At 42.1% G+C, this 123,582-nt stretch overlaps 5 protein-coding genes across 6 annotated transcripts; 3 read left to right on the plus strand and 2 right to left on the minus strand.

Annotated features, from left to right (window-relative positions):
* Positions 1 to 8,059: 8,059 nt before the first annotated feature.
* On the minus strand, positions 8,060 to 14,699 carry paqr7b (progestin and adipoQ receptor family member VII, b). Its single transcript, XM_033641626.2, has 2 exons — positions 14,539 to 14,699; positions 8,060 to 11,468 (listed from the first exon to the last, which is right to left on the minus strand). Exon 2 carries the CDS (start codon positions 11,460 to 11,462, stop codon positions 10,404 to 10,406), a length of 1,059 nt encoding a protein of 352 aa, XP_033497517.1. The 5' UTR covers positions 11,463 to 11,468; positions 14,539 to 14,699; the 3' UTR covers positions 8,060 to 10,403.
* A 6,695-nt stretch (positions 14,700 to 21,394) lies between these two features.
* stmn1b (stathmin 1b) lies at positions 21,395 to 24,858 on the minus strand. Its single transcript, XM_033640145.2, has 5 exons — positions 24,716 to 24,858; positions 23,567 to 23,612; positions 22,243 to 22,415; positions 21,912 to 22,103; positions 21,395 to 21,820 (listed from the first exon to the last, which is right to left on the minus strand). Exons 1-5 carry the CDS (start codon positions 24,839 to 24,841, stop codon positions 21,764 to 21,766), a joined length of 594 nt encoding a protein of 197 aa, XP_033496036.2. The 5' UTR covers positions 24,842 to 24,858; the 3' UTR covers positions 21,395 to 21,763.
* An 8,306-nt stretch (positions 24,859 to 33,164) lies between these two features.
* Positions 33,165 to 41,633, plus strand: serinc2l (serine incorporator 2, like). Its single transcript, XM_033641631.2, has 10 exons — positions 33,165 to 33,296; positions 34,170 to 34,331; positions 34,485 to 34,672; positions 34,776 to 34,855; positions 35,000 to 35,137; positions 35,328 to 35,497; positions 36,016 to 36,106; positions 36,951 to 37,101; positions 37,191 to 37,400; positions 39,878 to 41,633. The coding sequence occupies exons 1-10, from the start codon at positions 33,258 to 33,260 to the stop codon at positions 40,014 to 40,016; spliced, it is 1,368 nt and encodes a 455-aa protein (XP_033497522.1). The 5' UTR covers positions 33,165 to 33,257; the 3' UTR covers positions 40,017 to 41,633.
* Positions 41,634 to 47,885: 6,252 nt separating this feature from the next.
* On the plus strand, positions 47,886 to 101,998 carry hivep3b (HIVEP zinc finger 3b). 2 transcript variants are annotated; one of them, XM_033640675.2, is made up of 10 exons: positions 47,965 to 48,102; positions 77,751 to 77,796; positions 85,040 to 87,395; positions 87,735 to 88,027; positions 89,505 to 91,526; positions 93,433 to 93,578; positions 98,632 to 98,807; positions 98,972 to 99,073; positions 100,190 to 100,851; positions 101,011 to 101,998. In XM_033640675.2, the coding sequence occupies exons 3-10, from the start codon at positions 85,391 to 85,393 to the stop codon at positions 101,665 to 101,667; spliced, it is 6,063 nt and encodes a 2,020-aa protein (XP_033496566.1). In that variant the 5' UTR covers positions 47,965 to 48,102; positions 77,751 to 77,796; positions 85,040 to 85,390; the 3' UTR covers positions 101,668 to 101,998. The 2 variants fall into 2 exon arrangements, with proteins under 2 accessions (XP_033496565.1, XP_033496566.1); XM_033640674.2 differs by lacking the exon at positions 77,751 to 77,796 and having other exon boundaries at positions 47,886 to 48,102.
* Positions 101,999 to 108,421: 6,423 nt separating this feature from the next.
* Positions 108,422 to 111,885, plus strand: LOC117265697 (endothelin-2). Its single transcript, XM_033640336.2, has 5 exons — positions 108,422 to 108,561; positions 109,229 to 109,385; positions 109,586 to 109,699; positions 110,889 to 110,954; positions 111,058 to 111,885. The coding sequence occupies exons 1-5, from the start codon at positions 108,504 to 108,506 to the stop codon at positions 111,119 to 111,121; spliced, it is 459 nt and encodes a 152-aa protein (XP_033496227.1). The 5' UTR covers positions 108,422 to 108,503; the 3' UTR covers positions 111,122 to 111,885.
* Positions 111,886 to 123,582: the final 11,697 nt, after the last annotated feature.

Here is a 123,582-nt window from a genome sequence, read left to right on the forward strand (position 1 = left end):
TTTGTTCTTTCAAGTCTCTCTTAAAAACACAGTTTTTCAGACTTGCTTTCCATTTCAATGGCTCATTTTTCTGTTGCGCTTTACTTGTTTTTACTGTGTTTAAGTGATTCATACCCAGCTTGTCATTATTACTGTATCAGTTCCATCATCATTTCATATTCAAAGTCTTGGACGCTTAATAGGTCAGCGGTTAGGGCATGCATCCCAAGTACAAAGATTGCAGCCCATGGCCCTTTGCTGCGTGTCATCCCCTATCTCCCTCCACCTCTCACATTTCAACTGTCCTATTAAATAAAGGCAAAATGGCCGGAAAAATAATCTAAAAAATTGAAAAAATCAAACTCAAAATCTCCTGAGACTTAGTGTGTGGTATGGAATTGGGACAGAGCAAAAGTTGCATTGTATTGATATATATTGTGCTGCTATTGCCAAAATCAGATGTCGAAGAAAGGTTTAAGTAATAGTAAAGAAACAGTGCTGCAGAAGAATGGAGTACTGGCTGTCATGTCTCCACTTGAAGTGAGCAAAAGGTCATTCAAACAACACCCACGAAACAAGTCTATCTACCCCCCTAAGCTGCACTAGCAGACGCCTGCTGTGAGAAAAACACAATGTCCAGGCTTCTTAAAGTTTCCCACTTTCTGGTTATCTGGGTATAATGTGTTGGGAGTCTGTAACCCTGCTCTATACAGAGAGGTTAAGGGGCAGGAGGAGGGAATTCATTATCCTTGAGCGGCTACGGGCCTTGGTAAGAGAGAGAGACCTTCAGATAGGGCATACGTGCTTCCCCCTCACCTCCACCAGCCTCTAGTATCTCCACAACGAGCTCATGATGAATAGGGCCGATCAACGGGCCAGCTGATTGGTGAAGCAAGTAGCATCCAGGCTACAGCAAAGATGAAGAGGAGGCAAGAAGTGTCTGTTTTGGACCAAACTGAATCTATTACATTTGTAGTATATTCTGACAGTGCTGTTGTGTGAGCTCTACAATATATATCAATGCCAGCAAGGACAATGTAACATTTATAAATGATGCTGATTCTCTCATGATACTTTATAAGTAGCATTAACATTAGACTATACAATGGGCCAGTGCCTTGTTAATGGTTTTTACAAAGCCAATGACACACTGTGTTACTTAAGAACAATCACATTCTAAAAGCAGCCATCGATTGGCCGGAGCCTCACATTTTACATGCCTCGACAGTCTGCTTCATCTACCCTTTTATCTATATTTCATGTTTCTGTTTCTTTTAGACTTTATCTGTCTTCTGCAGTGTCTTCCTCTGCTTAACAATACACTGAGTGATGACTGATGAGAAGCACTGCTGTGGGAATGCCAGAATAAACAGAACACTGTGAAGTACAGAACCCGTTTTAGTTGCTAAACGCGACTGAAAAACAATGGCAATCAAAACAATGCAGAAAGCAGAAGAGGCTGAGTGACAAGCACAGAATATAACATGTAAAGTGTTTCTAATTTGAACACGAGTATATACATCCAAAAACCACAAAAGGCTGGGTTTCTTTTCTCAGAAGAGCAAATCTTTTAAAAAGTTGTAAAGCTGGAATCATGACGGTTTCGAAGGCCCTATTTAAACACTTTATAGAGTATGGTCTAAAGTGCATTGCACAAGTGCATTTAGGGCGCGTCCAACGCCTTTTATGCTCTTATGTTTTGGCCGTAACATGAATTCATCCAATCAGAGTGTCATCTTCCATTCCCTTTAAAAGCCAGGTGTGTCTGCAGATGGTGCATTGCTATTTACATGGTAGATTCGGCAAATTGGAGAAGTGAGCCGTTTTCTGCTGAGAGTGCAGTAAGAGCAGTATTATGACTGCAGCAAATATCGTGGGACATTTACGCAGCAAAACTAAAAACTGCAGTTATGAATTTGACACAGGAAACAGAACTTAACTCTTAGCTTCTGAAAAAGTCAATGAAGTTACGCCGTTCCTGTTGTGCAAATACACACAAGCCTCTCTCATCATGCAGAGTCAGACAGCAGCTCTGCAGCTCGACTCTGCTCTCTGCTCTGTTCACATTTTAGAGAACATAATTAATATTTTCCTCATTAATCATATATTATTTCACCCACCTGCAACCCATCTGCACGTCCCTGTGGGTGTAACAGGCAGAAGGTACTTGCATTGTGAACCCAAACATGTTGGTACATCTTACTATCTGAACAAAGCACCCTTTGAATAGCAGGAAAATACTGCTTTACAACAGGTTTTTGTTGGTAAAAACACAAGTGGCTTCTGCTGCCTTAAAATAGCAATACACCAGCAATGAGCCTGACCACACCTCATCTTAAGACCTACATGCCCATGGGTGCACGGACAGGGTCAGGTACACTTGCTCCTTACACAGTGTGGCACTGGCCATAAAAATGACAACTGTGTTGGTCTAAAACTAGTCATGACAGCTGAGCTGCGCTGTGTGCCGCTTTAGAAGAACATATACTTTGTAAATCCCTGAGAGGAAATTCAACTTTTTCACTCTGTTGTCATATACAACTAAAAATACACACACATGCACAAACAGGACCTATACATGCATTAAGTGGGGGGATGTCAGGGTGAGGGAGCTGCCCATAGGCAGGTGCCCCAGGCAGTTGGGGGTTCGGTGCTTTGCTCAAGGGTGCTTCAGCAATGCCCAGTGGGCAAACTGGCACCTCTCCAGCTACCAGCCCATGCTCCATGCTTGGTTCGGACAGGGACTTGAATCAGCAACCCTCCGGTTCCCAACCCAAGTCTCTATGGACTGAGCTACTGCCACCCTACTGCACTGACACTAGGACCCTTCCTGTATTTGTGTGGATCAAAAAGAATAGCTTGACTTCCTGAAAAATACTCTCATTATTTACTTTCTTGCTAAGAGTTTGAGAAGTTTGATACCACTCTCATATCTGTCTGTTTAATGTGAAGCTGAAGCAAGGGTTAGCTTAGCTTAGCACAAAGACTGGCAACAGGGGAAACAGCTAGCCTAGCTCTGTCCAAAGGTTAAAACAAAATCTGCCTGTAAGCACCGCATGTTTTATCTCATTTGTTTAAACCTGTGTTAAAAAAAAAAACTAAGTGGGTTATGTGCCGCACTATTGGCTGGGAGCAATAGCGGATCCTGATATGGGCGTTTGCCCAGGGCTGCACTTTGTCACGACGTGTGGGGCGGGGGGGCCGCAGGAGCGGGTTCGGCCCACTTGACATGCTGCTGTGTTGTGCTATGGCCTATTTAAGTGCTGGAATTTGTTATTTACGTGACGACGCCTGAACGCAACACAGGCTCCGCTCCATAGACTAGCCTCGCCTCACCAGGCTCTTCACTTACGGGGAAGAGCCTGGTTTCCATTCACTCTGAATTTTGTCTGGATTCTGGTTCCGGTCTAGAGAGCGGATCCGGAATTCACCACATTCACCAAAGTTAAAGTGTTCACCAAAGTAAAACTTTAAATTCTGGCACACCATCGATTTACAATAAAAGAAAAAGGTTACTTAATTGCTTGGGGCTTTTCTTGTAAATTGTATTCTTTGAATTAAAAAGTTTCACCGCATTTTTATTAGCTTGGTGCTTTTATTTTGACGGAAAGGCGCATCCATCGAATTCTGGATGCTGTCTCTCTCGCCCTGGTTCCGGTTCCTTACCAAAACGGCCACTAAACGGCCCCAGACTACCATAGACTGTGTGTACAGTACCGTGCTGCGCTGCTGTGCGAGCAGCGTGTTACACACTGTCCATAACAATAACTATGTCAGGTAACAAACTGCGTCGGACTCGGGTCGGTTCAATTAGGAAAATGCAGCCTGAGCCACGGTCTAGTGTGCTCACCTGTAAGTGTGCCTTAGGGGGGTGTCACCCAGGGCGCCATTTAGGCTAGAACTGCCACTGGCTGCGAGCAGTGATTTCCTGCCCCCTATAAAACCACAGCTTGTTATATTCTCACTTTGGTTTTTGTATTGATTACTTAAACGATATGTAATGAGTTAATCAATTTTAGAGGTTTGTTACCTTGGAAAGAACCGGGCAAGTTTTTAACTCCATGTCCAATCTAATAGCTAAGCTAAGCAAAGCTAAGATACATATTTAAGATATGAGAGTGGTATCAATCTGCTCATGAAACATTTGGGAAGAAAGCAAATTTCCTATAACTATCCCTTTAGGTCTACACAAGAACAATAACAGATTTTTTACAACGCTGCATTACATTAGGTAAATCAGGTGTATAGGCAGCACTTAATGTTATCTAGCTTTTGTTCAGTGTACCACAACATTTTAGACCTTAAGAACCAATGAACATTTCAAAGTCCTTTCAATACCCTTTCCATACTTCAAATAGACCATTATTTCAACTGTAATGAGAATTAAATCTACTGTATCAAGCAGATAATGAGCGGGAAAAATACTTCCAGTCCTGCTGTTTGTCTGCTTCCACACGCGCTGCCTCTGTGCCGTTATTAGTTATGAGTACATTACCGGGACTGGAGGACAGGTATTGCATTTTCCATTTTGATTCATTTCTAATTTACAGTCAGATAAAGCTTCATTCAGTTCCTCATATGATTATATCCTTCATAACACAGTGACTTTCTCAAAGCTTTTCTCCACGTAATAACAAAAGCGAGAGACCATATGAAAATGCCACAATAACAAAGGATGTGGGAACAAAATACCTGGCAGCACAGAAGAGGTTCATCAAATAACAAAAAAAAGAGAGACAGATGGAAAAAAAGAAGTTGGCTGTCTGTCACCTGGCAAAAAAGGAGGAGGCGATTTAATAACTCTGAACAAAGCTGTTCCCTCTAGCAAGTCAAACCTTTAATTACAAAACACGATAGCAGACCAAGGCCACCCAATATTACCTCTGCAACCTTGATACAAATCATACAAAGCAAATGAAGCGTTTAAAAGGGAAGTGGAGAGGAGCAATAGCTTTGCAGCGCAAGTCGCGTATAGAGGGGAACCGAGGCAGAGGGAGAGGAGGCAAGTGAAGCTGAGAGGAGAGGGACAGCGAGCTGCTCAAGGAACAGGGGTATGAAAATTGATGGAGTCTGGGGAAGCAATTGATAGTTAGAGGACAGGAAGCAGGCTGTAAGGCAATTATCACTATCTCTGCCATTTGATTTAACACCGTCTGAGTGTGTAATACTGTGAATTAATCACATCCAGGGTAGGTGCATCAGGAGCCCATTTCTGCCTTAAATTTCAATGATTCTTCTCCATCACTGGAAAATGTACTTAAGAGATATTCTAATTAGTGCGGCATATGAATTTCCACTCACTCAGGGTGGAAATGTATGTGTTTGTGTGCAGTTATGAGAGAGGCAGAAGGCAAAGCTTGATGAGACATTAACCTTATATAAATGTGGCGTGCGAGCCAGCTCAATCATCACACGCAAAGCTCCTGACAAATATCAACAAAAGGCACGGTGCTATGTAAACCCACACACTCCCGTATATTTAGACTAATAGGAACAAAATAGACACGTGTAAACAAAAAGTAAGCATTAACACCCGAGCCACCCCATCCACACATAGAGCATGGATACATGTGCATGCATAAACAATAGGTGCCACCCACGAGGCTGCAGCGCGAGCAAGATGCCGCACCAACTACTGTACTGCTCCCAGAGGAACATCTGCATGAATAGCATTGGATTTAATCATGTAATATTATTCTTCGTCTATTAAGCAAATGTTTACAATGATAATTAACTTTTGTCCATTTTCACTGAGGGTTTAATTCAACACAGGAAATGCCATACAGTGTTGTTTAGAAATCCAGGCTGCAGATGGCTTGTAATGAATATTCTGATACGTTACAACAGCAGGGCATCACTTTCAATAAAATGCATTTTAAAAGAACTGTCTTGATTGACCTGTGAGTTCATTATAAAGTGCTGTGATACATCAGTAATGTGCAGTAAGTTTGGGATGATATGCAGATCATTTGTGCCCCCTAATGGAAAGATTCATCCTTGTAAACATTGTTTTTGTTTGTGGGATGAAATATGAAAGTTATTGGGCTCATCTGTCCAGAAGAACTTTACCTTCCCTAGATATGCTTTGTAGCTCTTTGCTCAAAATTAACTGTGTGCTTATCTATATTTAACTCATGTATACTGCACAGAAGAGAGAGGCCCTCTGTGGGACAGTGGGCCCAACACAATGGTGCATTCATCAACCTGGAGCAGAAAAAAGGCCAACGGTGTCACAACAGCTTTTTTCATCCCAACTGTGATAAATCTTTGAAACATATGCACCACATTTGGCTGTCCACCGTTACTCAATGAAGGATATTGTTGAACTTATCAGACATCTGAAGCCATTTTACTCACAGAGAGATTTACAGGATGTGATAAACTGTTTCTTTATGTTCAACAGTAAACATTAGACGGACGTCTTTACCAAAGATGTCTCTACAAAATGCTTATGGGACTGAGGCTCTTGTAATTAACAGCACTGCAGTTCCGCTTGCAAATCCACAATGACAAATATATATACACACAATTTTTTGCCCTCATAGAACACCTTATTTCCTCAAAATACCTCTCCAGAGTCAGTTTTACCTGAGCTGAGCCAATCCTCTCAATATGCTGTAGCTGATCCTTTGCTGCCAAACTGCAAGTCCTCCCGAACAACAAGGCTGCCCTCTGCTGGTGTTAAGAGTGACTACAAATATAACTGAGACATGTCTTTGAGGAGCAGATTGTAGAGTAAGCCTGTCTTTACTGTCTATTATTTACATTTACCGCCTCATAACCTGTAGTCCAAAGCCATTACTCTGCTGGTAGTCGGGTCTGAGAATAAAACCAACTGCCTGTCGTACATTTTGGCGACCGTATAAGATGACTGGTGAGGGTATGGGTTAAAAAAATATTGGCTTTCAGAGCGGTTTTATTATCTGCGTGGTAAAAAGACAGGCCAAACAGATCAGCAGTCTCCAGTTAAGACATAAATCATCATCTCATATCTTAACATGCATCTTTTGTGTTGGGAAATAAGACTTAAAATGTGAGATTTACAACAGCATGCACTTAAAATGGGCCTTTATAAACCTTCAGTTTCACCCAGGCTGCTAATGCTGCATAGACCTAAATGACCAAATGTGAAATGCAATCACAATGAAGCTACAGTGAGTTTAAATATAAAGAAGATATAAAGAACGATGTGTGCTGCTGTTGCTCACTGTATGTGCTTATGCCCCCCACATACACACATTCTCATTGACTAACTAATTGGTGCTGCTTACTTATATTACTGTGGCATATATATCATGAATACAGTTCATCTGATGCTCCTTTTGTTTGTTTTTCACGGATTCAAATGCAGCTGTAGCCAGTATTTCACTAGCACTATCCTCATTTATATTTTAAGAAGCTATAAATTATATTCAGCCACAAAATACGCCCAAAAAACTGGAAATCATAATAGAAGTATAGAAAGTTGTTGCATAGAGATGATACACCATCTCATCTGGTTGCATTGGTGTCGCCTGAAACTAAATTGTGTTTGCATTACCTTAGAATAAGCCATTTATATTTACATACAGAGCAGGTCCTCTTCCACTGTGTCTGCCATGCTGCTTTACAGAAGCCCAAAATGGACAAATCTGGCCATTCACATTTTTGTGTCGGCTGTCGTGGCTCTCCTACACACTTGGCACATGACAGAAGATTCATTCTGCAACCTCACCGCTAGATGCTACTAAATCCCACACACTGCATCTCTAATGTGTTGTAATCTATGGAAACAAAGAGACGCTGTAACTGTCTGAATCACATAACACACTAACAACCAAATTGTGAAAACACCACATGTAGTCTTGGTGTTCTGAATACCACTGAATTTAGAGCATTAAAACTTGTGTTCATTTCAAAGTGGGGAATTCAAAGATGATTTTCAGAGTACAATATTTCAAGGCTATGAATTCATTCCACTCAAACTTCAAGATCCAGCAGCACAATTGGGTTTTGAGTTGCTAACAAGAGTCAAATTATTTTGGCCTCTCCATGCTTCCATACAAAACTGACCTGTGAAAATGAAAAGAAGAATTCAAAGTTTCTTTAACACTTTATTTTCTTAAATACAACAGAATATTAGTACAGTCAGTCACACATTTTTTTTTATTCAGAGGCAGAAGACATTCTGGTCCCTCTCACCCTGCTTTCATAACGGGATAAAGGGAAATCTTGGGTGGCATCAGAGGCTACATTTACACACAAACTCACTTATACACTTCAAAGTGCTGCACATATTCCAGTTAAGATGTTTGTTGTGCAACTGTGACAGAGTGTCCTTGTTGCGACAAACAATCTATCTAGCAAAAAAGATTTGTCACTTCCCAGTTGCTCCCTTACTGATTGAACAAATCCAGGTCCTCTATAACACATGGGAAAGAAATTATAATCCCAGTAGTAATATTTTTTTGGACAATAAACTCATGTCATAGGCAGCGCTGGTGAGAGATTTACAGGCTTCATTTGCCAATTGGATATCATTAGCCTGTAACAAAGCCTTTCAATGAAGTATATGACTACATGTATAAAATTAGCCTTGTGCACTACAGCCTCAATCTTGTTGCCAACGCATTAATAACCGTGCACAACAAGGGAGTTGTCTTGCAGAGGTTTCTGCAGGTTGTTCAGGATTATGCAGAAACCAGAATAACCACATTAACAACAGATACCTCTGTGCGTGTAAACATAGCCAGTGTTGTCAGCTACAGTATATACAGTGTTGATTTCAGGCAGTGCATGATGAGACCGGGTCAGTAATGCCAAAGTCAACTGATAAAAAGGTTCATATTTAGGGGCGTTAGGGTTAAATCTCACTGGTAACATGTTTGCAGTCAGGTCAAGACATCATTTAAATCAGCTTCTGACATTCTGTCTTTGAATTCATCACTCAGTAGTACCATCACTGAAGCAATAACAGATTCATTGGCACATTAAACACCATCATGAACAGAGTGCTCTAATGAATATAGATCATTTCTGACATTTAAAGATTTTGTGAGGTAAAAATATAAGCAACATTATCAGTGAGCCGTATCTGTGTGATATCTTTTTTTTTATACCAAAAGTCATCAAACTAAGAGAAAAAAAGAAACACAGGAACCCTTCAGTGTAACAGTGCAGCAGAATGAAAATGATGTATTTGAAGCCATTTAAAGTCTGATAGGCCGCAGGACACTGAACACAAAACACACTCTGAACATTTGCATCAACACAGGAAGTATTCCACCGCAGAAAAAGATGCATTCAGTTCTGAGTGCCATTAGGTGGAGACAAAATAGGATGCAAATGACTTTCGAGAGGAATACAGCTTATTTACAGGGTAAGAAAGAAGTGCAAGGCTAAGCTTTCATAGACATTCACACACTTAATATCCACAGTATATACCAAAAGACATGCATAGAGGCACGTACATATTCATCATACAAAAAGAAAACATACCAAAAAGCAGAACACCACTCAGACGCGGCTTTTGTGACTCAAAATCTGATCACCCGACAACGAAAACAATGAGCGCAAAAGCTTTGACATCATGGGATGTGAAAAGGCAAAAGCTGAAGTTCCAGCCCTTTGAATAAAAAAGATCAACATTGTCACAACAACAAAGAGACATCAGTAATCTTCCATCCATCTCTTAACCAATACTGAGTGCCAGCCTCATATTCAGCGTAATTCAACAGAATGTTATCGCCCAAAGAAAGAAAATCTCCTTCTTTTTTTTTTTTTTAAATAAGAGGTACAATATTTGGTTTTCAAATTGGGTTCTCAATTTTCCCAGAATATGTTCAAACATTAGTGTGGCACAGTGTGAGCGCCTTGATGAATTTTTAAAAAAAAAAAAAAATCCCTGCTTTGATCCCTTAAAGAGGGGGGCGGAATCAGAAGGAAATAAGAGTCAGACGTGTGTATCAAGACCAGCAATTTAAATTGGTATCTGACTGTAATATATTAAGTGTTACGGGATTGGAAATTGTAAAAAATAAATGCTTGTGTGATTTGAAATGCTACAATTTGATTGACACAGTCGGATTATTTTAAATACAATTTGGTAAAAGGCATCTTAAGAAACTAGTCTTAATTTTTCTGCTCACCTTGACAGAAACGGTGAAGTAAAACCACATTCTTCTTTTTGTGTTTACGTACTTCTTGTTCTGCTACGGACAAATGATAAGATTCCCTTTTCGTCTAGTAAGTCACAAAAACACACCCTTAATCACTTTTTTTTAGCTCACTGTTGTTTGGCAGATCACATAGAGAAGAAATAATCATAAGTCACTTCACAAACTGATAACTTTCATTGACATAAACTTCTGAACTATTTTAATGAATGGTCACTACAGAGTAAAATAAATTAGACTCTTTTTTTTTTTTTTTAATCATTTCAACTCTTACTCAACCTTCTCGTGCAGAGAGGCACGGACACGGTTGCGCACGTAAAAAGCGGTAAGAGCACTGCAGCAGGCAGTGAAGATGAAGAGCGCAACAGCGTCGTGCGCGAGGTCGCCGTGAAGGCGCTCGTAGAAGGGACGGCGCTCTGTGAAGTCCGTTTTCAGCGCCTCGATCTGCGTCAGGGTGCACACCACCACGAATATGTGAAAGATCTGGTGGCCCTGCCCAATGAAGTCACACTTCCCAGGGAACAAACTCTCTGGGTGAGGGCAGCAGAAGAAGTAGGCGCTGATTAGGAAAAAGACCACGTGGTAGAAATGGTACGCCACAATCGGGTCGGAGCAGCCCTCCTGGTAGCAGCTGTAGATGCGGTGAACCACAGGGCTTATGTCTAAACAGTAAGCCAAGGCTGAGGGCACCACTTGGCAGAGCTTGATGGCGAACTTTGGCAGCTCATGGCTTGCGTATTTGCCGTAGCAGCAGCCGAAGCAAGTGAGCCAGGCTAGGAACGCCGCGGCCGGTAAAAAGAGCCCTTGCACTCTGGTGTGCCACTCCTTCTCTATGGCGTAATAGTAGTGTGCCAGGGCACTGCCATACTGGTAGACGGCGACCCCCACGTAGTCGAGGAAGTAGAAGGTGTAGTAGGAGAGCTCGGACTTGGCAGAGAGGAGATGAGCGAGGGCGCTGAAGGAGAGGTAGGTGAAGGCTGCCAGGAGGACAATGAAGAGGGGCTGAGCGTGAGGGTCTCGCAAAAAATCGACCGTCTCCGAGATCTCCTGCCACTTCACCAAGATGATGAGGGCAGCCAGCAGGTGGGTCCACACATTTAGGGTCTCGTTGTGCCTTTGGAAGAGGGTGAGAAAGTAGTAGCGCCAGCTTAGGTCCGGCTGCCTGTAGCCGGTGAGGATGTGGCGCTCGCGGAACACCCAGGGAACGTCGGAGATCTTCACAGTGCAAGGCAGCGTGGGGAAGGCTGACTCCAGCAGCTGAGGGATCTGACGCAGCTGCTGTGCGTTGATAAACAGGCGACCAATCTGCTCCATCACCACCGTCGCCATGGTAAACTGGAGGCCAGAGAGGGAGGGCGGAGAGAAGGAGCGAACAGTCAGTTAGTCAATATATGTCTGGCTGTGAGCTACTGTCGTCTCCAGATCTGTTTGTGTGCATCTGTGTGTGCATGCATTGAACTCTGTGTGTGTGTGTGTGTGTGTGTGTTACTGCAATACTACTATCACAAACCAAAGAGTAGTGTAAGAGAGGTTTGGTCAATGAACAGAAATATAATCAGTGAATCATTTACTCAGTCATCAAGCCAAAACATTACTATAGTATGGTTCCAGATTTTGCCAATTCCCCCTTTTATGTAACTGGAATTTGAAAATCATTTGTTTTGTACAGCTGTATTGCATAGCGTCACTGTTAACAGGCATTTTTACTGTTTTCCTACATTTTCTACACCAAACGATTGATCCAGAAGTTATCAACAGATTAACTCATCATGAAAAATAACCTTAAATAAAAGGGTACATAAAATCTCCGATCAAACAGATGGAAAGGCTGATGACATTTTTCCTTAAAGCTGCAATGACGTCCTTCCTTTTTGGGTCAGAAAACCTAAACAATAAGCTGCAGACTAAAAGGCTCTGTAGAGATTAAGTGCAGTGGTGTTTGACACTGACAGTAACCCCCATTCGCATCAGTCATGTTGGTCCACTTAACAATATTGATTAGTGCAGCTTTAAGTGTTTTCATTTGAATAAGTGATGTTTTGTTGATTAATCTCACATCAGAAATTCCACTTAAATTGTCAGATATGAATTAAGGCCTCACAATATATTGCTTTTTTTAATCATCATTTGCAGTGTTAAATTGTGCAGTAAACACAAAGCAAAGACAGTGATATTGAGTTAGCTGAAAGTTTATCAGTAAAAAACTGCACTTTAAAATGCAACTTATTGCAGGTGAGTTGTAAATGTAGCGGCCCTCTGCAGCTGACTCAATTATTTCAACTCGTCCATGTGAACTATGTGTTTGAGTTTGATACAAGGTACAAACAATGAAAGCATGACATGAATATAACAATATGGGAACCTTTTTCGTAAAACAGAGAAAGGTCTTTATTTTTTTAGTAGAATTTATTAATACTATTACTGTTGTTTGCATTTTATTATCTTTAAAATGTCTGACCTGTAAGGGACAATGATCTGTGTGCTTTATTCTGGACGAGAACACAGTTGCTTCCCAGTTCGTATAAGGTTTTTGAAAATTAATAACGATTAGGGCTGCGACTAACGATTATTTTCATTGTCGACTAATATGTCGATTATTTCTGCGACTGGTCGACTGATCATTTTATCGAAAAATGTGTTAAAATGTTGAAAAATGTCAGCCTGTCTCTCCCAAACCCCAAAATTATGTCATCTAATGTCTTGTTTCGTACTCACGCCAAAGGGTTTTAGTTCACCGTCATGGGAGAGTGTGTAAAGCTGCCAATATTTGAACGTAAGGAGCTGCAATAAGAGTATTTTGGGGTACTTTTATAGTACTTTTCTATGAAAAATGACTCAGACCGATTACTGATTATTTTAATAGTCGATTAGTCATCAATGAGTCGACTAATCTTTGCAGCCATAAAAACGATATTGCTGCCTTTTTGTGTTAAGTTCAGTGTCCAGTTTGTCTACTAACAGAATGTTCGAAATAATTTCATCTATTTATTTTTATTGGTTGTATTTTAGCAGAGCAGCCTACTGAAAGACGCACAAAAGCAGAACAGAGCACACTTTAATATCTGTTCATTCATCATAGGTAATATCGTCATAGTATTCAGTAACTTTATTGCATTGTTTCCTGATATTGTGCGTCCTTTACATGAACATTATCTGTGGTGGCGGTAGTTGTGTTGCTATTTTTGCTGGTGTGGCTGACCATCTGATCGGTGTCTCCAAATGTGTCCCCAAGCTTTTAGCTGCTCTACGACATGATGCATCACCCTGGAGGACCGTTACACACCACAGGACCTCAGATGCAATAAAGCTCTTACCTCAGCTGCTCTTTTGGTCGTAAATTCTGCCAGTGAGGCCTTTTTTTTTTTTTTAGTTATCAGTATCGGTGATTGTTAATGGGAAATCACTTCCTAAAAAGTGTAGAACTTGACACACAGTCAATATTTCCAACAATGTGTATATTTACGAGGCGTGGGTAGGATTTGAGGACAGTTTTTTTTTTTTTAATTAAAGAGAATGGGTGATGCTATTATATGCATTAACAGATATTCTATGTATTAAAGGATATGAATGAATCCAGTTTAGGACAGCCAGAGATGATACATGTACTGGTATCACAGAGCATTTCCATTCAAAGAGTTGCAAACACTGGAAAATGACCTGACCTGATAATTTGGGTTTATGTGCATTGCAATAAATAAAGATTTGCTGCTTACAAATCAAATGCAATGATCTGAACTGTGCACACTGTACTGATTTTGTCTGTGGGGCTATAACATGAGCACCCTGCACACATAGTGGGAGCAGGGTTAAAATCAGTTATTCTACACATATCATTGATTTGATCTCTCTGGCTCCCTATACACCACTTCCCAGAGATGTTGGGAAGGCAGAGGGCACAGACAGAGAGAGATCAGGCTGTGTGGGATGAACACGGGCCGAGGTTCAGGAGGAAAAGGCGTGGAGTGATGAATGGGAAGAGATTACGTAACATAACCCCCCATCCGACGTCCACACCCTCCGTTTCCAGCAAGGATTGCAATCCTTTGAAATATTCATGGCTGAGGAAAAATGCTCGACAATAAGACGGGAGGATGTTTCATATTATATGTGTAACACCCAGGCCTGTGTGGGCCCGGTTGCAGTGCACTGCCCACAAGCAAATCTGCACCTGATATCTCTGTGTAAATTTGAGATCAAGTGTCCGAGATAGATTTGCATTCCTCCGAGCCTCGAGGCTTGCCTCTATTCCTCATGTGCATCACAAACCTGTGAAATACCGCCGCACGCTCATGAGAAATGACTGGCCATCTGAATGTGCACCACGCTATGCCCCCGGAACGTTACACCGACAAAATGGCATGGATTATGGAGATGAAATGAATGAGGATAAATCACACGCACATACCTGTAGACGGTAGGATCAAACCAAAGCCTTGAGTTTAGCGGTGGATGAACGCGTTAGAGCCGCACGGGATAGAGATAACATTGTTTGAAGGGGTGAACGGAGAAAGGATGACCGTGACGGGAGCAGCGCCTGGCGGCTCTCATAGCTGCTGGGAGGACACAGGGCACTTTGACGAGCGGGTCTTACAGCCAATCAGAAAACAAGGTGCTGATCCTTCCTGCGGCCGCGCACATTGTCTGACCAATCACAGCTGTCGTCTCGCTGATGAGCCCGCCCACACTGAAATTCTTCCACTGCCAATGAATGTATGGCACTCCAGTGAGGCATTTCTAACAGATAAGGAGCCTTTGGGTGTTTCATAGCTGACCTCACATTTACCAGACTGGTATACCTTTGTAGAAGACATGTTATATTAATATTGATATTAGTGATAACCTTATTTTCAACTCATGAGGGTCAACATGTAGCTATTATCCTCCTGAGACTTTTGTTTGGTGTGCATTTTCAATTTCTCCTAGCTATTTTGGATTAGTAGGACCTGATAAGTGTAAAATACCAAACTTTGTCAATGATTAAAAGTCCCAATGTCCTAAGAGAGACAATATTAAAGTCTGAATTCCTTAAACGAGCTGATGATGAATTCCAAATGTCTTTAAAGGAGTTCTTTTATCAGTCTTAGCTTGTTACTGTTGATAAAATTGTTCACATTTGTGTGGCATATCGGAATATATAAAAGCTAGACTCTAAACCCTCACTTTATTGATAACCCCATGTGAATAAGTCATATTCACTTGTTAATTTTAAAAAGAAATATTTTTACATCTTGTAGCCTGTCACAATAGGATGGGCCCTGATAAGGCCTTCATCATCTGCAACTGTCTGTTTCTTTGAAGGTTTAATGTGTATTTAGGAATGTGTACACTTGTGCATATGTATACTTTTCTTTCTTTTTCTTTTGTAATGCTGTATAGCAGTTTATATGTTGTTAAAAACCAATAAAAACATGTTTAAAAATGGTGTGGCACACAAACTACAGCCGTTATAATAGTAATAATAACAAATCTTTTAACAATCTTGCATGTACGGGGGAGAATAAAATCATTTATTAATCATAAATAAACAAGTTTCAACCATTAAATCTGATCAGACTGACTTGGCAGAAATGGTTGCCATCTTGTTTTTACATGGATTAGTGTATTGTGGTCTTACCACCACTAGATGGCACAAAAAAGTGTCCATGAACGAGGACAAGAGGCCTAAATTAAGCAGATTGAATTAGAAGGACCATCCATCCATCGATTTTCTAACCACTTATCCTCTTTAGGGTCGCTGGAGCCTATCCCAGCTGGGTGAGAGGTGGGGTACACCCTGGACAGGTTGCCAGACTATCGCAGGGCTGACACATAGAGACAGACAAACATTCACATTCACACCTACGGACAATTTAGAGTCACCAATTAACCTGCATGTCTTTGGACTGTGGGAGGAAGCTGGAGTACCCGGAGAAAACCCACGCTGACACGGGGAGAACATGCAAACTCCACACAGAAGGGCTCCCACAACCGGGATCAAATCAGAAACCCTTTTGCTGTGAGGTGACTGTGCTAACCACCACACCACCGTGCCACTCAGAAGGACCAATACACCCAAAATGTAGTGTCCTCATATGAAGACACAGAGTCTCAGGAGATTATTACCTAACCCCTCTGTGATGCGTTTACTTTAGATACGGACTTTTCTAGATATGATAATGCCACTCCTGGAGGTTTTACTTTGGACCATTTTTGCACTTGGATGTACAAGTAGGAATGATAGTAGAAATACCATAGCTTACTCCATTGGAAGTAAAAGTCCTGGGACTTCTTAAGTATGACACTTAAGGCTTAATTTCTCCTTCGCTGAGGGATTTACACAGTTGCACAGAATCCCTTAAAAGTTTTCATTAGTTAGGGGAAAAACATTAGCTCGTTTACTGTGTTGAAAGAGATTTCATAGTGGAACAAGTTTCCATAGAGATTGTTTGTTTGCTTGAACTCACACTTCTGACACCTGTTATCATCTCACAAAGTTGGCTTATAGTTAGATAGTAAAAAAAAATGGCAGAAGAAAAGGAGATAAGAATAATGGTCAGAGGAGAAAGAGATTATACCTCTGGATGAATGCAATCATAGAAACCACATACTGCAAAGGAAATTTGATCCCCAAGTAACACAAAACAATTATCGGAAGAAATTGCAACGAAAATTAATTCAGTCAGATCTTTAGTCTAAAATCAAACATGACCAACCATAAACTCAGTCACATTGCAGTTAAGACAGAGTCAGAGGTACCTCAAGTTTTTTTTTTTCACTTTGCTTTGGTCGCTAAGGTATTTTGTGCAACGGTCAAGGAATTCCTTAAGTATAAGACCAACACAAGGAGAAAACCATAAATACTGAGGTGACCATTTTAAGGAAGCCTTAAGGACAAGACTTAAGGGTGTTTGTGCAACTGATTTATTTTAAGGAAACTGTTACATCCTGAGGTCCCCATTAAGGTCATGTTTTCCTTTCAGTTTTTGTCAGTATTTCCTGTTTTATTTTGATACTCACCCTTGTCTCTCATTTCAAGCACCTTACTTCCTGCCCCTGTGTGTTTCCCTCCTGTGTGATTACCCGCCCCACCCTGGCTGGTGTCACCTGTCCCACACTACCCCTCCTCACTTATGTATTTACTCCTTGTACTGCCCTTTGTCTGTTGCCAGTGTGCGTTCTCACCGTGCTCTCTTCGGATTTGACCAGATTTTTGACCCTGCTGAAACCTACTGTCTTAGGATAGCTTTGTTTGTATTTTTTGGACTGATTATCTGTGCTCCGACCCCTTTTTCAGTAAAAAGACCTTGTGTTTTTGAGTCCTGCGTCTGAGCCCTTTCTTTGTTGCCTCCAGTCTGATAGAAACCTTAACTAGGGCTTTAAGGAAAATCTTAAGTTAAGGTGTTTTGTGCAACTGGCCCCTGAATTCACAGGGATACTTAAGTAAAATACGGAAGTATTATCAGCAAAATGTACTTAAAGTGTGTGCAGAGTGGCTCCTTTAAAAGTGTTACACATTATTACAGTGTTTTTTTTTCATCACTAACAAATACAGGAAAGAGCATTTAAATGTTGTAGTTTGTTAATACAGAGTCAGTCCTACACACTGTGTACCACTGGTTAGACTGGTAGTATACTACTGCATCATATCATATAAGCATACCACATTTTTCCATGCAAAATGTAACTAGTAACTATAAGTGTCAAGTAAAATTATATTCTTTACCTCTCAAATGTAGAAGATTAAAACTGTGGTATAGCATGAAATTGAAATTTTCAAGTAATTGTACTTAAGTGCAGTACTTATGTAAATGTACTCAGTTACATTCCACCATTACAAATCTCACCTGCATGCATCATGTTGTATCTATTGGGCTGCTCCATGAAAACAAGAAGAATAAAGGTGAAATAATTGAACAAAACTTGAAGAGGACTTCCCGTTGTGTACACACTACTCTTTAATATGCATCATTTTCTATAAACCGTGAGAACTAACTGGGATGTAAAGTTGTGATATAAAATACAAATTTAAAGTTCCTACCTTCAAATAAGGGTTACTTCAACAATAGAATCGGCATGGTGTCATGCGGGTTTCTAAAGTGGACAATATTTAATTGTCAGTGTTTTAGCTTCAATGTTGACATCCAGTGATAAACTGACTGGATCTCATTTGGTTATCAAATCGAGCCTGCTTGACTTGTGTGTTCAAATCAGTTTTATGGCCAGTGCCTTCCCCTTGTGTAGCATTCATTGACAACGTTTCCTTTGTTAGACTCAGTGTTTCTGAATGATCTGCATTGTTTCCTGATTCCAACCATCCTGTAGTGTGTATAACTAACAGAGTTGGATTCAGGGTATGTCTGCAGAAACACTGAACACGGCCCCTGGGTATTATTCCACTCTGGGATGAGCTGTGTCTTAACCTAAAAAAGGCCAACTTCAGAGAGCGAAAACTGTCAACAGAAGCTCAAGTCATGATTCATATTGTGGAACAGAGCAGATCACACTGGTGCTGATATACCTTGGTGAAGCCAGGAAGAGTCATGATCATGAGTAAGATTCCAAAAGGTCCAGCACAGGCTAAGAAAAGGGATCTTGGAGTGGAGCCAGCCATTGTTCCCTGTGTTGTTGGTGGAAGAACACTGCACTATGGGACAAGCAGCTTTCTGGGCTGATGAGTTCAGCAGTTTCTTCCCTACACATGACAAAGATGGGATTGTGCAGCACTGTCTGTGTGCATAGCTATACAGACTCAGTCCAAACACAACCAACTGTGTGTAGATTTCTGTATGATACGCCTCTACAAACATTATCATACTATGAGCACACAGTGTTATATCACCCCGAAAACAATCGAACGCGAGTGAAAGGGATTATGATATGTAATAGCATGGCTCTGTTTCAGGTAGCATTTATCAAAAACAGCACTGTAGAATTGTTTCTTTCGATTTCATGTAAGCTGAGGAAAGAGGCTGATTCATGGATGCTATGTGGAAACATTTCCTTGCATTGTACAGTGCACTTTGTGGCTGTGATTCAATTGCTCGCAGGGGCATAGCTCCAAATTCTGGCCCTATACATAAGCAGTCTTCAGTGCCCATCCCAGTGTTGTAGTGAATAAACTAAAATCCTGATATCCAAACATGCTCTGGGAAACTAAACAATCAAACAGGTTGAGCAGCTTTAGGAAAATCGCTGAGCACATACACACAGCTGCTCTGTACTCAACATTGAACGAATGCCACTTGGCACTGAGTGACATTTCCAACATGGGTGACAGGACACTGACTGCAAGTCTGTGCAAGATGCATGCAGTGTTGGTAAGTGTAAACAAACCCATATGATAAGATTTCTGATGACTCACACAAAACTTAGCGGCTCATGCGGCATGCAGGTGCTGCCTCATATCTGTCTGTGGTCTATATGGCCTCTGATGCAATGAACTGCTTTAGGAAACATTTATACAGTATTTGCAAAATGTCACCTCCTTTAAGGACTCAAATTATATTGAGGACTCAACATGTGCAACAGATTAGCGTAGATAGCAGTGTAAGAGCTGAAGAACTCTTAAGTTGTTAGCAGCCATGTTCTCTACATGAATATGTGACAATGTAATTACTCTGGCAACTTGTAACAGTCAGTGCTGGGCCCATTTAGCTGCTTATGCATGATGATATCACCGCTTACAAATGAGAGAGCCACAGCTTCATGCATTAACACTTTCAGGAGGAATAAGCTATAAACAACAGAGTGATGGTTACACATTGAGTATACATATAAACAGTGTTGGGGAGTAGTGAACTACACGTAATTAAACAAGTAGTTTGACTACATTTTGCAGTAGCTTGCTGGTTGATCAACTACATTCAGAATGTTTTGTGTAGTTAACTACTGAAACTACAACCACTTTGGGGCCATAAAAGGAGAGACTGAACCCACCCTTTGATCACAATTAGTCATAAGTAGCCCATTGATTATTGTAACTTATTAACAAATGTTCAGAGAAGTTGTTGTTGTGTGTAGCTTTAGTTAACCAAACTAGATTTCTCCCGAGGTCAGCTTTGCTTTATAGTCCATCTTTTTCTGGTGTGAAATAATTGGTAGCTTGCAACTGGTAGCTTTTCCAACACTGCATATAAATCCATGGATTGTGTATTATTATTACCATATGATATTATCATTATGAGAGTGGTTACAGTGAAGCAAAGTCTACTTATGACCTATTATCAGTTGTATGTGAGGTTATGTCCTGGTAAACTTGATCTTTTCCCTGGTTTATTTAAATCATTTTTAAAAATTTAAATGTTTAGAGATACAGTTATTCACAAAAAACATTATGAGATGTTACGCTGACTGCATCAGTTATAATACTGACAGTGCAGACGTAGAATATACACTTTAATATACATCATTATATTTTAATGATGTAGTATGATTCCCAAATGAAGGCTTAGCTGACCTGTCTATATCAAACAGGAAAACAGCAGTGCAGTCAGGCAGCGGCTTTCATTTGAAAGTTTTCTTTGCAAAAACTTTTTTGTCATATTCAGAGGCTACTTGTGTTGTGCAATGAAAATGTGTGTAATTCACATAGTGCAAAATGATGAATACGCAAGTGTTTGTACACAAGTGTAGCCAAAAAAGCCACTGGAATATGTAGGAGAGTATACCCACTTCCTCCTCGGTGACCTACATATACACATCTGCTCAATAGGACACTACTAACACAACTACCACTACACCACTGGTGTTTGTGTATTGAGTGTATTGAGTGTGCCCATATCTGTGCAATAACAGATCATGAAGTCAACAAGCTACAGTAAAGGTACATTCAAGCACACTTAATTTTAAACTTTGAAAAACACCAAATCTTACAATAGATTTATCATGTATCAGGGATGAAATGTTCCTTCCAACTTAATTTATTAGATCCTGTAAAACACTGGTTCACACCCTTTTTGGAGTGTGACCCCTTACAATATTTAATTGAAGGATTTTCATAGGGTGTAAGAGGTCTGATAACCCCCCTCAGATTTATTTTGTGAGCCTTTAGGAATCACTACTTTCAACTATTGCAAAACTATCACCAAGACCACTGACTACCACTAGGTGTCAGCAGTGTCACAGTATTACCTAATACACGATATCATACACTATATGACTGCTCTTTATCTCTTTAATTCCAGTTGCCAATATTCATCACATGGTATATATGTAAAATAATTTCATTTTAAATATTCATAAAGAGCAGATGTGTTCAACACACTCATCAGAACAGAAAAGGGTGGCATTGTTTACAGACTTTAATGGCTGAACGTGACATTGTACAGTATATTCAAACATGCAACATTATCAATAGTACAGAGCACTATTGTATGAAGCATTTAAACAGTATAAAGTATTAGGACCAGTTTGTAACAGTGGAATGCCTCTTAATGAAAAAATATAATTTGTACCAAAAATAACTGGTCTAATCAGCTGCCAATAAGAAATCTACCAGCAAAGTTAAGTCAGACTATACCCGCACCTAATCTAACATCGTATAACCAGCTTTTAACAGCATAATCAGAACTAACACAAGCAACCATGAAAGTGTCAGTTAGAAAAATAAAGCTTATCTTTGGAAATGTGAAAACTGTTTTCCAGCAAACAAATTAATTCTCCACTTTCATCGCCTCCTTGTTCTTCTTCACTTCTTCAAGCTTCTTGTCCTGTTGGTTTAAAAGCAGAAGCATCAAAACACTGTGCTTTTCATTGGTTCAACATTAAAATAAAGAAGATATGTGCTAGTAGCAGATTTACCTTTTCCTTGAATTTCTCTTCGAGAGCCGCCATCCGTGCATTGCGGTTCTCTTTGTTAGCCTCCATCTTTTGATTGAGTTTCTCTTGTGACATCTTGCTGAAGTTGGAGTCTTCCTCTATGGCCTTCTGGATGACCTCTTTCTCGTGCTCTCGTTTCTCAGCTAAGTGTTTCAGCACTTCAGCCTGCTGGCTCTGACAAAATGACAAAAGGAAACTTTTGGAGTAAGAACCTGAATCCTAAACCCATGTTCAAATTTTTATAGCTGAGTTAAAAATATCCATGCAGTAGTTTGTTTACAGCCTGGGAACAGTTTGTTATTTCCAACAATACCTTGCGTCTCTCCTCTGCAGCCTCCAGCTTCCTCTTAATTTCATCCAATGATGTTTCCTTTTTCTTAAGAGGGGACAAAGGAAATTCGCTCTTGGCATCTGGAGATGTGGGGCTCAGGATGACCTCAAATGCCTGACCAGAAGCCCGCTTGTTCAGCTCCTTCACTTGGATTTCTGCAGATGTGCGAGAGTGTGAGGTCAGAGGTCAAAGTCACAACATAGAATTATTTATATCAATACCAATATCAGCCTTTTTTACTTGATGAATGTCAAACAACTGCTCAGCTATAGCAGCTCGCCTCTACTATCCTGCTTCCATTGAGATTCATAGGCAGACTGAGGATAATTAGTGGAGGTCGAGCCGGCCTCCTACTGGCTTTTCAGGGGTCACTGCTTTGTTTGAGAGGTCACAGGCGAACAATAACCCCTGTTGTGAGGCAGCATTTTGCGTTTCCAATGAAGGGGAAATGAAAACAAGATGTGACAAAACAGACAGTTTTTTAAAATATTGTATGAGCGCTGCTTCACAGATTACTTCTGCAACTTGCAATACCGACCACATCAAAGGACTCCAGTTACTTGAATGACTGAGTCTTGCAGGTGGTTTCAGAGTTCTTAAGGACATAGAGACTTTGCTTTGCACTACTTTTTCTGGTGAGAAGCTCTCCTGGTTAGCAGTTAGATGGAGACATTTTTTGCTTTAGGTTAATCTACAGCAGTGATGCTCAACTTATGGCTGGAAGGCAAATTCTCATGATAAGGTGCTGGGTGGCCAGCCGACCATTTTCCGTTCAAAAAATGAAAAGACTTTTTTTTTTTTACATCCCAACAGAGGTTTAGGCTAATCATTTTTATATTGATTATCAATGTCTGTTCACTAACTGCCTCTTTGCCTCCTGTCATTATGCAAAAGTGGCCCCTGGGCAGAGCAAGTTGAGTTTTCCTGGTTTTAAGTAGGGCTGCAACTAACGATTATTTTCAATGTCGACTAATCTGTCGATTATTACTTCCAATAGTCGACTAATAATTCATCGAAAAATGTGTTGAAATTATGAAAAATGTCGGTCTGCCTCTCCCAAACCCCAAAATTATGTCATCTAATGTCTTGTTTCGTACTCACAACAAAGGGTTTTAGTTCACCGTCATGGGAGAGTGTGTAAAGCTGCCAATATTTGAACGTAAGAAGCTGAAGTCTTAAAGCCATACATTTCAATTACAAAAAGGCATTTATCATCGTAAAATGTTTTTAACTTAACTTTAATTTAATGTACAACTGCATGCAAAGACTGCGCAAATAAATAACAATTTGTGCAGTTCACACCTACCTCCACAGCTTTCCATTTCAGCAGAGATGTTGCCTCGTTTATACCACTAGAAGAAAACATTAAAGAAAAGATTATTATCAAGCAACACATGTCTCATTTTACAAACTAGATAAGCAATTGTCCATATTTGCACAATACCCATGTCCTCTCAGCAGGATGGTGCTGGAGCTGACAGTTACAGCTCATGTTTTGATAGCTAATCGATCAAGCATGCGAGCGTGCCTTTAAAAAAAAACAGTTAGGTTTTACTCTTGCTCCTGCACACACATTGTTTCACTCACCCTCCATGTATGTTTATGTTATTAAATCTGATGACACATGAATGCAATTACTGATCATGTCAGCATAAGGTATACCCAAGAGTGGGTGCTGTATAGCTGCATATATGCTGCACATTATACAGTTACATAATCTGGCAGGTTACAGTTACAACATGACATGACTTGTCAGGAACAACAAGTTCTCCACCTCTCTGGTGCCTGAACTAAAAGTACAATATCAGCAAGTGGTAGTCCCACAGTGGAGGAGTGTGCATGGTGATGTGAGTAAATCACCAGTGTAGTAAAAGAGGGTGTCTCTGGGTGCACACAGCTGCAGGGTGCACTCATTTATGCATGTGTTGTTGGAAAATGGCGGGGGAGGGGTAGTAGACATGCTGTAAATATACACACTTGAAACACAAAGGCACACTTTGAGAAAGAAATATTATAATAGTGATGTAGAGCAAGAAAAAATAAATTCATGACGCAGCCAGTAAAGTTAACAAGCTAGCTAAAGTCATTTCAAATGATTAGCTTACATAATGTCGACTCAAGACAATACATATAAACAGTCAAGCTTGGTGTACATGTTCATGGTGTTCATGAGTTCACCACCTTGTAGTATTGCACGATGTAATGATAAATGTTGGATATATTAAAGCTAATGTTAAAAAGCTTTTTGAATTTTGACGTAACGTAATTGCACCTAACGGTCCTGGACAGCGGCCATAACAACAAAGTCCGTTAATTAGTTCAACTGACTTTAGAGATGCTGAACAGACCTTATTAAGATACAATAAGCGTCTAAATGCACCTTTAACTCTACCAACACTTGGTGTGAGTGCTCTGAAAGCCTGGTTTAACATTAGCATAAAGCCATTGTTCTCACCGTCAAGTGCCTCAGCGTGAAGAGTAGCCTTCCTCCTTCTTCTTCTTCGCCTCTGTTCAGAGTCAGACCGCCAACATCTGTACCTTCGCGCAAAAACCTGTCGTCACCGGCGCTCTTTGCATTCATTGGTCCAAATCCACCAATCAGAGAAGGTGTTCAAACTGTAAAGCGCCAGCAGGAAGTGCACTGCACAATAACAGACACATAAAGCTGGCTGCCAGCTACTGGCACAGCCTCATGGCTCAGAGAGCAAAGCAAGCCCGACAGGACACAGTGTTTACCTAACGTTATGCAACCGCCAATTAAATCATACACACCAGCTATGTGACTTTAGATATGTTAAAGGAGCATGGCTGTAAAGTGTTAGTTTGATCTCAAGAGGGCCAGACCAGTAAAACCACTGCATAATAATCCATAAGTAACAACACCTCCAAATGTTTCCCTTTCTTTTAGTGTAACGAAGTACCAGTCTATTCTGAAAATGTTCATCCATTTGCAGCTTGAGATGTCTTCAAAAATATATGTGCTGTTTTAGTAGTATGCCTCAGTTCTTTTTTCCACACTTTTTTTTTAATTGAGAAAAATAATATGTACAGAACATCATAATTAATGACAGCACATGTATGTAAAAATGGTGGCACAGTGATGCAGTGGTTAGCATCGTCGCCTCACAACAAGAGGGCTCCTGGTACGAATCCAGGGTGGGGGGAGCCCTTCTGTATGGAGTTTGCATGTTCTGCCTGTGTCAGTGTGGGTTTTCTCTGGGTAGCCTACTCCAGCTTCCTCCCACAGTCCAAAGACATGCAGGTTAATTGGTGACTCTAAATTGCCCGTAGGTGTGAATGTGTGTGAATGGTTGTCTGTTTCTATATGTTACCGCTGCGATAGACTGGCTTCCTGCCTCACCCAGTGTCAGCATGGATAGGCACCAGCCCCCCCGCGACCCCCACCAGGATAAGCAGTTTCAGAAAATGAATGAATGAATGAGGACATGTAACAAAATATATAACCAAATTAGTATGATATAAGTGTATGTGAAGAGCAGGCTCGCTATCAAGGGGGGTCAAAGGGTACAGATGACCCCGGCCCAAAGCCAAGGGGGGGGGGGGCATTAAAAGGTATATGTTTGACCCTTAAATGGGATCAAGTACCACAATATACTTACTGACTTAAATCACTGACAAGACGAGTTCATGTATTTACATGATAAATAAATTTAATTTTATAATGAAAACACATTTCAACGTGCTGTCTGATACTCAGCTTTAAAGCTACAGTGAAGACACAGGTTTTATATTAAACTAGAGGGCCTGAGGCATCCACTGATACCAACCATATTATGCTATCTTGTTACACTAAATTTTGGCAAGGGAAAAGGTACTTTATTCAAAATGGTGTATTTCAATATTTCTGCACACCAGGGTCCCTAAACAGTCTTGATACTGCATAAATTGACTGGAAAACTGAGAGTAGACAGTCATATACTTGTTACACTATTTCAGTTCTGCACATAATTTGACCAATATTTAATTAAATTAGCCTCAAGATTGAATGAATAAATGAAGAAAACAATTATATTTGTCCACCCCTGATTTGATTGTATGATTTAATTCCTTGCAGCAATTTCCTCAATCAATGTCTATTTTCACTTTTCTCTACTCATTAATTGGAGGGGACACACATGTGACTACCTGTGCTTTTTAAAATAAGAAATAAGGTCTTAATAGAAGATACAAGTACAAGTACAAGTACACATAGATATAAAATACAGTAGGCTATTTCAAGACAATTGCATAATAATAAACAAACAAAACCAGAAAGGACAAACAACAGCCGCAACAATAAAAAAGAAAAAGAAAAAATGAAACAAAATGAAGATAAACGGGGGTAAAAGCATACTTAGAAAAAAGTGTATTCAGCCAGAGACGTTAGGGGGAAAATGCATAATTTTCCAGCTTGGTATGCTTTTTGTTTTTTAACAAACTGAATGACTTAAATTCTCAAAGAAAAGATAAAAAATCAGGAGGCAACTTAGAGAGTTTGTTTGTGAATAAAAAAATTGTGCACTTAGAATAACAAAATTAAGCAATTTAAATTATCCCCTGCCTTAGAAATCACTTGCAAATCAAAGGTTTTGGGCAGTTCCTTAGTAATAGAGTTCCACCAATATTGTTTTAAGTCAGAAGTCTGATACTGATTCGTCTGTGCTAATGCTGATTGAAAGTGTTTTGTACATTTTAAATATCCTGTAAATAAATTAAATATCATTGTTTTATCAGAGAACTGTATTCTTCAGGGTGTGAAGCCTCTGGAGCAGCAATTTACATATTCATATCTTGCTCCTGAGACCATGGTACCTCTTCCACAAGTGCAGCAATGGAGTACGATTCATCCACTGGGCCAGACTGGACTATTTGGCAGGCTGGTTCTGGCCCTCTGGCCGTGTGTTTGACACCACTGGTTTAAATCAGCAAACTGGACTTCATATTAAAGCCCAATATACAGAATTTAGTCAGTATTAATAGGCAATAAAAAGTGAAAAATAGTATATAATGAACATGATTTACAAAAATAAATATGTAAGACTGTAGGCAGTCTTGCTTTACATTACATTAGTGGACATGGCTTTACAATGGCCACACCACACCATTAACAACAATATGCTACAAGGTGACATTATGCGTGGGGTCAGTGGACCACAGAGGGGCCTAATTCCCCGCTAGCCATCAAATATCAAGGTGATAATGTTATGTATGTATTTCTGAGCTGTTACAGAGAGCCTGGTGATGAATGATGTTTCTGTAAAGCACCTTGTATCACTGTGTTCCTCTCTCCTTTGTCATTACTCACTCAGTTGCTCTGTCTCAGGGATGCAATACCATGAAATCGAATATTGTAGTTCATTATGGAATAACAGGTTATGGTCCATTTGAATGTTTACTCCAAAGCCGACATCTATTTTTCCACTCCATGCGAGCGGGAAAAAAAATGCAGACTTTCATCATGGCCCAAAAGTATATTAAAGTTCACGTGTCATTAAACTGGCAATGGAATCATTTATGAAATATACCTATCTGCAACCTGCTCTTTTCAGCTAACCGCAGCCATGAACCTCCAAAATTCAGACAGCATAAAGTGTCCCACCAGGAATGATAACAAACAGGACCATTGCTACACCACATTAAAGGGCGTGTATCAGACACTGTGCAGCTCTGGGACTCCCTGGTCTGCTTTATCTTCTCCAGACTTACAGACAGAAACTAAAAGCTTACAAAAAGTTTACAAAAGCATGCACATCAGGACGATGAGCACTTGGTACTGAACGAGAGATCATGCAAACTACAAAAACAGAGTCTACACACTAGACTAAATTCCTATAAATATTTGATAATTACCACCTAGGTGATGTTTCAAGCTTCACGCTTCACATGTATCAAAACATCACCTCTGTGGTAATTGAATTCAATATTTATGAAAGCATAGTCCAGTGTGCAGACTCTGTTTCCAGTCTTTTCCAGAGACTTAAATCTGCTAAGCCTGTGATCAAGACTGTGGGGAGATGGAGTAAAACCTTCTCCACATACAACAGGAACAAAGTCCAGTTTGCATCAAAATTCAGGCAGCTTCGACAGCCCGTGGAGGAGGCTATAAAGGCATGGACAGAATCCTGTATAATAAGGCTGCAAACAACCACATGTGTCCTGCACACTGTAGAGACCCATCAAGTGGGCTGCAGGTTTGATAAGCCCATTCACTGAACAGTTCTATGTCTGATGTGGAATCCTTCAAGTTTCTGGTCCACCATATCCCAGGACCTAAAATGGACATCAGACACCACCAGAAAAAAGGCCCAGCAGACAGTCTGTGCCAGCTCAGGAGTATCAATCTACTTCAAGAGCTGCTGATCCAGTTCTACACTGCAATAATACAATCAGTTCTCTGCACATCCATCATGCTCTGGTTTGTATCTGCCACCAAACAGGACAGCAACAGGCTACACTGAACAATCAGGACTGAATAAGAAATCACTGGTGCCAGCCTACCCTCAATTCAAGATGAATAGACTCCCAGAGTTAGGAAACAGGCTGGTAACATCACAGCAGACCCTTCGCACCCTGGATCCTTGTGCAATAACCATGCAATACCTAATATCCACTGTACCTATAAATGATATATTTTATAGCTTAAATACACACTCTTTTCAACATGTATTTATCATCGCTTTCAGTTACAGATCTGACCACACTGTGTATACTGTTTATATTGCTGTCATATCAGCCTACCACATGTTATAGGCTGTATAAAGCAACCTGTTACGTATTTATTCCAGCACCCTTTGCACTCTGCACCATTGCATTACTGTCCCTCTTTTTTACAAATGTCATTGCATTGTTGTTCTTTATTGATGTAGATATTTCTAATACACATTTATATCTGTACATACAGTCAAATGTTTCACTTTGCTCAGAGTCAAGTTTTATGTGAACATATACTTGGTTAGTAAAGCTGATTCTGACACTGTTTTCAGACCCTGAGTGTGCCAGCAAATGATTTTTGCATCCTTAATATTGTAATTTAAAGTACAATACAGTAGATTCATACTTAAATCAGTTAATCCAGGCTAGGTGTAACATGTTTTTCAAGATTTATTGTTGGATGTATTTGTATTTGACCTTTATCCAACAGTAAAGAGTCTTTTCTCCTTCTCACATTTTTCTTTTGTAGCAGCTCTTACTTAAAACGAACACTACAACAATGTCCTTGGAGTGAGTGGTGAAAGAGCAGTGATGGATGAGAGTGAAGTTTTAATCCTGGCAGCTGCGTCCTACATACAATAAAACAGAGAGGCAGACATTAGCTGCCAACTGCTGCCAGCCAAGTGAGCCTGCCGGTGCCAGAACAATGAGGTGATTATAGGAGACTCACAGGGGTGAGTGGCTTAAACTGCCAGTGAATGACAGAGGTTTGTTGCACAGGGTGTTACTTTCGGTTTAAAAAGTTCCCCAGCACATGCATGGAAGAAAACATAAAGAAGACTTTGATTGCTGAGGGGAAATTAGGTCCCTGAAGGCAGCTTATAACTGTATGTTTAATGAGAGAAAACATCTGCTTAAAGGTTAATTAGTCTAAAAACTGCTATACAAAATATTCTTTATTCAGTATATTACTTATTTCTTACAGGAAACAGGACATGCTGTCCATGGAGCATTTCAACTGCATGTTGAATAACAAATCAAGAAAGTTATTATCAAGCTGGTTGCAGCCAACTTTAAGGAACGCTGGTTATTATGCTGCTCTTAAACTTTAAATCCCACAAATATGTATTACCACTTGTCCTGAAATCTTCCCCCTGTCTCTGGAAACTCATTTTCTTGTGATCCTCAAGGGGTCTCAGGGTTTGACTGTAATCAGCAATATATACCGCGCCTCATATTCAAACTTAATCCCAGAGTTCTACTCAATATCAAAAGCTGCAGCCATCATCGACTGATACTCATGTCTCTCTTCCTTCATGGTTTATTGCCTGTCTCTGAGTGCAGATACTTATCACCAGCTTGCGAGGACCTGAATTCACACACCTTCCCTAGAACAAGTGTTAATCTTGGTATAGATTTCAACAGAATGCATTGGATATATTCATTGACAGGCATTCTTCATTTATTACTGTCAGTCCTGCAAACATCCTAAACCAATAGATAGTTAAGAATGGCACAGATAGGCTGACATTATAAAGGATCTTACTTTAATATAACCACCGTCTATGCAGCCACCAGAGGCTTCTGTTGATACCATCCAGTGGTGAGAAAAAGGCATAAACAGCCCTCTAATGTTCAGACAGATTCAATTTGACTGCTGTTGGTGGTGTGGTACAAGGTGGCGTGTTGGGACAAGCTAAAGCACAGAGACAATATGTGCAATCTGTGCAATGTTTTTCACCTCTTGAACATATTGATTCAACATACAATGCACATAACTGTACATACTCCTTATGTTTACTCTGATTATATTGTTGTTTAATTCTGTACATATTGTAGTTAAATTTTCACACTTACAGCCTCTGCACAGCACCAATATGTATTTTATATTCATATTTTAATTTTCATGTCTTAAGTACTAGTGTTAAACACAGTAGCATAATGCACATTTTGTTTTTATTTTAACACACATTTCATTTCTACGACATTTATTTCATTGCTTCACATTTACACACTTTATTTCATACTCTTATTCTTTTTTCTTACTTCTCTATTCTTTACATCAGAGCAATCATAATTTCCTTGCATCTTCAAGTAAGTATTTCTGTTTCTGATTCTGATTCAATTTGTGCCAAAATGTTCCTTGTATCTACTCTCCATCCACCTCAGGAAGTTGGATACTGCTTGCAGCAAAAAAAACTCTTCCTTCTCCTGTGCAGGAATATGTAGTGATATAACCTATACTGTTTGTGTGAATGCTCTAAACTTGTGTGTAGGCATGTGTATCAGGCCCACAGTGAGGACTGTCTTTTAATTTTGTTGTAAAATCATAATTTAGTGTTTAGAAATAGGTTGAAATGTGAAATACAGTTTATAGGAGCTCACTACATTAAATAGCAGTAATGCAAAATGGTGGTTAAATGCTGCCACCTAGTGTTGGATAGAGGAATCAACCTGACAAAAAATTTAAATGCACATAAAACTACCACGTCTCAAGACACATATTTTGTAGTCATTAAAAAGTATTTAAAGGTTAATGTCATGTTACAGTTAGGTATTTCAGTGAAAATGTGATTCTAAAAGTGTCTTTATTTACGTGCTTGTTTATGGTATGGCAATATTTTAGCAGATTGTAAATTCAGTTTGGCAAATAGGTGTCTTTATATGATTAGTTTTTACCTATAATCCATTACATCATAGTCACTAATGTGGATTATGGGATTATAGAATGAATGAATGAATGACTTAATTTCAAACCAAAAAAAAAGTAAAAGTAAAGTAAAAAACAAACCAGACAAATATAACAGTGTCCAAACAGGAGTAGGTCAAAGTAATACTTATATGTCCCTACCCCCTCCATTTATTCATTAACTTTTGACTTTTAATTATTTAAAAAAAAAATCCCAAATTTATTTACAACTAATATAAACCTATCCCCAGTCTATTTACCACCCAGTGTTACAAAATGAATATGTACTCCCCTAACACAACCTTTCCTCATCTATATATCTGCCAAAAATATCTTTTCTGTATAGTTTTAAAAACTGATTTCTATTTGTGCTTTGTTTCAACTCATCGCGCAGCCCATTCTGCAAGTCCACCCACTGAAATACACAGACTCTTCTCATTTGTAAGAACACATTGTTTTATAAAATGTAATTCTCCTCCTAAATTATAACGCCCCTCCCTGTCACAATACATTTTTGAATGTTGCGCAGAAGTGAATTATTTCTCCCTTTAAACATGATTATTGCAGTTTTAAGTTTGACCAGATCTAAAAATTTTAATGCATGTGACTTTAAAAACAGTGTGTTCATGTGGTCCCTGTACCCCACATTGTGTACTGTCCTGATTGCTCTCTTTTAAAGGATAGAATATATATATAGAATCAAGAAAGCCTATAGGTTACTCTAATGTTAGTCTATTATAAAACACAAGTCTCTGCAGTATCACTGATTTAATGTTTAAGGATAGGATAAATTAGAGGTATAGGCCTACTTCTTGAGCTGGGAAGACAGGAATAAAGAGACCAGTTTAGGGTGGATTTCATAGACAAAGCCATGGTCTACTTATCCTCAATGCAAGAATTGAGATGTGTTCGAGGCTACATAAGTCCAGTTAATGACTATATGCCCTGTTGGCTTATTTTCAACTATAAATTCAATAAAATATGCATTATTTTCCCTTCAGTATTTAGTTCATTGGGAAACGTCCAAGCTGATTTCACTTAGCCTGACAGTTCTCAATAGTTCTACATGCTGGAGGCTGAATTGGGTGTCTGGCAGTGACACATGTCTTGTTTTAGGTTAGATATCAAAGGGTCTATTAATAACCCAATCACTGTGGGCTCCCTGCTGTGCTGGTGCACCACCAGCAGCAGGGGCTTTGAAGAGGCTTCTGTCCGCACCTGACAGGCTCTTCTTGCTATCCATGTACTTTTAAACAGACACTCCTGAGATGATGCTGAGTGAGATGACAGATGGTTGTTTCAAAGACTCCACATTTCCCTGCCCTGTTATCCACTTTGGTCTGCAGACACAACCACTGACTACTTTGGATGAATGGAAATCAACACTACCGCAGTATATATACAACAGTTTAACCCATTAATCACACAAAGATATGTTGTAATTCTTAAAAATGCAGCATGACTTTACTTTTCATCCTTCTTACATCTCTTGGTGGGCCCAGCATTTTACATTTGAGGCTCTTAAAGTTGAAAAGCCTGTCATTTTACGTCATGGGACTTTTATTTTGAAAAGTAGTTGAGTAACTTCCGACTGTTTGTTTTCTACAGGAAGGGAAGCGAAAGGAGACAGGATTAATTTCGGGATTTAAATGTCAAAATGGGGGCTTGTCTGGCATTGTGCTCTTTAGCAAGTTGTGTAAGTATTTAATTTTAATACGAATATTATTTTAGGTAAAAAATGAAGGGTTTATTTTACTCTCGTCGTACTGACGTTAAGCTAACGTTAGGTGAGCTAAACTAAGCCTGGCTAAGGAGTTACGTTTAGCTAAGTGACAGTCAACGTCTACTGTAACTGACGTTTAGCTACGCTAATAAGTGACTTTACGTCAAATATTAGCTGTAAGGTTACTGGAAATGTCGCTAAAACGCTATCTAAATTTAAAGGAAGTGTCGTTATCAGGATAGTGAATCAGCTAGGCAAATAATGATGGAGGAAGTGTCACAACAGGCCATTGCACTAACGTTAGAAACAGCTAACTTACACAGGTTACCGTTAGATAGTAACTAGTAGTAAGTAATATAAATGTAACTGACGCTATCTTAAATGCTATTGCTAACGTTATCTCTCTTCTAGGAAAACTGCTAGCCAATACAGCCTGAACGATAGTTTAAATAGGCTAGTCAACACTGTCAATAGTTTGCTTTTCAGTGTGTGGACACACCGTGGATATCACACAAGCCAAAGGGCACACCCTAGCTAATCCTTCTTGACAAACTACAGCGTTGTGTACTTTATAATTTGAATATCATAAGTATTAGAGTGAGATATGTGGGTGGGGGAAGCTTATCCGCTTGGATCCTGTATTGGAAATTCACTGCCACGATAAATTATTAACAGCCCAGTATCTCTAATGAAATAAACTATTTATGATTGGCACTCTGCCAAAGCAGTTGCCTACATTCATTTGACTGCTGTCTAATATGTAGAAGCGTGTTGTGCTGCCCAAATCTTTAACTCTTTGTCTCTTTTTACACCCACTTCCTTTGCTTTCCTCTCCATCATTCACAGGCCTCCTGTCTGTGTGGCTCAGCACCATGCCTCCTGTGTGGCTGCTGTCCCTCCACCAACAACTCCACCATCACACGGCTGGTTTTCTCCTTCTTTTTGCTGCTGGGGACCATGGTGTCTGTCATCATGATCCTTCCGGGAATGGAGACACAGCTTCGGAAAGTAAGATCTGTATAATGCAAATGCAAATGTGTAAGATGGTGTTACTGTAGATGAGATATTGTCAAGTATTTTTACACAATTATCTCTCCAGTTAAAACATTCTTGATAAGCTTAATTACACGTTTGTCTTCTGACCCTTCTGCTGTTTTGTAGATCCCAGGATTTTGCCAAGGAGGAAGTTCCATACCTGGTTTTGAAAACAAGGTTAACTGTGATGTCATCGTGGGCTACAAGTCTGTGTACCGCATGTGCTTCGCCATGACCTGCTTCTTCTTTCTGTTCTGCGCCATCATGATTCGTGTCCGTAGCAGCAAAGACCCACGTGCAGCTCTTCAAAATGGGTGAGTGCTTCATTGGGCTTGTATGGAAAACATGTATTGAGGGATGCTGAGATGTGCTACTTTTGTCTGTGCTATGCTGATGGTGGGTTTGTTTATTTTCCAGGTTCTGGTTCTTTAAATTTCTGATCCTGATTGGGATTACAGTGGGCGCTTTTTTCATCCCTGATGGAACATTTCATACTGGTACTAACATGCTCTCTTGAATTAATGTAAACTCCAAATACTGCATCTTTTGTGTTTTATCAGTGAGTCAGGCAAAGGATAAAGATCTATCTCTGATTAACAGTTTAAGGAAACTATCAGCTGTGTTTCCTTTTCATTTCACAGTGTGGTTTTACTTCGGAGTAGTGGGGTCCTTCATCTTCATTCTAATCCAACTCATTCTTCTCATCGACTTTGCCCACTCCTGGAACAAGGTGTGGGTAGAAAATGCTGAAAATGGTGACAACAAATGCTGGTTTGCAGGTACAGCATTCACTTGGAAGAGATGTTTCTTGCCATGTCATGCTACATATTAACTAAATGATTAATTATATACTTGATGTAATATTTTGAATAGATTAGACAGATCTGCGATATTGTCCAAGTCAGTAACACATTATCAAATTTGTGGTTTGAAGCCATTCATGTAAATGTACGTCCATGTAATCTCCAGGTCTCCTGTCTTTCACCATCCTCCACTATGCACTGGCTATCACTGCTGTGGTGCTTTTCTACATTTACTACACACAGCCTGACGACTGCACGGAGCACAAGGTCTTCATTAGCCTCAACCTGATCTTCTGCATCATCATCTCAATTGTCTCCATCCTGCCCAAGATACAGGTACAGTGTGGTACAGTCTAAGGCCATGTCCGTACTAATGCAGATATATTAGAAAATGCTTTTTTCCCCATTTTAGTCTTCCTTCCATACTAAGCTAAGATTTTCTTTTGCACTTGTCCAAAAAGTTTTTCTGCAGTGGATAAATGGGCAAATGTCAGTCTTGCTTTGTGGTGTGGACAAGGAAGGCAAAGGTTATCCTAAATGTTGGGTACAGTGCAGCTTGTGATCAATCTAAGTGACATCATTATCAGTGTAGTGTTATTGTGTATTTATATTTATGCAGTAACATCCCGCGACCATGCAATGGCACGAACATTTTCCTTTTGTTTTGGTGTTACAGTGTCGATGATGAAATTTGAGAAAACGTTTTTATATTCAGTTGACTTTGTTTGATAGAAATACATCCAAGTACAGTCACATTAACATTTGTTTCAAGGCAGCTTAACATTAGTTCACGTGTAACTGTTGTGACATTTGTAGCCATTTGATTTATAGTCTGTTTGTCCTGTTTATTACAGGAAGCTCAGCCACACTCTGGTTTGCTCCAGGCTTCACTCATCTCCCTTTACACCATGTATGTCACATGGTCTGCAATGACCAACAATCCAAGTGAGTCTCCTGTTGTCTTCATCCACAGTTGCAGCTCTCCTCTGTAGCTTTTGGTTGCATGCTTAGTTGTGATTATACTCACTGATTTCTTCTAATATGCGTATTTGCTGATTATCTGCTGCAGCATTTTGATCATACTGGTGAGTTTTCCATGGCATGCTATAGGAACACAGAGCTGCTTTTTGCTAATAGTTAGCACACCTTCCTTGTCTCATGTCATGTGATCTGCCTTTTCCAAGTGATTGGCAATATTGGGCAAGCTTGTGGTGACAGTAGGGTTAGTGTTATCTGCACTTAGGCATTTGAGATGCATTCACACACAGCATTGAAACACAACTTCATCTTTGCTTAAGGATGCAAAAAAAAACCCTTGTCATTACAGAGAACTATCTCTTTGCGTGTCAGTGATGTAATGCTGCATGTACATTTATCTTTGCTAGACATCATAGGCAGCAGCTGCTTATTATATATTGCAAAACACACCGATTAAAGACATTTGTTAATATGTAACAAGAAGCTACAATAGCACAAAAATTGTTCCTATTGTTTTGGTGTGGGTTAAGCAAACACTTTAAAACACTAGTGTAGATGGAACCGTGTTCACATCTATATCAATGTAATGTATTTATAAACTGGAAAACATGTCCACTTTGTTATTATTCCACATCTCTTATCACTTTCTGATGTGCAGCATTTGTAGTGTCAAAGCTTTAGTTCATTTTCATAAGAATGAAGACATTTACAGTAAGGTGTATGTGAACAGGCACACTGTGTAATGATATATGTATCATAGCCTGTTATAGTGTAATAAAATGTCTAATGTGTGTGTGCTTTGATGTCTTAGATCGAAAGTGTAACCCTAGCCTGTTGAGTCTCGTGTCAAACGTCAGCGCCACTGAACCACCTGGTGAGGGCAGCCACGGACAGGTGCAGTGGTGGGACGCTCAGGGCATCGTTGGTTTGATCATCTTCCTCTTCTGCACTCTCTATGCCAGGTAGAGTTAAAACCATGACATATTTTAAGTTCAGTTTTGTATCATTTACATTTTTTTTTTAAAACTGTCTCCTTCTGTTTCTTCCCCAGTATCCGTTCGTCCAGTAACACCCAGGTAAACAAGCTGATGCAGACAGAGGAGGGCAGTGGGTCAGGTGGAGAGGGTGTGGTGGGAGAGGATGGCATACGCAGGGCCGTGGACAACGAGGAGGAGAAAGTCTCTTACAGCTACTCCTTTTTTCACTTCCACCTCTGTCTGGCCTCGCTGTACATCATGATGACTCTCACCAACTGGTACCAGTAAGTATCTGTCACCTTAACATGAGGGGCCCGAAGGTTAGATAACAGGCCTTTGTACAGCAGACGTTTTTGCATGTCATAGCAGAAAAAGAACAGGTTTCACTGATTATGTTAGAAACAACTGCATTTTGTTTAATTCAGCTAGATCCGGGGTCCTGGTACTATGCAAGCTTACTGGCTTACAGGGACACTTGATGGAACTGAATCACTGTTAATGAAATTTTTACTGGTGATCAAAAGATTGGAATGTGGTTGAACTTCACAACAGCCATGTGTAGGTTTCATTACAGAATTTTTCTGGGAAAATATTGAATAAACATATGAGACAGATACAGATAGAGTATGTGAGACAGATACAAGTGGAAATAAGACTTATTTTTAACCAAACTGACAGCAGTTTAAACCCACAAATTGATCCAAAGTCCTGCTCCACTTAGTTACTGTTGCTAGGTCAGACAAGTTTGACAAAAAAAAGTGGTGGCACTGTTTCTGTGCGTCAGGCAGTATAGTTTCAAGATAGACTATGGAGTGACTATGGAAGGATGTGTTCATGATGGGATGCTAGACATCGTGTGTGTTTAAATAAATAACACAAAGAGTTACTTTGAGGCGGCTCAAAGCCTCACAGAGATAACATAAACAAAGGAACGTTAGCCTTGATTTGGCTAGTGATGATTCATGTCATCTTACAAATATGTCAGCATCGGGGGTGGGCATGAGTAATGTTTTCCCAGATGGAGTGATCGCATGAATTACTCTAGGAGGGCTTGATTCTTCGTGGAGGACAATCTATTTTTAGAAGGCATCTTAAAGAACATAGTAGCAGCAATAACAATGCACAGTACTATATCTAATACAGAATGAGTGAGGGTAAAAAGGAGCTTGAGATGGATAGGCAGTTTGGTGCGGTGTCTGCACTGATGCGGGTGCTTTGCTGGACTGTGGTGGTGAAGAGGTAGCTGAGCCAGAAGGCAAAGCTCTTGATTTACTGGTCCATCTACATCCCAACCCTCACCTATGGTCATTAGCTTTGGGCAGTGACCAATAGAATGAGATCCCAAATACAAGCGACTGAAATCGGTTTCCTCCGGTGGGTGGCTAGGCTTCGCCTTAGAGATAGGGTGAGTGGCTCAGACGTCCACAGGGAGCTCGGAGTAGAGCCGCTACTCCTTCGCATCAAAAGGGGCCTGTTGAGGTGGTTCGGGTATCTAATCAGGAAGCCTCCTGGGTGCCTCCCGTTAGAGAGGTGTTCCAGGCACCTCCAACTGGTGGGAGACCCCGGGGCAGACCCAGAACACACTGGAGGGATTATATATCTCATCTGTCCTGGGAGAGCATTACTGGGGAGAGGGATGTCTTGAATATGTTGCTCAACCTACTGCCCCCATGGTCTAACCAGATAAGCAGATCAGATGACGTTGGTGATCTGATAGTAGGCTAACTCCTTTTGATGTAGCTATACATTAGCTTCCTAGTTAGCTAATGTTTTGCTAACATTAGCTAACTTCAGGTGTGACTTATAAACAATGTAATGTGTTTGTGAAGATCTCGACAGTCCCCCAGCCCACATCTTTTAACAATCCTCAAAATTTGGTTTTCTTTTTAACATAGACGAGTCTAGCACAAAGCATATCTAAGTGTAACATGAAGGGGGGAAGTTTGCTCAACTGTTATTGGAGCAAATAGCACAAGGGGCAGGACTTACAGATATGTCAGTGACAAATGGTCAGGTTTGAGGCATGAACACATCTGTTTGATTGCAGTGGTTGTGGCACAGGTGTTTCAGGCCTCCAGTGTGGCCACCAGAGGGCACAATACTTCACCTCAAGTCATTTCTTGACTACAGCATGAATGTTATTTTCTAAAATCAGCTCAGTAGTGGGAAAAAAATATCAAAACCATCATCCCCTACGGTGCTGTTTCTAATCATTCATGGGCAATATGTAAAAGAAAATATATATGTGAAAAACAGTTTGTAATGTTTGTTGGTTTTACTAAATGGATTTCAGAATCCATTACAAAATCCTTCTGTATACTTTCAAGGCCATTCACAACCTCGCCCCCCCCCCTACCTGTCTGATCTCCTCCACATCGCCACCCCCTCTCGCTCCCTCAGGTCGTCCTCCTCCCTCCACCTCTCTGTGCCCCCCACCCAGCTCAGCACCATGGGGAGCAGAGCTTTCAGTCGCTCTGCTCCCAAACTCTGGAACTCTCTCCCCCCGGACCTCAGAAACATGGACTCTCTACCCCATTTCAAATCACAACTCAAAACCCATCTGTTCCAAATTGCATATTCCCTTTAATTGCCCACATCCATTTTTACTTTGTGTCACTCTTGTCTGTTGTTTTTATTTATTTTTATTGTGATTTTAATTGTGTTTTTAATGCTCTGTAAGTGTCCTTGAGTGTTGAGAATGGCGCTTTTAAATAAAATGTATTGTATTAAACTGAACTTTTCCCTCTCTGTCCCCCCTCAGACCGGACACCACCACTCAGGCCATGCAGAGCCGTATGCCAGCCGTGTGGGTGAAGATGAGCTCCAGCTGGCTGGGCCTCGGCCTCTACCTCTGGACTCTCATCGCCCCTCTCATCTTCCCTGACAGGGATTTCAGCTGAGTACGCCTCGTCTCTCAGCTGTATTTTGGTTGTTATGTTTTCTTGCCGAGTGTAATAGGCACAGTGAAGGATGCTATGAAGGAAATGGTAAGGATGTCATAAAGGAAATATGCTTAATTTCTTTTTATTCCTTTTTTAATTAATTGCCTCTGCTGTTATGTGCTTGTGTTGTTTTACTACTCTCTCAGTATGATTAGTGTGTTAGTCACTGCAGGTATTAAAAAGTGTAAGTGGATATTTTTTTAGTTAGCCTGATTGATGGTGGTTAAGAAGTTATTTTCTTTGCCAGTGTCTCACCTTCATAGGCAACTCCCTACCTTCGGCCTGACGTAGTCTGAGCTATCACAAAGACTCAACAACAAGGCACTTTCTCAATACCTCAAACATTTCAGTAACAGATTCCCTTTTAAGGGCCTGTGAGATCTGACCTCTGATTGGCCAGGTCTGGAATCCCTGATTAGCTGGACGCTTTTAGCGCTGGGGGCGACGAGGAGAACCCTCCGTGGGAGCCCCAGAGAGAGTCGAGTGTGAGAGTTAGATAAGACTAATATGACACGCCCTACAGATCATAACAGGGTTTCCCTTTTGCTGCTGGGCCATATGCAAATTTACGTCATCACACCTTGAGCCAGAGAGTCCTAATAGACCACCAGTCTAATCTCAGCTCTTCCTCGTCCGCTCCAACATAGGGCCATTTATCTCTGGTGCTACGCCTTTCCATGTCAGACTGTGTTTGGCCTTGTACAGCCACGGGCAACAATCTGTACCTGTATAGCAGCGTGCTTGCAGCAGGGAGACATGTATTGATCCATAGCAGTCAGCATCATGTGCAGCGGTACGGTCCAGGAGGTGATGGCGGGAACTCCACACTGCCTGTGCTCTCATAAATGCTGGTATTTCCCAAATGTTGCAGGGCATGTTGTTCAGTTGAGGAAAAAAAGGGATATTTAATTGTTGCAGTGTACAAAACAATAAGGAAATTTCCGAAGTGATAAATTGCTGTTAAACGGTATCGACTTTCATAGTATGTTGATGGTTGTGACGGTGGTACGATAATTTTATGCATTATATGGTATTTACCTCAATTTCAATATGAATGGAATAAGTTATAATAATACCAGTATGTTTTGTACTTGTAAATGTTTTTGGTACAATCCTGAAAATAATATTTGTCTATGTTATGTTCTGAAACATTTCAGTGCCCGCACATATGAATCCAATTTCCTGTTACTCTGGCTGTACATGAGTAGTGAATGGAGTTTTTCAAAGTGTTCGATAAATTCAATCTCTTTTTTTTTTTTTTTTTGTATTACTTTTCTTTATTAAACATGTCAAATGTATTGTACATTTCACTGTTAACACCAAACTTAGGAGATTATTTAGGCAGAATTGCCAATGTTGGGTCATAACGTAATATTTTAAAACACTATTAAGTGCCTTTTTGTAGTCCTGCGTTTCAAACCGAGTCAAACACTAATGCTGACGTATGCTTGTTATGCCTTGCCTTACATTGTGGTGAGTCAGTCATTGCATGCCAAGAAGGCATAGGCCTATGACATGAATTAATATTGTAATGTATAAAGACTGTTTTTAATAAAGATGGGGAATTATAGATCACTCTGTGTCTCGATGAAGCCTCAAGAGAAGCCTTACGGTTGTGTCCCATGAAAGACGATACATTTAGTAAAATTAATTTCATTAGAACGCTATAAAGATGGAGTGTAAAAGTGACATTTCACCAACTTTACAGGAGAGCAAAAATTTAAAAAATCACCTTTGTCCTGGCTTCATTTATAAAATTTAATCTTTTATATCTAAACATCATAAACGTGGATTACAATACACTTGATTAACAATATTTTGACATTTATTTTTAGAAATGACACCCTTTTTGGCGCCAAACAGTTCAGTGTTTTAAGTCTTTTTGTTTTTTGATTAATAACCAAATTAGTTTTAGAATTCACAGCTATCCCTTTATCACTAGAAAGAGCTCACCAAGAGCTTTCATTTGATATATATAACTAATTTTTGCTTACAGTGTCACTCCCACCCCTCTGGTTCTCACCCACAGTAAATAATATGTTAATATATAGGGTGATTTAGGAGCCTTGTGGCTGTTGATTGTACACATCTCCCTATCTCTGATGTGTCACCAGGGTGCAGATAACGCAGTAGCACTTTTCGTTTCTGTACGTCACCCCATAGATTGGGGTCATGAGGTACCAGTATTGGGGGATAAGGGAGGGGCTTATAGATACATCACAGCATGTTCTGTACTCTGGGTGAAATATAGATGAAGTCATATGTATAGGTGACACTTAAAAACAAGCAAACCACACACTTGGCACATTGCTCCAGTCCTAGCACTTTAGCAATGTGCCACACACTTGGCACATTGCTCCAGTCCTAGCACTTTATGCCTGTATACTATCTGGCCTCACTCTGCCGTGTCCCCTGCTGTGTCTCCCTGTTTACTGCTTAAACTCTCACACACACATCAGCCACTGGTGTTTTGACCCTTCACTCAGTGTTTGCTCTGCCAGTTAGCTTCCTGTGACAGAACACCAAAGCTAAATTGAAAGACTTGTGTATCCAATAAATAATAATTACAGCCCCGACCAGATTTGTGCCCCTTTCTGCCTCACTGTAAACTGAAGCGGTAAATGTGTCTGACGTGTCTTGTTGTTTCTGGTACAGAAACAGAGCGGTGTGTGCCAGTGCCTCGCAGCCTCTGCTGTGTTATTTCCTTCTCGCCTGGCTGGCAGACGGGGCCTGTTGGTTTTGGCCGCTACAGTCACTCAAACCAGTTGGCACTGTCTGGGACTGTTCAGGACACACTACCTCCTGTCGACTTCCACCCTCCCACAACGCCACCCCTCGCTCAGCCTATCCATGACAATCCTGAGTTGATGGATTGTGTCACAGTTTGTGGGAATGAAATCTCGCTTCCTTTGCATGGAGTGGAGGAAACAAATAAGACTTCCCTGATACTGCAGGGAGAATAGAAGCAGCTGTAAGCATGAAAACAACTGAGACAGCAAAGAAACAGCACATTAAAACCAAAAACAATATGCAGATTGTATTAGAAGTGAGGGGATATAAAACGCAAATAACATACTCATGTAAATGGCAAATGAGAACAGCACAATATGGACACTGATATGAACTAAATATAAGATGTTAAATGACTGGAACCAGGACTCCATGACCAATCCAAACCAATAAAACACTCCAGCATCAACAACTGCTGCAGCTAGGACAGCAGATCCAGAATGAGTTTGTTTGCCTGCAGAAAATTGTATTTGTTAAAAAGAAGCACTGTTGCAAAATGTACAAAAACATGCAGAAACTTAAGTCTGAGAGTTGTCTAGCCTTTCTTGTAAACCCTCTGACGGTCTCACTGTACCTGCCCTGGACATGTCTTAAAGCTGGCACCCTGTACATTGCATGAATGCTTTGCAGAGTGGAAGTCCCATCTTGTCTCTTTGTATAGTCGCACTGTGCTGCACACTGGCCTGACACATGGCTTCACTTCATGGGTCAGATGCACAGCGAGGGTCTGTCAGGTCTTGTGTGATCACCATCGTAAAACGCACAGATGTAGTAATGCGATGATGTCACTCCTCTAACAGGAACAGACGGGCAGCATCTCCACAAAAATCTCTGCTTTTTTGATCCGAGCTGTTTCAGTTTTATGGCCCTGGATGGTCTTAACACACTCTCACTCTTCTTTCATTTGTCCGTCAGTGATTGAAGCATTTATTGTGTACAAAGTACCAGACTGAGTTTCATGAGGCTAAAGAACTCATTACACTACACTCTTCCATTAGCTAATTTGTTCTCAGCCAACAGCATCTGAGAACAAATTAGCTAAGTGTCATAAATCACATTTTTATTCGCCCCTGTTATCATCAGGTGCACAAATGTGAACTTTTTTTCATCCTAGGATAGATTTAAGACACTCTCTGTCTTTGGCCATTGGCTGCGGTGTCATAAATCCCACCTTCATTTCCTCTGTTATCATCAGATGCAATTTGTCGCTGTAATAAGAGATCACAGGCTGTAATGTGCTGATTATGAACCACTTAGTGTAGCTCTGCAGCCATGCTTGGTTAGGCATCCTGGGATTTTTTAATTGCAGATTGACGGAAACAATGGTTATCACTCGCAGTGTTATCCCTGACCTTAATCTCCGCTTCCCCTTTTCCCACATTAGTCTGGAAATGTCAGCGTTTAGCCACATTTTGCATTCGCTTGTCAAGAATAAGGTCGTTCCCTCTGCAGTGAAACACACAGATCATCGCAGTGTTTCAGCTGTGCTCCAGTGTTTATTATTACAGTAAATGAAGCTTGAATAGAACAACTGATGTTGATTTGATAAGCATTGTTTTGTGAGAGGACTGTGCATCCCTGACCACCTCTTTGACAGAATGACTGGAAATGCCTGTCTGAGGTGTAATTGGGTTTTAAGAGTGGGATCCAGGCCCATTAAATTATGTGCTGCATGCAGGGGAGCTAATTGAGTTTGAGCCCTGCTGGCACAGTGCATGTGCACTGGAAACATTTACCCAACATTAAACCCCAATTAGGCTTTTCAGGATGGGAAACTTGTTGCTGGATGAGGGGAAGTGGAGATGCCCGTCAGACTCAGCACTAATAGGCAGAGGTGGGAGCAAGTCATTATTTTGCAAGTCACAAGTAAGTCTTAAGTCTTTGCTCTCAAGTACAAGTAAAGTCCAAAGTACTAAACTTCAACAACAGAGTAATACTGTATTACATTTACATAAATCATGAAAATTTGTATTCATTTGTTAAAATAAGTTTGTCAAAAAAAAGTATGACTGAAATTAATCATAAAAAAATTAGTGCTGACATTGCACTTTCATATTATACAGCACAACAGATTGAATTTAGTATGTTTCTGCCCTCCCCTTATCAGGTTATGCATGGCAATTCATTTTACATTTTTGTACACATACATAATTATCCATTTTTTCCCAACTGACGCCCAGTAACATAACATTATTTTTTCATGGTTCTGTCCTGCAACTTGATTTGATGCTGTCAGAATGGTTCAGAGTGGATGATGGGAATGAAGTGTCGAATTGATTCCAGAATTGACGGGGAATTTATTTGTGGCACACAATATAAATAAGATACTTTAAACCGTAAGGCCTGGGGGAAGATATTACCTGTTATCTTTTCTTGAACTTTTTATTTAGTGTTAATTTTTTTCAGATAACAGAACATTCCCTGACACAGGACCTCTTGGAAATTATATTTATATATAAAAAAACAGAGCAAAACAACAAGAGATAAACAATGCACTTAAGTATATAATAATGATTTTTTTAAATAAATTAAATAAACAAAGAATTACAAAGAGGGGTTGCATTTTGAGTGATATTTCATTATCATGCAATCTATTACAACAACCCCAGATATAGTGTAACTCAAGTCCACCTTTGTGTCCATTTTCAGTTGCAGCCCTGTTGTCATTCGCTCCATCATAAACCATTCTGACTCTCTGCATCCACCGAGTTATAGCTGGTGGTTTTGCGTCTCTCCAGTTCATCGTTAATTTTCTAATCACCTATTTTTGAGTTAAAAGGCTCAAGTCCAAGTGAAGTCACTGGTCCCTTCAGGATGCTGGGATGTTGCGATCACAGAAATTAACACAAATTCAGCCAATCTCCGTTATGCCTGTGCGACCTTGCAATTTAATCACTTTTTAGTCACTTTACCACAAATTTTACCTTTTACAACAGGTGGAATTTAAGTTCACTGAGCTGCACGCAATGTGTTGATTCACTCAGTCCTTCCTTCTCTGTTTATGATGAAACTGCTGCAGGACTGGAGCACTGTGCCTGGGACAGAGGCACACACACAAACACAGTGACAGGGCTAACTGTTAGCATCACATGGCTAACGTTACCCAAGAGGGGTTTCAGTGTCACATGTTAACCACTGCTGCCCTAGCGACAAAATATAACGAGTAGGGATGCGATTGCGTTGTGCTGTGTTAGCTCGTGCTAACCTGGTAGAGAGAGCAGTAGGAGAGTGGCTCACTGGGGACGGTCCTTCAGTGCATCAAACAGCAGCAGCAGCTGATTGGTGACCATCAGCTGTCCCTTCCATCCCATACCCACCATCACGAATAGATTCTGAAACACTAAATGCTCATAATAATCTGCTCCAAATTGTGACAGCATCACAACTATTGTTGCAATTTTCTTGACCCCACAATTTCATACCAAAAAAGCCTATAAACATTGTGACGTGCATTGCACCGTGAAATCAGGCATTTCAGGCTGCAACAATCCCAAAAACAGCCTTCGAAATCCTGGAGGGACTTGTTGAAGTTAACTCGAGTCCACACCTCTGCTAACAGATCTGCTTGTTTCTAATAAAGTGTTGAACTTCCACTGGACTTTCAGGTGTTTTTCTTTTCTTTGTGTTCGATCTCTCCCACTCTCTCACTCTGGCCGCAGTGCAATGCAGTCACTAAGCTGGAAGTCTAAAAGTCTGAAAGTCTGTGTGTGTTCGTGTGTGTGTGTTTGTGTGTGTGTGTAGGGCTCTCCTGTGCGCATGCTCTCCCCCGGCTCAGAGGAGCAGCTAATGCAGTTATATAACAGTCAGTGCAGCCGGCGTCTGCTGTGAGCCAAATGCCAGGCCAGTCTGGTTACATAAGCCTGTCAGAGTCATATTGTAGCAGTACGGAGCGCTCACACCACAGCGTGTCCCTGCACTCCTTCCACCGTCTCCTGCTCTGTCTCTCACTTCTTCCCACTGTCTTTCTTTTGCTCTCCTCTCCTATTTTTCTACACCTCTCCACACCTTCCCTCCCTCCCTCCCACTTTCCCTTCCTTCCCTTTCCCTTTTTGCTGCGGAGCTGTTCTCCACACCGGGAACAAAGACTGGATGCAGATGCACAGGCAGCTATGAAAATATGAGACTAACTGTATGCTCACATACAACAGTTTGTCCTCAGCTGGACATCATATAATTATTGTCTTTTTATTATTTAAAGTAGCTTTATTCCTCCATTGACTCTCTGTGCACCATGACAGTGATGTGACCCAGGTGAAAGGATGAGGTGTGCTGCCAGTCGCCACCACCTGTGAGCTCTAATGTCCACTGGCCTTTAGAGCGCCATTTGATCTTAAGGCTACCGATTCATGCAGCAGTCACAGCTGCCAGTGCTGCTTCTCTCTGTGACCTTTACTGTATCTGACCCGCATAACCCCCCACCCCCCCACTCTTGGTCCCTCAGGTATGAGGAGGTCAGACAGACAGGGTCGTCAGATCAGCAGGAAATTCACTCAGAGCTGTGTGCAAAGGATTGCAAAACACTGCCTGTGACCCTTCGACAGTTCACACAGTCATCCAGGAGAAGTTAATTGATTTGCGGCCTCAGATCCTGACCTCCATTATATCTCTCTTGTGTGTGATGCCATGTCAGCATCACTTAAGGTGGGCTATTTATTCTTGCGGTGTAGCAGGAAGGTGTGTGTGTGTGTGTGTGTGTGTGTGTGTGTGTGTGTGTGTGTGTGTGTGTGTGTGTGTGTCTGTGGGGATGAAATGTTGCTGCAGAGTCAGAGAGCAATCTGAAGTAAACCAGCTCTGATCAGAGGGTGCGTGATTGCCCCAATCAGTCTCTCCGGTTTCAGCATGAGGTTGCCTGGCTAATTAGGATTAATAGCATTAACCAGGAACTTCTCTTCGCAGCCAATGGGCGCCTCCAGCACCTTATGATTATTCATGAGGCGGGCCCGACGCGCCAGCTCACTGGTGGAGGCTGAGAGGGGGGCGGTGCCCACCGGACCTGCCGTGCGGGGTGGTGCGGAGCCGCTGAGTGTGTTTTGCGTAGGGCGAGATGTTGTTTTGTTGTGGCGATCAGCTGAATGTGGCATCGCCGTCCGGTCTGACACAACAGTGGGAAGCACCCCGAGCCCCTCCGGCTCTCCCTCCCCACAAACGCGGGCACGGAGAGCACCTCTATCCAGCATCGCAATCCAGGAAATGCGGACTTCTGGCCCTTTCACTACGGGATAAATGGCTGCAGCGCCCGTACTGTAGCAAGCTGGTAAATATTAACCGTAATATTACTGCCTGTTTATGACTTAGTTTCCGCTGTGTTGCAGCGGTTGTCACGTTGAGGAGTGATGTGGTGTGAAGTTGAGCGGCGGGATCCCACCCGTGTTCTCACAGTAAAGAGTGTGTCATGAAGTTGCCTCGTTATGTGTTATAATGATGTGTGATGTGGAGGAATAAGAGGCGAAGATGAGCTGAATGGAGAGTCTACGGTGCGTGCGGCGGCGGGGGCGCTGCACATACAGCTGACAGCATATGCTCCATCACGTCCCTTCATTCACCCCGTTTGCCCTTAATAACAAACCGGCTGAGGAGAGCAACAGTGCGGCACTGACACACGCAGCCTGCGCTCACAATCTAACTCCCGATCCGGGCCTGTGAACTTATTTGTAATGGGCTACACCTACACTTGCCAGATTTTTAGGGGATGACATCATGCTTTTGTGTACTCCGCTGTTACGTGATAGATGGGTGAAGTTGACCAAAACAGGTTTATTTTGTGCGCCTGTTCAGCCAGAAACTCTGCCTCAAGTTCAGCTGACTGTTATATTGCCAGACTTTTCCACGCAGGGTTCACCTTTAGGCTACACAGCTAGGTAATGACAGTGTTGTGTTAGGAGGGGATTTGCATACAGACACACGAATGACTGTGTGACTGTTGTCTGACATGTTTATTATGCTAAATAGTTTCCCTTGGCTACAAAGTTAAACGATGTATCTACATATTGATCTATCTATCTATCGATCTATCTATGAACTCTAAGTGTCAGTACCATGAGCTCATAAGCATGACCTGCGTGAGTCTATTGATAGAACATATTAATATTACATCAGAAGAAGAATTCAGAAAATAAGATGCTTGATCATGGGCAGATTATGAGACAATGGACCCCCTGGGCACAGATGTGCAAAAGGCCCCACCACCTCTCCTACACAGGAGCAAGATGCATAGACTTTGTAGTGGTTTTGCATCTTTTGTTGTTGTTGTTTGCATGTTTTTGTGGATGTTACACATCTTTCTGTGGTTTTGTGTTTTGTTTTTGTGGTAATTTTGTGTCTCTCTGTGATTGTTTTGCCTGTTTTGCAGTTATATTGTGTCTATTTGCATCTCCCTGTGGTCTTTTTGTGTGTCTTCTACTTGTCAGTGTGTGTTCATTTGAAAGACATTAACCAGTGAAAGCCAGGGGCAGGCCCTGACACTTTGGGCCCCTGGGCCTGTGCAGCATAGGCCTGTTCAGTAATCCATCCATGTGTTTGACATGAGGCAAAGTCACTGCACGTTTTGCATCTCTAATACCAGTTTGACAGGAAGTGAGGTAAGCACAGCACTTGAAGAGCGTCGCTCTCTGCAGATGAAGATGACAGTGGTTACACAGATGTCTGCCCTAAAGCCAGGTGCTGCTGAGAAATGTTTTTTTTCTAAATATATATCAGTGGAGGTTGAATGTCTCCTCATTGCAACTCTCCATTCAATCTAAAGGAATGTGGATGTAAAAGAAAATAGTGTGCTTCCCTCAGCTCAGGGTCTGTACTGTAACTTACAGCACAGAAATACAGTTAAGTGCCAAAACATGGTGGGTGACGGGGGGATGAGTGGAGAGAGGCCAATATGCAATTATTTCTTATTGAATCAGCACAAAGTGGCAGCCTTACACAGTGCTCCACTCTGGCCTGGATCAAGACCACTTGTGGTGCTGGCTGAAGAAAGGCGCTAGCTCAGCAGGCACCCAAAGAGAGCGCTACTCTATTTCCTTGCAAATTTCCAAGATTGTCTGACAACGTGAAGCATTTGATCGTTGAAAAAAAAAAAGAAGAAGAAAAAAAAAGGGCTTTGGGGATTACTGCCATTTATGGTTTCAACATGGATGGGGATAAAAGCTGCGAGTCAGACTTACTTTGATGTTTTTATACCGTTGTAACTTGGCTGAAATGTTAGAAGGTGCCTTGTAAAGAATAATTACTACTTTTTTATAGCTGGAAGTGAATGTGCTGTTATCTGTAGCCTATAGCTGTACAACCTGTTTTCAAACCACTCAACAGTTTAGCTGTGCCAATTCATTACAGAAAGCTCTGGTATTCAGTATCGTAGCTGCAGACTTGCGCAGTGAGTTAGCTCAGGTACAATAAAAGCGCAACATGACTCTCTGTCAGCACTAACACTGATTACTGAAGACCTCAGTCAGTTAGGCAGGCAGGAATGTGTGTGCTTGTTTGTCTGTATCTCTCCCTGGCACAAGCAACGCGCCACATGGAAAAGGGCAGTTTTCTGCCAATTAACACAGAACCACTCAACACCTTATGCAGTAAATCCGTACTTTCGCTCACGTGGCATACCCTCACCACTTCTCCATCTCTCACACACTGAGTCAGCCTTGCAGGTGGCAGCGTGTTGATCTAAATGCATGAGATGCCATCGGCAGGGAGAGGGTCATGTGGAGTTCCTGCTCAGACCTTCACACACACCTCATGCAGATAACAAGGTCTGATAACCGGGCCACGTCAGAGCAAAGGATCAGGGGATGATCTGCAGCTTTTTTTTTCTTTCAAGTTAAGAGTTTAGTCTGAACCTTTAAAGTGGAATTCTTAGGTGTGACACGGATGGTGTGACCCCGTAAAAAAAAAAAAAAAAGCCAACAAGCGTGTCAGTTGGCACTCTGCTCTGCCTCACGCATGACTGTTGGCATGGCAGATTACACCGAGTATTAAATGGCATGTGCGAGCATGTTTTAAGTTTTATTTTCTCTGAGTGAGCATGCAAGAAGGACGTCATTGTTATCAGTCTCCTGCAAGAAAAATAAACACGCACACACAGTGAAGGCTGTAAAATCCTGGTGGCTGGTGGACACAACCTTTTCATGTCCCTGCTGATGGTCATTAATTCTGTTCTCTGAAGCACCAGAGAAGAATAGAGCCACTGTAGTGCTGGCAGACCGGAGTGAACCAGGAACAAGACTTTGGATACACATTTGTACAAACACACAGCACATACACACACACACATACACAGGATGCAAAATGGAGGCCAGGAGTGCCAGTCTGGCAACTTCACTATTGCCCCACTAGCCTAAAAATTTTATAGCATGCAGTCAGATTTTAGACTGCACATTACTAACTACCACTTCTAAAAACTGCACAGCTCTCTCACGTTAATTCAGATATATTGTTACTATTTTCTTACAACTTTATTCTATCCTATGTGTATGTGTCTTGGTTTTTGCAGTGGCTTTTAATTCTTTAATTTAATTTTCTCTTACTATGTTTACGTCATAATATGAGCATGAATGATTGTCTGTCTCTATGTGTCCGCCCTGTGATTGCCTGGCAACCTGTCCAATGTGTACCCCGCCTCTTGACCCATGTCAGCGGTAATAAGGCTACAGCACACCCACAACTCTTAACAGGAAAAGTGGTTATGGACAATGAGTGAATGAATGGATGTTTATGTCATGCACCTAAGGGTGTGACATTGGTTTAAGAAGCTGGGGAAACACAATAAAAGGAGGGGTTTTGGGAGGCTTCCCCTCAAAAAAAAAGTATGACTTGAATCCCATTTCCTGCATTTCTACATACATTCCCAGACAACGGTAACCAAAACAAAATCTGGTGAACAATTAAGATGGTCATCATGCTAAATTCTGCCAGAGTAGTGCTAATCATGCTAAATATGATGCTCCTCTGCAGCTTTTTTCTGGGAATATTAGAGCAAAATTAGCAATTAAGTTCACATTCTTTGCCAGAATAGCTGTCCAAACAATAGCGAATTAAGCGTGAATTTTGTTGTTAAAAACAATAGGAAGATTTGGGGAAAAGAGAGCGGCAAAACAGGATTTTAAAAAGAGGATGGAGCATCTCCCCATCCCCAAATTACACTTCAGTATGCATCAATACAGCTAAGCAGATTTCTTGTATGTGAAAACCTACTTGGCAATAAACCAGATTCAGCTTCAATGTAATATGTTCTGAATAGATTTCGTCTGGTGGCTTCACTGTCGTCAGTAGTTCTGCTTTTGTGCCATTTGGGTCAGTGTGTGTGTGTGTGAGTCAGGGCGTGCGGTTGTTTATCAGTGTCTGGCCTCTGCTCAACCCCTAGCCCAGGCCGGTGTGTTGGCTGCCCCCTTCAAATGCAGATAGAATTTCCTTGTGTTTGCCAGAGAGCAGGAGTCTGTGTTGTATATGTGTGTTAGTGTGCCTGCCTGGCCCCTGCTCCCATGTGTGCCAACCGAGGTTATGTAACGATATATGTGGACGATGATGTACAGACGGCGCAGGTTTTGACTGGGAGAGGGCGTACAGCGGAGGGGTTATTCATTCAAACACTCCCCTTTGTATGAGTTAATCATTAGCTACCTTGGCACAGTGGAATGTCGAGGGGTTTGCTGTTTGTGATGGCAGTCCTCCCTCCAAATAGTTTGTTACATCATTCTAACTCTTCACCAGGCCGTACTGAATCATTCTGGCAAGATTTACATTATCTATTGTTCTCTTATAATCTGTTTTTGTCTTGTATCAACATTGAGGGCATTTTTGCGCAGGTGTTCACTTTCCACAGTGGCCAGTGTTGTGCAACAGTGATTGTCAGCTTGTGCGCTGCTCACCACAGGTATGTCTGTAAAGGGCTCTGCCAGGGAACTCATAGGTGACGCTTGTGTAACGCTCAAGCCCGGAAAAAGTGATAACACACGTCGTAGCTTATCAATTGCTGGATATTCAGTTTTGAATGAAGGAGTCGAGCGTCACCCTCAGGAGGGTGGGCGTGAGCTCTCTCGTCAGGATTCTGTGTTGCCTTGAAAGATCAGCCATAGATGCACGCCCAGTGTGTTTATTGATCGTTGATGCAGGCGAGGTATCACATTTCGCAACAAGATATCTCTGCCTCTTCCAAATCTCTCGCTTTCTCGTCTCCGGGTCCCATGATACCCCCCGTGACCACACCCCTCAGCTCCCACACTGCATCTGCACAGATCACAGTCTGCAGGTGTCTGTTCACCACACTGATCAGTGTTGATTGACTAACTACTCCCAAAATAACTTTGGGTTTATCTCTTTACTTCCTCCAAAATGTGTTTTCACACAATTTTGGCCACCGTTGCCTTACTTGGTGCCATGACGACGTGTAAAATGTATAAATGTGTGAGAGACGATGAAGGAGAAGAGAACAGGGACAGTAAAATATACTTTTCTAATGAACAGGATATTTTTGTCCTTACAGGCTTCCGTCTTTATTTTTCCTTTCTTTGGAGACGATTCTTTTCCTCTCCTCTCCTCTCCTTTCCTCTCTTCTCCACTTGTTTCTTTTCCTCTCCTCTCCTTTCCTCAAATCTCTTTTCCTCTCCTTCCCATTGTTGTCCTCTAGTTTCCTCTCCTCGTCTTTTCTTTTCTCTTTTCCTCTCCTGTCCTTTTCCTCTCCTCTCTTCTCATTCCTTTTCATTTCTTTGCCTTTTTTATCCCATCCACTAGTTTATTCTCCTCTTCTCATTTCCTCTCTCCTCCTTTCCTCTCCTGTCCTCTAGTTTCCTCTCCTCTCCTCTCCTTTCCACTCATTTCCTCTCCTCTTTTCTTCCTTTTTATTTTGTTTCCTCTTCCCATCCTCTTGTTTCCTTTTCTCTTGTTTCCTCGTGTTTCTTCTCCCCATTTTTCCTTGTTTTCTCTCCTCTCCTTTTTTCTTCTCCTCTCCCTTCCTCTTGTCCACTCCTTTATTCTCCTCTCTTCTTGTTCCTTTTCATTTTGTTTCCTCCTGTCTACTGTCTTCTAGTTTTTCTCCTCTCCTTTCCTCTTCTGTCTTCTCGTTTCCTCTTTTTCTCTTTCCTCTCCTCTCCTTTTGTTTCCTCTGTTTCCCTCTCCTTTTCTCTTGTCTCTCCTCTCCTTTCTTTTCGTGTTTTCTTCTTTTGTTTCCTTTTTCTTCTTGATTTTCTCATCTCATTCTTTTTCTCTCCTCGTCCTTTCTGTCCTTCCTCTCATTTGTTTCCTCTGATTTCCTCTTATTTCCTCTCCTCTCCTTTCTTTTCCTCTCCTTTCCTTTCCTCTTGTCTCTCCTCTCCTTTATTTTCGTGTTCTCTTCTTTTGTTTCTTCTTCTGTCTTGTCCTGTTGTTTTTTTTCTCATCTCATTTCTTTTTTATCTCCTCTTCCCTCCTCTCCCTCCTCTCATTTATTTCCACTGGTCTCCTCTTGTTTCCTCTGATCTCCTCTCCTCTCCTCTTCTTTCCTCTCCTCTCGTTTCTTTGCCTCTCCTTGTCTCTCCTCCTTTCTCCTCCTTCTCTGGAGTCCTTTGTCTAAGCGTGTAAGGCGTCCCTGCTGTAACTGCGAGTGAGAATTGGAGGGGATTTCTGCTCTGCGGGAGGGTAAGAGGGCTTTGGGAGGAAAATCCTTCCAACCCTGCTGCGGATCTGCCGAGCAAATCATGGCAGCAGGCGATGCTCCAGCACAATCCTCCCCAGCCGTGTCACTGTCATTGAAGCAGAGCGGTTGAACTAACCCCGGACCCCCTCCTTTAGTCACACTCTTTAAAAGCCCTGTGAAATCTGTGAGCAGCCTTCAGTGGAATCCAGATGTGTTTTGTCTCTCTCACGGTGCTGTCAGTCTGCGGTGTACCATGCTCAGCCTTGAGGAATGCTCTCTTACCTGGCTTGCCTTCATGCTATGAGATGTGTTGGCTTGCGGGGAGCTCTGAGGCATGCTCCTTTTTATTCTCTGGGCCATACTCTGCTGTATGATCCATAATCTGATGTACAGAATATCTGCAAGTTGCAACAAGTTGGTGTGAATGTGTGCTGTGGGAGGCACACATGCATGTGCGTTTGTTATTTACCGCATAGTCCCCGTAGGCAAGCTGTGCCCTGACATTGTCAGGTAAGGTCATATAAGAACACCTCATTTTAGATGCTGTTAATTATGCAGGAGTGTGGTCGACTGCCATCACTTGGGAAGGTCATTTGCTCCTCACCCCATTAAAGGGCGTGTGTGTGTGTGTGTGTGTGTGTGTGTGTTGCATTGGAGTAGAACTGTTCATTTTTGTTGTGGCTTTGCGATGTCACTGATGCTGCACTGACATCCTGTTTGAGGTTAAAACTAACTTTTAAAGGCTTCGGGTTTTCACAGTTATCTTCCATTTGATGTCACACAGCAAACAAAGGTGTATTTACACAAGACGTGTTTGTGTACACTGTGTAGGTATGTCTCGGCGTGTTTATATATATGTTCTGCAACTGTTTATGTGCACGATGTTTTTGCTGATGCTTCCATATTGCAGCCCCTAAGCGAGGGCGTCTGTTTCACCTAATTGAAGGTCAATATTTGCGTGAGCATTCCTACAGACAACTTTCCTTGCTTGGTCTAGACAGAACACAGGCTACCACTGTACTTTAATAAAAATCAGTGTGCTTGTCATATTCTAGTGTAGCGCTGCCAAATCTATCTCTCTGCACTACGGTACGTTTATACTGTGCCAAAGCAGTGGAAAGGTCTTTCATAGCCTGCTATTATTTTGCAAGAGATGGGAAAAAAAAGCGGTTTTGTTAAACCAATCAGAATCACCAAGTGTAGGCTTAAAGTTTGCAGAGCAAACACGCTCTCTTGCTAAATTCTACAGGGGAATGATATTGAGAAACAATGTACATGGCTAATTAAATTCAGTAAACGTGGGGATTTCCCTGTTAGATAATACATTTTCTTATAGAGACGGGGACTCTGTCACAGCAACAGTAACTGAAAGAGACAAAAGACGAGATGCAGAATGCAGCAGTCAGCCAGTGTGGCTCCTGTGGTCAACATCTTCTGAATCAGATTAGTCAAAATCTGTGAGTAACTTGAGTCCAGAGCCGAAACAATAAGTTGATGAATCAATCAGTTGATCAACAAACTAAGTAATTACTAGTTTCATAATTGACTGGGGTTGTTATTGTGATTTTTTTTTTTAGGCAAATATATAATGGGAAAAAATGCAACACATTTGCTTTGCTCCTGCAAATTTCAGCATTTGATGCTTGTCCTTGTCATGCGTGTATATATAATAGTAAATGGAATTTGGACTTCTGGTCAGACAAAACAAGACATTTGAAAATGTCATCGTTAGCTCTACAAAGTTTTTGACATTTCATAGACCAAAGAAATCATCGACAGACTGATCACCACTGAATAATCATTAGCTCCAGCTGTATTTGGGTCTATACTGTGTGTTGCATCAAGTGAGCACAACAGATAATGATTTATCAATACAGGCCGATTCTGATTATTTGAAACAGTTTGTCATTTTCTGTTCTTATTGTTAATGTTTGTTACATTCATCCTGCTGTTCTCTGCTACTAACCTAGAAAAGAAAACTTGTTGTCATGGCACATTCTTGTTATATTTTACAGTATTGTATTGAAGTTAGAAATTCCAGTAATGTGAAAACACTAGTACTGTCACAGCAGATACAAGACACAAAGGCCCAGTTAAAGAGCTACATCAGTAGTTTTGCATGCACTTACTCTCACTAGTCGCTTTATTAGGTACACCTTGCTAGTACCAGGTTGGACCCCTTTTGCCTTCAGAACTGCCTTAATTCTTGGTGGCATATATTCAACAAGGTGCTGGAAACATTCCTCAGAGATTTTTGTCCATATTGACATGATAGCATCACACAGTTGCTGCAGATTTGTTGGATCCTGTCTCCTGGGTATATTCTCTTTTTCAGACCATCCTCTGTAAACCCTAGAGATGGTTGTGCGTGAAAATCCCAGTAGATCAGTAGTTTCTGAACTACTCAGACCAGCCAGTCTGGCACCAACAACCATGCCACGTTCAAAGTCACTTAAATCACCTTTCTTCCCCATTCTGATGCTCGGTTAGAACGTCAGCAGGTCGTCTTGATCATGTCTACATGCCTAAATGCATTGAGTTGCTGCCACGTGATTGGCAAATTAGCTATTTGTGTTGAACAGGTGTACCTAATAAAGTGGACGGTAAATGTATACTTTACATCAGAGAGTGAAAATGTTAATGTATTTTGTTGACTATTCTAGGTGTGCACTGATTTTCATTCAGTTATACACTATATGATATGTTAGTGTGAGTGTTGAAACATGCTTAAGTACTGTGATTCATCATTGTGAATGTCAAGCCTGCCTTAATTTGTGTAACCTGGTAATTCATTTTGGTTTGTTGGTCAGAGGTGAACAGAAACCAACCGTAGAGAAACTACATATGGCCTACGTATAGCCTTAAAAATGGTCAACAAAAAAATGGTCAACAAAAATGTTAATGATATTTTAGTTAAAATAAAACTGGTGTTTGTTACAAGTTAGTTTCATTTTTGTAGCTTTGCTCTTTGATAATATTAATTACAATGACATTATACTCACTAAAGAAGGCAGCGACATCATTCCTACATGATCAGTCAGACAAGTCAGGCTGTACTACTGATCTCAGTGTAAGTCTAAGATTGTGGCAGAACAAACCCACAGTTGCTTATTTAGGTATCTTTCTGCAAACCCTAATAATCCTTGATGAGACAGAGTTCATCCACCAGCCTCACAGTCAAACAAAAGGCACGGCAGCAGGTGAATCATCTCTGGCAGGATCAAGCTCCACAATGCACGGCAGCCTTAGTGAAGTAATCCCGTGTCACATTTGTCACACTGCCACGGTGGATTAACAGTTGAAGACGAATGGTCAGGTGATGGTGCCGCTCGGCATGAATGGCTCTGTTGGGGGAAGTTATGGATGGAAGGCAGAGAAAGCAGTTTGTTTGATGTTCTATCACACAGAGCTGCTGACACAGACTCACCCCGGTGTAATTGAGAAAATAAACAGATGATGGGGGGAACAAAAGGTGGGTGCCGCTAGTCACAGGGCCACATGTTTATCCTCTGCTGCTGGATGCTAAAACCGAGGTTTTCATCACCTTTCGGGGGAGCGAGGATGGATGGGCTGCGGATGAGGCTGAGGAAAAAGGCGTAATAAAGGGAAATAGTGGAACACATGAAAGTCCATTCATTAATTCATTTTCTGTATTCTACCCTCTTATACTGTGCAGGATCTGCAGGGTAGCAGCACACACTGGCCTGGAGCTGCAGTGATTCATAGATTAAAGGATTATTTGTCAAGTATTAAATTAATTGCCAACTAATTTGATAATTGATTAACTGACCCTTCGCTCAGTCTCGCCTCAGGACGCAAACTAGCAACTCATAACGTAGCATTGGGCCGCCCCAGACCAGGGTCCAACAACAACACACCCGTGCTCCATTGTCTCTTATGCAGTCGTTTCAGATTTCCTTCATTTTCAGGATGGTTTTGTGGATTTGGAGCTAAATGTTGTGCCTGGGACACGTTGTGTATTAATGATACTCGTTACCTGGAGAGGTTGGAAAAAGATATACGTGTCTTCTCTGTTGCAAAACTAAAATCAGACCCTGAAAAGTGTAGGGTTAGCTAGCTAGCCACTGAAGATATAGCCAACATGCTGCTTTTGCTTTTTAATGATTATAACAGTGAATAAAGTCCGACCCTGCTGTACAGGAACAAGTGAAGGGAAGCAGGGAAACTTTGCTGATTTTCAACCTGTTGTGTGTCATTGCAGTGTGCACAGATGAACGTTTTTTGACTTCCCCAGAGATCCCTGCCTGTCCGGCAGTGGAAGTCCGAATGCTGGCAGCGGCACGGGGACGAAGCCAAACACCGTTCATCTGCACACACTGTGATGCCACACAGCTGGGTCAATATCGGTGAAGTTTCCCTTTATATTCATTGTCTTCTGTGGCGATCAGCAGTGATGTGGTGGTTCACTTTTACATTGTGATCTGTCGTCTATAGTTCGGCTTTAGCTTCTAATTATCTTTGTCTTTTTAACCTGCTGCTGCTGCTGAGTCAGTTTGACATCCTGGATATATCCTTCAAACACAGACTGTAGACCCCTCTGTCTGCTTCTCTCTGGAATCACTGTTTCATTTGTCCAAAAATATGATAACATTTCTTCAGGGAATGCAGTTAGTTACATGCTTACTCTGACAAATCAAAATTGTTTGATTCCAGCTTCTTAAAGGTGGATATTTCTTGGTTTCTTTACTCCTCTATGACAGTGATCTTAGTGTTGTGGACAAAACAAGCGACGTGAGAATGTCATATTGGACTTTGGGAAACACTGATTGACATTTTTCATTATTTTCAGACATTTTATGGAACATTTAAACAACTAATTGATTAATCAAGAATATAATAAACAAATTAATTGTCAATTTTTAAAAGTAACAGTCTTTTTGAGAAGATGAGAATAGTCACACTGCAGGTATTCGGTCATTTACACCATGCCTACAACACTTTATTATGGATTCCACTGCATGTTGTCATTGGCCAGTTCTCGTCGCGTTGATGTGTCAAGGTTGAAAGCAGTTAGGTTTAAGGCAAAGAGGTCATGGTTAGAGCTACTAGCCAATCTCGGATATTCTCTGAGATTCAAGAGGTAAATTTATGAGACAAAGAACTCACAAACATACAGCCGGAAAGTCAGGTGACATAGGTTTAGGGTTAGGGAGATTAGGGTTAGGGTGGAGGTAGTAAGACGTGGTGGAGCAGGTCAAGAGCATAAATTTCACATAGGAGAGCCCAGTGTGAGCCAGCATTTTCATATTATTTTCAAACTTTATTGACTTATCACTGTCAGTTTTTAGGGTACATGAAACTGCTGAATAAACGCTGTGTACATAAACTTTAGCAGAATAGCTGAAAAGACCCATTTGTGTTTACATAATGTTTCTACATTGCTCAAATGTTCAGGAACAGGAACACCTTGGGTGCTAATGGCATTGTTGGCTCGGACACCCAGGTACAAATAGCATCTTCCTAAGAATAGTCATAGTTGCAGCCCTACACTGGGCCACAGGCATGTAACAGTGAAGGGAAGTTAATTGTATATTATGACACTTAAATAAATTAGGATTTACCGCCATGGCAAAGGCGAATGCTTTGTCTTTGAAATGCATGGTGGTGTATGTTAAGGGAAAAGGACAGAGAATGCTGTAGGAAGCTCTTCCTCAGTCTGAGGTGTTACAGTGAATCCTATTATGTAATCCTCCTGTCCTCAACAACCTCAAACAGTCAGCAGTCCCAGTGTTTGCGCCCAGGTAGTCCCCAACCTCCTCCCTTTTTTCTCCCCTGCTTTGCACCGTCAGCACAGTGCGAGGGAGCAACCCCAGCTTAGTCACTGCACACTTTGATTTTTCATCAACACTCTGCAACTCTAATATGCTTAATGGCACTGCGCTCGCCCTCTTGAGGATATCAGCTGATTGACAGGTTGCTGGGCCAGTAAAGTGGCCAGAGGGGAGGGAGAAGGAAGTTGTGGTACGGGGTGGGTTCTTGGGGGTTGTGGTGCGTCTCTGGCTCCAGGGTGAATGCAATATTTCACTCTGACACCCGCGCCCGTAGGGAGACCGGGAGCTGCGTGGCTGGTAGCATGTGACCAGCTGAGATAGAGGGTTCAGCTCCCTCGACTCCTCTTCTCTGCGTTCTCTCTCTCTTTCTTTGTCTCACCAAGCTGTGGTCATGTGTATGTAGCTATCTGAGAAGCTGATCAGGATTCTTTGAGAGTACAGTAGCCAGCGCAGCAGGGCTGGGTTCCCACTCACTGCCCCTGAGTAGGGTGTCCATTACTGTGAGAGTGCCTAAATTACACAGAAGAGGGAGATCAGGAGACACCCTAGTGAGAGTTTTGGAGAGAGGGGAGGGAGGGCTGGAGGGTGTGGAGTGGAGAAATCAATTTGTCTCTGAGCGAAAATGAGGATGAGACACGTGTTGTTGCAGGCATTAAAAAAAAAGATGCCCTGTGTGTGATTACATGGTTTTAAAATTGTCCTTATGACAAGTAGTGTAACATGATTGTAGGTCTTGAACTAACTTCTTGAGCTAAATTCCATTGGAGTTTTTTGTCAGTGTGAGAGCATAATGTTTCTTTGTCAGCCTGTGAGATGGATGGTGTCTCTGGTCTTGTGAGAGGGAGCTGTCCCTGTTGCTAAGCCCGCAACAGTCTTTCTTTCATTGGTCGTAGTTGTGTGTTTTTGGCTTGCATGATTGGTCATGTTCTTAACAGCATTACAGAGACACAAGTCATAGGTTGGATGGCGTGCTCGATGGCTTTGGAGCGGCTGTGAGGATGGGAAGAGGGCAGCATTTTCTTCTTTTGCTGCTCAAGTGCAGCTGTGGAACTCAGGAGCTGTGGTTCACTTTGCAGAGAGTATCAGTGTTTCATCCCATCAATCTGTGTAATGCATTGTTTATTGCTTTTCTGTGTAACTACAGTGTTATCAGATCATCCTCAGCGCAGTTTTTCACCGTGAACATTGTGCTTCATTGTACTATGCCAAGTCTTTACTGCTCTGCTCTGTATGTCATTAAACAAGCCTGTGGAAAGAAAATGTTATCCTGCTAAAGCCAGACAAGGCCTCTAGTCTGAGGGTGATGTTTATTCATGTATTTATTTCTATCCTCTATCTAATGTCAGTCATTTTACACCATGCTAGCAGGACGGCCCTGTGTATGGCAGCGTGGTTCTTTCAGGTCATGACTCATGACTTTGCACCAGGCTAAAATATTGCTAGCTGTTTGTGTTAATTGCCATGAAATTTTGTACAGACTTCCTGTTCTCAAATGTTGAATCCTATGACTACGGTGATCCCCCGACTTTTCAGTGCCACCATGAGGTTGACGTTTTTCATTTTGAGCAAGATATTTTAACAACTATGGGATGGACTAAATACTAGTGAGTACTTCAGTTGATGGCCAAATACCTGCAAATCTAAAGAGCTGGACTTTGAGTTAAGCGCTAATTAGCTAATTTTAGCATGCTAACAGGCTAAACCAAGATATTTCCTGCTACACATAAGAATGTTACCATTTTCAGTGTGAGCCACTGACTGTCGGAAAATAATGAATGTAGCCACTGTGACATCAGCTATTTGTTTGTGGAATCCCATCTTGATGCATCGAGTTTGGCATCTTGGAAGTCGCCATTTTGGATCTTTTGAGCCAGAGGTGACCATATTTGGAGGAGCAGGTGGAGCTTTGTAGGAGCGAGGGGTGGATCTGACTGAGGGCCCGAGGTGACACCTTGCAGACAAGCTGTAACTCGAAGTGGCCATGCACTGAATTATGCATAACTTTATCCCTAGATTAAATTTACATGGGTGAGTTATATAAAATATCACCCCCTGTAGAGTTGTCATAATGTTGAAATTAGCTATCATGACCAAAACCATTATTTTATTGTGTAAACATGTTTATTTCGGCTGTGAAGTTGGGCATTTTAACACAGCGATCTATGCAGATTGACTCACTTTTGGAAACCAGCTTCATGTGGCCATTCAAGGAACAGCAGTTTTTGGTACTTCTGTGTTGGCTTCATTTTTTTAGCCACAGTATTTACCACTTGCTGAGCGTGTTGCAGAACTGCTCTACCATACAGCCATACTGTGGCTGTACACTCTATGAAAATAATATTTTAGTAGCTCATTTTGTTTCTCGGCCATAAAATATTGCTCCTCATACACTTACTAACTTCATCTTGTAATTATCTAGTAATAAACTTTATATTGTAGCTACCTCACCCTGGTAAGTTTATAGCATTTTTTAAATATCATCAGTGTAATATCATAGGGACCACTGAATTCCACAAAGCCAATATATAGCCGGACATGTGAATTACGTCCTTGTTTTACACCGTTTGAACTCGTAAACTGAGAGGAGGTTTATGTTGATGTCTGAGTGAAGGTTAGACCTGTCAGCCATCATTCTTACAGCCTACGTGAAATGATGTCTCTTCAACCAAGCGCCTGTTGAGTCTTGCCAGACCACAATGAGCAGCACTGTGGGCTGACAGGACAGGGGCTGCAAAGACCTGCCTAATGGGATTTTGTTGTGTTTGGGACAGGTTGTATTTTTGGTAGCATGTGTATGCACATGGTGTGTGCATAAATATATATGTGCCTGATTGTAAAATCCAGGGAGTGTTCTCACTTGATCAGAAATCACAAACCTCAGCTGGTGAGCTCCGCTCCTCTCTGTACCTCCTTCCCTTTTTTGCGTTTGTTCAGATGCTGGTTAACTTTGATGGTATGCACAGTTTGAGTTTTCTCCAATTTGTAGCCAGACTGCTTCAAAGATGAAGTTATCCTACTTGCCAGTCCTCAGATTAGATTTTCTCGGTCTTTAGATTAGATTTCCACTCTCACTGGAGAGCACGTCTTGCCATTTGTTTAAGTTTTGTGGGTTCAGGCTTATGACTGCCTCATCTGCTATGTAAATATACTGTAAACACATTTCTGTTCTTCTGAAAAGTTAGCTCTTTGAGTCCTGTATCTCTGTAGTGGTGACATTTGTTTTATAAGCAGCAAAACTTAATCAACGTAATAATTCTAAACTGAGGTTAAGTTAAAATAGCTTGATTGAAACCACTGATTAAATCTTTATAATGAAACATTTACTGAAGAACAATTAAATAACTTAGAGCCAAGTATTGTTTTCTCAAAACTGTGGTGGAAACATGGATCGTGTCTGTCAGGAGAAACTGACTAACTGAATCTGTCTGAATCTACAGCTGCTGACCACAAAAAGTCAGCTGACGAGCTTGTTAACCATGCATGTCATCCAGCGGTCAGCTCTCTAGGGAATTAACGGACTTCTAGTGACTTGTTTATTCTATTACTAACAGTGTGAACGTATAGTCTGTGTTTCAGAGACAAGACTGTTAATTGTAAGGGGAGTATAGAGGAATTTTATCCTGGAGAAAGTCACAGCGATGAACCACTTTTTTATTCCCATGTATGTTTTTAATGGCTTGAAAGAAAAGTGTGCTCTGACTTTAAAATGTTATTGCCTTGGCAAACATCAGTGTGGTTTCAGTTGGCTGCTACATCAGCAAAGCAAGAAATCAGGCGCTATGTTGACTGTAAGATGTATGGAAATTGAGTTACTGCCATCAATCAGCAAGCTGTACAATTGTACAGTTTGTTTGGTGGTTAAAAGGGAAAATAGTTAATACTTTTTCATATACATGTACATATTAGAATTCATACATTTGGAGAATTTCTGTTGTGTTTTGACTGAGATCACAAAAGAGGTGTGCAGCTGAATTATCTGTGCTGACCACATAGACGATGAATTCAAAGCACAGAACACTGAAATTCCATCAGTGAAAATGAAACAGCAGCAGAAAACTGTTAGATGCATAAGAGGGAGTTCCTGTCCCGAGTATCTCCGTAGTACAAATGCTCGGCCACAAAAAAATAAACAGACAACAGTGTGCTGTCATTACATGAAAGCACAAATAGATGCTACATATTCTGTTGACTATGTACTTTCAAGATTCAGATGTCCTGTCTTTTACGAAGTACTTCATACCAACATTTTGAAAAAGACTTATTTTTGCTTAAAAACACTTTCACATGTGTCCATTAAATAGAAGGGTACAGTTAGCAGCCAGTTAACTTAGCTTAGCACAAGGACTGTAAACATGGGGAAACAGCTAGCTTTGCTCTGTTCAGTGATAAAAAAAATCTTCTCTGTTTTTATACACATTAAACAAATGATTAATAATGGGTTAATGAGGGAGCTTTAGAGGTGCTGGCGTGCAGATTTTGTTACTATTTGACAGAGCCAGGCCAGCTGTTTCCCCCTGTTTCTATTCTTTGTGCTAAGCTAAGTGACAGTTATGTGGGATTTATACTTATGCATCAAATCGACGCCCTACCCTACGCCATAGCCTAACTACACATCGCGGCAAGACAGACCTCCCGTCAATTTTTGTAAGCTGAAACATTTTCCCTCAGTGTAAAGAAGCTTTAATTTACTTTTATTTCACAGATAAGAAACAATAAATTGTGAAGACAGTAAAGCCTCCACTAAAATTGCATTTTAAGTCTTGTGTGTGATTTATCCTTCAGGGATTAGGGATTTATCCTGGCTTCATATGAGCAGAGGAAATCTCCACTTGTCGCTAGGCTAATTTATACAATGTAAAAGTAAAATGCCACAAGCTTGTGCTAAAAACATTAGCATGCTGTATTTGTGGGGAAAATGTGTCCAGCAAAACACAAGTGCTTTGTCTGTGAATGCTGCGAGTTATAGAGAAGCTAGTTGAATTTGAAATTGTTGCTATTAAGTCATGTTTAATGTGTGTTTAATCAACTAAACTTTACAGCACTTCACAGAAAACCCATCACTGACAAGTGTTTTGGTGGTGTAACTGCAGCAGAACGGCGTAGGCCGTGTGCACAGGCTCCGGCGTGGGCTCTGTGTAGAGCCGAGGCACATGAACAAATCTCGCTTTGCATTATATTAAATAAAAAAGAAGAGTTTATTTGCAAAAACAGATAAGACCCATTCTAGAGAATAAATCACCAGTTTGATTGATATTAATTTCAGAGAACAATAAAAAACATGATTTATGAATATTTAAAAACTTTGAGATATCTCATCTAAACAGGCTTTACTAGTCTGGCTGATATTCCCTGGCTTGTACACGCAAAAACCGGATTTTATAAATGAAACAGAGATATCTGTTTTTGCCAATGAGCCTTTCATGTCATCTTCTTATCTAACTCTCTGCCAGAATGCGAATAAGTGTTCTATAAATATTGATCTATTATTTCAAACAGCTCAGAATCCTAACACCTTTTTACTTAAACTTAGAGGCACACAAACCTAATGATGTCAAGCCACTTGGTTTCTCACAAATTTTCCACAGTAACTCTGCGTGCCCCTGCCCTTCTATTAATCTGTCACATCGCTGCATTTAACTTGTTTGGTGCATATCAAGCTGTGACTACCTGCGTTTAAACAATTAGATGTGTGAGCTTTGGGCTTAATTGCCTGATGATTTTGCTTTTTAAAAACCAGGGCAGTGTACTACGTGAGGTGGCTTATGCAGTGAGAAAACAGTGATATAAAGTGGTAGAAAGTCCTGATATTTCTGGAGAAAAATTTTAGTTTTTATTATGATATAAAAATCTAAAGTCTAGTTCTTGAGGAGGAGATAGCCGTGGTTGACGAGCAGCTCAATAATGCCTCTACGAGAGTAAAATGAGGTAATTTTGGGTTAGCGTAATATTAAATTAATGGGCGTGTGGTTTCAGGTGTCAATTATATTTAGCATGTTTTGCAGCAGGTTCAAACCGGTATCACCCAATCAGCGCTGACAATCGGAGCTATTTCCTTTATAATCGCCAATTTGCTTCAAAATGTGACTGCCTGACACCCAGTCTGCAGTCCTGAGGTGAGCAGACCTGAGGTTACGCCGAGATATCTGGAAACCTGGCATAACAGAATGCTCTTAAAGTAAACATTCTCAGTGGGTAAACAATCTCTGAGGTAACAATGATCCAATGTGTGTACCCCTACAGAGAAGCCAGTGAAGGCTGGCTCAGGGCATGTTCAGAGACACTGCTTCAACCTGTATTGGATGACAAATCAGCCGTATGTAACAGGGCAAGAACTAACAGGAAATCAATGTATCCAGCCACCTATACTACATCAATACAGTGTCTCACTTTCTCGCCATAAGCCTGCTCATCTCGCTGTCTTTCTCTCTCTCTTTTTTTTTCTCTCTCTCTCTGGCTGTGTCTCTGCAGTGTGCTTCTTTGAAAGCCACAGCATCTCTATTTTAAGGACGTCTTTGTTTCTCAGCTTTGTATTCAAATGATCAGGCTCGCAGGCAGGAGGATGCAGCTCTGAGGACGAGCAGGGTTTGTGTGTGGAGGAGAGGAAGCGAGAGAGAGAGGTGGCGAGCCGGCTTTCAGAGTCAGGTTTCTCCTAACCAGATCTTTATGAGGTGATGACAGCTGGAGGAATGCACCGCTAATTCCCCTAATGTGGGGTCACGTGACCTTAGGGGGCTCGCTTACCTTCCGGAGCGATTTGAACAGTCTAGCTGGTCAAGGGGGGAGAATAATGTTCCATCTATAACGTGCGTGTCATATAATGTATATGATTTGATTTCATTCAGGAGCAGTGTGCAGGAATTTGGGTTTGCTGCCCTGGAACCAGACCAGGCTGTGTGTGGCCTTCCCTCGTGGCCAGACTAGACTGCACCTCCCAGCAACAATGAGTGCAGCCACTGACACATTTCTGTCCGTCTGCTAATGCAAAGTGGGCCAGTTGGTTTGCAGTGGGGTGGACCATGTTTGGCTTACAGTGCAGACTCATGAAGGTGCTCCCCAATATTTTAGCAAGCAAAATTAGCAAATAACTTTTTCTTACACTAACCTGACTTCCTTGTAGTCAGAGATTTGTGAAAGACATTGGATGCCAGAGTGTTTTGCTTGTCCCTGGTGCTTAGTTACTAAGCAGCGCGCAGGTATTGACACTCATCTTGACGCCTTAAGCCTTCTCGACCTAGTGTTTACAGTACAGTGAGGCTCTGTTTCTTTAGCACAGTGTTGTTGACAACTGTTACTGTATAGATAAGATTAGCACAGTGAAAGCAGAGTGATGATTTATTGTGTTTGGTGAGAAACAAGCTGGATGTAACGAATACATGTGTGACACTGGCACACTGTGGAAAGATACTAATATGTAGCTTTGAAGCTACTTAAAGGTTTGATTCTAATCAGTACTGATAATAATGCTGATATTTTTGGTGCCTATCCATGCAGAAAGTTTTGCTTGTTTTGCCCAGGTTTTGAGATATTGGTCTCTGACATTTACGCCTCCACCTCATTATTGTGGTGCTGAAAGCGCTGAAAAGTTGCATTTATGAAAAAAAATGTACAGCAACTTTTTGTTTTCAGATGACGTCTACATCATTCGGCATAATTCATCCAACACTGTCAGCGGTGTTCACAGACTAGATCTAGATCTATCTAGGGATTACCTTAGTAGTCAGGACATTGTTTCTGGTGAGAGATATTAAAGTTAAACCCCCTAAAACTTTATCAAAATTACATATTTTTTTGTATTAAAAAAATCCCTTCATGCCTTAAAATAGCTTCATTATAACTCTACACCTTTGCCTCATTTAGTATGCACGCATCTATGAATATGCAAACTGGCCCCTGCCTCTGTCTCCCCGCCCCTCAGCCTACTCAACTTCAGCTCTGCTCATCAAAAGCCCTTTTCAAACAGGAATTGTGCAAATTTGCAGGAAAGCCCGATCAGTCTTTTTTCAGCATTGGCAGTATAAAAACAAAATCGAGGAGTGCAGCAAAATGCTGCCTACCTACTTTTGTTTACAGAATGCGCCTTTTTCTGTGCAATGGGGGGCGTGAGCAAGTTACAAAACGTGTAGCTCAGCGTGTGACGTAAACAGTGACGTTAGAGGGAAGCCGCAGCTAGTCAGTCCTTCGGCAATTCTCTCGTAAGTTGGCCCGTCCTTCACCGTCCCTGTCATCTGACGGTTAATGGCCTCTTCGTTTACGAGGACAAGGAGGGCGTGCAATTCCTTGTCTCCCCAGTTGCCCATCTTTCCAGTGTCTGTCAGGTTTGCGTTTCCCTCTTGCTACTAGCTGCTCGCTAATTCCTGCTATCAGCTGTTTCCTGTTTATCCACCGCCAGTGGGTCGCACGTGCGGCATCATCAACAGCTCCTCCCACAAGTCTTCAACAGCCCCTCCCGTTGTGGAAGGCCGCCTTGCTCTTTTTAAACTAAAAGGGTTCCGCCAATATGACTACCCTACAAGGTGGAAAATTGGGCACCTCGGATCAACTCGCCATCCCGGCTCTGTGTGTCTAAACACTCGCAGCTTGCCGGCAAAACGGCCCAACATTCGCGGAAAATCTTGGCAGTAAAAGGGACTAAACACACAAACCTCTAAACAGTAGTAGATAACAATGGACTTCAGCTTGACTTTGTTGTCAAACTGCAACCAACGTGTTGCTAATGTTAGATAAACCTTGTTCCTGATCGTCAGCTCTGACAAGTTCAAGTTAAAGTCAAACTGAAAGCTGGCTTCTCCTTTGATACCCCTCATTTCGCTGTAGCGTTATAGGATTGGTTCCTTAGGTTTGTGACATGTGAAACTGTGACTGTCTGACTTTGTCACTGGTACGCTGTAGTTTCAAGGCAGAAATGCTCGGCCATGGTGTTGACTGAACAACATATCTTCATTCAACAGTTGGTATGATACCTACAGTAACAAATAAGCACCCTACGAATGACATTATGTACTTGACATAAAGTTAGGTAGGTTAGGTCTAGGAAGAGAAACAGGGAGACAATGTACCTTAAATTAACTCAGTGTTCACTTAGTTTCACACAGTTATCCAAACGCCGGTCCTCTGGGGTAAATCTCGCCCATCCTGCCTCCTTACACGGACTTTCACTCGTTATGCTACTTACTTCTTTACTCATGTGATCGCAGCCTTTCCAAATACATGAATTATACACAAATGATTGGGTCATGATTACGTGGGTTACCGTAAAACTTAAATTAATAGCCTGGGCTATTATTTGCTTAAATCACTGAAATCAACGGGCCTATATTTGGGACAGGCGTCTATTTGTCAAAAGCCACACCAGGCTAGTAAAAAGGACTAGGCTTTTAGTTGAAGTTTTATGGTAGGTAAGACTTGCGGTGCATTACTTTTGGTGGGTATATGTAAGAACAGTGCATGAGAACAGCCAGCATATGGACTTGTCACCAAAGTTAAAAACTTTTCGCTTGAGGAAGTCCTTAATTTTGACACTGAGAGAGTCAGACGGATTTCTCGAAATCTGGGCCTGTCGCCCCGACCGTTTGAGGGTGTGTATGCAGAGGAAACATTGGGAACATCAGCACTCAGGAACCAGATCCTCTTTTGTGTTGATGTCCATAATTATTTTAGAGAAACACAAAAACCTACAGTATATGCATGCAGTAAGCACTCTTCAGTGCTGTTTATGGTTGACATGTATTCTGCATATTCAGCATTTCAATTCAGCATATGCGCGCACACACACACACACACACACACACACACAGATTTACTAAGAGACTGTTTTAGCTGCACTTGATTGTCGTGTGTGATTGATGAGCTGTCTCACTCAGCCCTGGAGCTGCAGTCTCAAGATATAGCGGCTGCACGCTGCGTACACATTTGATAGTCTTTTATAAGATTGTCTCAGTTGGCAGATAAGAGTCACCACTGTAGGTCCAAGCCATGTTCTTAGAAGACAAAATGACCATGTACAAGAACTCCGTCTCTCTCTTTGTGTCTCTGTGTCTCTCCTACGCATTTGCACACAGTTTTTCTCCTCTATCTTGTTATTCTCCGTCTCGCACTCTTTCCCTCTCTTTCCTTAACACATGCACTCGCACACACACACCTCCACTTTCGGAGAAACAAACACATAAACAGACGGGTTATGGCACATGAAGTTTGTATATGTGCGTTGGGTTTGAAGGGCAGCTGACGAGGTGTTGATGCGTCAGGAGAGCCTCTGTTAACAGGCCACTAATGCAGCGTGGCACCGGGCAGAATGGGCAGTGGGGGCACGCAGCGGAGGAGGGAGAGTAAACTGTAAACCGACACTTAGGCTGAATGGAGTTGTTTGTCACTGTGGGTAGCAATTACTTGGACTGGCCGGGCTTTGAGTAAACTCCCTGATCAGAAGGGTGAACCCTCTGCCAGGCCGGGAGAGAGGGAGAGGCGGGGATGCGGGCCGTGTTGATACATTCTGCGGCCTGGTCCTCGTGTTTGAACACACTCAGGCTGAGCTTCCACCTGTTGACACATTCCCGTGTCCGTGTTTGTGCAGGCAGCGCTGAAAGCACCAGCAGCTCCAACTTAACAGCTCGAGTGAACATAGTCACAGGTTACTGAGATGTGCAGATAAGGCACGGCGCTGGGTCATGCACAGTGCTACCTGCTGCAGCTTCACACAGGATGCAGTACTGCAGCTGCAGAAAGAGGAACTAGTACAGGCTTTCCCATCACTGGGGAGGAATCCGCACAGGTGACTTCATCAAAAAAACAGATAAGCTCAGTGAAAACAAAAATAACCGCACTGAAACTACTGCTGTTGTAAAATGAAAAATGACTGTGCACAGACAGTTGCAGAGGCAGATTTCCAATTCAAGTAGAATACAGATAAAATTTCCATTGATGGATAACAACAAAACTTTCCAACCTTAACCTACCAGAAAAAAAAGGCTAAGGTTGAGCTTTATTTTTGCCCCTCTCCAACCACCTTAACTGAAGATGCTCATCTCATCGCAGCCTCAAGTCCGTTCTTTTCAGTTGCACTGTGACTTGAGAGAGCAAATATAAGGCAGCCAACTGTGAACGACGGGTACAATATGCTGCGTGGGAGAATTTGCACTGTGATCTTGACATCCACGCATCACTGAAACTTGTGGGCGCAGGGAGGACAGCTTTTGAAAATGTCAGTTCCTCTTTCTATATTTATCCCCCCCTCATGCTTTGTCACTCTTTTATTTCATTTGCACACCGCTCGTGCCGTGTTGTGATGTTTGGTGTCGAGGCTGTCCGAAGGCAGATGAGATTTCTTTGACAGGCAGTGTATCTGTTTCACTTCTGTTACAGTAACTCCCTGCGAAGCCCCGGAGTCTGTTTGTTCACTGCTGCTGTTCCTAATGTATTTGTTTCATGTCAGAGGGACGCTCTGCTTTTGAGGCAATGAATCAAAACTAACGCTTAAGACTCAAAAAAAAAACCCTAATACTGTATAAACCATAATAGCTGGGTTTACACTACCATCGCAAATTGCTAATGATATATCAGCTCTATGTATGGTATCACTTACCAATCAGGGACTTTACCCAGGGCCAGGCTACTTTCCATAATCACTACCCGCAGCAACCCTGGAGACATGATTTCCTGGTAGCCTTCCTCATAATATACATGAAGTTTACTTTGCGGCATATAAAGACAGTGGCGCTTATTAATGCTCCGGCACCATGGAAAAGGAAAAGATAATGAGAGTGTGTTGTGAGGCTGAAATCGAGAACTAAATGGGGGTGAGAGTGGCTGCAATGAGAGAATTGTGCGTTTCTGTGTGACTCAGAGAAAAAGAGAGGCAGAGAAACTCCTCAAGATAAAAACGAGTTGCTGAATGAAACAGAGGGTGGTCAGTCTTTCAGTGTTTTACAGGATTGGATATCACATCTGCTGAGGATACTTATCGATTGGCATTAACAAAAGACTAGCATGCTCGACTCCATTAGCAGGCCGGTTGGTTGCATGGCTAAGACCGCTCTCCATGGCTGTTACATCTGCCTGTGCATGTGTATGGGTGAAAATGGGTGAATGTATATTTGAATGCCTGAACCAAATATCAACTAGAAGTGCACTCAGGCAATAGTCCAGTCTGTGATATGCAAATCTCCAGATAAAACCTCTGTTTAGGTCTGGATATATTTCCCAAACTAGAAGTATTATAAAGCCTCATCATCTGTTCACAAGGAAGAGATTTTTACTTGAATCAAATTTAAATTTGCATTTAGTAAATAACCTTATTATGCAAACCAGTCTGAGTTAGTAACTCAATATGTACACACATGGTGTTACGTTTGTGGCAGTTGGCCCATGAGACCCCCACCCTGACAGCTCTGTAACGACTGCTCTCTGTGTGAAGTTTGAGCGACTGCATGTGTAGGCTACTCCAGAGGATTACTGGAACCCGTGCATGTGGATTGTGATACGTAGTCATTGTATTTCTGCAACTGGCTATGTTTTGTTACTAGATAGATTTGTCCCTGTAGGGAAACTGGTTTGCCGCATAATCATAAAGGCATTTTATCACACAATCACAAAGTCACCATAAATATACACATACCAATCTTATGAGAGCCAGTTCAATCCGGTTCAATCCCCGGCTCCTCCAGTTTGCATGTCGAAGTATCCTTGAGCAAGATACTGAACCCCAACTTGCTCCTGGTGGCTGTTCCATCGGTGTGTGAGTGTGTTAGAAACTGAGTAGCAGGTGGCACCTTGTATGGTAACCTCGGCCACCAGTGTGTTAATGTGTGTGTGAATGTGTGAATGTGACTCGTAGTGTAAAAAGCGCCTTAAGTGGTCAGATGACTAGAAAGGCACTATACAGGTGCAGGTCCATTTAGACATATGTAGAGATAAAAGACATACTCAGTGATATACCAGGAGGAGGGGGACAGACCAGACCAGCTGGACATCTTTTGGAACCAGGACAGTGGCGACAGGACATATAGGAAAGGGGCTACTGCTGGGGTAGGCAATCTGCGGCTCTGGAGCCACATGCAGCTCTCTTGCCCCTCTTCAGTGGCTCCTTTCAGCTTTGACAAAAAAAAATCCTAAAAAATGTGTAGCCTATACACTGAATTAAAAAAAAAGTTTTAACATTTCGGCAACTAAAATGTACGTCAATTGTCTTCAGCCCAGTGTCAGATCCCAATAGCGTTGGCTACAGTGATCTTGAGTCTCCCTAGCTTGGCTAACTATGGATTCCAAATCCAAAGATGGCAAAGTTTTGGAACAAAACCACATTTAATTGTGTGTAAAGGCATTTGTGTGCTTTTTACCACCGGCTCTGCAAAGTTAAAGTTCCAAATCATCATAAATAGTAAAGCAAATTAATGAATGCTCATTTAGACCTATTAGTAATGTTGACAGGCTAATTCTAAGTGCTATATCGTTGCAGCTGGACCTGCTTGAGTTTCTTAGGGCCGTTTCACTTCTCATGAAAAAGGCCTCTTCAGTTCGGAACTGAAGACTCTTGTGTAAGAGGTGAAATGTCTTCTAGAAACTCAAGCAAGTCCAGTTGCCTACGATAAAGCACTTGGAATTACCATCACCTGGATGACTGAGAATCCTCACCAACATGTTGACTGGCTAATTTAGATTTAATAGGCTGTGTTACCTTCATTATAAGGCTTAATATGTTTTGCGGCTCCAGACAGATTTTTTATATTATTTTTGGTCAAAAATGGCTCTTTTGATAGTGAAGGCTGCCGACCCCTGTGCTTGTGTATTACCTGTTTAAGAACTTAAGGCCTGAGGAACAAATAAAAACATGGCTCTGTTTCACTATTGAACTTTATTACAATCTACTTGATTTTAAGATGTATGGCATTTATTCCACCAAGACCAAATGCCCTTTTTCACAATGTTAACAAAAGTAAAATTGTGTATCCCTGCTGCAGTTTGAATCCACTCCAAAATTTAGTGGGTTGTTCCTTGGATCAGGCTACACCCTTCCGCCAAGTTTCATGAAAATGGAGCCAGTAGTTTTTCCGTAGTCCTGCTAATAACCAGACAAACCAACAAACTGAATCGAAAACATAACTGCCCAGTTTAGTCTTTGATTAGATATTCCTGATTTAAGCCATAGTTTTGTTACTCAAAAACTGACATATCCAGGCAGAGTTCTCATATGGCTGCCCTTTTTTTCTTTTATCTGTCCACTGTGAGTCCAACAGTGGTGTACGAGAGTGCTAAATCGATGAATCTTTTATTGCAGTACTGCTTTAAACTAAAGGCTAATTTCGGCATGCTAACATGCTCATGCTAAACAGAAATATTGTTTACAATGTTCACCATTTTAGTTTAGTGTGTTAGCATGCTAGCATTTGCTAATTAGCACTAAACACGAAGTATAGCTGAGGCTGATGGGAAGTCGTTTTTGCATCAATTGGCAAGTTGGTCATCGTGCTGGACATTGAAATGTTGATGGCGCCTCATTAAAGATCAGGGCATCACTGAAGTTTTTACATTTTATCCAGAGGTGGAACATTAATGTCTAGACCAAATTTCATGGAAATCCTTTTAATAGTTGTTGAGACGTTTACCAAAGAAACACAACCTTACCTCATGATGATGCCAAAAGAAAAGTCAGTGTGTCACCAAAGTCAGTAGGATTCATCCTCTGGGAGCCATAAGTGCCATCCAATAGTTGTGTAAATATTACCACTGGGACCAAAGTAGTGGACCGCCCAACCAACTGACAGACTGATATTGACGACCCTTGAGTTGCGCTGGTAACATGACTAAAAGCAAGGTTTTTGTTATCATAGTGATCCTGTTGATAAAATATTTGGACATTCCCCCAGCTCTCTATATATATGACATGAGTTGCACAATGCTCACTTGTCTACTCAATAACACACACTCATCAGTGTGCTGGAGCCATGACTAAACCGTATTAGCTGTACGTTGGGAGAAAAGTGTTGTGATTAAACTTTACGTCAAATAAGATGCATTAAAATTCTACATTGTTACATTTTCAAGTGGAGGAAGAGACACAGCTAAATCTACCCGAGTAATGCCTTGGATTTAGGGGTTTGACATGCCAGAAGACTGGGCCCAGTTGGGTAGATGGATGTCTTCTTTGACCCCAGTTTTTTTCTTTTTTACATAAATGTAAACAGGTAAAGCAATACTGAGACACAGTGGCTTTTATACACTAGGTGGGCTCCCTCTTTAAATGGGTTTTGTTTCTATCATAACACCACAGCCTTATGGACAGACCGGGGTCAGTTTACTGGAAGACCACACGTCTGAAATAATCCGCCCTCAGAACAGAGAGAACCCTCTCTGAATACTCCCATATTTGCCTGTTTTACTGCCTGTGTCTGCAGTTTATGGGGTGAAAGTCCAAAAATATGTCATCTGTATGGTTGTCTGTAAATGCGCAAACCGCTCATTTGGTCTAAATTATAGTCTGCGGCTGCTCCAAAACAACATGGAGTTTCTTATAAAGCATGATGTGTGCGTTTTAGGTGTTGCTTGCCTTTGCATTATATTGTATAGGTAAGTGTGTGTCATATATGTGAAATCACGTCACGTGACCATACCACAGGGGAGCCCTTGTTTCCATTTACTGTAAATGAGAAGAGCTTTGCATAATGTGAGCCTGACTTGCTTGGGGCCAGTGGTTAGCATATGGTTACCATTTATTATAGCATCATGAAAGCTTGCCTTCACACCCTCATGATCCTCGCACTTCCCATTTTGATGCTAGCCTTCAAATTTATTATCTTCCCTTGTTGTTGCTTGCAGGGCTGTTCAACTTGATACCTCCCAGCTCTCTCTAGTTTCTAAGCAGACTGCATGTCTGCAGGCCGGTCCCCGGCCTCGCTAATCGTTACGTCTGTGTAGAGCAACTTTCCTGTCAATCATCGCCACAGTGGCAGTTTTGTTCCCGGGCCTCTGCCTCGCTCCCAACCTTCCCGTCAGAACCCCTCAGTCTGAGGAACAGAGGACAAAGGGATGACGGATGGGTGAAGGTCCCTCACAGGGAAGTACAGTATAGAAGGTGCGTGCTGTAAAGGGTGACAATGAGCACATTCAGGCGGACACAATACAGTGCCTCGGCCCCAGCAAAGCCAGCAGCCTGTAGAGTAGCCCAGCATCAGGCCAGCACAGTCTCATACAGCAGTCAGCCAGCAGCCGCACGGAGCCAGGGGTAATCACCAAGTCCTGAACAACACTCCTATTGACTGGGACCAAATAAAATAGGAGAGGAAACACAGAGCAGAGGAGGAAGAATAGGGGGAACATGTGAACAGTGCAGGAGAAGAGGAAAGGGAAACATTTGATAAGGAGAGTAAACGAGCAGGTGTATGGTTAGATGAGTTTGAAGAGACAAACAAAGCTAATTGTTCTTTCAGAGAGGGAGGGACACGTCTTTTCCTTTTTGACGCGCCCTGTCATCTGGCTGTGAGTCCCACCAGGCCACCACGTGTTGCTGGCCTGTGAGGATCTATGTTCCCCCTGCCCGCCTTCTGATCAGCAGCCTAGCCATCCGCTCGTTCTGTGCGCCGGCTCGTCGCTGTGTGAGTGTGTTTATTTTAGAGCGTGTGACTCACACTTCCTGTGCTCTGCCAGTGAGGCAAAGCTCTATGGAACAGCAGGACCTCCGTTCATTCTCAATTCCTCTCTTTCTCTTTCTGTTTCTCTCCCTCCCTCCCTCTCCCTCTCTCTCGTGTTGCACCGCTGATAGGCCTAGCCCAAGTTCTGCGTAATGCGGGGGCTTGCTTGAATGGATGCCACTCTGGAATTCATTTACAGATGCAGCACGGTGGCTGGAACTGGAAGATTGTACGTAAAAGAGACATGTTCATGTAGGCAGAGGGATTGTCACTGAGGAAGAAGAGGCTGTCATGTTTTGTTTTCTTCCACCTACCACTATAATAACATAACTTTGCTGATAAGGAGGTGATAATTGCAAGGAATCGCCCTCAGGGCTCTGTGTGGCGGGGGAAAACCCCGTGCAAGACCTGTTTGTAATCTTATCGGCAGCGTGCCACCACAGTGTGCCACCGAAGGCATGCAAGTTTAAGAAACAGCAGCTCCTGTCCTCAGTCTGTGCGTGCATGTTTTTTGGTTTCCTGGTTCGTCGTGCATTTTGGGTGCAATCAGAAACAACTGATGTCACAACTGTGGTTTCAGAGAGGACAGTGTGATTTTCTAGAGATGTTACTCATGCTATGGGAATATGAGTCACTTTTAGTTTCTTCTTGCTACCGCATCTACCTCCTCCCCCCCCCTTACATTTGTACAGTGGAAACATTCATTTACTGTCTTTCCCTCTCCCTCTCCCTCCATCACACATTTTTTTTTGCCTCACCCCCATCCTCTCCCTTTCTCTCTCTCTCTCTCGCTCTCTCTCTCTCTCTCTCTCTCTCTCTCTCTCTCTGCAACACACCCACTCAAACAGTCATATCCGCTCTCACTCTCTGGCTCTCCCTGCTTGTCTCACAGTGCCTGTGAAGCGTCTCTGAGGGGGAAGACCAGACTGCTCTGTCAGGTAATCTAAACTCTGTTTCTCTCCCTCTCTCTCTCTCTCTCTCTGCACCCGCCTCCCCTCACTCTCCGTCTTTCTCTCTCTCTCGCTGTCTTCCTCTCTTGTTTAAATCCATCTCTGTCTTACGCTCTCTTCTCAGCCCCCCCCCCCCTTTCCCTCCTTATATTACTTTACTAGACAGCTATGGCAAATGAGTTATTTAGTTATTCCAAGTGTGTGTGTACATCTGATAGATTTATTGCAGATTTGTCATTTGGTGCCTTATAATCTGGAGCCATAGCACCCAAGAGTATTTTCTAAGGTACAAGGATTTCAATTTGTGGATATTGAAGACTTTGTTTCTCATAAACAACATACCTGAGTTAGCACGTGACAGGGCGTCACTGAAGCATATGGACGTTATGATGCAAGACTGAACTTCACAGATTTATTTAAAGTGCGAAAGAGTCTCCTTTGTGGTACAGAGTTCCTATTAAATGTTCTAGAGGAGCAATCTTGCCTCATGTTTCTCCCTTTTTTCTGGTAATTCAGAAAATTTTGTGAATTGAGTAGCTGAGGATAGAGCTCCTGTCCAATCAGATTAAAGCCCCTCTGAGACCAAAATTTTGACTACATAATTTCTGGTAGTTACCAGCTATGCTACATTTAATGTACCCCAGGTTTTAACAGATGTGGGGAAAACTGCACTCTCCCCCTTTGCACCTTGGACATGGAACAATCTTCAAAACTATCTCAAATTAGAAATTAGAAATTAGAAACACTTATATCCATCGGATTTTAAGGGCATCATAAAGAATGTGGTGATAGAGACATGTGCTTGTTTTTCTTGAGAGGCCACTATGTTTTGTATTATATGTTGTATTCGTTGCATTTTAAATGCGTTTTGATTGGCTGCTACCTTGGCCAGGTCTCTCTTGTAAAATAGATTTTCAGTCTCAGTGGGATTCCCTGGTTAAATTAAAAAAAGAAATTGACTAACTCAGTGACTACGAAAAGACGATTTCCAGCCGTGAATTCCCTGGACACAAATAAAACGACGGGAAAAACCCAGCAACCTGCATTTTAGTCCAAGTTGTGGTCAGTTTGTTTTTACAGTTGATTATGTCACCAAAAGGAGCAGGTTTTCCCCTGCCAGGGGTGTTATTAAAACTCTTCTCCCGCCGTTGAGGTGTGCATTACCCAGCTGCGCCGTGCCACTCATGTTTGATTTAAAGGCCGGTATTGACCTGCAGTTCACTGGCTTGTGTTTAATCAAAGTGAACACTGCGACGGCTGTGAACTGCCAGTCTTATCAAAGCCCTGCGAAATCCTCCTCAACACCCTCTTGCCTCAGAGGTGCAGCGATCCCGATGCATCCCGCACAGAGCTGAGAGAGAGTGAGTGAGAGCTCTGGTATGTGGTGGTTTTTTTTGGGGGGGGGGGTTCTCAGACATCGTCCTCCTTAGTGAGCGGCTTCTACTGACAGCAGTGATATCCCGTGGTGAGTGTGATTGTGGCCTCTGAGGATTTTAGACTCTATCCAGCGTCTGGGTTTCTTTTTTAGTCATTTACTGTCAAACCAAAGTGTTTCTTCCCGCGGTTCTGTGATTTTAGTGTGACAGTGTAGGATTTGGGGTTTGATTGACAGCTCTGTTTTGGTGGCGGCAGCAGGGGAAAGACTGTGAGGTAACTTTCCATTTACCTTACACTTAGGGAACGCTGCAGAGCCTCCTGTACAGTATCAAATGTTGTATCGCGTCATTGAGATTATGACCCTTGCAGCTCAGGCTGTCGCAGACGGTACTGCATATATTCATCTGCTGTGATGTCAACCCGTCGTCACTTGAAGGGGGGTTAGATGTCAAGGGTCATGCCAGCTTGTCAATGCATGCCGAGGCCAAGCATTTCCCCTCCTTACTTCCTGCTGCCAGTGTGCGTCTGTAGTCAGAAAGGATGCTGGGAGATAAATTTAGACCTCCAGCTCCCTCTCCATCTGCCGTTGCTCAGAGTAGGCTGGTTTCCATGGGAACCTGCACCAGGCTACCGCCAGTAAGAGAGAATGGAGAGAGAGAGAGATGTGTGTGTGTGTTTGTGTGTGTGTTTGGAGGGGTATGACAGCAGATTTCTTAAAAAGCACTTAAGAGGGTTTATCTGTTCTCAGGACACAAGGTAATTTAATGTTTAGCCCATATTTTTATCCGTCATCATTACCAGCTGCATGAATGCGTCTTGGTATTGATGAGGAAATGAACACAAACTCTACCCGGCCGTATTCTCTCCTGTGCATGATAATGAAGTTTTAACTGTAAAACTGCTGCAAAGCTCCTGTGCTACTTATTGAGCAGGAGTTGAGCTAAATGTTTGTTTGATGGGATTTGTAGTTCTTGAAGTAGAGCTGCTGGACTTGATAGACACAACAGAGATGATGAAAGGAGACAGTGTGCGTGACAGCACGTGTGTGAAGGATGTGGAGTGTGTCAGGGCTCCCTCAGGTACCTGCATCAGTGCCTGTTTCTGCTGACAAAGCCCCTTTGCATGCACACACGCTCCTCAGTCATTCTCGTCTCTCTGCGGACCAGTTGTTAATCACATTTCAGGCGCAGACACCAGAATCTAGTTCACACAACAAATCCCAGCATATGCCACGAGACTGCTCTGTGATGTATCATACACAGGGTCATGGCAGGCTGGAGGTGGGTGAAATGCTCCCGTGTTCACAGTTTGTCATTTTGCAAACTGTTACTAATATTAGCTTTGTGGTTTTGATTCGACACCTCCAACAAAACAACATAACACTGTTTAACAGCTGCATCAGTGGCTTCCTGCTCTCACCTCTGCCTAAAAATAGAGCAGAGTGAAGAACGTCCTCGCCCCTCCCTCATTGATAAGGTTAGGCAATTTTACATAACCTGTGTGTGTCGGTATCAGCGTCAACTGATTTCTATTAGCCCACAGTGCGTTAAAGTGTTGCATGTAATAGGCGCTGTTGATAAGAAGTCATCTGTGTGGAATGCCTGTGTGAACCCCACATCACACAGCAGGAGGATCAGTTGAGTGCAACCGGGGTAGGTCACCTCAGGGCACTGCAGCTGATTGGCTGGTCAGATGTGTCAGAGCCAGGCCTGCTGTGTGTTCATGGCTCTGGGGAGAGTAGTACTGTACACTGCATGTGCGCTGTAGGGTGTGTGTGAGTGTGTGTTTTGGCTTAATGTAGGCTAGACTCTGGCTTTCCTTCTTCCTGGCAGCGCCCTGACTGTGTGTTTCCCCGCTCAGAGCTGGCAGTCTAGACTGCCATGAATAATGTAAGCAATGCTCTCCCCAACCTTAAAACCATCTAATCGCCCTGTTTAAGGGCTGCATCAACAGCTACGCCAGAGATCATTAAACTTACACTCTGATAACTGACTACATGAGCAAAGACATTTATTACAGGGGGATTGAGGGAGACAATTTGTCTTGCTCTTGTGCTTTCCCTCCTGCTCAGTCTTTCTATTTTCTATTCACAGCATCATCATCATCCTTCTTCTTCTTCTTCTTCTTCTTCTTCACATCCAGCCCTGCTTTTTACCCATCTTTCACCCCCTCTCTTTATCTACTGTTTTTAACAGGGCTGCACAATATTAGAAAAACATGACATTGCAATATTTTCTTTTTCTGCAGTATATATTGCTATATGAAAAAACTTGAGTAGCTCTATTTGGAAATAATTAATCATTCCAATTATTGGTGGGATTTTGTAGGGGAGTGCATCTGCAAAGAGAATGAATATGATGATAATATTATAAGCAGACTTTCCTGACGGAGAGGAGGGGGAAATTAGGTAGTTTAATAAACCGGTTGACTCATCATGACACCATAGATTCACATAATCATCTTCTATCAATCCAGGCTAAAGTCAACGATCTAACATGTCATATTAATAATGCATGTTGCTTACCCTTAAGTAAGGGGGCTCTGGTATGTTGCTCCGCTCCTTGATCATTCTCAGGTTGTGGTTGACTACTACGTGCTTCGGTTGTATATCAGACAGAAGCCTCTTGTATAATGTTGGTGTTAATGTCACCTTTCCAGCCTTGCGACTCCAAACCTTAGCTGGGAGACCTCTGGCTACCTTTGGCTAACTCAATTAGCTTTAACCTGGCAGAGAGCTCAGTAGCTCAGTGGATATGGCGTGCACCTTATGTGCTAAGGTAACGTCCTTGCCACATTGGTCGCGGATTTGATTCCAGCCCATGGCCTTTTGCTGCATGTCATCCCTCTCTCTCTCTCACACTCAAAACTGTCCTGTCATTAAAGGCAAAAAGCCCAAAAACTTGAGCTTTAGCCTGGCTCGTAGCTGGGAACTATCTTTTACAGTCTGGTATCTGGCAGCTCTGCGGTGAAAAATGGTCAGGAGACATCATGATTACATTGCATTAAAGAGATGTGTTTTTACTTCTGTGCAGTGAACACAAAACACAGCAATTTTTACAACTGTACTGGAACCTGGACACTTTTTGGTGACTCTAGCTTTGGAAAAGCATGCAAACACAAACATACAGAGACACAGAAGAGTCTCAGGCTTGGGCAGTAACATCAGTCGATGAATGAGAACCGTGCAAGTTTTCTTTTTGTATAAAGCAACAAAAAAGTTGTAGCATAACATGTTTAAGTTAATTTGCCTTACATGCATGGGGACTATAGCGCATAGGCACATCGCAGTGTCAATGCTGAAAGGATATATCATGCAGCCATAGTTTTTATATCATATAATAAGGAGCAACTGTTTTCAGTCAGGATCTGATTTATAGCACCTTTGCATGTTCCATTCTTCCGTGATCTAACTTACTAACATGTACCTCTGGAGAGTAATGTGCCCCTCCAGCTCAACAGCTCAAGACAGAAAAGGCTTCCACCGCCATACAAAAGTCTTCCTGTACAGCTGAAACGGTGGAATACTAGCAAATGAAAAGAGAGAAGTGAATTATAATTGGTGTTGATTTGGTTTGTTATGCTGCCTAATTGCTGTGTGTTGATGGTAAAAGTCTGCTGTAATCAAAGCGCTGGTCTGCTTGGAGAAACACACACTTAACAGATGATCGGCCCTCAGCAGATGTGGAGATATGTGGAGACGGAGTCGAGAATCTGTCAAGTTGTTTCCAAGAGGAAGAGTGATTCTCTTTCTCTTTTTTTTCTCCTACTGTAAACTGGCTCTAATGAAGGCTGACTGTGCAGAGTGTTTTTTTTAGACATATGGAGAGAGCAAAAGTGTGGCTCATTAAAAAAAAAACTGTCAGTGCTGCCTTGCCACCGCTGGCACCTTGAGCTGCAGTCTTCTGCTGGGCCTGTTTACTCAGCCACTGGATCACTGATTCAGTCTTTTCTCTCCTCCCCGCCTCTTCTTACTTCATCTTTCTTACTCCTTCATATGCATAGCTCTAATATTATAGAACATCCATGCATTTTCTATCTCTTATCTCCCTGCAGCCTGTCTCTGTAGTTGCTCCTTAGCATTATCAATCCCTTGTTATCTTCTCTCTTGGCATGCACTTTACTGTCAGAGGTGGTGCATGCTGTCTACACCATCACAGAGATCTACAGCTGTGAGGTGAACACACACGGCGTCCTCCTTCACTGAGCGCTGATCTCTAGAGTTTGACAGTCGAGGGGGTCGCAAGTAGTGTCAGGCGATGATTGATACTCTGGATGAGCCTGCGCTGGGACTGTCAGCAGTTGGGCATGGCTGCTCAGTGAAAATGTTATGATTGGCTCCATCCATTCCCAGAATGTGTTTTGATTGGCCGCGATACAAGAATCCTGTGTCTCCAGTTGAGACTCAGCGCCGGATTTGTAGTAAGTGGGGAATATTACGGAACATACATCTTGATAAAAGAGGAGATTTCGTCACACCCGCAAGTCTCCATCAGCTCTCTTAAGAGTGTGTGAGTGGGAAATATTAAAGTAGATCTGTCTTGATAAAAGTTTTCAGTTTCACAACGGGCTTCATAACAAGCAGCCACTCTTGGCCCCTTCATGAACACTGCACTCTGGTGGTTGTGTAACAGCAGAGTGTGCGGGGCGTAGGCTGAAACCCAGTAACTGTCAAATCCCTTTATTCACTAGAAAACAGCACCCCCTCCATTTACCCCCTTTAGCTTTAGTGCCAGATCAGATAAGCATAGGCTATATTTCCAACATTTGTTTTGACTCCTTGCCCTGACACTGTGGTCTCCTCTGTTGGTGCCTGTTCTGTGGATGTTGCCTGACTGGCCCTGAGCTGCTCTGACTCCTGCAGAGTGGGCCAGCCATGGGTCAGATGTGAATTAGATGTGTCACGATTGAAGGGAGTTTATAATTTTTTATCTAGTATCAAATGAGATTTAGATAAGTGTTTATACAGTATGTGAGCATGCATATACTAGATGCCTGTGTGCTCAGATCACCATGGCGCCAATAACAGAACATCCTGACCTCACATTTTTTAATAGATTAACAGTAGGTGTGTGCGTCTGTCCTCTGAATCACTGCGCACTATCTGCTTATTAAGAGTTGAAGCCAGGACAGATGAGAGCAATAATGTGTTGATGATGCAATTACCTTGCTAATGTTCTCATTACAACACTGACCCCACTCAGCACTACACCTGGAAATGTAACCCTATTCGTCATCCTATGATATGTGGGGGCAATTTTTAATAGGCAGTTTGATAATAGGACACTAATGATTTTGGCCTTCTGCTCCACCAGCATAACTCTTTTTCAGACTGCATGCCAGGCTTTTTGGAAACCTTCAGGATGACAAAAAGTCATCTTCAAACAAGGGCGTAGATTTCTTTTCAGTATCAGGGGGATACTTAAGAAATGAGGGGGTCCTCTTCGAGTAAATTTGTACCGCTTTTGCATCAGTTTATGACGTTAATATCTAAAAAGTCCTCTGCTACTTTCATGTTTTTATTGGGTAGGACAAACGCACATGTTCTATATATTGAGGGGGACGTGCCCCCTGCATTCCTCTGAAATCCACGCCCATGTCTTCAAAGGTCCTAAGTGTTTTGCTGTGCTTTGTTTTTTTTTTTTGTAGCAAACCGACCTTTCTTTATTATCTTTGTTGTTTTGCTTTTATTTAGAAAAACTTTTAGGAGGCAAAAAATAGAACTATGAATTATTTTCCAGCACTTTGCCGTGCTGTAGCTCTTTGTGGCAAAAGCTTTTTTAAAGAATCTAAATGTGCAAATATGTTTCCACTTTTGTAACTCAGTCCTTTCATGTCTTTTTCTGTGTTTCTTTAGACCCATTCAGAAGCTGAACGGCCAACAGTTTTGACAACCAACAAAGGAGATGCAGAGAGGACCTTGGGAGGGCTGTTAGAATGGCTGAGGCTGGACAGAAGCAGAACTGCTTTGTACAGAGAGATGATCCATGTTTACCTGCAACTGTGCAGCTCCAGGGCACCTTTTAATGATGCCTCATTTGGTCCTCTTCAATAACTCTAGGCCCACGCTGAAAAAGGCCCTCCGTTGTGATTTACAACTCAGTCTGTCAATGTTCCCCTGCCTCTGACCTCTCTGCTGCCATGCGGTTAGCCCCATGAGGCTCCGAGAGCCCCTCCTTGTGTGTCTGTGAGGCCTCCTCCCCACTCTATGGAGGCTGAGCCCAGCCGTCCGCCTGATGGGGAGCGCTCTGGAAGGCAAGAGCAGCAGCATGTGACAGCTGAATCCTCCCTAGGATCTTGTCCACCTCAGCAGCCCCAGCAGCCTCCTAACCCTCGCCCCGTACACAGAGCTTTGGGCCGCCTGCAAAACCGCCAACCCAAGCGCACTGACCTTCTGCTTCGGTTACAGCAGCAGCAAGCAGTAGCATGGCAGCATCCAGACACCCCAGGTCCCTCAGGAGGCAGCTTCTTCTCTCCGGCTTCCCCATCAACCTCATCCCTCCCATCTACTTCCTCCTCCCGGGGTGAGCATGGTCATGGGGTCCCATCTCAGCCCAGCCAAGAGGGCCAAGAGGGGGTCAGCTCACCCAGAAAAGGGGAGAAGAAACCCCAAAAACCAGGGAAATATGTGTGCACTTACTGTGGCCGTCCATGTGCCAAGCCAAGCGTTCTTCAGAAACACATTCGCTCCCACACGGGAGAAAGACCCTACCCTTGTGTCCCCTGTGGCTTTTCATTTAAGACCAAGAGCAACCTGTACAAGCACCGCAAGTCCCATGCCCATCGCATTAAAGCGGGCCTGGCGTCCAGCCGTGATGAGCCCAGTTTGAGTGGACCAGAGGGCAGTGGCGTTGGAGAAGACCCTGAGGAACACACAGAGGGAGAAAGCACAGAGTCTGAAGAGGAGACGGGCCAACACAGGAAATCTAAGGAGATGTCGGGCCAGCAGAGGAAAGGCGGTAAGGAGCCGCTGGGAGGCTCAGAGGAGAGCCAGAGGCCTGAAGACTCCCAGGCTGTCAAGCAAAGGCTGGCACTGAGGCTCAGTGAAAGAAAACGTGGCCCGATGGCTTCTCCAGATGACCCTCCCTCTTCCTCCCTCTCCACCTCATCTTCCTCTCTAGGCCCTGGCAGTAAGGGCAGCACAGAGTCTGGCTACTTCTCCGGGTCAGGCAGCACTGACTTGTCCCAAGTTAGCCCTCCCAGTGCCAGTGCCAAAACCTACGCAGAAATTATTTTAGGGAAATATGGAAGACTGGGAGGGCAACAGCGCAGTCCCCATCAGCAGCAGCCTCATTCTTCACTTTCCTCATCCTCAGGAACAGAGGATAAGAACATTCCCTTCGCTGTCCCCAAAACACAAGTAATAGAACATATTACCAAGCTCATCACTATCAATGAAGCGGTAGTAGACACCAGTGAGATTGACAGTGTGAAGCCTAGACGCTCCTCTCTGTCCAGGAAGAGCAGCATGGAGTCACCAAAATTTACCACCCCTAAAGATCCCTACGCATTTGATCCCAAAGGAGAGGCCCCTGGCCCCAGTGGTTTGAGGCTCTTCCACAATCCTGAGGCAGACCCTGCGGGTACCCAGGAGCTGTCAGGGGTGCCTCTGCTCAGAAGCCACTCAATGCCATCCTCCACCAGCCAAGGAGAACCCTCCACCTCTGGCACCATGTCTCCCAGAGGTTACCGTCTCTGCCAGTCATTCGATGAGCAGCAAGCGGTGGTAGCAGAGATGAGGGTTGGCCATGCCCAGCGTATGCTGAGGCGCCAGCCTGCCATAGAAGTTCCACTGGGAGCTGAGCTAATGCTGGAGGAGGCTGGCCCCACTTCCTCCTCCTCAGCCAGAAGCGCTGAACAAGCCAGGCAGCCACAGCAACAACAACAGCAAAAGAGTCCGGGGCTGTTTGAATGTGAAGCATGTGGGGCCCACTTCCAACACAGCGAAGGCTACGAGACCCACAGAGGCAAATGCCCAGGACTGCAAACCCTGGAGCAAGAGAGCGGGGATGCAAGCAAAACATGCAGGGAGGATCGCCCCCAGATGATGATGCACTATAAGTTCCGAGCGTTGGCCATGGCGGTGAGGAAGAGGAGGAAAGAGGAAAGTCTAGAGGAGGATCCTCCCAGCCCAGGTTCTGTAGCCATGTCAGGCAGCTCTGCAGGCCTCATTCCTGTGCCAAGCAGACCAGAGCACAGCCAGGCTCTCTCAGGTTTGTTTATGTATCCCTTCAACAGCAGATCAAATTATAACAACATTATCCTGCATGAGTTATAGTTTCTTTTCTGTTGTAGCTTTTTTTTGTCCTCTTTCAGCATCTGAGAAACTTGAATAGTGAAGGAAATATAAAAATAACAGGCACATATCTGCATCTACATCAGAAATGTAAAGCAAAGAAAACAAATGAAAGGCAAAACTACTGTGTGAAATTACGCTACGCCACAGCTAAAGGAATGAAGCGCAAAAGCAATGAAATGTCATCATTAAAAAGCAGTATACCAGTAGATAAAATGGTTGCTAACTTTTTTTTTTTTCTTTTTTTTGTTTCTAGGTGTTTCTCTACAGACTGAGCCAAAACAACAGCAGCAGCAGCAGGACAGGAAGGGTGTGTCTGTCATCCAACACACAAGCTCTTTTGAGAAGCAGGAGAGCATATCCATGGAGAGTCAGGAACCAGAACTCAGAGAGAGTCAGCAAACACAACAACCCGAGCCAAAACCATCACCCTCTACATCTCGCCTCATCCGCCAGCCAAACATCCAAGTGCCAGAGATCCTTGTTACTCCGGAGCCTGATGCTGACATGCCATCTGTGTCACCACCAGTGATGGCATCCTCATCCAAGGTACATGATATATTTAAAGTAGCATTAGGCTATTTAATTTCTTATTCTTGAAACAGTTCAACGGCCTCGGTTTTGTTTACTTGTTTTTCTTCTCCTTCCCCTCAAATAAATGTGAAACATGCATTGATGTAAAGGAGCTGTATATGACATTGAGAGCATGTCTAAAAGTCTGGTTCAGGTTGTGTGCACACGGTTCTCAACATGGAGGTGGCTGAGCCACCGCCTGGAAGCTCACAGCATGAACAGCACTAACAGCGATGTAGGTGTTGACAGAGCTAACACTGTTCAGCTGGGGGGGAGGGTGCTAAGCTTTTGCAACAGTGCCATAGGTTGGGGCGGCAATATCAGCGGTAACCACCATATGAGCGCAGTGCAGAGTGGAGGTGATTAGCTGCCCAGTGGGATACACACACAGGAACTCATATGCACATGCTGCCAGACAAGCTCAGATTTTAACAATGTGAATTCATTCTCTGCTCAGTATGCCATTATACTACTATATTTTTACATAACAAATGGTAATTTGCTGCTGTATTAACGCTCTAAATGTTATGTACAGTTCTTTTAAAGGAACACTCTCCACCCGAAATGACCATCTGTATATCAGTTACTTATGATAGTTATGTTGAATCTATGAAGAAAACTTTTTTTTGTTTTTCACATGGCTCTGGTTAACAATCCAAAAACTGACATCTGTTTACAAACTCTCACACAACTCGTGCAGTATAATAATCCATGTCTCATTCATCCAGTCATATGCCCAGTACTTTCCAAACAGACATCCCTGTCCTACAGGGAACTGACAGTGAAACTTATCTATGGTCTCTTCAGCCAGACTCCTTTTCCCAAAAAGAATAATTTTATCCCGCTGAACACGAGAGCTGCTGGTCTACCACTGCCTCCATCAGAAGGTTGTTTGTGTTATTGTGTGAATTTGGTGAATCCAAACTAACCCTTTAAAACACCAAAGTCCCATAAAAACACAAACAAACAAAGTGATAGAGGCAGTGCCAGACCAGCAGCTCCTGAGGTCAGTGAGCTAAAATGACTGTTTCTGTCAATGGAGTCTGGTTTGAGTATAGTTTCACTTTCACTTCAGCTCCTTGTTGCCTTCCTGTTTCGGGAAGTACTGAGCATATGCCTCAAAAAATGAGACTTTGAGTATACTGCATGAGTTGTGTGACTGTTTGTAAACAGATATTTTGATATAGTTTTGCTGCTGTTAAAGTTGCTCACCTATGACTTTAATTCATCACGAGTTTTCTCCGTTTTTGGATTCTTTGTTCACGCATGCCAGAAGAACAAAGTTTTCTTAACAAATTCAATGTAATACAAGAAGTTCAACTGACAAAACAAATGATCATCTTGTATGTGAAGTATTCCTTTCATGGTGTTTTTTTTTTAACATTCTCAGCAACTGAGCAGTTCCTTCATCTTAGACGTAATGATTGATTTGTAAACTCTTTATCTGTCCCAGGAGGCAGAGAGAGTGGAGGAGTTCCAGTGGCCTCAGCGTAGCCAGACTCTGGCCCAGCTCCCTGCAGAGAAGCTGCCACCTAAGAAGAAGAGACTCCGCCTGGCAGAAGCAGCCCAGTCCTCTGGGGAGTCTAGCTTTGAGTCTGTGTCTCTGCCTCGCAGCCCCAGTCAGGAAAGCAACATCTCCCACACTTCAAGCCTTTCTGCTTCTTTTGAAGACCCGGCAAGATCAGAGCCTGCCGTCTGGGTCTCCAGTAGCCAAAGCTCTCAGATGCTTATGGTGCCATCCTCTTCCCACCAACACCACCAAAGCCACAAGGAGATGAGGCGCTCAGCCTCAGAGCAGACCCCAGCCAGCCCCCAACAAACAGAGCAGATCTCAGAGACCAGGAGTAAGTCGTTTGACTATGGGTCCCTGTCCCCTCAGCAGTCTTCATCCTCCTGGAAAGAAAGGAGAAAGTGTCTCCTAGTGAAACATGCTACCTTAGGGGAACCTGAGCAGGAGGAGGGGGCCAGCATGAGTCAGCTGTCCAGAGCAGACAGTCCAAAGCCAGGGCCTTCCCGCTCCGTCCACCCTCCTCTCTACTCAATACAGACAAGCCCTCGGTTCAGCCTGGAGACCACAGGGAAAGCCTTGCAGTTGTTACAGCCACAAATCTTCCCGCCCTCTCAGGATGTGCTCCCTCTGCAGCAAGCATTTCCCCCAGGATCACTATCACAGCTACTCCCTGTCACCACAGCCATCTCTGAAGTACTGTCCTCCCAGTTCATCCACAGAGCCTTCTTACATTCACAGACAGCATCTCCACCTATACAGATAAACCCAGCACAGATCCACATGGCAGAGAGGCTGGGTATACCATTCCATCAGCTTCCTGCTCTAGTTCCTCTCCAGTTTACTTCTAGGACTAGAGCCAGTCAGGCTCTGTACTTGCCTTTTCCTCCAAGACTAACTGCACATGTTCCTTCCCTTCCCACCACAGAGAGCAGACCCTCCATGTCTTCTGCCCTCACACGTCAGTCCCTTGTAAGAATCTCTTACCACCACCCACGGCCGATCATTGCCACATGCCTTGCACAGCTTACACCAGTAGTGTCCCTTGTGGTGCCAGTGCGCCTCCAGACCCATATACCTACGTATGCCAGATCCATGTATACCACCCTGTCCCAGATCCTGGCCTCCACCCACTCACAGGAACCCATTTCTTGCACAGCTATGGTCATCATGGGCCAGGTGGAGCGGGACAAGCTACAAAGGTCCTATTTGAAGGTGCCCTCCCCAGACTTCAAGAGTCTTCTTCCGTTGTCTCTGCCCACGGAGCTGGCTTCAGGATCTGGGGAGGGATATGGCCCACTGGGAGCCGGAGGAAGTAAACGCATGCTCTCTCCTGCAGCCAGTCTGGAGCTCAGCACAGAGGCCCAGCGCCACCAGAAAAGGGTAAAAGAGGAGGAGGAAGGGGAGCAACATAAGGCAGGGGAGGAAGAGGAAGATGTAGAGGAGAAGGTAAGACAGGAAGAAGAGAGTAAAGACACTGGGAGAAAACTGGAAGAGGGGGAGAACAAGCAGCCGGACAGGGTAGAGGTGACAACTGTGAAATTGGAGGAGGAGCAGGAGCAAATACCAAGGAAACATAAGGAGGAGGAGGAGAAAGAGGAGGAGGAGGAGTCAGCTGAAAGGACAAGTAAAAAAAAGGAGGAGGTGCCAGTTGTGGAAGAGGGGGTTGAAAGACCATCCGCCCCTTCATACCCCAGCCTCCACACCTCCACCTCAGTCAACTGGTGCTACCTGAACTATGTCAAACCCAACCCGTCTACTCTGAGGGACCCCCGCAGCTCAGTTTATTCTACCTGGAGCGTCAGTGCTCACAACCCCAACTTGCCGGGCCTCAGCACTAAGGTGGCGTTGTCTCTGCTGTGCTCCAAACAGAAGCACAGCTCGGAGACCTACACCATGGCCATGGCCCCGACCCTGGCCAAAAGCAAATTGGCCCCTGCCAGTAGCAGGACCCCACGTGTGTCAGAGGTAAACATACTCACAATATATTCTTACTGTATTTAGACTACTCCGTTAGAAATGAAACGAGACAGAACAAAACAAAATAAATATAACAAAGACATTGTTATTATGAATATGCAAAAATGAGGTCCGTTCTATGAAGTTCAACATACCCAGGATTTATTTTTCTTATTTTGACTTCACTAACCCTCACACTGTCAGTCTGGATTACCAGTATTCCAAAGGTTGTTGTCAACCAGCCCAATCACCTCTGGGTCACTAATGTGAAAGAGGCAGAGTTGTAAATTAGAAACAACATCATCAGAACCATGAATGAAGTACTTCATATGATATTTCAGTGATGAAGTGTAAAATCAGCCATCACAACAGGGACAAAATAAACGTTGCCCAATTAAAATGCAGCTAAAAACATCATCATATATTAAGTGTCAAACGCAATCTCTCTGTTTTTTATAAATTCTGTTTTAAAACCAGGGTGGAAATAGAAAGACTGGAACAATAAAATGGTTCTCCTGACCTTTAAAAATACATAGTCTTTAACCTGTCACTCTGGACTTATGTCTATGTCGGGATACTTTTATCCCAGTGATCTGATTGGTCATTTGTCAGGGTGTTGACAGTTTGCAATCCGTTCCTCTGAAGTTAACTTGCTGCACAGCACGTTAGCTGTTCAGCATAAGTTACCATGGTGATTTATCCCACTAAAAAGTAAACTAGCTTTGCGGTACTGAAAATCCAGGGTTAACCCTAATGTTATCTCACTAAGCCCAAATCCTAAAGCAGGATTTATACTTCTGCGTCAAATCGAAGACATACCTTGCACCGTTGCCTGACGGGCACCTCCCCAGAAATGTAACTACATGTCGTGGCAACGTAAACCCCCTTCCTGTGCTTGTAAGCTAAACCATTTCCCTCAGCTTTTACTTACTTTAATTTCACAGATAAGAAACAATACGTTGTTGCAACAATAAAGCCCCTACAAAATAGCATTTTATGTCTGGTGTCCTGGCTTCATATGAGTAAAGGAAATCTTCGCTCGTTGCAAGGCTAATTTATACAATGTAAAATAGTCTTGTGCTAATAACCTAAGCATGTTGTATTTGTTTGGAAAAAGTGTTTAGTATAAGACGGCTTTTGTTCCGTGAACCTTGTGAGTTGTAGTGGTACTGAATTTTGCAACTTTGTTAAATGTTGCTGTAGTCCCTGGCTTCATTTGAGTAGAGGAAAAGTCCGGTAGCCACTAGGCTAATTTATACAATGTAAAATGCCATAGGCTTGTGCTAAATACATTAGCATGTTGTATTTGCGGTTAAATGTGTCCAGCAAAAGACAAGTGTTTGTCTGTGAATTATAATGAAGCTGATTTGTGCACTTGTGTTTGAAATTGTCGCTATTAAGCCATGTTTAATGTGTGTTTTGAATCAACTAAACTTTACAGTACTTCACAGAAACCCTGCCGCCGGCTAGTGTTTTGGAGGTGTAACTGTAAGGCATGAAGCCACACCACTGCAGTATTAATGCTCACAACGTCATGTGCGTAAGCTACGGCATAGGCTTTGCATAGAGCTGACACACAAGTATAAATCCCGTTCAATGGTGGTTATGTAGGGCACATGTGTGTATGTGAACAAGTGCATGTGTATTTGTAACTGATAAATAAGAGAAGAGAGGGAAGACTGAGCTAATACTAATCACAATAATAATGATAATAATAATAGTAATGTTAATCATCGTCATAATCAGACCCTTTGGGGGTACTAGGGCTCATGCAGGGGGTCAGCTGGGCTGGGCCTGCTAGCTTCTCACTTGTTTTCCTTCTCTGGTCCACACCCAGACCCTCGTTTTAACAATGAAACAGTTAACATTTTATTTTAAGTTGTTTTGAATTTTTCTATGTGTGTTTTGAGTGTAGGTACATGCCACCCCGACCAGCACCCTCACTAAAGTAAAGGATCAGCAGCAGCATGACAAGGAGGAGAATAAAGAGATGAGACAAGAGGAAGAACCCTCCACCTCCAAACAGAGCGAGCCCCCTCGCGTTCGCATCTTTGAAGGAGGGTAAGAAACTACAAGAGCGAGTCTGTTGAGATGCTCATCTTTTAATTCGAAATTCAATATTTGCGAATAATTGCAGTGCCTCATTACACAAGTAATCTGTTCTTCTGTCACAAATCAATGCCTGATGACAGCAGAACGGCAACTACAGGGAGCTGACAAGAGTGCACAGAGAATTACAGTAACAGATGGGAGGCAGTGGAACCCGCAGGGACTTCATTTGTACCTGCAGCCAAGCTTTTTCCTCTTACTGCTGGCATCAATGTCTGTGTTTTAGAAATGTTAATTTGGAGAGAGAGCTTTGTGTGTGTGTTTGTGTGTGTGTGGGAATGGGGAAAAGGTTGTCTCCAACTTCACTTTGTGAGACCCTCATTAATACCTTTTTTTTTTTTTTTTTTTTTTACAAGTTACTGAGAAGACACAGAGAAACAGTGTGAAGCAATCTGCAGTCAGTCAGAATCATAGTCATGGCTGTCATGTTTGTGTGCAGGGTGTGTGTTTGTCTTCAAACCTGTACACATTTGTGCGCTATGCTGCATTCACTATTCACATATTTGTGCTTTCTATAAATGCCTGCAGTGCAGCCTCTCTTCTTCCCCACAGATGCTGTCTTTAGAGCCGAGACTTTCCCCAGATCAGCTCACACTGAATAGTAGAAATAGATCAAAATAAAAGGTAGAGCAGTTGTGGATCGAGCTGAAATGTTCCCAATTAAGAAGAGTTTCAGGAATAAATACGAAAGAAAAATATTTTACAGAGATACTAAGCTGGAGATGTGAGAGATTTTAAGGGATGTTTATGCTTACATACTGTATACAGTATGTGTGTGTGCATGTGTGTCGACACTTGCACATTTACTGTAAGGCCTGCGCTTTGTGTTAATGTGCGCACAGATTGAGTGTGAAGGAGTTGTCTGCTTAACAGTAGATAAGGCACTAATTACCAGTCTTTATCATTTGCAGCCGCACATTACACACATTCAGGAAGTGCATTTCCATCCATAAACAGCCTACAGCTTTCTCCCATCTTCACGTCCTCTATTTCCATCACACCAACCCTCCTCTCTCTCTCTTCACGCTGCCCGTGTCACTCCGCCAGCTCTTCCATTTTTACTTACCTGTGTATTATTTCCACTTTATTCCCTCCCAGCCTCCTCTGTGGCCTCTCTCTCTCTCTCTCTCTCTCTCTCTCTGTACCTGCCACTTCTTACTGTCCCGCTATGTTTCTCTGTGCATGAAAATAAGCACAGCGCCTCACTCTTGAACACAGCTGAATGTTTTGTACTGTTACTCTGTTAGGACTCATTATCTTTCTTTCCCTTTCATCATCTCTTTGAAATCACGACTGTGTGCCACTCAGTTTATCCTGGAGAACAAGCAACACCTTTTTTATGAATATGCATCGTGCAGCTTTGTTAATGTTCCAGTGGCGTGCACGATTTCATCCTGATCCAATTTCAGAGATCCCTTTAAGAAAGTGGGGTGCAGGGGTCTCGGGAGTTTATTAGAATCACACAGCTAAAGAAACTGATATTGGATCAAGGCGGCTTTTGCCTCAATAACACATGTCTCAGCAATTAAGCAGGCATAGCCGCTCCTTCTTGGTGGCAGCAGAAGTCCGTAGAACATCAGCTTTAATCCCTCTTAGTGAGCACAAGCTGAACTGTCTCCTTGTGGATTCTGTTAACACATGCAGATTGATTTCCATGGTGTAAGTGGTTAACATTGCAGATTTGTCATGACGCTTTAACCACAGTGGTGAAATGGGCAGAGCCATTCCTGTGAGCAGAGTTTACAGTACGTGTCAAACGGATTAGTTATGTCAAACTCCTCTCTGGGCAGATAGTAATTGAGGTATGTTTCAGTACCTGCAGTATTGCCTTTTACTGTTATTCAGTTGTCGCTGCTTTGGCATTCAGTGGCCTTATCAGTCAATCACACACTGGTTGAAAGCGGTATTCTCTCCACCAGCCGAAAAGCTACAGCACAAGTACAGGCAGATTGTCGGTTGAGTTTACCGAGAGACGTGCTGCTGATTTAATGCTCGATGTGTGAAGTGCAACTTCTGCCTTGTTTTTCCTGAGATGTGGGTGGATATTTTTAGCAGTGGCAAGAAATACATGCCAGTAAACAGTATCCAGATCCTGAATGAATACAACATAATGCCACTGCTGAGACTATTTTACAGTTGTGTAACAATTTGTTATGATTCACTGTTGCTGCTGGTGCTGTTATACAACAGGGAGCATTCACAGCCTGGGTTCTTGTATAGATGTGGTGCGTATCCTGTAATTAAACACAGTCAACACACATTGGATGTTTACAGTTCAGAATGGATTGTACGTCTCTTCATGAGTAGTGGGAGCAGATGGAGTTTTTCATAGAGGACAATTCATTCAGATGTGAAACGTCTGTGGTCCACTGTGTCCACAAATAGCCTTTCGGTAAACATCGAGATTGTGTATAAACAATGTTTTTATAGACTAGACCTAAATGTGTTGCTTGATTTTTATATATAGTGTCTATTTTAGGTTGTTGGCCATAGCCAGGCTTCCCTTCCCTCTCTTTAGCTGCTGCTGTTGTTGGCAGGGCCACCCGCTCGCAGCAGAATAGCTGGTATTCTCTGTGTGCCCAGGGTGTAGTGGAGGGAACAGCCAAGGGACTCAGTGCTGCTGGGGTTTTGGTGGGGCTTCCCCAACCCGCCTCCATAAAGAAAGCCTTGTTTCACAGTTTCCCTTGTGTGTGCGTGTGTGTGTCTGTGTGTTTGTGTGTGTGCGTTTGCATGTATTTGTGCTGTACACAAACCCACAACCACATTCATCATTATTATTAAAGCTACATCAATATTTTCTGACGGACGATAATGACTGTAATGTGAGCGGTCGCCCACAGAGAGTGATCACCCAACTCTGCACTTCCCCTCAGCTCCACAGAGCGTTGTTTTGGTCATAGAAGAAGAATGGATTTAAAGGACATTGAACTGTTTGCCATTTGTTTGTCATTTGAGTAGTTCAAAAGAAAATGGTGATTGATGTTTGTTGTTATGTGTCACACTTGTTGATGCTCATCATGTAGCCTGGGCTTATAATCGTATTTGTAATTATAAACATCTGTGTGTCACAGTGTGTTACCTAGCCAACTGAGATCTCACCAACATGTGACAACAGAGACATGGAAAACACAGCCAAACATGACCAAACATTGCGATTCTTCGACTTACCAATAGTATTATGAAGCTATTAAATTCAGCAGTCCTCGATTCCCCTCTAGCAGCGAGGCAACAGAGGTAGTGGACAGAAGACTCCTCTCCTTCATACTGCTCCAGTGATTGTTAGGTCGTTACTGCAAGACCTCAGTTCAGTGAGATTTATATGGAAGTAACCTCACTACAATGGTCACAAATCTTTGCAATGGCAATGGTACACTTAAAAATGGCCGCCATCCAGCTTTGCTGCTATGTTGGTCTGAATGGGAATGTTCATTCTACTCTCATTCTGTTCCTGTGCTTTTGGTTTTTCACCCCACAAATTCTACTGTTAGCTTTGTTTCCAGTCACGGCTGTTTTGAGGGCTAAGCTCTACAAAACCACTGTACACGACCTGCCCAGCACCAAACGGCAGATGCAAGTTTAGCAGTCGTCTTTGAGTTGTATTGTATTTTTACAATATCTCAACTCAAGAAAATTACAATTCTGCAATGTCCTAAAATGTCCTAAAAAGACCCATAAACAAATATTTTTTATGAATACATTCAATTGAATACCAGCTGCCATCCATCCAACCAAACTGTCAGGCCAAGTGCACCCGAGGAGGCTAAAAAGAGCAAACCCAAAGAGCACCTGGAGGGTTACCATCCCTTTATTTCTTGCACCATCGGCTGCAACCCCTTGCGTATGTGTTATACCCCGTAGCTCATGGGGTCAAAGACCGTGTCCCAGCCTACATTTAGCCACTGATATTTCTTAAGGAGTTGGTGGAGACCAAAAGAGAACTAAAAGAGGAGTGAATATTGGATTTAAATCCCCCACGTGGCCAGAAACACACAACAAACACAACTGCTGGGGGTTTAAAAAGCCAATGGTTTGCTAACAAGCTCATCAAAACAACTTTACAAGGTGAAAATATGTTGATGCTGTGTTCTCAGCTTGTTCTGTGTCCCTCAAGTGACCAAAAATCCATTAATGCAGCTTTAAAATGCCAATTCAATTCAATATAAATTTCACTACAGATGGTCAGGGGTGGAGCCAGAAGTGGTAACGATTCAGGGTACAGTCTAAACCAGAGGGGTGTCTGATGCCATGCTCCCCCTGAGGGAGATTTTTCATTCCTATTTACAGCAGCTATATGCAGTATTTTTCAAGCTATTTGAGACAATAGAAGGCCTAAAATTCTGTTTATCTTTTGGAAAACATGATAGTTGCCAAAAGAAAAATGTCATCCTGTACAGCCTACATCCTGTTTTGTATGTAATTGTTCTCCAACTGTCTTAATTATTCTGAAACCATAACACAGCAAATGTTGATGATGACTAATTTTCACTCCTGCTGCCTAAAAAGAGGCAGAAATTGTCTGATGATGCTATTTTTAAGTTACGTAACATCAGTGGTGTAAACATTATTTCATCGTGAAAGCTATTTTTGTTATGATACAGAATGAATGTTTATCTGACAAATCTGCTACTTTTTAATGCAGCCCATAATAATCTGGGCCACTCTAAGTGCAAATCAAGGATTCTCAACAAAGTAAATGTGGTCTTCATTAGTCTGAAGTGAGGCCAGCAGAAGAACTTTGTTCTGAACGGCATGGGTATGTTTTATTGTCTGAATGACACAAAGTTGGATGTATTTTACATTTTGACATTTAAGAAGTCATTCAGGGCCGAAGCCCCAGAAGCCACCCCCTGCTCCGCCTCTGATTGTTGTGCTTTCAGCTCGTAAATTCTACTATACAGGGAAATCAGTGGTCTACGTGAAAGTAACCCTATTTGTGATTTTGCGATGACTAAATCTCACATTTTTCTGTTTCTTTTTCTTTACTCTCTCTTTCTCTGTTTCTTAGATATAAGTCCAATGAAGAGTATGTTTATGTGAGAGGTCGTGGCCGGGGCAAGTACATATGTGGAGAGTGTGGCATCCGCTGCAAGAAGCCTAGCATGCTGAAAAAGCACATCCGAACGCACACTGATGTCCGTCCGTACATTTGCAAACACTGCAACTTTGCCTTCAAAACCAAAGGTAAGAGGACAATTTCAGTCACTGACAACATGATTCACATCGCCATTCTTTCCATTATATTGTAGCCATCTACTTTATTTGCCTCCGTTGTTGCAATGTCCTCATTTTCCTTGCCATTTGTAAGTCGTGGGCGAATTTAATGTGCTTTCCTTGTTCCTTCCTAGGGAACCTTACTAAACACATGAAGTCAAAGGCTCATGGGAAAAAATGCCAGGCAATGGGAGTATCTGAGTCATCACTGGATGAGCCGGAGAGCGAGGAAACAGGTACTTAAGAGGGGATGTGGAGGCATCTCACATATTTCCTCTTCGCTGTAGAGAAATATTGGTACACAGCTGGATGAACTTCTGAATTGTAGCTGCTCAGCACTGACAGCTTATGCAACGCCATGTTCTATTCTCCTCCCTTTGGCCTTGCATACAAAATATGAGAAAGTAGAAGATAAATGAATGAAGAATACAGAGCATCCAGCAGCAGTCTCCTGATGGGGTTGTGGCAGTCTGGCAAGTATACCTTGTTCTCAAGGATTTGTCGCTGGCGTGTGGCAATACACATTCAGCCGCTTATGTCTGCCTCAAAGCCAGCCGCCTCACGATTGCCTCCCTCACCTTCCTCTACTTCCCCTCCACTCGCCGTCTCTTTCTTGCTGACAGACTACACTCATCTCAGCCAAGGACGCGCCATTTAAACCGTCTTTCCATTCACAAGGCTGTTGAGATAGTTTGTGAATAGAGGCATGGTGCTATTCAATTAAATTCCGGTCTTTTCATCCTCGGTCTATTTATAACACGGGTTTGATGGGTGGTGGGTGAGGTTTGTCAGACAGATACAGTACGCTGTCCTAACTCTTTGTGCTTGTTCCTGAAGATTGTTCTGTTAATGTGTTTCGTGTCCCTCAGGATTTTTGTCACAACTTTGTACATTCAGTACAGGAGGTGTACAACATTGACGCAAAGGGATAATATTTAAAGGTCCAGTGTGTAGGTCTTAGGGGCAAACATGGAATATAATATAATAAGTATTTTTTCTTTGGTGTATAATCACCTGAAAATAAGAATTTGTGTATTTGCATTTTTGCATTCGCCACCGTAGTTAGCAGGGGCTATTAGCAGGGGCTACTAACTACTACTTGGAGCTGCTTTATTCTGTGTTTTTGGCAGTCTAAATCACCGGGTCCATTTGTTTCGGAGAGGAGGAGAGCTCTGCAGATACTTAGACTCCCGCTAAAAACCTACTGATCAATGAAAAGTGACAGAAATTCCAACCAGGAGAAGTTTCAGCTGGTTGCAGTCTGCGATCCTCACTGCTAGATGCTACTAAATCCCCCGAAATCTTGCACACTGTTACTTTAATGCGTGTTCTTTCTGTTTCTGCACAATCAGGAGGAAGTGATGAGCGCCTGTGTGGCTCAGAGGAACAGGAGGAACATCAGTTTTCTGACGTGGAGGAGTCCGAGGACGATGACGACAACGATGATGATGATGATGAGGAAGAAGGGTCTGCATCCCACGACGATCCACCGTCCTCGTGCTCGTCAGACACCCACCCGTCAACGGGAGGGCGTTCCAGCTGCAGTCGGCACTCTCAGCAGGGCACTCCTGACCCCGAGGCCCCTGGCCCCAGTGCCAGCTCGAGTCAGGAGCCTTCGCCAAGGGGAGTTTGGCCCAGCAGACGAGCTGCATCCCCAGGCAGCAGGAGAGCGCTGTTCTCCCGACGGGGCTGGAAGGCATCGCCGAGAGCTTTCTCCCCCAGCAGTGAGAGCTGTTCCCCCAGTCGCAGCCTCTCCCCTCGTCTGGAACTGTCCTCCCCCATCCACAGCCTGTCCCCCAGGACAGAGCTGTCCTCGCCCAGCCGACACGTCTCACCATCCCCGGAGAGAGGACCATCTCCCATCAGGCCTCTTTCTCCTCTTCGTCCAATTTCGCCCAGCTGCTACCGGTCACCTCAAGCTCGGACCCCTCCCTCACCACTGTTGTTACAGCACAGGAGCCCTGGATACATGCCGTGGGAGAGCCCTGGCACAAAGGGTAGTCATGTCAGATCGGTGAGTCTTTTTTATTACGCCTGTACAGATCTGTGCTTAGAAATTCAAACTGAGCAACAGCAACCACAGTCTGCACTTTCCTCTTAGGATCTCAGTGTACAGTACAGTGTACTGATTGAGCCTTGAAATGTAATGATGAAGTCTGTGCTCCCTCTACAGGTGAAAAGGGGTACAGCAGCAGAGGGGCCAACATTGCCTGAAGCCAGCTTGTTTCCACCTGCTTTCCGCATCTCCACCTGTGAGGGTTATCCTGGCCACCAAACAGCAGACAACATCTTCAGCCATCTTCCCATGCACTCCCAACAAGCCAAGGTCCCCTATCTGATGATCCCCATAGGAGGGATCCAAATGGTACAGGCCAGACCGAGGTCCCACCCTACCACCCCCTCGTCCCCTACGTCTCCCCCCATGGAGGGGCCGTCCCTGGCCAGGTTTGAATCATACTGGGGCGGGACCCCCAGAACTCAAGGGCTTAGGACTCCTGGAGACCACTGGTCAGAGCACCAGGCAGCAGGAACCAGCCTGTCAGGGCGGTGCACTTTTAGCACAGCACCAACATGTTCCAAACCGGAGTTGGAGACCACGGACTCAAAGCAATATGGCAGCTCACACAGCTCCGCCCAAACCCACAGGCTTGCTACTGAGACCACCAAACAATGCGTCAGTGACAGTTCAAGAGCAGCCCTCAGTCTAGCAGCCCCCGTAGCCTTGCGTGTCATCGAACAGCAGCCAGAGGGGGAGGAGCCGCTGTCTGGTGGTGATCTGGTGGAAGGAGGAGCTAAAGGAGACCCAGCCAGAACAGACCAGAGCACCTAACAGTGTCTACACCTTGATGCATCATGCATCCCATTTTGCTTTATTGGTTGCTACACTAGTCTTGTTTTTTTATTGCTTCGTTTTTATACGGTTTTCAATACTATTGTTAACTTAAATGTTTGTTCTTTGGCAATATTCAGGTTTGTTATAAAAAAAATGCACTTTTTTCTTTGTGAAAATAATGTCTATCTATATATATATATATATATATATATATATAAATTATATATAAATAAATATATCCCTCCTGTATCTCTACTGATACTGGTAATCTTAATGTCTGTTAAAATATATGTAAAAGGAATATGAATAAATTTGTAAATGACCAAAATCTTTAATCAAAAATAATTCCTTTTTTTTGTTTGCTTGTTTGTTTGTCCAAATTTTGTCCAGTATTACTCAAATTGTATTTACTTGTGCCTTTTCTGTCCAGGTTTGTGTTTTGAGATGTATAGTACAGATAGAAAAAGAGAAGGCTGTGAAATTTTATACCCGCTTTTTTGTGTTTTTCAGGAGGGTTAATATTTGGTGTTTCGATTGTTTCTGTTCTAAAGGCCATTGCTTTAATGCCGGGGTAACAGAGAGAATCGTGGTGGTATTGAAGGAGCAGCAGAAGCGTGTCAAAGGAAATGCACTGAAGTTCTATTTTTTATTACAAAAGACTTTAGATTAGAATATATCTCTGTACAGGGAAGAGTGCTCCTTATTTATTGTTATTTGATGACAATGATATTGTTTCAAGGTTGTTGTTTTTTTTACTTTTTTTATTGGAAAAAAGGATGTTTTTTGTTACATCTGTGTGTCTTTTTCATGACGTTCATGTGACTTGAATTGGTGACAAAGATGAGGGATTGCGTTTGACTGGTACCGGAGGATTAAGTGCCCTGCAGATTTCACACACAGCAAAATTTCTAGTCATAGAAGAAATAAAAAATGCACCAGATTCCCTCGAGGTTGTGCCTTTCTTACACTCTGTGTGCAGTATTGTGCTTTTGCTGTAAAAGTGTTTGTGACATAATTATTTTTTATTACAGTGTGGGAGGTTTTGGACAAACCGTGCAATGCACGTTTAATGATTTCCTCGCATTATCAACCACATTGTATCTGCTTTCCCACAAGTGATTAGAGAAGTTGGAACCTGGACAAAGAAAACATTGAAACTATCATAAACATCAACATGGTTACTTCCTTGCCAAGGAACACAAGAAGGTGTCGCTGGGTGTGAGGCTGAGGCTGTAGACAGTCACACAGAATCGACGTGGTATAAGTTTTGTACTTCTCTGTGTTGCAGTTTGTGGTTGTTTGTGGTACTTTGTCATTAGTTTTGTGTGTGTTGTACTTTGGTGAGTAGCACTACTTTTCAAATGTATGTTCTCCCTTTTCCCTTCTTCTCAAAAGCATGAAGTGTTGTGTTGAAACGCTGTATACCTTTGCAGATTTTTCTTTAAAATATTACTTGCATGCCAACTATCTGTGAAGAAATACAAAAATAATATTCTTACTGTGGCCTTTTTGCCACCACAAGTAGCCAGAATAGCTGTATCCTAGCTTAAATTCTCCAACTGAGCCCTGCTGCTGGGATTGTACAGCATTTTTCCCAAAGATATTCCCCAATTTGGTGTGTTGATGAATGCTGTCTAACACGCTGGTCCAAAATCTCCCACAGGTGTTCAGTAGGGATGACATTTAGTGACTGTTACAGCCACAGCATATGATTCACATCCTTTTTTTATACTCACCAAAGTATTCTCTGACTCCTTGTTATCTTTTATAATTCCTCTCCACTCATCTCTTTAGTTGTAGGAGATTTTAAGGTTTTCCTTTAACTTGTCTCCTGTCAGTCTGTGGCAAAGGAACGGGTTAAACAAAAACAAAACTATATCAAAACACAACTCATGCAGTATAATCAGAGTCTCATTCATCCAGTCATATGCTCAGCACTTCCCAGATACATGCATTTATTATTTAAAACACTTCTCATATAGACAGTCTCATGCATGAATGAGTAGCACGCCTGCACTGTTTATATGCAAGTGTTTAAATTATTAGGGTTAGCAGAGACTTGGATAATACTGCACAAGTGTGAGAGTTTGTAAACTCATGTTTTGATATAGTTTTGATGTTGTTATGGACCCCCATGACTTCAGTTCATCAAGTATGCTCTCTTTTTTTTGGATACCTTGTTCACTGTGTGCGAGAAAAGCAAAGTTTTCCTTCTAAATTTAACATAACAAATTAACGTACAAATGATTATTTGGGGGATATAAACCCACACTGTTGTGGGAGCTGTATGTCTTTAGCTGTACCACTAGATGTCCTTATTAAATCACCAGCACTCAGGTAACCGTCACAATGTTTTTCTCATCCATGCAGCTTATTTGTTTCTCTTAAACGTGACCGTAGAAACACTGCTATCATTTGGCATTCTGGTTGCCTTGGTTTTAGTTTTGATTGGGGTCAAGAGGCGACACACCTTTCCGAAGTAATTCACCTTATCAACACTGTACCAACCTGAACTTACACAACATGTCTATAAATTCCAGGAGCCATGATTGGGTATATAGGTCAAATGTGGATGCATTCTCAGTTTCCCGAAAACGCCCATTTTTATGATATTGGCATACACATTTATCACTTCCAAAGGCTGGCTTTGATTCCACAGAGATTAAACCCACGTTGTTATCTGTTATATCTTACAACTCATCTTGCAGCCCAACACATGCAGCTCTAAGAATATAAAACAATATTCACATAAATATAATACTCCCATCCCTGCTTTTTTTGTCCCAGTCACTCTCACTGGCGCTTTGCACAACAGTGTTTAGCAGCACAGCAAGACGTGGATTACGTAAAGCTGACTCGGGCACAGCCAGTGAGCGTGTTGACAAGACACCAAAAGATGATTGCTGCTGTGACTTGACATTCCATAGACGAATGTTATAAAACAGGCAACGGGGAGGCGCTTGTATTTTTAGACACCTATATCAAAAATAGATTTAAGTGAATGATCATTCCTCCTCTTTCAAAACGCTGTACATGCTGACAACACAGAGCCAGCGTGGTTAGAGGGAGATTATATTCTAAGGAGTGAACTGAGGAGGAGAGGTTGCTAATTAAAAATAAATACCTGCTTCTAGGACAGGAGCTGGCAAACACTGGGCTGTGGCTGAATAAAAAGCGACTCACTCTGACTCTCACTTTTACTTGCTATCTCTTCTTCAGGGACACGACTGCCTAATGTGATGTGATGCCTGTGGAGAGGGGCACATCTGTGCTCCTGAGGGAACTGAACTTATAACCTCTGGTGCAAGAATGTGTTGGAAAATCAACTATTGTGATGCAGTGGGGCAATCTCATCGCCATAACACACATTCCTCAAATATTTAGGTTATGTGAGAGGAAAATGTTGCCCCCCTTCTACACCGGAAGTCTGGTAGATTATGTATTACACACTAAATATCCTGATAGACTCAATAATAGCTTCTTCTGGGAGTCTGGAAAGTAAAGAGAAACAAACTGGGGTGTGAACTTAACATCCCAGAACTAAAATGTAAGTGTGACACAGTGTGTGAAAATTTTGTCTAAGTATAGTATATCAAAATCATTTTAATGATGACGTTAACTTGTCTCACCTCTTCTCTGTATTGCAACATTTTCATTGGTACATGTGCATTCAACATGCCCTCTGCACAGAGGAAAAGTACAGTCTGCTCTCCTCTGCTTTCAACACGTTCAGGTGTCATGTTCCATTGAAAGCAGATAATGAGTCATTTATGAGTAAACACCATCCATGAAAGGTTTTATTACAAATGAATAGGATAAAAAGGTGTATTTTTATCTGCCTTTGCAGCACTGAATGAACAAAACTGACTATTTTAAATGATTACACCACAAATTTTTCAAACTTCTTCCCCCAAAGCACTGCCTATATCATGCTGGTGTGTCTCCACTGCACCAAAACAGCAAAAAATGCCAGAGTTGCTCCAAATTTTGATATTCATTGGTCCATTTCATCATCAGAAATGTTTTCTTAAAAGATATTTGCACATCCAAACATCTCAGATGCAGATGCGTCGGAAATTATCACTTGAGTCTTGAACCAATTACTAAGAGACACTACCACAGGAAATGGAAGCACCAGCCTATCTATTTAAGATCAATGTTGCAAAAATTGTCCAGAGGGGCCAAAATATTAGTATAACTAAACTGTAATGTCAATCAGAAAAGTGACATTTGCCATCTTTTGGGAAATGACAGTAGTGAGGGTAATATTCACAGCACTGATCTGAAAGTGCATTTACTGTATTTGCATGTTTGAAGGCTGCCATTTGGTTATCTGCATGACTCTGGCATGGCTGACCTGCATGCACACTGGGCACCATGTGGGTGGAACACGACCAGGAGCAGGTTAGAACAGCGGGTGTATCTGTGTGTGGGCCGTCGCCAGCTATCATGGGAGCAGCAAATTCAGTCAACTGTGACTCTGGGATTTCTTTTGAAGGTCACAAAATTATAACAAATTTTTTGGCCACTTGGGGGCAATGGAAACATATCATATCATATCATATCATATCATATCATCACCTTTTAAGGTGTTATGGCAAATTTGTTAGCTATTAGTTGCTTATTATTTATTCATCCAGCAGTTACGGAGCAACGTTGCCATTTATTTGGAGTCATGTGTCTTGTCATATGAATGTAAGTCGAATATTCACTCTATTTTAGCTCTGTTTTTGGTCTCCACCAACTCCTGAAGGAAGTGTCTGTCTCTTTAGCTGATATTCTGTATTCACCAGCCAGCCACTATCTGCCATTTGGTGCTGAGGAGGTAGCATACAGTGGTTTTTTAGAGATTTTTTACTGAAAACAGCTTCCTGCTGCGGCTAAAAATCACCCTATGAGAGTGGCGAGAATGAACGAAAAAAGTAAAGTTGTAGCCAGACAGCTAAGATATGCCATAAATCTCAGTAAAGCAGAGGGGAGCTGCAGATTCAAGTGATAAATCTTTGTAGGTTCATTCAACTTTCCCATTGTCACATTGTTTTTAGGTTTTTATTTTATTCATTGTTGTTTTAAAAAATAATTCATCATATTCGCTTTAAGTATTGAGTCTAAATTTTGCAATGGATTTATGAATTACTGCATGTTACTTACTATAACTAAAAAAATAATGATTTTTTTCTTAAAGAGAAATTTCGGTTTATTTCAACCTGTCTCCTATTGTCCTAAATTTGTTTCAAGTGACTAGTGACATAAAAATAATAGTTAGCATGTTAGCCGTTAGCCTAGATACAACGGTGCATAGTAGCGTCAGACCTGTTAAAACGTAAGTGAACAGGCATACTTCCAGTGCAGAGTTAGTCCACTAAACAAGCTTTTTTTCCACAAAGACCGCCTCATATCGTTAGGATAAATGTCAGAGAACATATAGAAAACGACATGTAAACGTGTTGTCTTACCTTACCGGTGTGCTGCCATGTTTGTTTACCATCTAGCGCTGCTTTCCAAAGCGCGGCCGAAATATTGCAAGAACGAGCAGCGATCTCATACCATGCCTGAAATCTCGCAAGCTCTAGATAAAGCCCAGCTGGATACTACTCCAGGTGGAAGTGTCTCGTCCTCGGTCACATCCAGGCCTTGAAAATAGAGGCATTCCTCTTCTGTGGGCACTGGGGCACAGCATCCACAGGTACACCACCAATCTCTAGAGCTACGCAGCCTTGCAGCAGCCATTCCTCCTCTCTCGTCCTCTACCTGTTGCGTCTCTCTCTCTCTCTCCTCCTCCGTTCTTCAATTTCACAAAGCTCTTCGTCAGTGTATTCTGGCTCAAATAAATAAGGGCGGCCATCAAACTCCACAAAGTTGAAGTCTGGCAAAAAGTCAGCCATCATTCTATAAATCTTTCATAAAATAAATGAATGAACTTTTCAGGCTACTGTCCGGTTCTGCCTTCCAGCTGTTGCTGCTTGTTCTCGCGAGATTTCAGGCACGTTATGAGATCTCTGCTTGTTCTCGCGATATTTCGGCCGCGCTTTGGAAAGCAGAGCTAAATGGTAAACAAACAGGTCTGACGCTACTATGCGCCCCGGCTGTATCTAGGCTAACGGCTAACATGCTAACTATTATTTCTATGTCACTAGTCACTTGAAACAAATTTAGGACGATAGGAGACAGATTGAAATAAACCGAAATTTCCCTTTAATTGTCCCTCTGGAATTTCCAACAGTTTTGATCATTTTAAAGTGTATTCATACATTCTTGCTCAAAACAAGGACTTTGAATACAATAAAAGGTCACTTTTATTTTATTTTATTTTATTTTATCTTATTTTTGTTCCAACAGAGGAACTGGTTGAGGGAAAACCCCATTTAAAATGTCACTCTATTTCCCTTCTCTTCTTATCTCTCCCACATATGTTCCCAGTGGTCACGGTTGATGTCCATATCTCAGTCCTCCTCCATCACTCTGAAAAGTGATGGAGGAGGACCCCCCAAACTTCATTTATAGCATAAGCACAGTAAAAATATCTCATTCAAAAAAAAGTAAACTACAGACATGTATGCCACTCAGCAGGTGACAGCGGTGTCACAGATACACACTGCAAAGTATCAAGTATTCACGGAATGTGTCACAGGTTCGAAAACACTGCGGTCGTACACTGTGGCAAGCAGCCGTGGGTGGAGCTTTTGCCGTGACATCACATGAGGGAGGGGTATAAAACAGTGACAGAGCTCAGACACCTGCAGACAAACAGCAGCAGCAGCAGCAGCACATTAGAAACAGCTGTAACTGTACGGATTATAGTCTCCCTGCAGAGCTTCATCAGGCTATCAACTATGTCTACTCACACCAGTGTTCTTCTTCTCATCACTCTCTGGGCTTCCATGGAGGATGGTGAGTCTATTTTTAAAGATTTCTATTATAAACAATATAATGTATTGTTTTATGAGCATGTGCGTGATATCAACCTAACAACTGAAGACAGAATGATACAAGACATTTTGTTCTAATTGTGTTTTTGCTATCAGTGTACTGGGACTCACACACTGTATGTACACTGGTGTTAATCTCAGTCACACAGTAGCGGTCATCATTATATGTTGGTGCACATACATGTGTTGGCAAGCCCAGGAAACATAAAAGGATCCATTTATCATACAAGAGCTGCTCATTTTTATCTGAAGGAGATTTCTACTGCTGCTGCACATTGAGAGTTTGTAACTGATTCCTGCAATACTCCAAGGACAAGCAGCAGGAGTGTTTTTCATATTTCATGCATGTTTTTCATGTAGAACAAAAGAGGAAGTAGAATATTTGTTTGTGAGAGCATTAGCGTGAATAAAGGAAAGAATGTCATGCACGCCATCCTGTAAATACGTCTGTTTGCTCTCTGTTAAAGATCAAGAATGATGAGTTCTGTAGAAAGAAAGGGGAATTTTTGAAGAATAGTTTTCACAATAGTTTTTTTCATGTTCTCACTTGCATATTCTATATATTATAGACTGGTGATGTAACACATTCATCTGTTACTGTTACTGAGTGGCTCCTTGTCTCGCATTAGGTTTGGGTCTTCCAGTGATGAAACAGGTGGAAGTGGAGGTCAGTGACGGTGTCCCGACACAGAGGGTGAGGAGCAAGCGCTGCGCCTGTAGCAGCCCATTCGACTCTGAGTGCCACTATTTCTGTCACTTGGATATCATTTGGGTCAACACACCCAGGTGAGCATGAGAGGACACAGTACAGGGACACAAACAAGTTTGGGCACACACATGCAGCATTGTCACCTGTGGGCATTATCATTGTTTTGCAATGTCTGCTAAATAAACTTCTGCTATCATCATCGTTGTATAATTAAATGGGCACTGGTGTGTGAAGTATCAAAGAGCAAAGTCTGTTTATCATCCCTTTCACTCTGCAGTAAGACAACAGTTTATGGGCTCGGCAGTGCTCTGTCCCGGCGCAGGAGGTCCACTGGCCGCTGCACCTGTGCCAACCCTAATGATCAAACCTGCACCAGCTTCTGCTATCACAGGTGAGTCGGGGGTCGGGGCCTCAAGCATCAGCCTGTGTGTGTGTCTTAATCCAGATTTGGCCTCCATCAACGCAGGTAGTATTCCCCTTTGTAGAGGTTGAGGAGTGGTGCAGCGTGAGGGAACAACTAATTTCACCGCAATGCTATTATTAGCCTAAATGTGTTGTCACTCTATTCTGTAAGTCCTGCTCGTCAGAGGGTGTGAACGTCAAAACAATACAGCTGAGGCCCGAGGGAGTAGGATAGTCTCAGGCTGGTGCACAAAGTTCACAAGGCTTGTTTTGTGATTGGCTCCAAGGGCCGAAGGAGTGAGGCGTGTGGGAGTTTGGAAGCAATGGAAAGCTATGTTGAGAATTCACATTTCCTAGAAGTGCCAGAGAAATAATGTCACCACGTAGAGACAGCAGAGAGACTGAGTGACAGGCCAAGACAGGAGGCAAAGTGTGAGGTCGTCAAGGCCTCACCGCCAATTTCACCGCCAAGTCAACAAGTATAAGCTCTTTAGTCTCATAAATAAACAGGAAAGAGATATTCCTACTCCTATTTACTTTATTGAACAGAAAAAATACAACCAGTAACTTTATGAATTCAAGTTTTGTACTGAGACTAGCTTAACTGCGTAAAACACACCTCATTGACACTCGACAGAAACCAAATAAAACTCACCAAAATTGTCTTGGTCAGTCTTTCCACTGTTCCAACGAGCACAAAATCTGGTTTGGTTGAAATAAACCCTTAATTCACCAAGTTAGATGTAAAAAAAAAAAAATCCCGGCCCTACATGCTGTCCTTCCAAACTGTCTTTCTCTGCTTGTTGAGCACCAGTTCGCTCTTCAGAAGCAGACTTTTAAATTATCAAAATATAATGACAAAAATCCCCATCCCGAAAAAGCAAAAAAAATAAAAAAATAAAAAATAAATAAAAAAAAGCAAACACAGCTAGCTGGTTAGCATGCTAATGTCAGTAGATATCTGTTCACTGTTTTCTCTGAACATAAAACATTTAGTGAGCCCATAAAGATAAGACCCTTCTAGGTAATTGAGAGTATAAAAAGAATTAGTGTTGGACGCTTTGATTTAAGCGGGGTGTTCTTTAACTACAACAACATCAATAAAACATTTAAAATGACAAACTGCAGGGTGACTCTGGATTGGTCATTTTTGGTAACTAGACTGTTTCCTTGTGCAGCCCTGAAATCACTTCCCCAAAGAGATCTGTAGAGAGACATCAACCCAACATACTCAGCATCCTAAGGTGAGCTATGAATGACGAGATTACCTTGAAACACACACAACTTTTTTATACATTTACATTTTGATCAAATTTTTGATCCTGTGACTGACTTTTCGCCCCTCAGAGCTGCAGCCCGCAGGTCCATGAGAGCTCGGGATTCACCCTCTCAGAAGGAGGACACTCGCTAAGCAGCATGCCAGCTGAGGCAGCAAGAGTGAGAGAAAGGGAGCAGTGAGCACCTGAACAAATTACACTCCTTTGATAGAGAGGGGGGAAACAAAAGGGCTGCTGAGAGATGGTGTCCGACGCAGGAAGGCCCCGAAGCGCCACAGAGATGTCTGTTTGTACCCAGGAATAGAGGGTGGAAAGCGTGACAGAGATCTGCAAACACATCGTGGAGGTTCAGCATTGAGAGGAGCTTCTATCGTGACAAGACAGCGCTGTGCCTGTGCTCATGTTTTTACTCTGACCGTGTGGTCTGTGAGAGGCAGAGCGGTGGTCCGTGTGCAGACATGCCAGCTCTGACAGAGAAGGATGTAACAGAGGAAAGGGACATGCATACTGTACATACATGTACAGGAATTTATCACATATACATACTGTAGCATGTTGTTACTCTTTCTTCTGTAAAATGCATTTATTATGGCTCAACAAATGTGTCATACAGTTTATAAAATTGTTTTATGTTACATGTTGAAAAAAGTTACGTAGAATACTTAAGGTTATATGTCTGTATTAAGGTTATTGTATGCAAAAGTGTAAAGCAGATAAATTATATCTGAATCAAGCTTATCATGCCTGTTAAGGCTTTGATTATAGATATAAGTTGAGACAAAAAAACAGAAAGAAAAATCAAATCTCATCTTGTTTTTATCCTACTTTCTAATTTATTGCCTTCTGTGTTTGCTTCAGGAAGGCACACTGTGTCAATAAAGTCATTACTGCAAAGAAACTTTACGTGACGGATAATTTGAGGGAAAATATATCCTTTCAGGTGGCACATGCGATTCAATTGTGTGACAAGCAAACACATTTCTGAGTTCAAAAGGAGGCCTGAGACGGAGGAATGGTCCAGGAATTCCAGGCTCACATTAATAATAAGTTTACCTGCTATTCAGTGGCAGCGCAGCCCGTGTTATCACAAGGATCTGTGGAAAGAATGCAGCGTTTTGTAACTTTGCTCAGGGGGTGAAGCGAGAGGAACAAAATGCCCTGTCACCCCGTGTTCCTTTCTGACTGCCTGCGCTGTACATACCGTCCACGCATACCTGAATATGCAGGAGGTGCAGACGAGGGCTGGAGTCGAAGAAAACCAGAGATGATTTAGCTGTCATTTTGTGAGTAAAGCTGTAGTGAAGTGACCCGTGTTTGCCGCCAGATCAAATAACACTGATGAGCATGATGAGATTTAGGTGTTAATGTGGCTCTAATTTCTCTGGGAGATTTTCCTGCATCTCTGCATTTCTTTTCGTTCCTGTCACACTCACTCCTTCGACTGTTTTCTGGTGAGACCCCCTGCAGCCATCTTCTGGAAACAGGCCTGAGCACGACCACCCTAGCTTCAGACAGTATCCCGTACAGGCTGTCTGCATCTACAGTAGATTAGTGGCCACCGTCTGACACAGTTATGCAATTCTCATACTTCAGTCACCTTTACACATTTGTTTAAACTGGATTGCGCAGAGCCAGGCTATCTGTTTCCCCCTCTTTTTAGTCTTTACGCTAAGCTAAGCTAACAGCTGCTAGCTGTAGCTTCAAATTTACCATGATAGTGGTATCAATATTTTATCTCATCACTCTCAAAGTATTCATCTTTTAAATTCTGATGCAGAGTTTTGACTCAAAAGGGATGTTTTTGTCTTTGCCTGTTGCTAATTTTTCATTATGCATCTGCGCCAGCAACAGCAGTGGCCTTATGTGGCATTATGTTTTTGGGTTGTCCGTCCATCCCATTCTCGTGAATGTGATATCTCAAGAACACCTTCCAGATGTTTCTTTAAGTTTGGCACAAACGTCCACTTTGAGTCAACGATAACTTGATTACATTTTGGTGGGAAAAGGTCAAAGGTCAAGGTTACTGTGACCTTGTGTCCATCTAATTCTCGTGAACGTGAAATCTCAAGAAAGCCTCGCCAATAAAACCTCACAAATTATGTTAATGCAATAACTCATACGCAAATTATGACAAAATTTCACACACCTTTCTAGCGGCCGGGCTCCACCGGCTACAAACGTAAGCATCACGTCAGTGTAGCGTCGCGGCGTATTCATTTGGGCTCCACTGACTGCGTAGGCTACGGAAGCGACACGCAGAGAAGCCAGCGGGGTTGTTTACCCTTTGCCAAGCCGAGAGGCTGCATGTAGGCTGCATGAAATGTTAAAGCATTTTCCACCTAAGTTATTACATGTATTTGAGTTATCTACAAGTTTACTGTACTGTTTGTCAACTACTCGCTTTCAAATGTCCGCCACGGACATTTACACAATGTCACGGATAAACATGGGTAAATGCATGAAAAAAAATCAACACATATCACCTCTGATAATGGTTTAGTCATTTAACCCTGTAAGACCCAGATATAGAAAAAAATTAGCAAATTTTTTTTGACCTCTCAGATATTGTTTTAGGAGGCCTCTGATGTAGAAATCAAAGAGTTTTCCAATTTTTTACATTTTAGTAAGTTTTTAGGGAAATGTTGTAAATTTGCAACGTTGGGCATAGTTGCAGTATTCATTTGCAGGGTTGATTGCTTACTTAGCCCCATAACAGTATATATCATGAGTAATAATCACACAACAATCATAGTTTTATGAATAAGCATTTATAAATAAAAATATTGGAAAAAAATATATTTACAAAACTTTTTCCTCCGTCACTTTCAATGTGGTTTACTACATTCAAACAATACTGTCTGGCTGGCCTATTATGCTCTCTACTTATCATACTAAAAGGAACACATGCATCCCCCCAGAGCACTTACAGGTTCACATTCAAGACCATTCGCACCTGTCCCTGAACAATGCAACAGGCATCCCCCCAACAAATCCAGAACATTCAGAACCCGTTTTCTATCTCCTAATGCTACAAACTGCTGCTTGGGCAACACTGAGAAAAATAGCTCAGGATCATTTAGAAGTTAAAAAACAAACAAAAAACTACAAAGATACAGGGAGTTTCAAATACTGCTATAGATGCTGGAGTTTCAAATACCCCATACAATTTATTCATGTGTTTAATTATGGTCTAAGCTAAACTAAGTAAAAATTTAACAGAAAAGCACATTTAGAGCTTCGTTACAATGAATCATCTAATACTTTAAATTTCTACTACATTTTTTTTCAATTTGTGACCATGTGAGAAGTGCAGTGACCTTATGTAATGTGTAAGGAAGCACAGGCTATTTTGACTACCACACTGACCCAACGTTGTAGAATTACAACATAGCCATAACAAGCTATAAATCAAATTTGATAAATGTTTTACAAAATAACTAAATATGTACATGTTCTAGACATTGTAATAAACACAAAAAAAAATATTTAAGGAATTTTACTTACTTTAATCCTGACAAATCCAGTCATGCAAAAAAAGGAGATGAGCTCAACGGGAAGTTTGCAGGTCGAGTGAGTTCATGGCCAGATGACCAGACCTATAAACACTTCTTCTATCCAATAGCATTGTGAGGACAAACAATAGGACCCATTAACTATGTAAATATGGTCTTGAGAAAAAAAAAAACATTTGCAGGCCTTTTTTTAGAATTGTTAAAAGTGATGTTGTAAATTTGCAACAGTGGGTTTTACAGGGTTAAAATCACATTGTGTTCGTTTAGCACACTATTTCATGTAGTTTTTATCTGCTGGAGGGTCGCGTAGGGGAGCGTAGCGCGACAAAAATAGAAGAGCCGCGTAAAATAGAGAGTTGTTGCGCGACAGACGGGGGTTGTTGCGCCGCTCCCGTTGCCGGTGGAGCTGCTGTAATTGATTAACAGGGGGGTGAGCTGCTACGGGACTGGCGCTGCAGACGTGTCGTCCCGCTGACGTGCCTGGTGGAGCCTGGCCGTAAAAGGATAAAATGAAGTGATGACATTTTGGGCTCTAGTTTCGCAGACCGGGCGAGGCGGGGGCGCAGCGCACCTGCGCTTCGCCAACTGGGTGTGGCCAGGCGGATTTTGCAAGTTTGGCACACCGTGCGCCTGGCGTAGCTACTCCTCTATCCCACCTCCGTCCCTCCTACCTGCGCAAGTCGGTAAGAGGGAGGAGAGAAGGTGTGGAGTGGGTTTTACACACATCACACCAATCAAATGAGCCCCTCTCCTCGCCCTGATATGCATTGCGTGATGAGATTTTACTCAATTCGCCATGGCAGAAGAGAGCAGCAGCGTCAGACAGCCAAACTTCTCCCAGGAGGAAACTGATGTTTTGGTCCGGGAGGTCCAAGCTCGCAGTGTCCGAATATAGGCCTACAGAACTGCGAGCAGACCTCCACGGGGTGATGATGCAAAGGTAGCCTGGGAGGAGGTCACCACAATTGTAAATCAATGTTGCGTTTCTCTCGTGCGTGCGCTCTCTCTCTTTCTCTCTCGCAGTCTCACTCTGTTTCTTTTCTTTTGACTTTTCTAAGATGACAGATGCTGAATATATACTCCCTGTCTGATGCTGTGGCTGTTTGTGGTTGGCTGAGAGGGATGTGAACTCATTAGTTTGCAGCTGTGTTAATCAAATCAGGTTGGGTTTCCATTACGTGTGCCAAACGGTACCAATCCCCTTTGATCTGACATCAGATGCGACAGGACAGTCGATACAGAGATACATTTATGTGATGATTGCAGATAGTTGCATTGAATAGTGTTTTTTTGGGGTATTTATTGCATTGTTAATGTGCCTGATATTCTGGAAACCTGCCTGTGAGGTTTTGGTGACGTGTGCGCACTGTCTGCCGGTTAGCCAAACTTCGGCTTACACCGGCTGCGCTCCCCCTGCGCTGACAGTAGACGTGGTTTCAGTTGGTGAGCTTTTAGCGCACCTTCGGCGAAGCCTTTTGGCACGAAACTGTCACTGCGCCAAGCTGGATCTGTCGACACCTCCCCCTGCTGCGCCGCCACACCCATCTCAGCGCACCTCGGTCTGCCAAACTACCAAACTGAGCGCGCCTCGGGTTGCGCTGCTCGAAACTAGCTCTGCGTGGGGTTCGCCACCCTGCGCCACGCCGGAAAACTAGAGCCCTTTATATCTAAAAGGTCAAAGGTCAACTTCACTGTGACATCATAATGTTTTCTGGACATTTTTCAACGCCATATCTCAGGAACAGAAATGGGGAGACATTTGGTCTGATACTGAATTGGTGATACTAAGCTTGGGCACCCACCTTCAATCTGTGGTGACTGTACGGGTCATGTCTGCTGTCGGGTTGGAGATGTGTGAGGCATCAGCATTTCAGATTTTTTCTCTCCTTTGCATCAGTATCCATATTTGAATCGTCGACTGTCATGACTACATATGAGTCTGGACAAACATGGATGTAAGCGGTAACTGCAACTTGACCAGTTTGCAAAACAGTAATTCTAGTTATCTTTAATTGATCTTTTTTTTTAGAATGTACTGTACTGTAAAGCCTTGTTTTGGCATTTTTGCCATAATGTCAACATATTTCAGAACATAGATAATCTCTGGGTTTAAATGGTCATCTGTGTCTTAAACAGCAAAACAGGAAACATTTTCAACATTTCTGTCGGTCCAAATAAGAGAGATGAAGTGTCAGGAAGTAACAGGCCAGTCTCAGGGTCAATTACTGGAAATCCCATGCGGCCACTGGGGGTTGATGATATAATGATTCATGTGAACTTGAGGTGCTTCTATGTCCCAGTCGCCAAGTGGCACCAACAGCAACAATAAAGCAAAAGATTCACTATCCTGTAAAATGTTTAAAGAGATAAAGATTATATGACAAACACATGAGTGCTTATTAATGATTAACTGAGGGGCGAAGTAGTGAAGTAAAGGAAAAAAGGACTCATACTGTGTCAGCTGAGAAACCACAGGCTGCCTCAGTGGCTGTACTCTGTCCATGGTGCTGAGTAGGAGAGACTCCAGTTAACCACCACGTGAAAATCACTGGTTTCCAGCAAAGCTTGGAGCGTAACCTTGTGGAGTCAATCCACCAAGTGCTTTCAGAAAGTTCAGTTATTCCAAGAAATAAACACAGTAAATTACATGAATGAAAATATTCGGCTTGTATCTTTGTATTTCTGAACATTATCAGAATTTTCCCTCAGATATCTTACAAACTTACATAGATACACACATACATATTCTGTTTCTTAATTTTTATGAAGCTGAGATTAGTGATTACTCATCAAATTGAGATTCATTATGATTTGCTGTGACATTATTGCTGCACAGATTTTTTAACTTCACTGCGGCCTGCTGATTGTCATGAGCCCCACATTAAACTGTACATACAGTCGGCTTCACTGCTTTAACAATTGTGTTCACTTCAGCCAACTTTGAGCTCCAAAACAGGAAGTTCCCCTTAACCAAACAAACAAGCAAACTCTCACCTTTTCTCCTTCTCTTTACTTCCAGAAAAGTCCCTTTGTTTGCCACTGCCTGAAGAACTCTGTCACCCCGTAACTCTCCTGGGGCTGGGGTCGTTATTTTCTGTCTGGCATTGTGTTGTTTGGCTCACTTGAGCCCTTTAGATCTGCATTACGTGACTGTGGAGTCCATCTATGGGGACTGAAGGATGAAAGTTGTTGTTCTAAATGTTGTAAAAGGAAAAACAAAAAAAGGTAGGAAAAACAAGTTAGAAGAAACAGGTTACATACACCATAATACAGTTGTTGTCATTTAAATACCTTGTATTATTTTCATGCTTACATCAAATCAATCAATATTAAAAAAACAAGATTTTATGTATTATTTTATGTAATACTGACATTTTTGGAAATGTTGCCACTCTGCTGAATGGCAACAACAAAAGTGAAATAACGAACATGAAAAGATATAAATATAAAATATAAAATAATACACATCTGAAGCAGTACACTACAGAGGATGTGAACATTTATCTAAAATCAAAATGGTAAATAAAGATTGAGCTACAATTTTTTTTTCTTTTCATTAGATTCTTATAAAAGCTTTTACAAACCCTAAAGAAGCGCCCACATTGCTCTGCTGCTGAGAAATCACTACTGCATATACAGTATCTCATTTAGGACCAGTCATTTGGCTCATTTTTGAAAACACTGACCTGCCATCTTCATTTAGGTACAAGCTTTTATTGGTACAGTTTATTGATTCAACTTATAACTCCACCACCTTTATGACATTTATAAAGCTTTGATGCAGATGCTTTTAACTCTGACCTCACATAATCTGTGTACTCACTCACAGAATAGGTTGTTGCTTCACATTTCCTTAATCAGAACTGAACTAGGAAGAATGTCATTCTCTTACAGTGCTCCTTATACATGGAATAATCTGCAAAAGACCTTAAACTTGGACACTCTGCCACCCTTATGGTTGTTTGAAGGTCTTATTCAAATCTTGTTTTAATTGAGTGTAAATGCTTTTAACTATACATCTACACCTTAACATGTTAATCACCCTGCATTTCTACTTTTAGTGATGATTTACTGGTATTGTTGTTTGTTTTGTATGATTCCATTTTGTTTTGATTGATATGCATGAAGGTTCTTTGTTTGTTTAGTGATTGTTTTTAATGTCTTTGTTCATGCATCACTGCATCACTGAAAATTAGGGTCTCTCTCAACTGATTTCCTAGTTTTAATAAAGTTTTGAATGGATGAATACATAAACTTAATTTTGTTTTAGTTAGGAGCCTAGTGGTTAAAATGCGACATCCCTGGTTTCACTCCCTCCTACAATCAGAGTCGTTTCCTCATCACCTCTCAGCTGTCTACAGATGAGAAAAGGGGAAAAAAAATCATTACATTACATATTTTTGTTTGTTTTAGTCTCTCCCTGTAGGTTGCCTCCTTCTGCAAAATTTATTCGTCCAAACGACACAACACAATCCTGTAATCAGCTGAATTTTAACTCTGTTTACATGTACACTGTGACTTTAGGCAGTTACATAGCCAGTATTCAAAGACACATTTTTCACAGATGACTTTTCTGTTTTCCTGCCTTAAACTTATCATGGTATTTTTACATTTTCCATATAGGCTATTAATATATAAATATGATAAGTCTTTCTATGCAGGTGCAACATGTGCCATGTAAAAGCACAGGTATGTAGCCTACTCTCCACCACCACTATCAGTAGCTATCACGGTTCCTAATATTTACACTTGGCAGCACTCCCAAATATCAGTTATGTGAGTCAGGGCTGTAATCGCCAATTGAACATCCACACCTTCCATTATTCAACAAAAGAAGGGGTTCTAGTGGGAATTTACCCACAGCTAAACTTAGCATTTTAGAGGTATTGAAGCAAAAATTTTAGATCTCAAAGTTTTGATGATTGAGTGCCATTTTAGGGTGCCAGCATAGAATTTAGGAAAGATGCACACACTATGACTTCTTCTATGATTTTTTATGCCTTGACATACTAACATTCAACAAAAACATTAACAGTTGACAGAGATATAGCCTACGTAACACTAGTTTTACAAGTTTTAATAGATTTGAAAGTAATAAAATACAGAGACAGTACAGTTCTTAACATTGATTGTACCAACCCAGTGCCACTTGCATGCATTTTTTTTATTATTTGTATTATTTAATTACTGCTTAGATGTAAGTGATAGATTTGTGTACATTGTGGTTGAGGTTGTTTTTCTCAATATACCCAAGGAGCAGATGCTGACCTAAAATTGTCTCAAACAATGCAGCTGTTGGATCAGAAACATGTGGTGATTAAGATATTTCACGCCTTCATGTATATTTTTATTGAGGGGGAAGTCGCCATGGTCTAACTGGCATCTGTTCCCCCCAAAATCCCACTGGAGTGCAGCCGAGTAATGCTCTTATGCTACAGTATGCATAATCTCGTATATTCACATTGTGAGCGTGATACAGCTGAATAGCACTGGATCCTGTAAATGACTCATATACTGTACCAACACTGACCCCTGAGATATATTTAGATTCATATGGTCACATCACATTAGATATAACCCATATGGATTGAACACACTCAGTAAACATTCCTTAAATGCTTTAGCTGCGCCGTGTCTTGATTTACTCAGGAGGCATTCTTTTGGGTCACAGCCAACAACTGGCATTGATCATGATTGCTAACAGCATGTTCCCACTCTTAGAATAGCCCTCTGTGTCGTACATCTTTCCAGCTGAGTGAGCTGAGCGAAAGAGTTCAGCAATAAATCAAGAAAATTACGCTCATGCGTTGAAATAATTGCTTTAAAATTATAAATAATAAGGCTGTAAGAGGTACTTTGTCCTCATCTTGCTCATCATGAGTCACAGGTTGACTGCCTCAGCGCTTATGGGTGTTTGTTATTATAAGGGAGGGCCTATTAGCATCCATAAAGCTTCATGAGCGCACCCATTCATCAGCAACTCAGCAAATGAGAAACTTGTCAAAGCAGAGATGTGCTGCTCAACAATCCTGATGCAGCCAGTGGTCAAATATTCCACAGCTGCTCCCCAAGAATGTGCAGTGCGGCAATAGGCCAGCGTCTCACCCACCCACCCTCACACACACACATGCATACAGCTGTTGCTGGGGATCTACCATGGGGGGTGTTTTGCAAAAAGGCTGTACTGTATCATGCAAAGACATGCGGATCCTACAGTTGAAAACATAAACTAACCCTGACAGCAGAACAAGCGTGCGTTTTACCCTCCACTGTGCATTGCAATGATTCTTTACCACCAGGGCACAGGATCATGTTTCTTTATGTTGGGCTCAGACAGCTGCCTGTCCTGTTCATGTCAACATCTGAACTACTTAACCCGTGCAGGAACAGTCCATACTGTGCGACACTGTCACACAGAATAGAGCAAAGTGCAAAGGCTCACTTTGATAGTTTCCTTTCCTTGACAGTGAAAGAACTATCACCATTAAACGGTCTCTCCCTTCTCCAACATGCTCTCGTCATCACTGTGGGGCACTTCCAAGGAAAGTGCTTCATGTATTGATTTATGGTTAGTGTATCAGCGATATCAGTTTCACTCAGAGATACCAGCCAGACTTAATATCAGTTGATTCGGGCCTGTTGATAAACGACACAAGAGTAAACAGCCAGTGCAACACATTAACTCAAAAAAATGTGGTGTTTCACAGTGATTTTACTGTGGATAAGCTTTATTATTGCAGTTGTACAGCTTTTTATTCATTAAAAGCTAGTGGTCCATCTTGCAGAACAATACAATAGCACAGATATTAGTAAAGATGATTTAAGCATACAAAACATGCAGTGTCATGCTGTGGACTGCTCCTCCTAAGCATTTCTTTCTTAACGTCTGCTCATCATACTTTTGTAGCAACATTTTTCTTCAGATATTTGGTGCAACACTGCAGCCTGTCTCCGTCATGTACCACAGGATATGGTAAATGATCATATCACAAATGTTTTTATGTTGTAAACTATCAAAAAAAAAAATTATCATAAAACAAGCTTTAAAAGTCTGAAGCCGACACCTTATCTGAGATCATCTCTTATCTCAAACATTAAGGAAATCACAGATAAACTATTGAACCAGGAAGACTCCAGATATGGTCTGATGTGTTGTATAAACACACCACCATCGGCTTCCTCTGTGGAAATATGTTACATCAAACGCTCATGAGGAAGATTTTTTCTTTTATTAGTTTCAGCTTTTTCCCTGATAGATCAAAATGTTTCCTTGTGTTCATGATGTCATATTTACAGCAGTTTTAAATGCTCCAGGTTTCAGTCTAATAAATCCATAGTGTATGAGCTAGTCCTTAAATAACCCCTGGATCTTTTGATGGACTGATAGATGCACAGTGGTGTTTATGACAAGTTAAATCTCATATACTGTACAGTAAATTGGGGCTACAAGAGTGAAGAAGCGTGCTATCACTGTAGTTGGCCAGTAGATGGCCTCTGGCTACCATAACACATCTCTCACACTCTCATGGATGGCATTCAGTGACCAAAACTTTAAAAAGGACCACCTGATGACACCACCTATTCAACACTTGCTGCTTACAGCTTTAGGAAACTGTCATCTACATTTGTATATATATACTAGAGGTACTGTCCAAAAATCTGGCAAAACAAAATGTATGTTCTCTCTTTGAGTTTTCCCCTTAAATGATGTGCTCATCAACAGAATCACTGCCTTTATATGACACTTATAATACTTAATAATTTAGATATCTGGATGCGGGACTTGTAATGGACTTATGTTGTTACTGAAGCAAATGATACTTTTTCCACCACACTTGCTCAATAAGTCAGATGCTTTGTCTCTGAAACTTTTGTCAGGCAGTCTATGAAGCTTAGGACTAATCAGAGATTTCACTCAACTGTGTTATTGCACAACAACAACAATAACAACAACAACAACAACAACACTCGTCTTTGGCAGGATGGTGGTGTGTAGCAGGCTGACAGACACCATTTTAGAGCCCCCAAAAAACTAAATCATGATTTAACCACTGGTGGAAAAATCTTAGCTCATTTAGAAGCAGCAATAGGCCTACTACAATGTAGATCTACTCAAGTTTAAGCACACAATTATTAGCATCAATTATACTTTACTGTAAGTACCAAACATAAAAGTACTCACTGTGCAAACTATATATTAAAAATTAGACTAATGCATATTAATATAATTGATTATCAATGCATTGACATATACACAAATTAAATGTTGCTGCTAGTAAAGGTGAGGCTAATTTTAATTGCTTTAGATTTTGCTTAATCGGTTGAAATCCCACCCAAAAAAGTCTTATTGTAGCATATAATAAAACATCATATTTCTTCTGTTGATTCTATTTTGTATTATTAAGAGGAATCTGAAAAATAACATATGTTATCAAATTTAATGCAGTAAAAAGTGTTTTGTTTCCCTCTGAAATGTAGTGGACAAGAACTGTAAATTAGCATAAAATGGAAGAACACAAGCACCTCAAAATACAAAATGTATCCACTCCTGGGAAAAAAAAAACAGAAATTATGACTCACCACTTAACACAATTTGTGAAGGGGACCCCCTGATGGCAGCTGATGGGGCCTCTGTAGCTGCATATTCCACTTCTGCCTTCAAATAGCTGACACATTTGGTCAAAATAATAGGAATGCACAAACTGCATGTGGAAATTAAAATACTTATCATTAAGTATGACCTTTGTAGCTGCTGCTATGGATAGTTGCAACTGAAGACTTGGGATATTAACACTGACACAATGACAAAAATATCTTTGGGAATGATTTCTGGCATGAAAGTGCAACAAATGATGAGGTTGTATTAAATGAAGAAGTCATGTTAGACATTGTAAAATTCACAAAGGTGACAGAGACGTTGCAGTTACAGCTTACCCGACATTGTACTGACCTACCTGAGGAGATCAGGGCTGCAAACTCAGTCTCATCTTTTAAATCACTTTTGAAAACCTGCTTGTTTAAAACTGCCTTTCTGTGATTTTACCTGCTTTATTGCTGTGTGTTTTACTCTGTGATGTGTATTC

This window comes from Epinephelus lanceolatus, chromosome 10 (assembly GCF_041903045.1).
Source record: "Epinephelus lanceolatus isolate andai-2023 chromosome 10, ASM4190304v1, whole genome shotgun sequence".
Taxonomy (NCBI): domain Eukaryota; kingdom Metazoa; phylum Chordata; class Actinopteri; order Perciformes; family Serranidae; genus Epinephelus; species Epinephelus lanceolatus.

Excerpts from the sequence above, each read along its gene's own strand:
- hivep3b (XM_033640674.2), top strand. The coding sequence starts at position 85,391 with ATGGAGGCTGAGCCCAGCCGTCCGCCTGATGGGGAGCGCTCTGGAAGG. Across the intron at positions 88,028-89,504 it reads TGATGGCATCCTCATCCAAG|GAGGCAGAGAGAGTGGAGGA; the intron begins GTACATGATATA and ends TATCTGTCCCAG. Across the intron at positions 93,579-98,631 it reads GTTCGCATCTTTGAAGGAGG|ATATAAGTCCAATGAAGAGT; the intron begins GTAAGAAACTAC and ends TCTGTTTCTTAG.
- serinc2l (XM_033641631.2), top strand. The coding sequence starts at position 33,258 with ATGGGGGCTTGTCTGGCATTGTGCTCTTTAGCAAGTTGT. Across the intron at positions 34,673-34,775 it reads CGTGCAGCTCTTCAAAATGG|GTTCTGGTTCTTTAAATTTC; the intron begins GTGAGTGCTTCA and ends TTTATTTTCCAG. Across the intron at positions 35,138-35,327 it reads CAACAAATGCTGGTTTGCAG|GTCTCCTGTCTTTCACCATC; the intron begins GTACAGCATTCA and ends TGTAATCTCCAG.
- stmn1b (XM_033640145.2), bottom strand. The coding sequence starts at position 24,841 with ATGAATGCAAAGAGCGCCGGTGACGACAGGTTTTTGCGCGAAGGTACA. Across the intron at positions 22,416-23,566 it reads TGAAATGGAAAGCTGTGGAG|AAATCCAAGTGAAGGAGCTG; the intron begins GTAGGTGTGAAC and ends GCACATCTGCAG. Across the intron at positions 22,104-22,242 it reads CTGCAGAGGAGAGACGCAAG|AGCCAGCAGGCTGAAGTGCT; the intron begins GTATTGTTGGAA and ends TCATTTTGTCAG.
- LOC117265697 (XM_033640336.2), top strand. The coding sequence starts at position 108,504 with ATGTCTACTCACACCAGTGTTCTTCTTCTCATCACTCTCTGGGCTTCC. Across the intron at positions 109,386-109,585 it reads ATTTGGGTCAACACACCCAG|TAAGACAACAGTTTATGGGC; the intron begins GTGAGCATGAGA and ends TTCACTCTGCAG. Across the intron at positions 109,700-110,888 it reads ACCAGCTTCTGCTATCACAG|CCCTGAAATCACTTCCCCAA; the intron begins GTGAGTCGGGGG and ends TTCCTTGTGCAG.
- paqr7b (XM_033641626.2), bottom strand. The coding sequence starts at position 11,462 with ATGGCGACGGTGGTGATGGAGCAGATTGGTCGCCTGTTTATCAACGCA.